At 42.8% G+C, this 144,179-nt stretch overlaps 2 protein-coding genes across 4 annotated transcripts; one reads left to right on the forward strand and one right to left on the reverse strand.

Annotated features, from left to right (window-relative positions):
- Positions 1-18,410: 18,410 nt before the first annotated feature.
- Positions 18,411-83,219, forward strand: LOC137374872 (guanylate cyclase soluble subunit beta-2-like). 3 transcript variants are annotated; one of them, XM_068041439.1, is made up of 16 exons: positions 18,411-18,645; positions 19,555-19,628; positions 20,515-20,609; positions 23,850-24,010; positions 25,329-25,428; positions 48,793-49,013; positions 50,249-50,360; positions 51,453-51,556; positions 58,098-58,314; positions 69,787-70,107; positions 73,611-73,759; positions 74,010-74,156; positions 74,314-74,468; positions 74,672-74,877; positions 82,688-82,798; positions 82,881-83,219. In XM_068041439.1, exons 1-16 carry the CDS (start codon positions 18,643-18,645, stop codon positions 83,039-83,041), a joined length of 2,337 nt encoding a protein of 778 aa, XP_067897540.1. In that variant the 5' UTR covers positions 18,411-18,642; the 3' UTR covers positions 83,042-83,219. The 3 variants fall into 3 exon arrangements, with proteins under 3 accessions (XP_067897540.1, XP_067897541.1, XP_067897542.1); XM_068041440.1 differs by lacking the exon at positions 18,411-18,645 and adding an exon at positions 19,230-19,302; XM_068041441.1 differs by lacking the exons at positions 18,411-18,645; positions 19,555-19,628; positions 20,515-20,609; positions 23,850-24,010; positions 25,329-25,428 and adding an exon at positions 42,846-42,900.
- A 2,155-nt stretch (positions 83,220-85,374) lies between these two features.
- On the reverse strand, positions 85,375-88,724 carry LOC137375024 (putative coiled-coil domain-containing protein 195). The gene is made up of 3 exons (XM_068041648.1): positions 88,487-88,724; positions 86,497-86,761; positions 85,375-85,507 (listed from the first exon to the last, which is right to left on the reverse strand). Exons 1-3 carry the CDS (start codon positions 88,722-88,724, stop codon positions 85,375-85,377), a joined length of 636 nt encoding a protein of 211 aa, XP_067897749.1.
- Between the last annotated feature and the right edge of the window lie 55,455 nt (positions 88,725-144,179).

Genomic DNA, 144,179 nt, shown 5'->3' on the forward strand with positions numbered 1-144,179 from the left:
CAATCCCACAGCCAAAATGTTGTAGTAAATGGATATAGTTTACCTTGAAAACATGTCATATTTGTGTCACTCGGGGATTGGTCCTGGCCCATTACTTTATAATGACAAGGACAGAGGTATTGGGAGTATTGTTATGACCGCGAGGGAGCAACACACTGTCAATTCAGTCACGTCACTCCACAAGTTGCAGCATATTATTAAAGCTTTCCCACCCAACTGGAACTCAGTCAAATTAAAAACCCTAGCAACCCCCAGAATAAAAGAGACCAAACAAGGTATCTTTAGACAACAACAAATTAACTATTTATTAAAACTAAATCTTAAACACTATTAAGATAAACCTATGTCTAAAGATCTTATAACTTCTTATTTTAACCTAACTTCCCCAAGCAGACATACACTCAAAAATAACAGTAGTTAAATAGTTTCAAAAGTGGTGCTTTTAAAGATTAGCTGTTCCTTAAGAATACATTAATAAGTAAGTCTTTGTGGCTATGTTCCTGATGGATGAGATATTCCAATGTGAAAATAATCAAAGGCCGCTCAAAGTCTTCACTTCCATTTGATGAAGCAGTCTGTGTTTGATAGGCATTCAAACTCTTGGGCTACAGCAAGCATCAACAGTTCCTTCAGCAATACCAAATTGTCTCTTAAAAAGGTTATTTCCTCTTCAGGCAGAATTTCTGCTGAGAGAGAATGGACAGTTCTTTTCTCTTCAGTACGTTTCGCGGGTGAGTCTGGTTCAGACCGGTTTTTGCCAGTTAAGTGGAAACATCATACCATGTGACTTCTCTCTCCTGCTGTTGACACACTGTGCCCCAGAAAATCCAAAACTTCTCTCCCTGTCTTAAAGGCATACTGTTTATATCTGAGGAGAAAAATAATTGCAGTTCCATGACAATATGATAAGTAAGTTTGCAGATAACACTAAAATCTGTGCAAACCCCTGAAAGAGGCTGGGCAACACAAAGGGCAGAAGGACCCAACGTCACAGGTTTTCGTTTACTTTTCCTTTGCTTTGCACTGAGGAAATAAGTACTCCCCAGGCACAAAGTAGAAGTAAATCAGCCCTTCTCCATCACACTGAGACTATGGTAACTAGTTTCGAATGAATACTTATGAACTCATAATATGATTAAGATGAATATATTCAAAGTCATATTGATGAGCGTTTCAGTTTATAAAAAAGTGAATAGCTAACAGTACTTGATAAATCTGTAGAGTTATTCTTGAATAAAATGCTCACAATTAATTCCAGGACATGAAGTATTGTATGAACAATTTAACATTGAAATTAATTTTTAAAAATCCATAAGATTCAGATAAATATCAAAGGGTACAACCCTTGTCAAACAGCTAAGGATAGAATTTTGCATTTGGCTAAAATGATTGCTATAGAGATTATTAGAAATACATTGATTATGGAGGAATTAACAGTTCTTTGCAACTTGGTTTTGAAAGGGCCAAATTTTACTTGATATAGATTTTTCTCAGTGGGTGGATAGGTGATGAAGAGCTTTTGGTGATAAATCTGTTGATTGCTGCACAATTTTTGCAAAGGATCATTTACATTTTTCAAAGTTTAGTATAACAATAAATCTGCTACTAGCCAATCCAAGTTGGAATTTTTTTTTAATGCCCTCAACGCCCTGGATGTATGCCAGATGATGCTCGTAGATTACTTAAGCACAATCTTTACTGGTATAAGGAACTCAAAAGTGACTTATTATAGCCAACCAGAACTCTGGTGAAAGTTCCAAAACCTCAACGTTAGGGACAGAAACTGCCTCAATCACTTTTTGTTACTGCAGCAAACTTACGATCCCACCTCTGATTCCTTCACCATAGTTCCACATAAAGCGATACAAGCATTAACACCATGAACAATGGCAGGCCACTGCAGGCAAAGTTATGTCAGAAATTGCAAAAATAATGTTTGAGTGACAGATATTAGCCAAGACATCAGGAGAAGTCCACTGCTCTTCTCTGAATGGTGCAGTGGAATCTTTTACATCTGCTTGAGAAAGCTGATGGAACTTCAATTTAACATCATACTCAAAAGAACGTACCTTTGTTAATGCAGCACTCCCTCAGTACTGCATTGATGTGTCATCCTAGATTATGTGATGACCTTTCTGGAGTGGGACTTTAACTCATGCTCTTCTGAATCAGAGGTGAGAATTCTAACATTGAGTCAAGGCTAACACAATAAAGTGTTCCAAAAAGCGTGCAGAGATCTCCATTTCATTTGGGTGACCTTTTAGCTACATACTTTATTTCTGAATGTAATTAAAAGATACTGTTCTGGGTTACCTGGTTTTAATGTTTTGGAAATTAAGTCACCAGCATAACAGTGGTTGATTGCTATCACTTTTAAGCATGACTGACATTACAGTATGGAAATGAGTGTAACTTTTTAATGGTTATAGTAAGCTCTGCATCTACTGGCAACACCTATGCAGTCATATTCAGCTGGCCTCAGACACTGGAAACATCAGAGGAACGTATGATGGCATGAAGAGAGCTCTTGGGCCAACCATCAAGAAGATCACCCCCCTCAAATCTAAATCGGGGGACATAATCACTGACCAACGCAAACAGATGGACCGCTGGGTTGAGCACTACCTAGAACTGTACTCCAGGGAGAATGCTGTCACTGAGACTGCCCTCAATGCAGCCCAGCCTCTACCAGTCATGGATGAGCTGGACATACAGCCAACCAAATCGGAACTCAGTGATGCCATTGATTCCCTAGCCAGCGGAAAAGCCCCTGGGAAGGACAGCATTACCCCTGAAATAATCAAGAGTGCCAAGCCTGCTATACTCTCAGCACTACATGAACTGCTATGCCTGTGCTGGGACGAGGGAGCAGTACCCCAGGACATGTGCGATGCCAACATCATCACCCTCTATAAAAACAAAGGTGACCGCGGTGACTGCAACAACTACCGTGGAATCTCCCTGCTCAGCATAGTGGGGAAAGTCTTTGCTCGAGTCGCTCTGAACAGGCTCCAGAAGCTGGCCGAGCGCGTCTACCCTGAGGCACAGTGTGGCTTTCGTGCAGAGAGATCGACTATTGACATGCTGTTCTCCCTTCGTCAGATACAGGAGAAATGCCGTGAACAACAGATGCCCCTCTACATTGCTTTCATTGATCTCACCAAAACCTTTGACCTCGTCAGCAGACGTGGTCTCTTCAGACTACTAGAAAAGATCGGATGTCCACCAAAGCTACTAAGTATCATCACCTCATTCCATGACAATATGAAAGGCACAATTCAACATGGTGGCTCCTCATCAGAGCCCTTTCCTATCCTGAGTGGTGTGAAACAGGGCTGTGTTCTCGCACCCACACTTTTTGGGATTTTCTTCTCCCTGCTGCTTTCACATGCGTTCAAATCCTCTGAAGAAGGAATTTTCCTCCACACAAGATCAGGGGGCAGGTTGTTCAACCTTGCCCGTCTAAGAGCGAAGTCCAAAGTACGGAAAGTCCTCATCAGAGAACTCCTCTTTGCTGACGATGCTGCTTTAACATCTCACACTGAAGAATGCCTGCAGAGTCTCATCGACAGGTTTGCGTCTGCCTGCAATGAATTTGGCCTAACCATCAGCCTCAAGAAAACGAACATCATGGGGCAGGATGTCAGAAATGCTCCATCCATCAATATTGGCGACCACGCTCTGGAAGTGGTTCAAGAGTTCACCTACCTAGGCTCAACTATCACCAGTAACCTGTCTCTAGATGCAGAAATCAACAAGCGCATGGGTAAGGCTTCCACTGCTATGTCCAGACTGGCCAAGAGAGTGTGGGAAAATGGCGCACTGACACGGAACACAAAAGTCCGAGTGTATCAGGCCTGTGTCCTCAGTACCTTGCTCTACGGCAGCGAGGCCTGGACAACGTATGCCAGCCAAGAGCGACGTCTCAATTCATTCCATCTTCGCTGCCTTCGGAGAATACTTGGCATCAGGTGGCAGGACTATATCTCCAACACAGAAGTCCTTGAAGCGGCCAACACCCCCAGCTTATACACACTACTGAGTCAGCGGCGCTTGAGATGGCTTGGCCATGTGAGCCGCATGGAAGATGGCAGGATCCCCAAAGACACATTGTACAGCGCGCTCGCCACTGGTATCAGACCCACCGGCCGTCCATGTCTCCGTTATAAAGACGTCTGCAAACGTGACATGAAATCGTGTGACATTGATCACAAGTCGTGGGAGTCAGTTGCCAGCATTCGCCAGAGCTGGCGGGCAGCCATAAAGACAGGGCTAAATTGTGGCGAGTCGAAGAGACTTAGTAGTTGGCAGGAAAAAAGACAGAGGCGCAAGGGGAGAGCCAACTGTGCAACAGCCCCAACAAACAAATTTCTCTGCAGCACCTGTGGAAGAGCCTGTCACTCCAGAATTGGCCTTTATAGCCACTCCAGGCGCTGCTTCACAAACCACTGACCACCTCCAGGCGCGTATCCATTGTCTCTCGAGATAAGGAGGCCCAAAAGAAAGAAGTAAGCTCTAGGCCTACATGTTTAGGAAGTAGCTATGAACAGATATATGCTACACTTAAAAACAATTAAAACATTTTATAAGAAAAGGTCTTTTCACCATTGGTTAATAAAGTATTACTGATGGGACCAGCATTGTTTGTGAAATTTATGCTCAAACTGTTTTTATTAGGTCTATGAATTCCCATTGCATTATACATATTTTTATCTTTAACTTCTCTAAAACATTCATTCACCTATTGAAAAAACAAATTTAATCATCATGGCTGGACTAACAATATTGTATTATCTATTTTTACTGTGTAATGCAGATGGTTACAGAATAGATCTTATAATAAACAAGCTTTCGCACATCAGTCTTGATATAAATGCTACATTTAGCAGTTATGACCAATTAAGCAGCTTATTCCTAGTGTAGATTATCATAATTTAAGATGTTCTGCAGTATTCAAGTGTAGTAATATACTATTGTAATAACTGAATTGTGAACATAAATTCTCACTCAGAATTATGTATTGCTACATTGATTCAAGACTAGCAAAGGAAATACAATGATTTTAAAGACAACTGGTGCACCAGAGTCCCACTATTCAGTAATTATCTGACTGTATCCATTTTTATATTTACAATCTACTGTGCCAAATATATGTTTCCATGTCTCCTGCATGGAACTCAGGGCTCATCCATATCATGCTGCATAGACATATAGTGGAGTTATGTAACCCAAGAGTTTCTTCTTATAATAAAGGCAAAATCCTGCAGATGCTGGAAATATGAAATAAAAATAGAAAGTGCTGGAAATACTCAGCAGGCCAGGCAGCATCTGTGGAAAGAGAAGCAGAGTTAACGTTTCAGGACTGTGACCTTTCATGAGAACATTCTTCTTACAATGTATTTACCACATAACAGTGCTATACTGAGGGAGTGCTGCATGGTTGGAAGTGCCACCTATGAGATATTGGTCCAGATTTTGGAGTAAGTAGTGAAGGGGTGACACTTGCCACTAACATTCAAGAAAAGTGTCCAGAAAGATTTAGTGATCTCTGTGGCATGGCTTTTGTCTTTCATGATGCGACTTTCATTCTGCATCAGATATAGGGGATCTCCAGCATCCAGCAACAGTGATATCATCATGCAGTCCAGGTAGCCAATCACATTGAGAAATTCTCACAGATAGTAGGAAGTTAAAAACACTGATTATCCTTCATCTTTTAATCATTGTCCAGAGAGAGAAATAAAGATTGTGGAATACAGCTGGGATTAAGGTGGAAGCTGTAATGCGACAAACAAGCTTTTAAAAATTATGTTTTTAAAAATCTATGGACTTTTTTTTAACATGATGGAGAAGTTTGAAATGCCACAAATATAAATTTAGGTTTTCTGTGCCAGAGAGGTTATTCATCTGTAATCATGACTCAGTATAGTGTTAAAAACCCAGTTACATTTCATTCATCAAAGCATTACTTGATCAAAGGTTTTGACAGTGAGATCAACATCTTAGAAAATGGAAATTCACATCAAATCAAGTGATTTTTAAGGTTTCCTTCTTGCGAGGACTTCAACAGTGCACCATGAGGAGGAGTGTGAATTACTGACAGCATGTTTTTAACTGCACATGAGCAGACATCAGGGGATGGATTTTTAAAGACCACTGAGGGCAGAAACTGGTGCATTTGTGATTTAAAGATCACATTCTCAGAGGTTGCACTGTGTCTCGCCGCCTCCGGAATGCAAAGCCACTTTTAGAGGGGTGTTGGGAGGGAGGGAGTGGCAAACCTGCATGCTTCCAATTAAGTGCCTCCTCATTGAGAAGTTCGTTAACAGGCTTGTCAGCAGCAATTTACAATTGTTAAAGGAAGGGAACTTGAAAAGTGCCATGTCTGGAACATGGCAGGGTGTACAAATTGTGAACAATGCAGAGGGCCATGAGGACTATGCGAAGGGCTAATTAAGATAACGCAGAGGCACAAAATAAAGCTCAACTGCTCCAAAAGTGCCACAGAATAGCCATTGCTGGAGCTGAAAGACTTGCTTTTCTCAGTGGTAAGTGGTAGGAATCCGGAGAAGGACATGGCATCACTTGGGCAGCTGGGGTTGGCAGGGGAAGAATGCACAAAGCCCAGCTGAGGGAGTTCACAAGGGATCAGGCTATCCTGACATTGGACATAATGGCCAGGATGAGCTTCAGCAGATGCAACCTCCTGAACAGGCGGAGCCCAGAGGAGCACAGCACGGGGCTGCAAGGGGAAGAGAGTACTACCCAAGACATGGGTCTACCATCCAAGAGTCAGCCACCTGTAAATGACAGAGCACAATGCCGTAGGAGGCTATGCCTGTCCAAGGAGATGGTGCTTTGATGCACAATGACCTGAGACCTTGCAGACCCCATGGCAATCCTTTACCTGCAGCTATCAAGGTCACTGTCACCCTAAACTTCTATACAATTTGCTCATTCCAGTGATCAGCTGCAAACCTAGGTGGCATTTCAAGGTTGGCAGTTCATCAGGCCATCAGGAAAGTCACAGATGCCATATTCAGGAGGGTGGGGGAGTACAACTACTTTGACACAGATCGGCTAGCAAAGGCAGAGAGGGCATTGGGTTTTGGTGCCATCGATGAATTCCCTCATGTCTGAGGGTCATCGATTGCACCTGTGTAGTCATGAAGGCACTGACAGACCAGCCAGTCAGATTCCTGAACAGAAAAGGCTACCACTCATTGAATGCCCAGCTGGTCTGTGACCACAGGAAGTGAATATTGCAGGTCTGCACACAGTTACTGGGCAGCTGTCATGTTTCTTTCTTTTTGCAAGAGTCCCAGTGCCTCACCACTTCATGGCCACATTCAGACTCCATGGGTGGCTGCTGGGGTAAGGGTTATCTTCTAACAAGATGGCTCCTGAAGCCTGTTCAACACCCCGACATGGATGGAAAGAGGTGCTACAACCAGAGTTATCTTCTAACAAGGATCTGCATTGAGCAGACCATTGGCCTCTTGAAGATGTGCTACCATTGCCTTGACTGGTCGGGTGGTGCCCTCCAGTACGAGCCGGCCAGTGTCTCCCATATCATGGTTATCTGCTGCACCCTGCACAACGTGACACTGGAAAGAGGCCTGAAGATGCATGAGGAGGAGGAGCTGGAATGCCACTCTTTCTCGGAGGAGTACTGGGAGGAGGAAGTGGAGGAAGTGATTGCTCCAAAGGTAGCTGGTGCCCAGACAGCAGAGGATGTCTGTCAACACCAACTCAGACCTCAGGGTGAACTGCAGGCTAGTATGGCAGCAAGTGCCATGCTGATTCAGCAGCACTTCACCTGATCTCCCCTAAGCTCTTGCGACTGATAATCGCACAGCACACCTTCTCTTGTTGGAGATGGTCATTGCCAGACACTTGTTTGAAGCAAATGTTGCTTGCCACTAGTCAGCCCAAACTTGAATGTTGCCCAGTTCTTGCTGCATGCAGGTATGGACTGCATCATGATCTGAGGAGTTGTGAATGGAACTGAACACTGTGCAATCATCAAGAAACATCACCATTTCTGACTTATGATGGTCGGAACGTCATTGATGAAGCAGTTGAAGATGGTCAGGCCTAGGATACTGCAGTGAGAAACTCCTGCAGCAATGGCCTGGGACTTAGATGATTGGCCTCCAACAATTACAACCATCTTCTTTTGTGCTAGGTATGACTCCAACCAGTGGAGAGTTTTCCCCCTGATTTCCATTAACTTTGATATTGTATTCTGGGTACATGTCATCTGGTCCTCAATGTTTGGCATTTTTAGTACCCTTAAGGACTGTTTCAATTGGTTGCTGTTCTTCATTCTCATCTAAAGTCTTGGGATACTTCCTTCATTCTTCTCTGTAAATACTGAAGGAAAATAATGATTAAGAAAATCTGTCATAGCTCTCTATGCTCATTTGTCAGAGTCTGCATTCCATACTTAAATGATTCTTTGTCCAAATGGTATTTTCAAAAGTCTTTCCCTTTTTGGAATTATGTTGACTGAGTTGTTTCTATATTCTTGTCATTCTCCTCACCCACTTTCTGTTTCTATTTGTAAATTGTTGTATTTCTCGTAATTTGATTTAGTGTCATCAACATTGTTAACTTTCTTTTCTAGCCTTTATTTGCAGCTTCCCCTTCACTCTTCCTCATGTGCTGTTCATATTTTCCAATCTCACATTGGAATGTTTGCCATCGTTGGTCTACTGTTTTTACCAGTTAACATTTCCCTTTATTTATCTAAACACTGTATTTTTCGTCCTCTGTAAGTTGCTCTTCTCCAATCAACTTTTGTTTGACTGTTGTTTGACTGTTTTTTCCCCCTGTTTTACTACTAAAACAAAACATATTGTGATGGCTCATCGTTAATTTAGCTCTTACCATTACACTACAGATTTATTCTGGTTTGTTACTCCCAGTATTGCATTCTGCTTGTAATGCTGGTTATGCACTAACTCAGAAATCAGTTTTTACTGCATCCTATAAATATCTCCATACTTACACCCTTCTCAGATGTGCTCTCCAATCTATCTCTCAATGAACAGATACATTTTCATTATTGCTATCAGTAATCTTTTCTCCTTTACTATTTTTCTTTCACCATTATATTTTTAGCGTTCCTCTTTCCTATGGTGTTCACCCCCACCACCTCCCCCCACCCCACCCCAACTCCACCCCCACCCCTACCCCATTGCCCTTTTGCTACACTTGGACCCAAAGTTCCTATTATTTTATAGTGGATCTTCTATGGCATAGTTTATGAATAGTCTAGTGTCTCGAAAACAGTTGAGATGTACAGTGGTGAACTTTTTAAAGGTCGTGCTCTTGAACAGGTTAATCCAGGCAATTCCAGCTGTTTACATACTACATTTATTATTGTTTTTGTTATTGTTTTTAAATTTCAGACTCCAGGCCAACAATCGGATTTCTTTCTCCATTCTTTAAAAGAATGTTTCATATATTTAACAAAGTGTGTCATCTGATGCACAATTACTGGAATACAACAGGTATGCACAATCTCTATATCGAATCCAGCAGAAAACAATTTTTCACGTGATGCCCATCTCAGTTTCGCGTGAGAACTATTTAATTCCATTTCCTTACCGATGGATGAAGGAGGTGATTAAAGGTTCAGGTCACACTGCATGAATGGTCTATTTCCTCTTCTCATTGAATCGCCATATTTAAGCATTGCCACATCCCTGCATGTTATAGAGTCATAGTGAGATACAGCACTGAAACAGGCCCTTCGGCCCACCGAGTCTGTGCCAACCAACAACCATCCATTTATGCTAATCCTACTTTAATCCCATGTTCCCTACCACATCCCCACCAATCTCCTACCTACACTAGGGGCAATTTACAATGGCCAACGGCAAACTCCACACAGGCAGTACCCAGGTACTGAACCCGGGTCTCGGTGCTGGTGCGGTGCTAACCACTGCGCCGCACTATTCAATCGTTCCAAATCAAATTTGTTTCACGCAAATGTTAACAACCCAATGAACCTAATGGACTATTTATGCTGTTATCTTTCTTTCAGTCAACCGTGCTGTATCCAGATATTTGAATTGATTTCCTGCTGCTACAGGCTAATGGATAGAGTTTGAAATTAATTCCCACATCATCCCCAGGGCATCCTACTCAGCGTGAGCGATTCATGCTTTGTTTAGGACGCAGCACGTGTTGGATAGAAACGCTTTGATGCTGTTGCACTCAATGCCACGTGTTTTCTTAATATGGGAACTAAATTAAAATCTGCGATTAATTACGAGGTATATACACTAGTAAGATTACGACACCAATGGTAATCAGTAGTATATTAATCTAATCTCCGAACAGTCAATTATTGGTTTGTGGGAAAGTTGTCATGCTTAGTTTTAGTATGTGCTTTTCAACCGTTTTCTTGGATTGACCACTTCACTTGCAAACATGTTTGTATTATGTAACAGAGATTTAGGTAAATATGAAATCTGCTCTGTATTTTGGGAGTGCCATTCACGTCCTTCGAAAGGGTTAGCATACGACAGTTTTTTTTCCATTTACCATGATCAACGTTTCATGTAACAATGTCCCCAATGAGTACAGGATGATGGGAACATTAATGAGAATCAAACCTGTAGTATTGGAATCCCACAGTAAGTGATCAGCAGTGTTGTCAAACTATTTCCTCTAACTATATTCTACTTCATTCTATTTTTTTCAAATGTACATTTTTGCCGATTATAGATAGTCTTTCTCACACCATCCCCAACCCCTCCACCTCTGCTCACACACACATACCGACAGCCTGGAAACAATGGTAGGACAACTCAATTTTAGTTATCTTGAGACTAAATTTTCATCTTGGTAGGTGTGATGTGAACGGGAGAAATCTGAAACTGCGAACATATGCAAAACGCCATAGACGTCGATGAATACACCGTACACAAGACCAAAACATCAGGAAGAAACCGCGCAAGATTCGGGATTTTAAGAACCTTCAATTTAAAAAAGTTCTCTAAATAATGTGCTAAAAGATCTCAAATAAAATTAATAATCACGCAGAAAACCAATAAGTTTTAAATCTCAACGACAAGAAAGGTGACGATTTGCCGTTTGACTGAGAAATAAAATGGAAGAAGGGGAAAGACAAAGAAAGTAAATTCAAGACAAATTGAAACAAGATCCTTCTATTCCCGTTCTTATAGCACCACTAGACAACAAGTGTTAACTTTAATGCTTTTGAAACAATACTTAACAACTCCAAAACATCATTGTCCATCTTAGAAGAGTTCATCAGTATAAAGAACTCAATTACAACGATTTTCACTTGAGTTAACAACAAAGCAGTGTTGTTGTACAAATTTCGTATGATGGTGATTCAATGGCCAGGCAAGTAAATGGTAATGCTGTAAATAAATTATGTAGCAGTGATAATTTTCTTACCTCTACGGAAATATTGACCTCTGCTAGGCCTCTTTTTACATATCATGCCCGTGCGGCTGTTTCTCATCCTTTGTTCCAGAACTTTACATTTTACCTTCTGACTTGTACGCTAATTCTCTATTTTATCTTTACTTCCCCTCATTTTATTCCATAGCTTTACTTATACTCATTTCCTAATCCTCCCGCACTGACTATAAAGAGAGGTTTAAGACTGATCTAAACGCTTATATATAGTTAAAATATGAGTAATGGGGCTCATTAAACGTATTAGAGTGTTTTCAGCTCCTTCACGGCTGTGAAATGTTTATTTCTGTTCCATTTAGATATTCTGACATCCTACGTTCACAGCAAGGCAAAAATTCCAGCAAAGCACAAAACGAAACTGGCATAAAAACAACGTTCCAGCGTATAAAATATGCGAGGAAGTAAATTCCCTGATCGCTTTGAGCTAAACAAAACGAGATGTTTGGGTGGATTTTCTTTTAAGCGGGGCAACGTTGTCTTTGTATCTGTTTTAATCGATGATCTATCGTAGCCTAGTATTGCCCTGTATTTTAATGTAACTAGCTCATAAATATTTGAAAGTTATTTCCCTGCATCAAACAAATAAAAGTTCTCATGGCTGTGATATCGTTCAGTCCTGTGGTACACTGCAATCATATTGGTCCACTTGACTAGAGATACATGGCTGGAGTCAACAATAATTTGCGTTTAATAGGGCCAGTAATATAGCAAAACATCTACCAAAGGATTCCGACCAAAAGGGAATGGAAAGTGGTGGCGACCAAAATGCCAAGTGGTCGGTTTTAAGCAGAGTTCTGAAGACGCCAACAGATCTCGCACGGCAAAACTGGAAGTTTTGGCAGACTAAAAGATTTGGGACTGTTTATCATTCGCTTCCATTATATGTAAACAAAGAATATCAATGATCTAACTGCATGCTTCAAGTCTCTAATGCATCTCTAGTTTCCAAATTGATAATAGACTGAGGAGAACCCTTTCCCAACCCCGCCCACACACACAATATCACACACATGTTTAGCACGAACTGTGAAGGTCATGCTGCAAGACGTTCAGCCTTGGACCTCAGAGTACAGTGTACAAAACGCAAACAGAATAATCATGCACGAAAGAATATAAATTGCTTAACACACATTTTATTGTTTTTTTTCCGGTTTATTACGCTCATTTTAATTCAGCACAATTGGATAGATCGATGCTTCAGAGCTGTTTTCGATTCCTACAGGTAACCAATTGCTAGGAGACTTAAATGTTTCAAAGTTAAATTTTCTCCCTATGGAAAACATTTTGTTTCACTGGGCATCTCCCTCTCTACCTCCATAGAGATCAATATATCACCGCATTACATATCAAACAGGCGATGCTTCATCCCATCGCTAAGATTGTAAAGAACTATAATATATTAAAAGGTTCTGTGCATACTGCATACATCTGTGAAAACAGAGACCAAGGAATCGTTTCAAGACCATAATTTGCATGATTTTCATAAACAATTGAAGATTCGCCCTGGATTATAATATCACTTGAATATTTCCACTGGGTTGCTTTCTATGGACTAATGTAGTTAGTGTGGAAATAGGACCAATCAACTTCAAGAAAACAGAGTAAAATGAAAATCTACAAGAAGCATAAGTTTGGAACAAAATATATTTATATACATTTTATAATGTTAATTCTCACGAAGTTACATTAACCAAAAATGTTTAGCAACGTCTTTTAGGACAACATTTTAGGCATTGACTTAGTAATGGTAGCAAACAACGGCACAGTGGTGCAGTGGTTAGCACCGCAGCCTCACAGCTCCAGGGACCCGGGTTCGATTCTGGGTACTGTCTGTGTGGAGTTTGCAAGTTCTCCCTGTGTCTGCGTGGGTTTTCTCCGGGTGCTCCGGTTTCCTCCCACAAGCCAAAAGACTTGCAGGTTGGTAGGTAAATTGGCCTTTATAAATTGTCACTAGTATAGGTAGGTGGTAGGGAAACAAAGGGTCAGGTGGGGATGTTTGGTAGGAATATGGGATTAGTGTAGGATTAGTATAACTGGGTGGTTGATGGTCGGCACAGACTCGGTGGGCCGAAGGGCCTGTTTCAGTGCTGTATCTCTAATCTAATCTAATCTAAATCACTGTTTCACTGCAGTTCTCAGACAGTCAAGTATCAATCTCGGTGGAAGCCAGTGCAACCATTTGAAACACTTAAAAACTCAATAAAATAAACGTTTTAAGTCATGAGTTTCATTGTATTGATAGAATGGTTGTCAGCTGAGATCCAAGTATTCATACATTGTGAGTCCACATTGCTTTTATTACTCAATCCATTCTTTCGCGGCTGAATAATTGCATCACACTGGTATTAGGCAGATCTCTACAGCTAGTGAATCATTCTGGCATGTACCGCAGTGGAAGTCACGTTTATTATATGAAAACCTGGCGCCTGTAATACTTATATAACCTTAAAAATTAATCAGAAAAATTGACCTTTTCACGTTTAATATTTATTTCTAACAGAAGATTTACTGTATAGTTAAGTAAATTATAAGATTCATTATGTGGATTTTCCCAGTTGAAGCGTTGGCGGTTATATTTTACTCCTTTATGTCTCTTTGCTATGCCCTATTTATAACTTATCCGTGCACTGTATCTTCCATCTGGATAGCAGGGAATATATTTTTCATAGCTAATTCTAGTAAATATAGGAACAACAGCTTTAACCTGAGCAGAAAGAGAAACAACAGCCTAAAGGGATTGAGCGTTAAGGCCGTTTCGATGTTTTGCCCATACCGTACTCAATTAGCTAACAAAAAGTGTATGGACAGACGCACGCACACCTGCGTTCACTCAGCAGTACATTTTTTTTTAGATTAGAGATACAGCACTGAAACAGGCCCTTCGGCCCACCGTGTCTGTGCCGACCATCAACCACCCATTTATACTAATCCTACACTAATCCCATATTCCTACCAAACATCCCCACCTGTCCCTATATTTCCCTGCCACCTACCTATACTAGTGACAATTTATAATGGCCAATTTACCTACCAACCTGCAAGTCTTTTGGCTTGTGGGAGGAAACCGGAGCACCCGGAGAAAACCCACGCAGACACAGGGAGAACTTGCAAACTCCACACAGGCAGTACCCAGAATCGAACCCAGGTCCCTGGAGCTGTGAGGCTGCAGTGCTAACCACTGTTCTCCAGAACAGCCCATTTGTCACATTTACTGCGTCTACAGTAAGATGGGTTTTGGTGGCCTACTGTAATATATTATCTAGCAGGTGGGTCCCAATCAAAATGTCCCTGTGAAATGAGACTTGGTCGGAGGTGACAAGATTGTGCATGATTGTGATATGGAGAGTTTCAACCAGTTCGAGCCATTCAAGAAATAAATTTATTTACCACGAAATGGAATGAATGCACATCCAATTAGAGCGCATTGATTGTGCTCGATTGAAACGCACGAGAAACTTGTCACATACAATAATCGTCGCCCTCCTCAAGTGATTTGCATTAGCTTTTCAGCACCTGGGTTTGTGGAAAGCGAGAGATCAAAAAAGTGAATGTGGTGTGAGAGCGCAGCCCACCATATCTTCGGCACAGAGACAAAGCTGGAGGTTATACACCAGCAGTATTTCGCAGTCTTGTGGATGTATATATATGTTTAAATATTGTTTTAAAAGATTGATGAAATCAATTATGGGGTGCGGGTTTTGCCCTCAGCGGCGAGCAAGGCACCAGCCGTTCATTACATTAACACTTGCCCACAGACTTTCTACGTGCGATTGTGCACTGGAACTTCACGGCCGGATTTTACCGAAGAAATAATGGTGAGGCCGACAGTGCTCACCGTTATTAAAGAGCAATGTAGAAGGTTACGCTGAATTGGTTTTCTAATTGTGCAAGTTCCAATGCAAAGTCTCTGTGCAAGTGTAATGAAAGCCTTGAATAAAACTAGAAAATGGTAGAAATGCTCAGCAGGCCTGGCAGCATCTGTCAGGAAGAAACTGAGTTAACGTTTCATGTCTGCAACCTTTCATCAGAACTGGGAAAAATGAGAAATAATATAGGTTTTGAGCAAGTGAAAGGGGAGGGTGGGAAGAAGAACAAAAGGGAAGGTCTGTGATAGGGTGGAGGGCAGGAGAGATGGAATGGCAAAAGGTTTCATGGGTGCAAGACCAAAGGGAGTGGTAATGAGACAAGTAAAGAAACAAAGGATGTGTCTAGAGCAGGTGTGAATGGCAAGATAGCTGCCATTTGAACTCAAAGTAAAAGAAATAAAGAAACACAAAACAAAATGGATGCAGAGGGTATGATCTAAAATTTTGGAACTCAATGTTGTGTTCAGAAGCCTGTCAAGTGCCCAGTGGAAAGATGAGGTGCTGTTCCTCTAGCTTGCATTGAGCTTTGTTGTAGCAGACCAAGGACAGAAAAATCAGAGTGGGAGCAAAGAGGAGAATTATAATGACAGGCAACAGAAAACTCACAGCCATGCTTGCAGACTGAATGGAGATGTTCCACAAGCAGTTACCCAGTCTACACTTAGTATCCCCAATGTAGAGGAGACCACATCATGAGCAGCAAATACAGTACCAAAAATTGAAAGAAGTACAAATAAATTGCTGTTTCATTTGGAAGCAGTGCTTGGGGCCTTTGGATGGTGAGAAGAGAGGAGGTTAAAGGGCAGGTGTTGCATCTCCTGTACTTGCATAGAAAGGTGCCGTAGGAAAGGGAAGGGTATTGGGGGTGACTGAGGAGTGGATCAGTGTGTCACAGAGGGAACAGTCCCTTTGGAATGTGAAAGGAGAGGGGTAGATGTGTTTGCTGATGGCATCCTGCTGAAGGTGGTGGAAATGGTAGAGGGTGATCCATTGAAGCCAAAACAGTGGGAAGCCCTCTACAGGGCACTTGTGAGAACAGAGCAAGCTACTGTGTATCTTCTTAAACAATCATATTGAAGAATTGTTAATGAGCAGTTACAGAGTCTGAATTAGGAAGCATCAGTTAGAATATTGGCCTGGTTTTTGTGGTGAGTGGTAAACGAACAGCTTTTGCCATTCCTTACACTTATAGTTGCCCATATATTTTTAGTGGTCTTTTGTGCTACAACTTATGGACATTTAAGAGGTATTTCAGCAGGGTGCCCTCCACAGTGATCTGGGACCTGTGTGAATAGGGCAAGCATGTCTCTTCAACCAATCAGATTGAAAAATCCTCACTGAGCCGCACAGAGTCTAAAGGGGGAAGTGTTAGGATATTTAATTCAATGTAAAATCATGTATAGAAAGCAAAATAAAAAGAGAGAAAGAAAGATGAGATTAAGAGGGAGACATAAAAGAGACAAAAATAAAGGATAAAAAATCACTTTTATTTTTTAAAAAAGATCTCCACCAATAATTAAAATCTGAAGAAATGCAGTTACACATTTTTAAAGCCCATTTTCAGTATCAGCGAGGTTGTTTGATAGTAATTAGGAATTATGCTGGTAAAAAAAATCGGCTGTTTATTGGGTAAATAGTGGATAAGTACCACAATTGCACATCCTTCATGTGTTTGAATGTTGAGTCTCTTGGCAAGGTACCAGCAGAGCACAACTTGTGGAGGAGCAGTGCAACTCAGACATCAACTTCCTGATTTTAGTGTTAAACTACATATGTGTGGACACTGGAAGTTACTGTTTTATTTACCCTGTAACAATGGTGATCACTGATAGCATCACCATTATTCTTACTGCAAAATCTGGGTAATTGAATTCAGTATTAAATCAGGTATAGATAGTGAAAAAAGAATGGGAAAGATTGAATTGAGAGATAGATAAAGAAAATAGAAAGAAAAAATATTTTTAAAAAAATTTAAGTTAAAATCTCCAATAATAATTAAAATGTGAAAGAATGAGACCCCACACTTGTAAAAGTTATTTTTCAGTGCCAGGGAGGTTGTTTGGCAGTGTTTAAAACTTACAATATCACTAAATGGGTACTTACACTGGAATGGATAAACCCTAACATTTTCTGGCAAGTTTGGTTTCTATCAGGTAAACACAGGAACATCACATTGTTCACATTGTTCAATGTGTTTAACAGTAAGTCAGCTGGTGAGATACAGTTATTGCAAAGCTTTTGGGGAGCAGGGCATCTTGGGCAGTAGCTTCCTGATTTCCACATTTTAGTGGCCATGTATGGTCATCGGAGGATGTTGCCCAATTTCCATAGTGAGCACTGTTAGCCTCCTTGTAATTTATATTGCAAAATCTGGCCCTAGAGATCTAGAAGGAGCACAAAATGTCAATGGGTAAACGTGACAGGAGCATGTGGTGGCCGGGTTTTGCAGTAGAAATAATGGTGAGGGTAACAACACTCGCCATAGTTAACATGTAAATCGGACAGCAACTTCCAGAAACCACACATGTACAGTTAAACACAGAAATCGGGAAGAAGTTGCTGCCTGAGTTGTTCATCTCCTCCACAAGGTGCGTTACACTGGTATCTCACCAAGAGAATCAGAATTAAAGTACAGCGAATGCATGAAGTTGCTGTACATACCTATTAGCTACCCAATAAAATCACCAGAAAAGTTAATGTTTTGCCATTCCAGAGAAAATACATATTTTAAATTGTATTTTCAGTCTTAATTACAGCCAAACAACTTCTCTGGCATTGAAAATTAACTTTGTACAAAAGTGGAATCTCAGTCATTCAGATTTTAATTATGGTTGGCGATTTTAAAAATCAAAAATACATTTATATTTTTCTTTCTATCGTTTTTATCTCTCCTAATCTCATCCTTCTTTCCCTCGCTTTATTTTGCTTTCTGTACCTGATTTGGCACGGACACTTCCTGTTGCAGACTCTGTGCCGAGCTTTAACAATTCTTCAATCCGATTGGGTTGCTTGCCCTGTTCACACAAGCCCTAGATGCTCTGTAGAGGGCGCCGCGAACTTTCAATGCAAAAATCCATGGAAAGTCTATGGGTAAGTACAAGTGTAACGAACGGGAACCGCAAAATCCGGCTCTTGTCGACTCGGGTGTGTCAGTCAATGTTTGTCGGCTTGGTTGTCTCCGAAGGACGTCTACTGGAAACTGTCATGCATTGTCCCAGAAACTAAATTTGCGATGTGACTTTTAAACGAAGAAGTTAGCGTGTCGATACAATTTACTAACTGGCTGGAACAAGTCCCAGTCCCTTGATTGAGGATGGTAAGTGTTTGTAAATGAGTGGTAAATTTGAGAGCTCATTCGTTTCATTAGGGCCGTCGTAGGCCGTGGCAATAATTCGCGCTTATATTATCGACTATTGACGGAGTGACTGTTAGTCATCGAGCTTCTTGTTCGCATTGTAAGAACTGCTGTATGCTATAACTATACTCCCGTGACCTTGACAGTAATGGAAAAGCGACTGTTATTCAAAGTACTTTAAAGCGACTTCAAGTATATAGGTCAAACCGCAGCATCTTGTGTGATGTGCGTTACATTAGTTTTTATGTCATATGCCCGACTGGCACCAGTGTAATGGTGCACTGTTTAGTGGAAAGATTTACACATCGCAGGCGGAATATCGCAGGCAGTCGACGAGGTGACATGAATGCAAATTATTTACTCTGATTGTACAGTCCCAGAACCTAATGCACGATAGGTGCTTGGAAGGCGCAACGTTAAAATGGCGAGCAGAGCATGTTTAAGGAAAAAATATATTGCACGTTAATTTCCTTGCGGACAAGAAGATTCTGATTGTATATTGCAAAATTGTTGCATCCAGTTGAATGTAATTGCAATTATAATACGCAATAGAAATATGCCTCAGAACTGAACGTTACAGTGTAGTCCAAACGCGTTTCAACATTTTCACAAAAGCAAGTAAGGGCACACCGCGAGTTTGAATATTTCAAATTTGAATAGGGGGAATGGAATGTTGACTACGTTAAAACATACATTTTAAAGGTGGTTTCGGGTATATGGCTTCGTATATGCTGAAAATGCTGAGTTTGGTAGGAACATTAAAACATATACATAAATATAATCTTAACCATTGAAAAATGTAAGCAGAACATTTAAGGCTAAGGCTTAGAATAAGCTCCAACTTGACTGATCTATGCTTTCTTTTTGTAGTATGGGTTTATTAACACATGTTTGAAGTCTTTGGTTATAGAAAAATTCGGAGAAGAAACATGGGAAAAATTGAGGTAATTTTTGCTATTTCTCCTAAACTAATCATATATCCATTTCATACCATAACCATAAGAATGATGCAAATACTAGTCTTATTGTCCGCACACATGTAAATGATAACGCAAATAAACAAGTATTCTTTCGGCATGTTATTAGGGCACTGGGTGCCGTCGACACGTACTCCTCATTAGAGTTATATTTACAACCAGTTATCTTTATAGATACCTTTACGTTTATAATAGTTGGAAATAAAATATCAATCCACGTAAATAGAATCAATGAAAACATTCTTTGTTCGCCAGATTTCTGGTTACGGCTTATGTACATGTACTTATAATTTGTAGGTACAGGGAATTTCTTAAGGTCAGAGCTGGACATTTACAAACATCTGATTAGCATCTAATATTTGTGCCCAATATTTTTGAATGTATAGATTAAGGTTCGAGGTTACTATTTTTGGTTCCACTTAGATCCTATGGATGTTTTCTTATCCTGACATAAATGGTATATTTCAATTTAATGTGCCGTGTCTAGTAACTTAACGTAAATCTGATCTTTTAAAATCGAGCTAACGCGTGTCCTTAAAGGCGCATGTAGCAGTGACTTACTCCAGTTGATTGACATCACTGCTGCAGCCTGTCTTTACACGCCCTGCCTATAGTAACTGTTGTGAGTGATCCATTAGGGAGGTTTGTGTTTAAAATTCCAGCTGGCGGCGCTCTTCAGTGACTTTGTAACCGTGCCGTTGAGTAACTGGCGTTGCACCTCACATGAAGTCAGTCACTTGTCAACTTTTAAAATACAATAGCAGTTATGGCATATTTATCTGCCTTAATAAGCATTTATAGTGAATTAAAGAATTATGGTTATATTTTAAAACTAATATACATTTTTCAATAGAATCGCTGCTGGAGTCCCAGACACTTTTATGACATTTAAAGTGTATGCGGATGATAATACAATGCGACTGGTAGAGGAAGCATGCAAATTGTTAGGTAGGTATCATACTACTATTACAAATTTTTATACACTGCATTTCTAACTTCAGTGTTGCATTTAAGTTAATACTCAAATTATCCCACCATTCATACAATTTCTGCTAAAAGCTAGAAATTTCAATGTTGAGTGTACAGGGAGAGGAGAATCCTTGCTGTCCACTATTTAAATTCAGGCCATATGGGTTTGAAAAGTACCTAGCAGTTCCTTCAAACCCCACGAGCACTTTGGTGATCTAATTTGACATTGCAATGGATTTATACTCAATCAAAAGCAGTGAGAATGTCACTTCTGGATATCTTTGCAGCATCCTTAAACACGGGTGAGGTCCCGGAGGACTGGAGAATTGCTAATGTTGTCCCCTTGTTTAAGAAGGGTAACAGGGATAATCCAGGTAATTATAGACCGGTGAGCCTGACGTCTGTGGTAGGGAAGCTGCTGGAGAAGATACTGAGGGATAGGATCTATTCCCATTTGGAAGAAAATTGGCTTATCAGTGATAGGCAACATGGTTTTGTGCAGGGAAGGTCATGTCTTACCAACTTAATAGAATTCTTTGAGGAAGTAACAAAGTTGATTGATGAGGTAAGGGCTGTAGATGTCATATACATGGACTTCAGTAAGGCGTTTGATAAGGTTCCCCATGGTAGGCTGTTGGAGAAAGTGAAGTCGCATGGGGTCCAGGGTGTACTAGCTAGGTGGATAAAGAACTGGCTGGGCAACAGGAGACAGAGAGTAGCAGTGGAAGGGAGTTTCTCAAAATGGAGACGTGTAACCAGTGGTGTTCCACAGGGATCCGTGCTGGGACCACTGTTGTTTGTGGTATACATGATTTGGAGGAAAGTATAGGTGGTCTGATTAGCAAGTTTGCAGACGACACTAAGATTGGTGGAGTAGCAGATAGTGAAGGGGACTGTCAGAGAATACAGCAGAATATAGATAGATTGGAGAGTTGGGCAGAGAAATGGCAGATGGAGTTCAATCAGGGCAAATGCGAGGTGATGCATTTTGAAGATCCAATTCAAGAGTGAACTATACAGTAAATGGAAAAGTCCTGGGGAAAATTGATGTCCAGAGAGATTTGGGTGTTCAGGTCCATTGTTCCCTGAAGGTGGCAACGCAGGTCATAGAGTGGTCAAGAAGGCATACGGCATGCTTTCTTTCATCGGACGGGGTATTGAGTACAAGGGTTGGCAGGTCATGTTACAGTTGTATAAGACTTTGGTTCGACCACATTTGGAATACTGTGTGCAGTTCTGGTCGCCACATTACCAAAAGGATGTAGATGCTTTGGAGAGGGTGCAGAGGAGGTTCACCAGGATGTTGCCTGGTATGGAGGGCGCTAGCTATGAAGAGAGGTTGAGTAGATTAGGATTATTTTCATTAGAAAGACGGAGGTTGAGGGGGGACCTGATTGAGGTGTACAAAATCATGAGAGGTATAGACAGGGTGGATAGCAAGAAGCTTTTTTCCAGAGTGGGGGATTCAATTACTAGGGGTCACGAGTTCAAAGTGAGAGGGGAAAAGTTTAGGGGGGATATGCGTGGAAAGTTCTTTACGCAGAGGGTGGTGGGTGCCTGGAACGCGTTGCCAGTGGAGGTGGTAGATGCGGGCACGATAGCGTCTTTTAAGATGTATCTAGACAGATACATGAATGGGCAGGAAGCAAAGAGATACAGACCCTTAGAAAATAGGCAACATGTTTAGATAGAGGATCTGGATCGGCGCAGGCTTGGAGGGCCGAAGGGCCTGTTCCTGTGCTGTAATTTTCTTTGTTCTTTACTCCAGACTGAGGTTGGGCTCTGCTTTGATTTACACTCTTAAACATACACTGCAAATGCATCCCAAGAAGAGTCTCATTGGCACCTAATTTGCTGTCAAAATAGTGGTGAGACTACAGCGTTCACCATTATTTATGTGCAAATGGTCTGTTAACTTTAAGTGAGGGAAGATGCACAGTTAAATACAGAAATCCAAGAGTTTCTGTCCAAGGTGCACTGTTCCCATGCCAGCTTTGTAAAAACAGCCTGAAGTTGCTGAACTAAACTCTCCACAGAAAGTTAAGTATTGCCCATTTCAGTCTTTTAATATTATAAGTATAATAACTGCCAGTCAACCTCTCTGGCACTGAGCATTGACGATTACAAGTGTGATTATCATTCCGTTAGGTTTTAATTGCTCTTGGAGATCTTTAAAATACAAAATCTAAAATTTTAACTTTTTAACATTTCCTTTGTCTCTTTCTTTTTTTCTCTTTCGATCCAATCTTTCCCTTAGTATATTTCCCTTTCTGTACCTGATTTGACACCTATTCCAATTTACCCTTTCTTCTCAGTCCTTGCACTGTTAAATTCACAATCCTTCAATAGAATTGGCTAAGGAGCTATTTAGTTACTTACCCTGTTCACTCAGAACCCAGATGCCTTGTTTCTCTTGCTTCAATATCATCAGCTCACAATTTCAGCAACTTGCCACACAAAAAGTTTAAAAACCTAAATATGCTAGGGCAAGTCTAATGAGAAATGCTGTTAATCTATGCCACAGCAAATTATGGTCCATTGAATTCAGTTAAAGACATTTGCAATGAGCAATAATTTAAAAAATATAGACATTGAATAAATATTAATGCTATATGAATATTTGACAAGCATAAACACTCAATTTTCATTTGTACATTGTCTTCTGATTCTCATTTTGTGCATCCTACCCTCTTTCCATACTACTATTGGTGGCAATGACCCCATCCGCTTATTCCTACTTTATTCGACTTTCTTTGTGAACTTCTCTGCCTTTTCACCTCTCTCCAGTATACAAAACCTTTTCACGGCTCATGTTTTCGGCTAAACTTCCAGTCTCCTCTCGAAACTTTCCCACCATGGTTTGGCATCTCAAACAAAAGTAAAATACTACAGCTGCTAGAAATTTGAAACAAAAACTGAAAATGCTGTAAATACTCAGCAGGTCAGGCAGCATCTATGGAAAGAACTCTAATGAAAGGCCACAGACCTGAAACGTTAACTCTCCACAGATGCTGCCTGACCTGCTGACTGCTGAGTACTTACAGCATTTTTTGTAATTGTATGATTTGGGATCTGTTCCTTTATTTATTCCCCCCACTTTCCACCTCCTTTAAGTGCCTTGGGAGATTTTCTGCATTAAAGTCATGATATAAAGGCAAGTTGCTGCTGAAAGTCTATTGTTGTTTTATTCAGGTAACATTTTTTTATTGTGACCTCCAGATGTGGAGCCAGCTGTGGTGCTGAAACAATTTGGAGAGTATTTTTTTGAGTTTTGCAAAAGATCTGGATATGATCACATGCTTCGTACTCTGGGAGGTAACCTGATGGAGTTCATTGAGAACCTTGATGCTTTACACAGTTACCTTTCATTATCCTATCAGGCAAGTTTAAAGATGTTATATGAGGTTCTTTAGGGGTAGTTGACCATATTAGAAGTTTGTATATTTATTAAATAGACAATTTACAAGAATTTTAACCAGTAAAATGCTGCTGATTTAACTTTTTGTTTTAGGATAATAAGCATTTGGAATGGATGACTACATAGATTTGCAAACATAAGTACTGAGCTATTAGTAACATGTTAAAATGTTAAATACAATTTTTATTCCTATAAGTAATTAATTTTCACTTTAGGATGCCACACAAAAGGCATAAGCATTGAATATTTACTTTACTCATAATAATTACACACAGCCCATGTGTCTTGAGCATGAGAGGGTTGCAAGATGAAATGCTAGAATCATAGAATGGTTACTGTACCTAAGGAGGCTATTTGGCCATCAAGTCCATTCTGGATCTCTGCAAGAGCAATTTATGCTGGCCAATAGAAGATTGGAACCAAGTAAACACTCTATTGTGGACTCAACTATTTTATACCTGAGCTGGGTAGTCTCTATGTATTCTGGCACATTGTTGATGATTAACCAGTGTGGATAACTAATGGGATTTGGAGGGAAAACCTGCAAATAAGGGGCTGGGATTCTTTACACTCGGCTCCAGATAATCCTGTAATCTGAAACTTTAATGATTAGAGTGCTACTGGTTGAACAAACAATGAGAAGATAACTAGTGCTCTGTATTAGTAAACTATATGGTTTTGGTTGGTAAAATTACAGCAGTGCCTCTGTGCACACTTGAGAGTTCCTAAACCTCAACTCTTTCCAATCAACATCTAAGCTGTCTAGACTTTGGTAAGTAGGCTGTGTCCCTATCGGAAAAGTGTATGCATTATATATCGGACAAAACAAAAATATGTGGGTCATTGCTCTGAAGCTTGGCTTGTAAACTTCTAAGCATGGCAATGGGTTTTTGCACATGACATACCTGGCTGATCAAAACAAACTTGTGATTGTTATATATCCAGGCAACTTTTAAATAGTATACGCATAATATTTCTTGTCATTTTCCGAGTTTAAAGAGAAAAATCCTTTCTGTGCACTGGGAGTGCATATGACACTCCAAGCCCACAATTTTCTATCTGTTAATAACAAGGAACAGTGCATCAGAATTTTACCCCAAACTGACAATACCACCTCATTTTTGAAAAAAAGGTCTTTGTTGGTAAACCATCCAAAGATATTTTAAAAGCCAAATTATTATAATTAGTGAGTAGGATGTTTTAATTCTGATTGTGGAATTACATTAAGCAATGCAATCCAATAACAGTTTCAACTTTAGTATTTCATTCACATCATGCAGGAGATGAATGCGCCATCCTTCAGGGTGGAAAAAAATGAAGACAGTTCAATGCTACTACATTATTACTCTGACAGGAGAGGACTGTGTCACATTGTCCCTGGTAAGAATGGTCAAATAAGATTACTTGTATGATTTTTATACTTTTATATACTTTTAATCTCTAAACATAGTGAGAGAGGAAGTGTTACAGGTTTAGCATCTTTGAAAGGCTCAGGTGAAATGTATCCCAGGCTGCTAAGAGGGCCAAGGGAGGACATAGTGGAGGCTTTGACCATCATCTTCCAATCTGATGAAAGGTCACTGTCCTGGAACATTAACCCTGCTCTCTCCACAGATGCTGCCAGACCTGCTGAGTATTTCCAGCATTTCTTGCTTTTATCTTCCAATCCTCTCCGTCTACAGTTGTGGTGCTGGAGGACTGCTAACTCTGTACCATTGGTTGAAAAGGGAGGAAGGGATAGGTCAATCAGTCTAACCTCAGTGGTGGGCAATTTATTGGAAAAATTTCTGAGGGACTGTATAAATTGTCATTTAGAAAGACATGGATCAATCAAGGGCATGGATTTATTGGGGGAAGGTTGTGTCGAGGTAACTTTATTGAATTTTTTGAGGAGGTAACAAGGAGGATCAATGAGGGTAATGTGCTTCATGTAGTCTATATGGATTTTTAGAAAGGCTTTTGATAAATCCCACATGGCAGTTTGGAAATAAAAGTAAGAGCCCATCGAATCCAAGAGCAAGTGGCAAGTGGCAGGAAGCAAAGGGTCCACAAGTATTTTGTGACAGGAAGACGGGTTCCGGAGGGCTCAGTACCAGGTCCCTTGCTTTTCATGGTATATACCAAATGATTTAAACTTAATTGTAGGGGAACATTACAACAGTGGCTATGCTTCAAAAGTACTTAATTGGCTGTAAAGTGCTTTGAGGTGTCCGATGGTCATGAAAAACGCTGTATAATTGCAGGTCTTGCAAGTCTTGCTTTTGGGAATGATTAAGAAGTTTGCAGATGATGCAAAAATTGACCATGTGGTTGATAGTGTGGAAGAAAGCTATAGACTGCAGGAAGATATCAATGAACTGGTCAGGTGGGTAGAAAAGTGGCAAATGGAATTCAGTTCGGAGAAGTGTGAGGTAATATATTTGGGGAGGGTAAACAAGGCAAGGGAATAAACAATAAATGGCAAGATACTGAGAAGTGTAGAGGAACTTGGAGTGCATGTCCACGGATCCCTGAAGATAGCAGGACAGGTATATAAGGTGGTTAAGAAAGCATGTGAGAGATTTTCCTTTATTAGCTGAAGCACAGACTAAAAGAGCTTTGCAAGAACTGCATAAGACACTTGGTCACAGATGGAGTACTGTGTACAGTTCTGGTCACCAAATTACAGAAAGGATGTGATCACACTAGAGAGGGTACAGAGATGATTTATGAGGCTGTTGCAAGGACTGGATAATTTCAGCTATGAGGAAAGATTGGATAGACTTGGGTTATTTTCTCTGGAATGGAGAATGCTGAGGGAAGATTTAATTAAGGTTTATAAAATCATGAGGTGCCTAAATAGATAGGAAGGACTTATTGTCTTAGCAGAGAGGTCGATAACTGGGGGGCATAGATTTAAAGTAATTGGCAGAAGGATTAGAGGGAAGTTGAGAAGAAATCTTTTCAGTCAGGGGGTGGTGGGGGTCTGAAACTCACTGCCTGAAAGGGTGGTGGAGGCAGAAATCCTCATCACAATTAGAAAAATGCTTGGATATACACTTGAAGTGCTGTAAACTAGAGGGCTATGGAGCAAGAGCTGGAAAGTGGGATTAGGCTGGATAGCTGTTTTTCAACTAGCACAGACATGATGGACTGAATGGCCTCCTCCTGTGCTGTAAATTTTCTATGTTTCTATGTTATAGTTGTGCATTATTTCCCCTTGGAAGTCAAGGTTGTATTTGTTAAATTAAGAATGAAGATGTGACCATGGTTGACCAGTCCAATTCACATTGGCATTATGTTGCATGTTATCTCCAGGTATATTAATATATGATGAATTCATGCATGGCATCACATTCAAGTTCAGATAACAGAGTGATGTAATACTAAAGAAACTTAGGCTGTGGTTATACTGCCACATTCTGCTGTTGTGAAATAGTTTTGTATTTATATCAATACAAAAGATAAGTACAATTAAGGGAAACCACTTGGTCCAACTATCCTTCCATTGAAAACAGTGATACCTTCAAATGTTTGCCTCCACAATCCTACCTGCAATATCATGCCAGGTATCATATTGATCACTCCTTGTGAGAAGTGTTTTGTGACATCTGTCCTGAATTGCCTTTTACCAATCTGTTCCTATATCCTCATGAATGACAATCATTAGTTAACTTGAAGTAGGGCACGAGGTTAGCCTTTTCTAGTACTTTTGATATTGTGCACATCTCCATAAGGTCACATCTCACTGACCTCCTTTTAAGGCTCAGGAGTGCAAGTTTTCTCTGTTAACTCAATCCTCTGACACCAAAGATTAGACTTATGGAACTTCTGTATACACTTCCAGGGTATAAATGGTTTCGTTGTGCTTTGGTGATTGGAACTGAATGTGAAGAGTGTAACCTAACCAAAGTACAATGCAGCTTCAGTATGATGACCTCAGATTTGCACAGTATAGCTTTGTCAATAGAGCTGAGCATTTGGTTTGCCATTATTGCATTGTTGATTGAATGGCCATTTTCATTATTGAGTTTCTGTATTTCTAGATCCCTATCTGCTTCTCCTTTAATGAATAGTATCAAACGAGCTAAACAAATATGTCACCCATTTTTTCTCCCAATGTGCAAGACCTTACATTTATCTGTATTGAATTTCATCTGTCATAGTTATTCATACTTATAAACATGGGTCCATATTTAGCAGTCAATGGCAAAGCTACAGTGCTCGCTACTGACCTAGAAGGAAGCTGTCTATAACGATCTAGTAATCTCTGTGGCATGGATTTCCCCTTCCCCCATGTTAGTTTGAATCTAGCACCAAGTCAAGGAGATCTCCAGTGTAGAGCAACAGTGATGTCATCAAGCAGGGTAAGCAGTCAATCAGATTGAAGTGTTCTCACAGACAGCAAACCAGGAAATAAAATGCACCGATTATCCTTCACTTTCAATTAATTTTACGGAGAGTGAAATTAATGATTGGGACATACTCTTGGAATTAAGATAGTAGCTGAAATTTATAAACAAACTCAAAAATAAAATTATTTAAAAATATTTGGGATTTTTTGATTGTAATGGAGAAATTTGACATTCTGCAAATATAAAATTAGATTTTCAGGGCCAGAGAGGTTTTGCAGCACTAATTATGAACTTAGTACATCATTAAAAACTCAGTTTCACTTCAGTCAATAAAATATAACCTTTTCAAGGGTCTTTATGGTGAGACTAATAGCATAAAAGGGCACATTCTTGTCAATTCAGTGATTTCTATTTGATTGCAGTCTGTGGGGACTTCAACAGTGCACCCTATAGAGAAGCGTAGAATCAAAGACAGCAACATTTGGATTTTTGCATTTAGCTGTGCATGTGTGGACACCAAAAGATGCTGTCAGTTTCAGAGGAGTAATGACAATGAATGCTGACAGTTTCGCCATCATGACCAGCACAAAACCTGGACCATTGGTTAAGCCCCGGTGGAACTCTATGGGTGTGAAATTCATTTGCATAGTGCAGCTTCCATTAGTACTGCAAAGGTGTGCCTGATGTTTTCTTGTATGCTAAGCACTGCTGGCTACTTCCCATGTAGCCTGTGTAATGTTAGTGAACTGGAGTGGCACACACAGGTGCATCCCCATGCACGCCTGAAGACATTGAAGATCAAGAGCATGGCATTATTGATGTGAACGAGATGATGCAATGCCAGGACAGCAAAATTGGCAATGGACATGGAGGCAATGTATTCTTTGTTCACTCCTGAAACAACTATTGTTATGAAGTAGGATGAGCCCTGTTCTGGGCCTATTTAAAAGGTAACACAGCGATTTTCAGCTGAGGTCCTTTTGACTTATTTGTGTTCAGGCAAAGTTGATGGACGCACACTGAGTTGCTGGAGGAGTTTGGAGATTTTTTATGACCACAGAAAGGCAGAAAATATCACAGTTACAGAATCACAGAATTGTTACAGCACAGAAAGACGCCATTCAGCCTGTTGTGTTTGCGTTGGCTCTCCAAAATAGCAATTTACCTAGTGCCACTCCCCCACCTTCTCCCCATAGCCCTGCACGTACTTCCTTCCCAGATAACAGTCCAATTCCCTTTTGGATGCCTTGATTGAACTTGCCTCCAACACGCTCTCAGGTAGTGCAATCCAGATCCTAACCATTCGCTGCATGAAAAAGATTTTCCTATGTCACCATTGCTTCTTTTGCAAATTACCTTAAATCTGTGCCCTCTTATTCATTGCACCAATGGGAACAGTTTTCTGCTATCTACTCTGTCCAGATCCAGCCCAGCAACTACAGGCCAGTCAGTTTAACCTCGGTGGTGGGGAAGCTTCGAGAAACGATAATTCAGGACAAAATTAATAGTCACTTGAGCAAATGTAGGTTAATTAGGGAAAGCCAGAATGGATTTGTGAAGGGTAAATCATGTTTAACTAACTTTCTGGAGTTTTTTGATGAGGTAATGGAGAAAGTTGAACAGGGTAATGCTGTTGATGTGGTGCACATGGACTTCCAAATAACATTGCCTTGTCTGGGTATGGGGGCAGTAGTTGCAGTGCCACTAGCTCTGCAGCATGAGGAGGATATGCAGAGGAGGAGGCAGAGAAGGGAACCTTTGCATTCCTTAGAAGACCTTACTCCAAGAGGATCTTCCAGAAGCACCACTCCAATGTAGCAATGAGCCAGGAGCAGTGCCTGAGGAGGCTACACTTCATAAAGGAGGTAGTGCTGGAGATACATCTTTCATGACAACCTGGAGCCTCAAACCAGGGTGAGGACGGCTCTCCCAGTGGCTGTGAAGATCACTGTTGCCCTTGCATTCTATGCCATTGGATCCTTCTGGGCGACATGAGCAATATGTTGCAGCCCGCTGTTCATAGCAGCATCAGGGAGGTCACAGAGGCACTGTACAGAAAAAGAGGGGACTTCATCCTCTTCTCCCTGACGAGGGAAGATCAGAATGAAAGGGCATGTGGATTTTCTCGGATACCAGGCTTTCCAATATTGCAGGGTTCCATTGACTGCAAACACCTGGCTCTGCGGACCCCCTACATCAACTGGGAGTACAACCGCAAGAATTAGCACTCTCAAAGTGCTGTTGGTGTATGACCATACCAAAAAGTTCATTTCAGTGAATGCCCATTCTCCTGGCAGCACTCATGATGGCTCATTGCTGTCCTGTGACAGTCTGCAATACCAACTGTCTTTGGGCCTCCAAGGTGCAACACAGGATGGCTGCTCGGTGACAAGGGATAACTCTGCCACACATAGCTCATGACCCCATTCCATCATCCCATCATGTGAGGTCAGAGGGCTTTCAATAAAAGTTATGGAGCCAAGCACAACACCGTGGAGCAAGCTGTCGGTCTCCTAAGGCAAAAGTTTCACTGTGTAAATTATTTGATGATATCCCTGCAGTGCACGTCCAAGAGGGTGTCCATGTTTGTGGTGGTGTGCTGTGCGCTCCACAAACTTGCAGTTAACAGGGCCCAGCCACTGCCTGCTGGGTTCCAGAAGTCACTTCAGGAGGATGATGAGGAGGAGGATGAAGAAAAGGATGAGGAGGAGGAAGGAAGGAGACCACATCCATCACGTGCAATGGGACAGAGCTAGAGGGACCTCATTATGAGGCTTCACTTCAGTTGTAATGAACTTTCCCACTCCAAAATGGACCCACCTTTTTGTAACTGTACATCCATTTCAGACACTCCATCACAAAGTACCCTTGGCCACCATCATTCAAAAAAGCCAAAAGCAAATCCTCATTCAACAACTTTATCCAGCAAGACATCAATAATACAAAAAAAAAGAACTAACTACCCCTGTGCATGCCTTTAGTGCCTGAATTGTGGGTTCCTTTGACTGTTCAAGTTCTCCGATGCAGTGTTACCTCAGTGGCTGCAGCATGGCTGGAGAAAGGCTGCTGACTTTCACTGGGGGAGAGTGCGATGGCCTTGCAGGACACCCTCGAGCAGCTCTGCACCTAGAAAGCCTGGCTTAAGTTTGCACCATCTCAACATGGGTGGCAGCAGGCTGGGCTGGCTGGCTGGCTAAGAGACAACAAGAGGGACACCAACAGAGTGGCAGTGGTGGGAGGTTGAATGCAGTCACCCTGACAGAGGACAACAAGTTCATGTTCCATGGTACCACTGCCAGTCCCACAAAGCAGCACCCTAAAATCTTCATAATCTGTTGGAGCACAGATTGCTGGACTGCTGTGAGAGCCTGCATATCTCACTGAGCATTGAGATCCGCATCCACGATGGTAGCTGTTTGTACCTGGATGTCAACAGCCAGACATCTCATGACCTCATTTCACTGCTTCCACCTCTGTTTTCCTGGCTTTGCTCTATGGATTAAAACATTTCCCAGGGGCAAAGGCCAAGAAAATCAAACCTTTTTCTTAGCTCTTAGTCTAATTAGCAAATATTTAAATAAATTATGCTCCACATTCTTTGGGGCGTGTGCCACTCTCAAACAGGTACGCAGCATTGGAGACTGCTGGGAACGATGATACCCTGAAGGAGTGCATTCCAGACCATGGCACCAATGGGTATGGGACTGTACAGGAGGAAGCAGCAAAGTGTAGAAATGCATTAAAAACAAGAAATGCTGGAACCACTCAGCAGGTCTGGCAGCATCTGTGGAAAGAGAAGCAGAGTTAACGTAGAAATGCAGTTGTTTTAGGAGATTCAATAGTCAGGCGGACAAATAGGCATTTCTGTTGGTGTTATCATGAGTCCTACGTAATGTGTTGCCTCCCTGGTGCCAGGATAAAGGGCAGAGAAGATGCAGGATATTCTGCAGGGAGAAGGGAGTGAGCCAGAATTTGTGGTACATGTTGGTACCAACGACATAGCTAGCATAGGTATTGAGGTCCTACGGTGAGATTTTCAGAAGCAAGGGAGGAAGTTAAGGAGTAGGACCTTGAAAGTATTAATATCTGGATTACTTCCAGTGCAACGTGCTAGCGAGAGTAGAAATAGGAAGATAGGGAGAATCAATGCATGGCATGAAGCATGGTACAGAAGGGAGGGCTTCAGATTCTTGGGGCATTGGGACCAGTTCTGGGGCAGAAGGCACCCTATTCAAAAGGGACGGGTTGCAGCTCAACGGGCCTGGAACCAATGTCCTCATGGGGAGGTTCACTAGTGTGGTTGGGGAGGGTTTAAACTAAATTGGCAGGGGGATGGGCACCAGCAAAGAGAAGTAGAAAAGATGAATAAGGTGCATTATGTGAGAGTGTTAGTCAGTACTAGAGAAGGGAATAGTTCCATATTGGATAGGAGCAGACTGAGAAGGGCTACAAGGAATGCAAAGACAGGATTACAAAACATGTATGTAAACGTGCAAAGTGCAGTGAATAAGGTTGGCAAGCTACAAGCACATATCGTATTATGGGAATATGATGCAGGAACAATAAGGAAAATGTGGCTTAAAAATGGTGAGGACTGGGTGCTTAATATAAAAGGATATAAAGTGTTCAGAAAAGATAGAGAAGGTAAAAAGGTAGGTGGGGTGGCAGTACTGATTAGGAAAGACATTGTAGTGTTGGAAAGAGGGGATGTTTTTGAGGCAGCAAAGACAGAATCATTTGAGAAGGAAAAGGGGTATGATCATCCTACTAGGGGTATTCTATAGGACTCCGAGTAGTGAGAGATAGAGGAGCAAATTTGCAGGGAAATCACAGAGATGTGCAAGAACAATGGAGTGGTGATATTGCGGGACTTTAATTACATACGGACATACGAATTCGGAGCAGAAGTAAACAATTTGGCCCCTTGAGCCTGCTCCGCCATTCAATAAGATCATGGCTGATCTGTTTGTGTCTCGAATTCCACACTCCCATCTAGCCCTGATAACCTTTGATTCCCTTGCCTAACAAGAATCTATCTACCTCTGCCTTAAAAATGTTCAATGACCCTGCCTCCACCACCTTCTGAGGCAGAATATCTATTGGGATAATTTTAGAGTAAAGGGAAAAGAGGGGGAGAGATGGATTGTGCAGGGAACTTCCTTGATTAGTATATTCTTGGCCCAACTAAAAAGAAGGCATTGCTGGATCTGGTGTGGACAAAGTGTCTGGTGGGGAAGCACTTGGGTAAGAGGAATCATCATATAAGGTTTAGACTAGTAATGCAGAAAAGCAAGGAATGATATAAGGTAGAATGGCTAGAATGGAAGAGGGCTAGTTTCAAATTTCATTGCAATAAGACGGCACCTAGCCAGGATAAAATGTAACTGAAGACTGACAGGAAAAACTGTAACAGAACAATTGGTTATCTTTAAGGAAGAGATGCTTCAGGTACAGGCTAGGTACATTCCAACAAGGGCGAAAGATAGGGGAACCAAAAACAGGGCTCCTTGGATGACGCGGGTGATAGAGATTATGATGAATAAAAAGAACATGCCTGGTGCATGTCAGGTGAATTCCTCAGCTGAGAACCAGGCCAATTAAAATAAGTTGAGATGGGAGCTGAAGAGGAAAATAAGATTGGCAAAGAGAAAATATGAGAATAGAATGGCAGTCAACATAAAAGGGAACCCAAATTTCTTCTACCAACATGTAAATAGTAAGTGGATAGTATGAGGTGGAGTGGAGCCTATTAGGGACAAAGAGGGTAATATATGCTTAGAAGCACAGGGGAAGGCTATGAGTGCTTTGTATCGGTTTCCTTTACTAAGGAACAGAAATCTGTCAAAATATCAGTAGAAGTGGAGAGAGTAGAGGAAATGGATAGGGTAATAATTGAGAGGGAGGAGGTACTGGAAAGGCTGGCTATGCTTAGGGTAGATAATGGTCAGGATGCCTAAAGGAAGTGGGGGTGGAGATAGCAGAAGGGCTTGCCATAATCTTCCAGTCTTCCCTAGATATGGGGGAGGTGCCAGAGAATTGGAGAGTGGCAAATATGACATCCTTATTCAAGAAAAGATGTAAGGACAGTCCTAGAAACTAGGACAGTTCATTTAACATCAGTGGTAGGTAAGGTTTTAGAAACAATAATCAGGGAAAAAAATCAACAGGCACTTGGAGAGATTTGAGTTAATTAAGGATAGCCAGCACAAATTTGTAAAAGGCGGATTATGCTTGGTTAATCTAATTGAGTTATTTGATGAAATAACAGAGAAGGGTGAAGAAGGGAACGCAGTGGATTTTATATGGATTTAAAGAAAACATTTGAAAAAGTACTACATAAAAGGCTGGTTAATAAATTGAGGCTCATGGAATAGGAGGGTCAGTGTCCAATTGGATGAAACATTGGCTTAAGGACAGAAAACAGTGAATTGTTTTTCAGACTGGGAGATGGTAGACCATGGTGTTTCCCAAGGTTCAATGGCAGGACCACTGCTTTTTTTGTTAAACATAAATGATGGTCTATTCCCTATGTTAACACCTCCAAGGTACTCACCAAGTGATGTTACACTTGGCTGTTAATAATCATGCCCTTGGTATGGCTTTCCTGGTTCAAGAGGATCTCTCTCTCGTTCTGAAGTGATTCACTTTGTGATTTTAGCCCTTACTTTTATGCCAACTTAATCTTTGCTTTTATTTACAACTGAGAACATTCCATTTGTTTTATAAGTAGGTGTGCTAAACAATCATGTCAAATCCTGTTCTGGTGGCATTTTTCCTTCCCTGTGTGATCATAGAATCATAGAAAGTTTAAGGCACAGAAAGAGGCCACTTGGCCCATCATGTCTGTGCTATCTGAAAAATGATTCACCTATTCTAATCCCACCTTTCAGCATTTGGTCTGTAGCCCTGCAGATTACGGCACTTGAGGTGCATGTCCAGACTCCTTTTGAATGAGTTGAGGGTCTCTGCCTCAACTACCCTTTCAGGCAGTAAGTTCCAGACCCCCACCACCCTCTGGGTGAAAAAGCTTTTCCTCATCTCCCCTCTAATATTTCTACCAATCACTTTAAATCTATGCCCCCTCGTCGCTGACCTGTCTGCTAAGGTGAATAGACCCTTCACCTCCACTCTATCCAGGTCCCTCACAATTTTGTACATCTCAATCAAATATTCCCTTAGCCTTCTCTGTTCCAAGGAGGTAACACACCATCCTGGATTCAGGACTGTGGACACAGAAATGCCTGTCTGTTCCTCTGACTATTGAGTCACCTATCACTATGGCTCTTCCAGTTTTCCTTGTACCTCTCTGTGCAGCTGAGCCACCCGTGGCGCCATGGACTTGGCTCTGGCTGCACTCACCAGGTGAAGCATCACTTTCCTCAGTATTCAGAACTGAATACCTGTTGGAGAGTGAGATGCACTTAGGGGTCTCCTGCACTACTTGCCTGATTCTTTTTGACTGTCTGGTGGTCACCCATTCCCTCTCTCCCTGCATACTCTTAAGCTGTGGGGTGACCACATCTATAAAGGTGCCATCCACGTAGCTCTCATCCTTATGAATGCACCGCAGTGTTGCCAGCTGCCGCTCAAGTTCCAAAACCCGGAGCTCAAGCTGCTACAATTGACAACACTTGCTGCACAAATGGTTCTCCAGGAGACGGGAAGTCTCCTGGAGCTCCCACGTAGCACAGGAGGTGCACTCTTGAGGTTGAAGCACCCCTGCCATTCCTTTATTTATTAGTTGACCCTTTGTTACTGCTAAAAAAAAATCTTACCAATACTACAACACCTTAGAATTATTAATAAAACCTTACTAATACTGATAAATCCGACTAAAAATCAATACAGTTCACTAGTTAAAATAAACCTTACTCAAAAAAAAAATACTCACCAGCTACTCACTTGTTCAAAATACTCACCAGTTACTTACTTATCATTTCAGTATTTTTAATCACAATTGTACATGATATCACATGTCTGAATATTAAATGACATTTATTAATTTGTACAGCTTTTGCACTTTTCTTTGAACATTTCTCTCTTTAGAGCATTCTTTGTATTTCTGCATCATATCATTTCACAGATGAAGGCACTCCTCTAACAGTACCCTCACCAAGGCCATTAATAAATGTGAACAACAGGGGTTATAGGATTGATTCCCAAAGGAGTCTGATAACAGTTTCCCAATGACAATTTGACTATTGATAATTACTACGAACACACTTGAAATGAACAATTTCCAAAAATAATCTTTCAAATTCCTCCTAAACATCATATTAAAATCCAATGCCTGGCTATCTCCTATCACAATGTGGTGCCTAATGACTTTTACATAGAAGTATGAGAAAGTTTCAACCTGGAAACAGTTCATGTTGGTGCTTAACTTCCATGCTTCTAATTACATTTACCCAACCTGTTCTTATATATATTCAATCTTCACCTCAACAATCTAATCTTAAATGTTGATATTGGCCCCGATATTGGCGGTTTCTGTGAGCTGGGTGGGGGCCGAGTTTTGTTTTCCCCTGCATATGGTGGACTCTTAGCACCATAGCATACATCTTTTTTACTAGCAGGTTCCCCACCCGGAAGCCAGCCTGGTTGCCAGGTTTGGCTCCCTGTCGGGCAGAGAGTGCTGTGGAGGAAGATACAGCCCCAAGTACAGCTGGAATCTGCAGCTGCATTACTGAAGGGGTGCATGGGGTGGGGGGTTCTGCATCAGGTGGGGTGGGTGGTTAGTGGTCCCCAATCCCAGAGGGCCATCTAATTCCTGATTTCGGGGAGGATTGCGGTGGGGGTGGGGCGGGGTGGGTGTGGGTGGTGGAAGCGGGATGTAGTCCAAACACTGATCCCAGGCTAAGTCTTTTGATGTTGGGTTGCTCTGTTGGCTGGGATCAGGGTTGTGTTGGGAGGGACCACATCGCAGGCAGGGAAGGGGGGCTGGAGGCAGCACTCCTACTTCTCCTGGCCCACAAATAGTGCTTTAAAGGCCCATACCTTTTCCATAAAGCTGTCCTTGCCTCCCTACGGTTGCCACGTGTCCAGAGGCCAGAAAAGTCCAGCTGGCCAGGGTTAAACCTGGAAGCCAGGTTAAATATGAGGCATGCAGCTTCATTATAATATTTAAGATGGTCAATCTGCCTCCTGTGAACATGTTGGCAGCCTGCACCCCATTCTGTCTCTGTTAAAACCAGAAGTGGATGGGTTGAAGGTGGGTTGCAATTGGGTTTGAAATTTTTAACATCTCACCTGACTCATTCTTTGTGGTTCTTTTTATTCTTTCAAGGAATGTGGGTATTGCTGACAAGGCCAGCATTTGTTGCCCATCCCTAATTGCCCTTGCCAACTGAATGGCTTGCTAGGCCATTTCAGTTAAGAGTCAACCATATTGCTGTGGGTCTGGAGTCAGCCAGACCAGGTAAGGACAGCAGATTTCCTTCCCTAAAGGTCATTGTTAGTGAGCCAGATGGGTTTTTGTGACAATCAATGATAGTTTCATGGCATTATTACTGAGACTAGCCTTCAATTCCAGATTTTTATTAATTAATTGAATTTAAATTCCACCAGCTGCCATGGTGGGATTTGAACCCATGTCCCCAGAGCATTAGCCTGTGTCTCTAGATTACTCATCCAGTGACCTTACCACTATGCTACCATCTCCTGTTAAAATGACACCCATAGTTTCTGCCTCAACCATTAACCCTGGATGTGAATTCTACAACCTCATAAATGTGTTGTTGTGTAAAGGAGTTTATCCTGCCCTCTGTTCTAAATCTGTTATATTTAACCTTTATCAATGCTTCTACCTTCACTCAATATTGAAAAGATGTGGAACTCTTTCATAATTTTAAATGCTTTATTTAATATGTGCTGTGATGGGGGGATACTTGTCACAACCATGACTATAACGTTAACTAATTTAATTTGTTCCCAAGTTTGCAGGTAGACTTCCATTTTGTTGGTGGGCAAGAAAAAAAAAACAAATGAAGTGCTTTGCTTAAATAAGAGGCTGCCATTGCAGGTTTTGTGTTGGTTTTTACGAGAAACTCCAGTTTGAATGAATACAGACAATTTGGAGAAATATTCATCTTGGGATGTAGAAGAAAACAATCAACAGTGGATCAGCAGCCTGCTCTGTATTCCTCCACCCCGATTTTCTTTTCATTGACTCATTTTGCCCAACTGTCCAAAATGAATTTGTACCCCACTAAGGTTTAGCTCTCCACTCTCTTTTGTACCGATGAAACTAGGAAATCAATTCATCCGTGAGTCTAACACTATGGCCAGAATTTAACATGGAGGTGGTGGCGCCACACACTGGCTGGGGACGAGCCCACCTCCACTGGCCCAGAAAGCGACGATGCAATTTTGCATGGCTCAGGCAATTAGTTGCCTGAGGCCGTGGCTTCCACCTCCATGAGCTGACGGCCAATCAGAGGGCCAGCGGCACCATCAGGAGCAGTGGCCACTGATGGGATTGCACCTGGTTTGGACCCAGCCAGCAATGGAATTCCAGAGTTCAGATAAGTAGGGCGGGCTCACCGGGGCCAGTCAGGCAGGCCTTGGCGAGGAGAGCTGCAGAGCATGGCGGCAATCGAGAGGCCGGGGTAGGGTCAAGCTCGGGCAGCCGTTTCCACAGGGGGTGGGCACAGGGTGCACAAGCTGGAAGGACCTCTCCCCACCCCCCAAGCCTGCAGTCAGGCTGCCAGGGTATACCTGGCGGGCTCGCCATGTGGTTTGGCAGCCCCCACTCAACCACTGGTAAAATACCAGCGGGGGCAGGAAGAGGCCCTTAAGTGGCCATTAATTAGCCAGTTAAGGGCCTCAACTGACCCAATGGCATGTGAACTGCCCAACACCTACCCTGCTGTTGGTAAAATACCAGCTCAGCAACCATCCCCACCCAGTAACACCCCTCCCCACCCAATTTTACACACCCCACCTCCCAGCCTGCTCGCAAGGGGGCGGGGGGTGTAAAATTCTGGCCTAGGTATTGTGGCTTTTGTGCCACATTTGATTAAAAACAGTAGATACGTTCAGAAATAAATATAAGGATTGTTTTTTCTCTTTAGATCGCTGTCATTTAATAGATGTGGGCTGAGGTTAAAGGAAATTTAACCTTTTAAAAATTTACATCTAATACACATTTAGATGTTTTTAACCTTGTTACAGGAAAACTGATTGATAACATCTTGCACACATGATATCTGCACATGACCTTTAGGGGATCGATTTTCAACTTGTCATTCAAGTGTAAACTTGTTTTTATTATTTGTTTCCTGGGAAATGAGCATCACTGGCAAGGCCAGCATTTGTTACCCATGTCTAATTGCCCTTGAGAAGGTGGTGTTGAGCTGCTTTCTTGAACTGCTGCAGTCCATCTGGTGCGGGTACACCCACAGTGCTGTTAGAAAGGGAGTTCCAGGATTTTGACCCAGCAACAGTTAAGGAATGGCGATATAGTTCCAAGTCAGGATGGTGTGTGGCTTGGAGGGGAACTTGCAGCTGGTGATGTTCCCATGCATCCGCTGTCCTTGTCCTTCTAGGTGGAAGAGGTCACAGATTTGGAAGGTTCTGTCGAAGGAGGAGTGGTGAGTTGCTGCAATGTATGTTGTACACACTGCTCCCACTGTGCATCAGTGGTGGAGGGAGTGAATGTGGTGGATGGGATGCCAGTCAAGTGGGCTGCTTTGTCCTGGGTGGTGTGGAGCTTTGAGTGTTGCTGGAGCTATACTCATCCAAGCAAGGGGAGAGTATCCCATTATACTCCTGACTTGTGCCTTGTAGATGGTGGACAGGCATTGGTGGACTCAGGAGGTGACATTGCTGATTGGCAGCCCATTATTCATCCCACCTGATTTTCATTTCCATTAACTTGAAGTTGAAAATCTAACCAGTACTGTTGATAGTTGAAGTGCTCACAACGCAAAGATAAATACGTTCAATTACCAGGTACTTAAACTTTATAGTTTGATTGTCATCCTAGGGAAAACTGCTATAAAGTTCCCTTATTAAAGCAAAACACACTTCAGGGAATGACTGCAGTCAACAACTGATGAAAATGTTAAAATGACAAATCAAACTGGGGAAGCTGCTGATACATATTCTGCAAATTTTTTTGTGAAACTGGAGTGATAGTACTGTAGAGGTTGTAGATCACTTATAAAACAAGGGAAACTCGCATGAGCCAGCAACAATACTTCAAGGCCTTGAAATTACACTGTGCAAACATAGCATACTATGCAATTCCTTTGTCTACCATTTTAATAGAGGTGTTTAAAATAAATGGGTTACCAGCTCTGTTAAAATATCAGATTAGTGAATTAGAGTCAGAGAGTTATACAGCACAGAAACAGGCCCTTTCGCCCATCATGTCCATGCTGGCCATTAAGCACCTATCTATTCTAATGCCATTTTCTAGCACTTGGCTCATAGCCTTGTATGCTATGGTATTTCAAGTGCTCATCTAAATACTTCTTAAATGTTGTGAGGGTTCCTGCCTCTACCACCCCTTCAGGCAGTGTGTTCCAGATTCCAACCACCCTCTGGGTGAAAAATGTTTTCCTCAAATCTCCTCTAAACCTCCTGCTCCTTACCTTAAATCTATGCCCCCTGGTTATTTATCCCTCCACTAAGGGAAAATGTTTCTTCCTATTTATCCTATCAATGCCCCTCATAATTTTGTATACCTCAATCAGGTCCCCCATCAGTCTTCTCTGCTCGAAGGAAAACAACCCTAGCCTATCCAGTCTCTCCTCTTAGCTGAAATGCTCCAGCCCAGGCAACATCCTGGTGAAATCCTCTGCACCCTCTCCAGTGCAATCACATCCTTCCTATAGTGTGGTGACCAGAACTGTACACAGTACTCCAGCTGTGGCCTAACTCGCGTTTTACACAGCTCCATCATAACTCCCTGTTCTTATATTCTATTCCTCGGCTAATAAAGGCAAGTATCCCATATGCCTTCCTAACCACCTTATCTACCTGTGCTGCTGCCTTCAGTGATCTCTGGACAAGTACATCAGGTCCCTCTGTACTTCCTCGGGTCCTACCATCCATTGAATATTCCCTTGCCTTGTTAGTCCTCCCAATATGCATCACCTCGCACTTCTCAGGATTAAATTCCGTTTGCCACTGCTCCGCCCATCCTACCAGTCCATCTATATCATTCTGTAATCTAAGGTATTTGAATGTGTTAATCACACTCTAATTTTAAGCAGCAAGTGCTCAAATGAGTGTTGATACTTTGGATTTTGAAGACAGCAGGAATGTGGTGGAGGAGGGTGGTGAAATGCTGAGTGAAAAAAAAGCGAAAGAAAGAGAAAAAATAATGGTAACCTTCATGACATTTTATGGTCTATCCAGTCCATTTTACTCCTAGAAAATAACATTCAAACTTATTGATAAAAGTATTCCATGCAGAGTGAATTAATGGGGACAGAGATTTTACCTTGAATTCATTTCCATTCAATTAACCTCATTATTACTGTTTGATGTTTTGGGCAAAGGGTTTCGAAGCATAAATTAGGAAGATCTTTTTGGTGTAACAAGATTACAGAAAATCAGTCTACGGAAGGTTTATACTATGTACAAAGCCTTCATTGAATTGCAGACATTTTCCAAAACTAACAGTTTTTCTATGTAAAACATGCAGCCATGGTACACAAGAGCATAAGCAAAGTCAGGAATTATAAAAGGTCAGTTAATCCACTAAAGTTCATCCCTCCAGAGTATTACTTCTCCCATCATGAATTCTAAATGATAACTAAATGGGGCATTTATTTTTTGCTGTGGTTTTATTTTTAGATTTGGTACATTTTACCATTCTTATAAATTGTATTCTGTGACAGACATTTATGTAAACAATATGGAAGTAACAATATCTGATCTCCTATCAAAACACCTTCAAAACATGCAACTTTCGACTGAATCCAATGTAAGTCTTACTCTTTCATGACACGCGAAGCAGATACAGTTGTCTAACATGGAGTTATCTGGCTCCTAAAATAAGAAAATAAAAGAATTACCATTGTACATTAACAACTTCAAAATGGTTCACCAGCACAACCAAGTTTTTAAACAAAATACAATAAAAATTAATATGCATCAGTAGGCTGGAAACAAAACAGAATTACTGAAACATGGAGAAAATAGTTCCACTTGCGGTTGAGACTAAAATTAGAGGCCATGAATATAAGACAGCCACTAATAAATCCAGAAGGGAATTTTGGAGAAACTTCTTTACCCAAAGAGTGGTGAGAATGTGGAACATGCTACCACAAGATGTGGTTGAGGCAAATAGCTTAAATATATTTAAGAAGAAGTTAGATAAACACATGAGGGAGAAAGAAATAAAGGGCATGTCGAGAGGGTTAGATGAAGGGGATGGCAAGAGGCTTGTGTGCATCATAAATGGCTGAATAGCCTGTTTCTGTGCTGCAGATTTGATGTAATGTGATTTGAACACAAAGATGAGAATTTTAAGATTGAGAAGATCCTGGACCAGGAGCCATTAAAGGTCAGCAAGTGTTGAGGTGATGAATGAATGAGACTTTGTGCAAGTCAGGTTATGGACAACAGAGTTTTGGCTGAGCTGTAGTTTACGGGGGATTAAAGCTGGGAGACCGGTCAGGAGAACATTTAAGTAGTTGAGTCTGGAGGTAACAAAAGCATGGATGAGGTTTTCAGCAACAGTGGGCTGAAGCAGAGGCGGAGATGGGTGATAATATGGAGGTCGAAGTAGGCAGTCTTGGTGGAAGAGTGGATACAGGGTTAGAAGCTCAGCTCAGGGTGAAATAGAATGCTGATGTTGCAAATAGTCTGTTTTAGAGTCAGACAGTGGCCTGAGAGGGGCTTGGAATTGGTGGCTAGAGAACAGAGTTTGTGGGACTAGCTGATTTGTTCTTGTTGAGTGTTGGCACAGACATGATGGGCTGAATGGCCTCCTTCTGTGCTCTAAACATTTTACAGTCTATGCAGTCAGTGTACTTATGAAATTTGACATGTTTTCGGATAATGGAACCAATAGGCAGCAGGTAGATGAGAAATAGGAGGGGGCCAAGGATAGATCCTTTGGAGACTCCATAGGAACAGTGCGGAAGAGGGAAGGGAAACCAATTTGGGGGATCCCCTGGCTAAAGCAGGATAAATAAGAATGGAACCAGAGGAGGTCTGCCCCACCCAGTTGCATGACAGAGAGGCACTGGAAGAGGATGGTGTGTTCAACTGTGTCAAAGGCAGTAGACAGATTGAGAAGGATGAAGAGGGAGAGTTTACCACGTCACATTCACATTGGATATAATTTGTGACTTTCTTAAGGGCTGATTCTGTGCTGTGGCATGGGTGAAAATCTGATTGGAAAGATTCAAGCATGGATTTGTGAGAAAGATAGGCATGGATTTGGGAGAGGAAAGGGATGTTTGAGATGGGGTGGTATTTTGCAAGGACAAATGTTTTTTTGAGGAGGGTGTGATGATGGAAGAGTTGAAAGGGAACGGGAAATAGCTGAGGAGAGGGAACCATGAACAATATCAGCTAGTACAAGGGCCAGTAAGTTGGATGGTCAGTAGTTTAGTGGGATTCGAGTCGAGAGAACAGGAGGTGGATCTCATGTACACAAGACAAGGAATGCGCAAAGCATGAGGGACGTTAGGAAACTACAAAAGGGTGTGAGTTCAGGATTAGGGCAGGGAAGGGATGTAACAAACACTAATAACATTTTGGAAACAAGCAGTTTGGCAGTATGTATTTCTTAAAATGTGGTTTTATTTGCAGTAATAACAAAAAAGACACAGTAAATCATTAACACATCTCAAGCAACTAATCAGCCACTTAAATACTTCAGCTCAGATTTTTTTGCAACTTTGAGATGGGTGATATACACCATAAATTTCACCATCTGGTGCATCAATCTCACTGTTGGAGTAGGCCATTCAAGCCTGTTCCACTATTCAATTAGATCATGCTGATCTGCATTTTAATTACATCTACCTGCCTTAGTTCTGTAACCCTTAACATCATTGCCTAACAAAAACTATCAATCTCCGTTTTAAAAGTTTCAGTTGATCTAGCTTCAAACAGCTTTTTGTGGAAGAGAATTCCAGATTCCATTGCCCTTTATATAAACAAATACTTCCTGACATTTTCGCTGAACTGCCTAGGTCTAATTTTAAGGTGATGCCCCTTTGTTCTGGATTCTCTCACCAGAGAAAATAGTTTCTCCCTATCATTCTTATCAAATTAATTAGATCACCCCTTAATCTTCAAAGCTCAAGGGAATACAGGCCTAGTCTATGCACCATGTCCTCATAATTTAGCCCTTTTAGTCCTGATATTATTCTGATGCATCTGTGCTGCACAGCATCTCACCTCCACCCCCGCCCCCCACCCAGCCCCCAACCACCCAGGCCAATATATCTTTCCTGAGGTGCAGCACCCAGTACTGAATGCAAGACTACATACGGGGTTTAACCAGAACTCGCTACAGATGTAATGTAACTTCCACCTCTTTGTATTCCCCTTTGAGATAAAGAGCAACATTCCATTATCCTTTTACATAATTTTTTGTACCTATCCACTAGCTTTTAGTGATTCCTGTATTTGGACCTCTAAATTTCTTTGCTTATCCTCAGTTCCTAGTTTATCACTATTCAGAAAATGCTCTAATCTATCACTTTTAGGTCCAAAGTGGATGGCTCCACAATTTCCCACATTGAATTCGATCTGCCAGTTTTGTCCCATATTTTCCTGCATTTCTACTTAGAATACACCACTGTGGGCAATTAGTGAATCAGAAACAGTGCTTTGGTCTTGTCGTTAATGGTGCAATTTCGTTGTTTTGGTGTTAATTGAAGCCTGAGCTCAACAGCAATGCTACACTACTGTCACATCGCCGTAACCTAGATTCTGATGTAGACTTCATTCCTGTACCTGAAATTGTAAATGAGCTCACCTATTTGTCAGCAGATTCTGCTCAGCTAGTGATTTAGGAAGTGCATCCTTCCCAGTTAGTGGCATGGTTGTTAGATACTTATATTAACTGATCTCTATACCCTATTAAATTGTTATGTTGAGCGAGTGTCCTCCAACCGTGGCAATTAGATTTAATAAAGAGTTTTTTTATACCAACTACTTGAGAACTAATTCTACTCAAAGAATTAGATCTAGATCAAAGTTGAATGCCGGTAATGGTTATTAGCATTTGGAAGCATACTCTGCTGTATGTTGCCATTTTGTGCAATCATTGCAATTTTTTGCTACTATTGGGGATTAGGAAAGAATTGGGATCCTTGAATTCCATTTCAAAATCAAATGTATGTAAACAGTAAAAGTTACATGTTCAACTAATCAACAATTAAGTTTTGTGTCTAGAATAATTTTCAGTAATAAATTAAGACTTCAAATTATTAATGAAAGCAAAGGTTAGGGGTTAGGTGTGCCTGCAGGGTGTAAAATACCTCCTGTAACTGGTTAGTAATATAAAGTCTTGATCAGCAAACATATTTAGCAAGTCATTTAATAGCAGCCAGTGAACGAGTTAATAAATTACTTGGCTGCCTGGCCACTAGCACCATTATTCTTCAGTACACTTGATAGCAGAGTGAAAATTGGGATATATTATGATCATTATTCATTCCAATAAGGGGTACAGAATCACAGAATCACTACAGTGCAGAAGGAGGCCATTTGGCCCATCGTGCCTGCACTGGCTCTCTGAACGAGCAATCCACTCAGTTCCATTCCCCTGCCTTCTTCCCATAACCCTGCTCATTCTTCCTTTTCATTTAACAGTCTAATTCCCTTTTGAATGCTTCAATTGAAACTGCTTTCACCACACTCTCAGGTAGTGCATTCCAGACCTTAACCACTCGCTGCATGAAAAAGTTTTTCCTCATGTCATTTTTGCTTCTCTTACCAAATACTTTAAATCTGTGCCCTCTCATTCATGATCCTTTCATGAGTGGGAACAGTTTCTCTCTATCTACTCTGTCCAGACTCCTTATGATTTTGAATACCTCTATCAAATCATCTCTTGGCCGCCTTTTCAAGGAAAACAGTCCTAACTTCTCCAATCTATCATCATAACGACGTTCCTCATCCCTGGAACCATTCTTGTGAATCTTTTCTGTACTCTCACGTCTTTCCTAAAGTGCGACGCCAAGAACGGGACATAATACTCCAGCTGAGGCCGAACTAGTATCTTATACAAGTTCAACATAACTTACTTGCTCTTGTACTCTATGTACCTATTAATAAAGCCCAGGATACTGCATGCTTTATTAACTGCTCTCTCAACCTGTCTTGCCACCTTCAATGACTTATGCACATACACACCCAGGTCTCTCTGCCTCTGCACCCCCTTTAGAATTGTACCCTTTATTTTATATTGTCTCTCCATGTTCTTCCTACCGAAATGAATCACTTCGCACTTCTCTGCATTGAACTTCATCTGCTACCTGTCTGCCCATTCCACCAACTTGTCCGTCCTTTTGGAGTTCTACACTATCCTCCTCACACTTCACAATGCTTCCAAGTTTCGTATCAAACTTTGAAATTGTGTCCTGTACACCAAGGTCTAGGTCATTAATAGATATCAGGAAAAGCAAGGGTCCCAACACTGACTCCCAGGGAACTCCACTACAAACCTTCCTCCAGCCCCAGAAACATCCATGAACCACTACTCTTTGTTTCCTGTCACTCAGCCAATTCCATATCCATGTTGCTACCATCCCTTTTATTCCATGAGCTATAACCTTGCTCACAAGTCTGTTGTGTGGCACTGTATCGAGCACCTTTTGAAAGTCCATCAATAGCACAATGATAACATTGCCCTCATCAACCCTCTCTGTTACCTCCTCAAAAAACTCCAGCAAGTTATTTCCAATAATTACCTTCTGTTTTTGACAAGGGTAAAGCTGGGCATTGCTTATCGAGTGAGATAATTAATGGCACATGTCACTTATTCCATAATTTCCACTATCTTTGCATCATTCAAAGATGCCTATGACATAGATGCAAGTCCCCAGGAAAATCTGGGCCTTGAAGTCAGCTGTACAGTTTTGTGGTAAGTCATTAAATGGCCCAGAACCTGTTGAAAAAAATAATGTTGTGTTGGCGATATACGCCACTATTAATATGCAAATCATCCAGAAACTTTTGATGAGAAAAACAACCCGTGAATTGCAAATCGCCACAAGTTGCTGGGCAATTTGCAACGCTGTGCCATTATCTTTGCGAAAACAGCATCTTGCCCTTAACATTCATGACTAACATGACTTTCATGACATTGCTGCAATTGTATATTAATTTCACATTAATTGCCTATTATACTCACCACAGAAATTTAAGCCCAGTAATTAAAAGAGTAAGTACCCTTTTAACAATGTGATAATTATTAATAACTACCAACACCCTCCCTTGCCCAGAAAGTAAAATTAAAAATATAGAGTCTCATTCCTTCAGGTTGTGAAATGTTGATGGAGATTTAAAATGTTTTTCAATTTGCTGGTTTCTGAGTTACCAGAATTTGTATTTTTTTCTTACTTTTCCTTGCTATATCCTTTTTCTCTTAATCAAATCTTTCTTTCTGTCTCTTTGTTGCTCTTCTTGCACCTAAGTTGACATTGAATTCACCCACTCGAATCCATTCTCTTTCTCAGCCCTTCCCCTATTTCTTTCTTAATCCTTTAATCTCATTGGCTGTACCTTTGTTCACCAGATGCCCTCTTGCCCTCACCACATTGTTACCAGCTTGCACATCCAGCAACTTTGTGAGCAAAACATTTCTGAGCTGAAGGGTCCAGGAGCATATCTAACTATTAGGGCATGCTGTGAAATGTTCTGCTCAAGCACATTCTGGGCCAATGAAAATTGAATAAAAACCAAAGGGGGGGGATTTGGGACTAGCTGGTAAATTTCAACTTCCTGTTCTAAAGTTTCCAGAAGCCATTGCTATATTATGGTGCTTGACTGCCAACCAAACCTGTGATGCAACATGAAGGATACAGTGCTGAAAATACTTCTTAAAATTCTTTGCCAGTTTATTGTTGTTGCCCTTCTACAAGATCTGACTGGTTCATCTCAGATCCATAATGACTCTCTGGTTGGAATTTCAGTTTATGCAGTCCTTCTTCTCAGATTACAACGTATATTTTTAATGGACTGTAAAGGAAATAAATGTGCATTTTTTAATACTGTAAGCATACTTAAATTCAGGTTATGTAATATATGATGAAAGTACCTGCACTACTTTCATTGGGACTTGCTTTCTAAATACATCATCTAAGTAATCTCATTAACAATTTTTAGGTTATTTTCCATATAGGATGGAATTTCTTTTTTTTTTTCAGTTTTAATAGTGAACACACGTAACCTCCACAACATTAAATATGAATCCATTTATCTTTAATAGGCATACTTGGAGCAGTAGCTATGGACTTTTTTAACAGTGAAATCACAATGGAAATTGTGAGCCAGATGGAAGAGGAGGAACGAACGGGTAAAAAGGAGCATGTTGTTTTTCTGGTAACTCAGAAACCAGCATATTCACATAAACGACGTAGCAGATTGCCTGCAAAGCCGCAGTATCTGTCTGATACACACAAACAAAGTGAAAAACAGTTAAATAAACTGGTATGTTGCAACGTTTAAATTTTCATACTACTATGGTATGGTAATAGCTATAAGAACTGGCAAGTCCCCCAAGTTTCCAGTTTGAGCCCCTCCTCTTCCACATGTACATGATGCCTATCGGCAACATCATCCACATGGGGCCAGTTTCTAAATGTACCCAGTTCTACTTCTCCATCACTTCTCTTGATCCCTTCACTGCCACTGTGCTGTTAGATTGCTTCTCCAACATCCAGTCTTGAATGAGCCACAATTTCCTCCAACTGGAAAGATCAAAGCCATTGTCTTCAGCAGCGCCACAAACCGTACATTTGCGATCAACTCCATCCGGCTCCTCATCCACTGTCTTAGGCTGAACCAGACTGTTTGCAAAATAGTCATTCTATTTGACTCTTGAGCGAATTTTAAACCCTATAATCCTCTCTAATGCAAGGTTTACTTGCACCTTAGTATCATTGCCTACTTTTGCCTCTACTTCTGTTGCTGACACCCTCATCCATATCTCTGTAACCCTGACTCAATTATTTCAATGATTTCTTCATCAGTCGCCCATCCTCCACCCTCTGTAAATTTCAGCTGATCCACAATTCTGCTGCCTGTATCCAATGCTCCCATACAAAGCCTGTCACTAATTCCCTGTTCTTGCCAACCTACTTTGACTCCCAATTCCTTAATGTCTCAAATTTTAAATTTTTATCCTTATGCTTAAATCTTTCTGTGACCTCTTCCCATCTCTATAATCTCCTCCAGCCCTACAATGCCATTCCTGGACTAATTGTTCCTATCACTCTGTTATCTTTTGCATCTACCTCACTCTACCACATCCCCACCCTCACCTTAACACTACCAATGGTAGCCGCACCTTCAGCTGCCTAGGCCCAAAGCTTCGAAATTCCCTCTTTAAACTCTTCTGCCGCTTCAGTTCCTTTTCCTACTTTAAAACCTTCCTTAATATCTACCTATTTGAATAAGGCTTTGGTTGCCCCTCCAAATACATCTCCCTCTGAATCAGCATCCATTTTTTCTTCTGGTTCCATGAAACACATGTAGATTTTATTTTTATTTTTACATTATTAGTACTATATAAATGCAAAACTGTTGTTGGCCTCAAAGAGATACAATTTAACTTTATAAATACAGATTGGTTAAATATTGAACTTTGTGTAGTACATACATAAGTAGACAAAGGCTAAATAAAAATGCTTTAAATACATATAAAATAATATCTTGTGTTTCAGGATTTGGAAAGAGCAATGAACAGGATTAGAAACAGAGCGTGTTGTGTCTCTGGATCCCCTGTCAGGAAAAATCACTGGGAAACAGTTCGTGGGATTGTCCGATTGGGAAAAGGTAACCTTTGGAGCATTTCCAAAATTGATCGAGATGATTTATGACAACAAAAGGACTCAAAGCCTACAATTTTGCAGCATTTTATTTTCCATGATTAGAATTTTACACCCCACTCAGGAGTGGGCTGGAGGCAGGGGGGTTTAAAATTGAGTGGGAGGTGGAGTGGGGGGGGTGGGGGGGGGTGCCGTTCCCGTCGCCCTCCTGCCCCTGCTGCAATTTTACAAGGGGCAGCGGTTGTAAGAACTGGCTCACCAGCCCCAGGCCAATCAAGGCCCTTAAGTGGACAATTAACTGCCATTTAAGGGCTTCCTCCTGCCACCGCTGGTATATTACCAGCAGCGGGCAGGCAGCTCAGGCCCCCCCAGGAGGTCGCTCAGTAAAACCTGGCGGCCTCCTTGCAAGCTGGGGGGTGGGGGGGTCCCTCCTGAACGGGCACCCTATGCCCATGGAGGAGCCCCCTCCATAGCCCAACCGTCCCCGTTGAACTACAATCCGGCCCCCACTCCCTCAACCGAACCCCCACTTGCCTTGCGGGGGCCCAGCCAATTGTCCCTGCGAGGCGTTACAAACTTACCTTTTTTCTGGAGCCGGCGTCCCTCTTGCTCCCAGCAGTGGCCACTGCTCCTGGTGGTGCTGCTGGGACTGAGAGCTGCCGGCCCGCTGATTGGCCGGCTGCTCTTGGAAGCTGGACTTCCTGCCTCAGAGGGGCGGTAGCCCCCCCTGAGGCCAATTGAGGGCCTGGGCCATGTAAAAGCATAGCGTGGCTTCCAGGTGCAGCGGAGGCGGGCTCGCCCATCGACTTTTTGGCTGGTGGGCGGGACATCCCACCCAACATAAAATTCCATTCCATTTGTCAAAAAGCATTGTTGCAAAGTATGAGCACATAAGGTGCAGTAACAACTTCCATTTAGTTGGGAAACGAACACCTGTCAGTTCCATGTGCACATTTTTCTGCGTAATAATTTTGTTAAATGCCTAAACAATTTTGTAAACCTGTAATTGTAAATCCAAACATCTACTGGTCATATTTCACATTAGTCGCATGAATATAAAAGTATGGAATCATACATTATATTTTGCTTTCCTTCATAGGAAAACTGTTAAGAGGGTTTGAACCAGCCTACCCTGACAGACTGTGGGTTGATATAAAAACATTTTGTAATTCTTTTCCTTTTCACATTGTCTTCAACGAAGAGGTGGGTCTTCAGTCTATTTTTTCTTTTAAAATTTGTTATAGACATACCAGGGCCTGTGTAAATGACAATTTAAATGTATTTTTCACTCCGTTCTTGCCTTTCTTTTCTGAAAACATTGGCTTCTTGCTGGGATAGGTCCCATGTGTGTTGAGTACTATAATGTAACTTAACTAAATGTCCATTTTCATGCTCAAGCCTTGATAGCAAATGTTGACAGCCTATTTGGCCATCAGAGCAATAATCAAACCTGTACTCATGCAGGAATCACTGGACTGCAATAAAGATTGGTAACCTGACTTTTCTTTTTAGCCTAGCCCAAGGTTTTTGAGGAAAACCTCAGGCATGAACCTGGGACCTTCCTTCTAGGAACATAGGACTTAGGACCAGTAGGCCATTCAGCTCCTTGAGCCTGCTCCACCATTTGACAAGATCATGGCTGATCTGGTTGTGGTCTCAACTCCACGTTCCTGTCTGTCCCCCATAACCCTTGACACCCTTGTTTATCAAAAATCTATCTAACTCAGCCTTGAATACCATGGTGGGAGGATATTGCCTTGATATGTCGAAAAGGTAAATAAGGCTTTTAAATTGCTAATTGTGAGTTATTTTAAGGGGGTTTCTCAATTTTCCAGAAACTGCACGGGAACCATGCGACTTCATAGCCTCTCCAGGTATATGGATGCAGCAAGCAAGTGGGAGCTCAGTGCTGGCTTCACTTGGCAGCCATCAAGTGAGCCAGAGTAGCTTGGCAAGGAGGATGGAGCCACACGGGCATCAGATATCACTGTCAGGAGTGTGGGCAAAGGTGCCAACATTGCAGGAGCATTCTGCTAGAGTGCCATCTGGGAACTGGCACTTGTGTGGATTAAACAAGGAAGAAGAGGGTTTGGGGTGAGGTGGGTAGAAGAGGCATCTGGGTCAGAGGCCCTTGAAACTGAGAGTGCCCACCTGCCATGGGCAAAGTTCACTCAGGAAGAGGGACCTCTAGTGAGGAGGGGCAGCAGAGAGGGAGAGAGCTGCAGTCACAGGCAGCGAAACAACAGCAACCTCAGGGCCAACAGGAACACCAGTTTCGGGTGGAGAAGCAGAAGAAGGGTGCAAAGTTGAATACGGGCAGCCTCCTGCGCACAGACGAGGATACCCTGCAGTGAGTGTCTACCATCAGAGACTGAGCTACCATTAAAAGGTCGAGTGACAGTGTCACCAAAGACTGTGCCTCACCAGGGAGGCCGTCACAGATCTGTGTGCCATGATGGTGGACAAATTGAATCTCAATGGTGGTGCTGGCCACCCAATGCCAGTGGTGTCGAACGTCACTATGGCACTGAGCTTTTATGCGTCTGGTTCTTTCCAGGGATCCACTGGAGATATGTGTGGGATCTCCCAGTCTGTGGCACATCGATATGTCAAGGTGGTAACTGATGCCCTGTTTAGGAGGGCTAGCTAATACATTTTCGCACCAATCTGGACAGTCAGTCTGAGTCAGCCATCGGTTTCAGGGCCATCACTGGATTTCCCCAGATGCAGGTTGTCATCGACTGCACGCATGTGGCCATCAAGGTTCCCACATGCCAGCCAGCAGTCTTCAACAACAAGAAGAACTTCCGCTCACTCAATGTACAGCTGGTCTGCGACTACCGCAGATGGATCTTGTAGGTGTGTGCACAATTCCCTGGAAGCAGCCATGACAACTACATAGTTCAGTTCCAGGTGCCTGAGCTTTTCACTCCCACCGCATGCCTTCAAGGATGGTTTCTGGGAGACAAGTGTTGACCACTAAAGAGATGGCTGCTTATTCCTGAGAGGAACCCAAGTATGGATGCAGAGGAAAAAAAAACACCTGCCACGGGGCAACCCGAGAGACTATCCAGCAGGCCGTAGGTCTCCTGAAGATGTGATTCAGGTGTCTAGATCGATCCGGTGATGCCCTTCAATATGTGCAGCAAGGCTCTTATGTATCATGGTGGTCCCACTGTGCTCTACACTACCTGGTGCTGCAGAGGGGGGAGGCGTTGAACAGTGAGGATCTAGTGGAATGCGATGCCTTCTACAATGATGAGGGTGTGCAGGAAGCTGCTGACCAGGTGATGCATCATGAAGAACCCCAGGGACCACAGGAAATACGCAGTGACATACACACAAGGGAGGCTCAGGATGTACTAACATACAGACATGTTTCAGATGACCCTTGCTACCTGATCCTTCCATTCCAATAAAGCTTCACCTTTCTGCTGCACTGTTGCTGTTTCCTTCATTTAACATCCCATGGCTCTGCGCCCAGTGACACCTCAATCTCCGGCATGGGAAAAGCACATGGTTTGGCCCCTCCAAGCCGGGCCTAGGGGTGAGCCAGAGTGCTCCTGAAGTCCCAGAGGGCCGCACGTAATGGAATGAGATGTTGCCACAACACACTACACCTTTACAGCACATAAAAAAAACAGAAGGAAGCTGTAAGTCTTTAACAATGTTTCCACCCGTGAACCCCGAGTGCAGCTACATGCTCTTCTTCAATCTCTTTCATGTGCTCCTACATGGTGCTGTCCTGCGCTGTCAGCTGAGGTGGAGGCAGGCTGCTGATCTATCTTCTCCCTGGTTTGGGATTACTGTGGCGGCTGTCCTCTGGCTGTCTGAGGCCTGGAGGACCCCGGCATGCACACGTGCAGGAGTCTGCTGTGTCTTTGTGGCTACATGAGCCCGCAGAGGGCTTGAGAAGCTGCTGCCCACACCAGGAGGAGCCCTCAGATGCAGAAGGCAGCCTCTCCTCCTCCCTTACAAGGCACACTTGTACCTCCCTGCTGACCTGCGTAGTCTGAAGACCTGGCAGCAAAGCCACATGCCAAGTCTCCCTCGCACCCAGCTATTGATGCAAAGGCTCATGGGCTCGATGATGGTGTGCAGGTCTGCTCGCATCTCCAGCATCCACTGAGTGGTCTGCTGCATCTGGGTCTCCATGAGGGTCGCCAATCTCTCGATGGAGGAAGCCACATATGCAGAGGAGAGAGAAATGGCAGCACTTACATCCTGGAGGTACTCCTCCACTGTCTGAACCAGGGTGTGCATACTCTCTGGAATCTCCACCAGATCTTCATGCATCTCACACTGTATTTCCAACATCTGCCACCTTACTGCCGACTCCAGAAGCACATTATCAGCCTCAGGCTCAGCTTCAACTTGGCATGCCACATTCACAGAATCACAGAATAATACAGCGCAGAAGAGGCCCTTTGGCTCATCAAGTCTGCATCGATGCATTAAAGACACCTGACCTGTCTACCTAATCCCATCTGCCAGCACTTGGCCCATAGCCTTGAATGTTATGACGTGCCAAGTGCTCATCCAGGTACTTTTTAAAGGATGTGAGGCAACCCATCTCTATCACCCTCCCAGGCAGTACATTCCTCCGACTGTCAGTGGCCTCAGCTGTCACAGCCTCCGTCAGCTGCCCAAGTGTGTCTGTGGTGTGCACACCAGGTTGTGACCCCGCGAACGGATACCTATCGACATGACAAAATATCTGTGCTAGTGGACGATGCGGGGGAATGATGTGACGGTGCACCCTCTGAGGTCCCCTCCTCCTCCTTAGAGGTGATGGCTGTCCACCACTCACAGCAGCTGTCTGCTCTTGTTGCTGACCTGTGTAAGAAAAAAGCTAGATTAAAGGGTTTTGCACTTCCCATCACATCCTTCCAACTGCTCCTACTATGGAGATACATGTGTCCAGTGTGTTACGACCAATGGCTCAAGTCAAAGCCCCCAGGAAGAAACGCACCATTGATTCAGTCCTGTCCCTCCACAGATCATCTAACATATAATTTTAAACTTTCCAAATTAAAGAAAGACCCAGCCAAATTGTACCATCTATTAACCCCCAAATGAGGCTAACCAAACCAAGTGGCTTTAAATCAACAAATGAACTGTTTAATTAGAAAAACTACATTCTTAAAGACTACTAAGATATAAACAACATTTAAAATAGAAAGAAATTAGAGTCCTTGCATATTTACGCTGCTTCCAAAGTGAAATCTTCCAATGTGGAATAATCCAAGGTTGCTTGAAGTCTTCACAGACGTCCGATGGGGTGAAAAAAGGTTCTTCATCAGTAGAACAGTCCATAGTCTATTTCAGTAATTGAATTGATGCTCTTCTTTTCCAGTGATGAATTTCAACAACTACAGTTCAGTAGTTAAAGGAATTTGGTTACTTCCTTTTAAGAAATTATTCTGGCTTGACATCCGAATTCTGACAGTATAATAAATAGGATTTAAATAAACCAAGAGAGAGCTCTCATTTCCTTCAGTATATGCTGGTCCAGCTGTCTGTCTGTATATCAAAGCCAATTTTTCAACTAGTTTCAAATGTCAATCAGCAATAGTATATCTCATATATCTTTGGTCCTGAGTGGCTGTATCCTATGGCAACGAGAATGTACTCTTTGAATCACAGTCTCTAAGTGGCTGTATCCCGGGGCAACAAGAATGCATTCTTTGACTCAGTCTATGAAGCTTGTTGCCTTAAAGCAGTAATGCTCTTTTTCCAGCCTTAAAGGCACACCGCATTCTTCCCAAAAAAAACTACAGGATCATAACAAGTGGAGGTCACAGGAGCACTTTGCCTCATGCTCACCAAAGGCTCCCTTGTGCCCGTCCATGAGGCTACTCACTCTTGTGACTGCACTCCTGTCTCACCATCTGCAATGGAGCAGCCACCGTGCTGCCTTGCCAATTCCAATGCTGCCTTATCGGTGTCAGGGTAGCTAAGAAGGGGACCCCACCACCAGTCTGTGCCCTTTTCCCTGAGTTATGCACTCTTATTTCCTGCAGGCACAAAGATGAATAATATCAGTCACCCAACAAGACAAGTACAACGCCTAAGCTGGTGGCAGCCTAGCTGTCCATGATGGGGGCACACGAATACCTCCTGCATGCAACCACTCTGGAGGACCTTGCTACATGACATTGACACATGAGTGCCCATTGCTGGGATACAGCCATGTCTCTGACATGCTGCCTGACCCCATTGCCACCGACTGGGTGGGCATTCCCTCTCCACCAAATCACTCTTACGTGTTGCCACATTTAAGCCCCTAAGGGAAGTGAGTGTGGAGCACTCAGCTTGGCTGAACAAACACTGCTAATGGCAGTGCAACCAGATCTATGGATGAACCCATGACTGCTGATCTCCTCAGCGAACTTCATCCAGGCTTGCTTGGTCAGGCAGGCTGGTCTTCTACCGATCCTGGGGAAGAGGACCTCCTGCCTTTCCCAGCCTGCCTCCAGGGAGGCATCACTGAACTATGGAACCAGCTGCGATCTTCCTTCTGCCATGTCTTCAGATGCCTTCTTCCTCAGGTCTTCAGTGTGGTTGATATTGAAGGCAGCAGTATTGTTCAATGCAGCTCAGTTGTTCAATGAAGCATTGATATTCAATTCAGCAGAGTTCAACAAAAAAGCAGTGATATTCAACGGATACAGGCAGCCCTTTAATTACGGTGCCAGCACCTCCAGTGGCATCTCCTCACTGCCCACGCCTGCCGGTTGTTAATTGGCCTGTATCCTCAAGATTTCTTCCTCCCGGTAGCTCACTTCACAAATGGCAGCAGCAACGTAGGGACCTCAGGATTATCCCCAAAATCCAGCCCATAGAAGCACTTGTTCACACAAAGGGCGATAGAAGTTTGGAACTCTATTCTGCAAATGGCAATTAATGCTAAATCAATTGTAAATTTTAAGTTTGAAATTGAGAGCTTTTTCTTATCCATAGGTATTAAGGTTCATGGGGCAAAGGGCTGGGTATATGGAGTTGGGTTGTAGATCAGTCACGATGTCATTGAATGGTAGACCAGGTTTGGGGGTTAAATAGCCTACTCTTGTTCCTAAATTCCTATAATCCAGCCTTCTCAGGAGAAAACTGAATCAATATTAGGAACGTACTTATCCTATTAACTGAAATGTATTTAATTCACCTACTTCATCAGTGTTCTATTATCATGTACAACTAGTTTTGCATGCTTTCCAAATTGGATACTTTTAACCATTTTGAATTACAAAGTTGTATTTGCATATATAAAAATAGCAGATACGGTATCACAAGAACACACTTGTCTTGTAATTGGATTAATTAGTTACTGCCAATGCATTTCCTTAAAATATCATATACAATTAAGTCCTTAAATTGGAATTAGATATTTTAATTGAGGATGTATTTATACCTCAATTGTAATTCTGGGCAAAATGTGTATAAACACATTTAAATCTGGAGCCAGGACTTAGTTTGATAATGGAGTGAATCAGGAACCACCACATACTAATACTAAACATGTAGTGTAAGTATAGTCTTGCTCAAAAATTAATGCTGCGTCTGGTTTGAAAGCAGATGAAAAGCTTTCCAAAAGGTAACAATTATCAACCCCATATAATTCAACAACAGAAAATGTCTTGGCTCCCAATATTGTGCATTGCAAGCAGATGATTCACTTTATTTATTGGGAAAATGTTGATTACTGAAATGTTTTGTGCTCAACACTTGGTCTTGGTCTTTTAAGCTTAGGGTAAAACAAGCAGGGATAAATATACAGAAGATAGTCCCAGGTCTTCAGACAATGGACATCCGACTTGACGAATATTTCACCATTGTTCACCCGGAAGTAACATTCAAAATATCAAGTGTGCGGAAATTCATTAATAGCCAATTTGTGTTAAGAACAAAACGGGAAATGATGCCAGAATCATGGAAGCATCGTCCAATGCTGGAACTAAGAGGTGTGTTAGAAATGAGGCAACTTCTGAAATGGGGTGTATATATATATCAAAAGTGAAATATAGGTTGCAGTACAAAAATAATAGGAAAAAGTCTGGAATTGCAAACATTCACTGTAACAATATTATTTCTTCCATTGTCCAGCTTGCACAATTCTGTTCTTACCTATCCAAATACAGCCAATGCTCCAACAGCAATTACTCCACCCAATGGAATTTCAAACCAATTGCCAAAAAGAAGCTTCTTTTATAGATAGTTATGAATAATTAAAACTAAGGTTATTGTTTGATTCTTTTATTTTGTTGAATTAGTGTTAATGATCTCATCAGGGAAGTGGTTTCAAGGAGCTATGGAGACCCAGAAAAGAGAACAAAATTGAATTCGCATTCAAAGAGTTAGTTATAAATCCATGACATTGAGCATCAGCTGTGTACATGCATAAATTCAGCAGTCCTGCACAGTGAATTCCACATCCCTTCTGAACCAGTATCCTAATATAACTTAAAAATATTTTTAAAAAACAACCAAATAGGAAGAACAAAAGAAAAAGGGCATTTACCATAATTCTGTGCAATGCATTTTTTAAAGGCTCACTAACTTTAAATCAAAAAATATGAAACAAAAAACTCCCTGAAAAGTCAAATACATTAGATATTATACACCTAACATGGAAAAACAACATCAGTTCTTTATTTAAGCTAATAATACACAACTCCATTTATCCTCTCAATGTTTGCCTCCATGCCATCAGACTGCTTATTTGGCATCAAAAATTGGATGAGTCATCTTCCTCAAGCACAACATCAAGAAGACCAAAGCCATAGTTTTCGATCTCTGTCACAAACCCCTCCCCCAGCCATGATCTCAGGCTGATCCAGACTGCCCATAATCTTTGCACCCTGTTCAATTTCGAGCCAAGCTTTAAACCTCACATCCTATCCATCATCAAGACCACTTATGGCCACCCATAAAACGTTGCCTGCCTCCACCCTTACCTCAGCCATTCCACCACTGAAACCTGAAACACTTATGCTTTTGTGACATCAGACTCAATTATTGTAGCACTTTCCTAGTTGGCTCCCCATCCAATGCCTTCCAACTAGTCCCAAATAATGCTGCACATAACCTGTCCTGCACCCTGTCCCACCTGTCCATCTCCCTTGCTCTTTGCTGGTTATATGGCCTCCTGATCTAATGTGTTAAATTCAAAATCCTTGCTCATAAATTCCTCCATTGCCTTCCACCACCATATCACTACAATCTCCTCTAGCCTTGTATCCTCTTCTAAACACAATAAGGGGAAAACTAGATAAGGCTCGAAAATGGGCGCGTAGTTTGCAACGTGCAATTAACCCATGCCCGTTCATTGCGATCCAGGCAGCGTCCACACTTCATGCTGCCTGCTAATTTGAATGGCAGCATTTAGCACAGCACTAAGCGGGCTGCTGAGTGGCTGCACACATCAGCAGGGGGCCCAAGCTCGTGCAAGGCTAGCACCACTTAAAAATAGCATGCACTACTTAAAGCCAGCCTGCACCTCTTAAAGGAGAAGTACATTCTGGCTGCAATAGGTGCTGTAACTATCTGGGAAAGGGCGACTGAGCAGAAAGAAGAGTGAAAATGGCACAATAGGGCAGAGGGTGTGCTCCAGTATTCTCAAATGCACTAATGGAGGTCTTGGTGCAGGAGGTGGGCAAGAAGAGAGAGGTCCTCTACCCAGAGGCCAGGAGACCTCCAGACAAACACCGAGAAGGCTGTCAGTGTCAAACAGTCTAGCCCCAAGGACCCGGATGCAGCGCAGAAAGAAGGTTAATGACCTCACACGTGTGGTCAAGGTCACCGAATGGAATGCGCCTTCCAATACCATATTCTTACAAATGATCCACTCACCTCACACACTGCTTCATTCACCACCCTTCCTTCACTCACCTACCAACATTCTCTATCAGGCATGACTCATAACTAACATTCACAGCTTTATCTCACCCTCACACACTTAGCACTGCTGCAAACCTCAGACCGTCATCTCTCAGCTTGAACACACTGCCAGCTGCAGGGATCTGTATGTGGTGAGTCAATGGGCAGAAGTGGCTGCAGCTAGGACAGGGCAAAAAGTTAGCACAGGTGCCAGCTCCCCAGAGGGCAAGATCGCACAAGAGTTCTGCTGCAAAGGACTCAGATGAGGACTTCTATGGAGCAGCATACAGAAAATCCTTCGTGCATTTCATTGTCAAGGAGCATGGAGGAGTCCTGCACCAACTTGGCAAAGGGCTTTGTACTGAGCTTGGAGCCCATTCTTGCCAGCGTGGAAGTTGTGTCAAACTCCACAGGAACATTTGTGGACCTAACCATGATGCAGCATCTGTTGGCTGATGTCTCAGTTTCCATTACATCAAAAAATAAATGGCCACCCAACGTCTGAGTGCTGCTCTGGCAGTTTAGACTGAGGTTACGAAATCTCAGTTTGTTCCCAGGCAAGTGCAGTTTGTTGTCATGCAGGCTCAGACTGCTGCCATCATGGTTATAGATACCAATGCTCAAAGGGGCTTGCAGGTTCTCACAGCAATCCAGCAATCTATCCTCCAACATATTACTAGAATTGCTGAGGTGCCACTCTGGGTGACTGTCGGTGGAGCATGAATCTGCTGTCCTTTCGCAAGATGACAGCATTCGTCCCCCCATTACTACCACTGCCCTTGCTGTTGCCTGTTAGCCAGCCAGCCCAGACTGCTGCCACCCATGCTGGGATGGTACAGTCCAAAGTGGGCCTTCTAGGTCCAGAGCTGCTCATGGCCATCTGTAGTATACCCCAATGAATGTCTGCAGCCTTCCACCAGCCATACTGCTGCCACTGAGCTAGTACTGCTTAGGTGGAATTTTACTCACTTTAAAAATAATCGCTAGGTGGGACCATTTTGGGTCCCAAACCCGCACGCTGGCAGCATACCCGCCAGAGGGATCTTATGGGAGGAGGCCTCATAATTGACCACCTCCACCTCTACCATCCAATTAAGGACAGCAGGCAGGTTCCTGAGCAAGGACAGCTGCCCCACTGGCAGAGGATGGCACTGCAGCTGTAGGTGGGGGATCACAAGGGCGCCTAGAGAGTGAGGCACCCTCTGAAGAGGTTTGGACTTTTATAAAATTGATGGGAAACCCCTTCTCAAGATGGCCTGTGGCTGCAACTGTAGCCCACTGATTCCTACGGCTCTGTTGGGGGGGTAAGTAAAGGAGGGTTCTCAGGCCCCTTGGCCAGCCGCCAGAAAGCCGCTGCCAAGCACCTGCCGGGCTTTGGCCTCAGCAGGAGGTCTATCTGTCACCAGTAAGATCCCGGTGGTGTTCCCAATCTGCCCACAAGTGGGCACTTACATATTCAAATTGGCTGCCCATTGCAGCTGGGCAGGCAGCCCTTGCCACTTCAACCCCACCTCTGGCAAGATCGGCCAGGAGGCGGAACTCCTCGGCCAGCCGACCCGACGCCCTCCTGTCCTACCTTCCTCTCCGTCCCACTGTCAAAGCCGCCTCGGGCTCAATAAGATTCCACCCCATAGGAACACTAGACCAGGCAAAGGCACTTGCAAGACAAGCATGAAGGGAACCCACAAGCGTGATTAGTTGTTTTTTGTAGGGAATATTGGATTGTTTGATAAAGCTGGTTTGGAGTGGTTGTTTTATTTTATTTAAGTTTTTATTTCAGCATTGTGACCAAGAGGATGGTATGATGGTCAGTGGCTGAGGAAGGGTAAGGTGTGTGGTTATTGTACAGTGCAGATGTGGGGTTGTGTAATGATGAAGTAATCATGGACAGCCAAGCCAGAAAGGGGATTTGTTGGTTGCCTCCTTCCTTCGTTCCACCTCCTCCTCATCCTCCTCCTGTTCCTGAGCTTCTTGCCCTGGTGGTAAAGGCTGTTTCCTCATAATGACATAGTTGTTCAGGATACAGCAGACCACCACGAATTGGGACATGCTCCCATGAGTACTGCAGGGCTCCTCCAGAGCAATCCAAGCATCGGAACTGTTCTTGAGTACCTCAATCGTCAGCTCTATGATGTTTCATATGACAGCATGGCTGTCATTGTATGCATATGGCCACTTGTGGTTGGGTTTGCACACTGGTGTCATGAGCCATCTATTTAGCAGATAGCCCTTGTTGTCCAGCAGCCACCCTCTGGTCTGATATGATGGTTCAAATACTGAGGGAATAATGGACTGGTGCAGAATAAAGGCAATATGTCTGTTGCCAGGATAATGAACCTTCAGCTACATGATGTACTGAGCATGGGCACACACCAGCAGCACATTCAAGAAGTGGAACACTTTGCGGTTGCGGTACATCTCTGCATTTAAATGTGGTACTCGCAAAGCAATGTGTGCACAGTCAATGGCACCCTGCACAATGAGGAAACCTGCTATCCTGGCAAAGCCATATGCACACTTCGCCTGCTTCTCCTTAGTCAGAGAGTACACCATGTACTCCCCTCTCCTGGCATAAAGAGGGTCGATAACCTGTCTGATGCAGCATTGAACAGCCAACTGGGAATTGTTAGAGATGTCGCCTGCTGCAGCCTCGAAGAATCCTGATGCAAAATAATTCATGGCCACGGTCACCTTCACAGCCACTGGCAGTGCTGTCCTTGCCCTGCTCTGAGGCTGCAGGTCTGCCTGCAAGTAGTGGCAGATTTTCATGAGCACCTCCTTTGTTAAACTGAGACAACACGCCCACTGTTCTTGGCTTAGGTTGAGGTAAATTAAATGCTCCTGGAAGACCGTGGGTGGATAAAGGCTCCTGCTAAGAACCCTTCTCCCCCCCCTCCCCCTCCCTCTTCTATGCTGCCTCTCATCAATCTCCCTCTCATGCTGCAGGCCATGACTGGAAACAAGTGGTCTGACCAGAAGCCTTGAAGTCAGAACCCATCCAGATACAGCACCACTCTCTGTCAAACACCAACTTTCAACAACTCTGGAAATCACCAAGCACTTTGAAAATCTCACACAGAGGCAATAGAAATTAATCAGTAGTTGTTGATCCCTTAAAATAGCACTGATGGTGGGGTGAGGGAGTCTTCCTGCTGCTTAAAGCATGTCCATCTGTGCATGTTTAACAGAGGGCATTAGCTGGAGTGACATTGTTGAAAATGGCAGAGCTGCTGTCGAATGAGCATTGCTCGCTGACTGATGCACAATCTGCCTGCCCGTCATAGAGCATAAAAACAGGCCCTTCGGCCCATCGTGTCTGTGCCGGCCATCAAACACCTAAATATTCTAATCCCACTTTCCAGCACTTGGTCCGTAGCCTTGTGTGCTATAGCGTTTCAAGTGCTCATCTAAATACTTCTTAAATGTTGTGAGGGTTCCTGCCTCTACCACATCTTCAGGCAGAGTATTCCAGATTCCAACCACCCTCTGGGTGAAAATTCTTTTCCTCAAATCCCCTCTAAACCTCCAGCCCCTTATCTTAAATCTATGCCCCCTGGTTATTGACCCCTCTGCTAAGGGAAAAAGTCTCTTCCTATCCTATCAATGCCCCTCATAATTTTGTATACCTCAATCATGTCCCCCCTCATCCATCTCTGTTCTAAGGAAAACAACCCTAGCCTATTCAGTCTCTCTTCATAGCTGAAATTCTCCAGCCCAGGCAACATCCTGGTGAATCTCCTCTGCAACCTCTCCAGTGCAATCACATCCTTCCTATCGTGTGGTGCCCAGAACTGTACACAGTACTCCAGCTGTGGCCTAACTAGCATTTTATACAGCTCCATCATAACCTCCCTGCTCTTATATTTTATGCCTCAGCTAATAAAGGTAAGTAACCCATATGCCTTCCTAACCACCTTATCTACCTATGCTGCTGCCTTCAGTGATCTATGGACAAGTGCACCAAGCTCCCTCTGACACTCTGTACTTCCTAGGGTCCTACCATCCATTGAATATTCCCGTGCCTTGTTAGTCCTCCCAAAATGCATCACCTCGGACTTCTCAGGATTAAATTCCATTTGTCACTGCTCCGTCCATCTTACCAGCCCATCTATATCATCCTGTAATCTAAGGCTTTCCTCCTCACTATTTACGACACCACCATTTTTTGTGTCATCTGCGAACTTACTTATCATACCTCCTATATTCATGTCTAAATTATTAATGTACACTACAAACAGCAAGGGTCCCAGCACCGATCCCTGTGGTACACCACTGGTCACAGGCTTCCAATCGTAAAAACAACCCTCGACAACCCGCGGCGCAGTGGTTAGCACCGCAGCCTTACAGCTCCAGCGACCCGGGTTCAATTCCGGGTACTGCCTGTGTGGAGTTTGCAAGTTCTCCCTGTGTCTGCGTGGGTTTCCTCCGGGTGCTCTGGTTTCCTCCCACATGCCAAAGACTTGCAGGTTGATAGGTAAATTGGCCATTAGAAATTGCCCCTAGTGTAGGTAGGTGTTAAGGAAAATATAGGGACAGGTGGGGATGTGGTAGGAATATGGAATGAGTGTAGGATTAGTATAAATGGGTGGTTGATGGTCAGCACAGACTCGGTGGGCCGAAGGGCCTGTTTCAGTGCTGTATCTCTAAACTAAACATCACCCTCTGTTTCCTGCCACCAAGCCAATTTTGGATCCAATTTGCCAAATTACCCTGGATCCCATGGGCTCTTACCTTCTTAACCAATCTCCCATGTGGGGCCTTATCAGAAGCCTTTCTGAAGTCCATGTTGACTACATGAACTGCTTTACTCTCATTACACATCTAGTCACCTCCTCGAAAAATTCAATCAAGTTAGTTAGACACGATCTCCCCTTGACAAAGCCGTGCTGACTATCCCTGATTATTCCCTGCCTCTCCAAGTAGAGATTAATCCTGTCCCTCAGAATTTTTTCTAATGGTTTCCCAACCACTGATGTTAGACTCACTGGCCTGTAATTACCTGATCTATCCTTGCTACCCTTCTTGAACAATGGTACCACATTTGCTGTCCTCCAGTCCTCTGGTACCTCTGCTGTGGCCAGAGAGGATCTGAAAATTTGTGTCAGTGCCCCTGCTATCGCCTCCCTTGCCTCACACAACAACCTAGGATACATCTCATCTGGGCCTGGGGATTTATCCACTTTTAAGCCCGCTAAAGCATCTAATACCTCCTCCCTTTCAATGTTAATATGTTCAAGTATATCGCAATCCCCCTCCCTGATCTCTACACCTATATTGTTGTTCTCCACAGTGAAAACAGATGAAACCTCACCTATGTCCTCTGGCTCCACACACAGATTGCCACTTTGGTCCCTAATGGGCTCTACTCTTTCCCTGGTTATCCTCTTGCCCCTAATATATTTATAAAATGCCTTAGGATTTTCCTTTATATTGACTGCCAATGTTTTTTCATGTCCCCTCTTCGCTCTCCTAATTACTTTTTTAAGTGCCCCCCCCCCTACACTTTCTATACTCCTCTAATGCCTCCGCTGTTTTCAGTGCTCCAAATCTGCCATAAGCCTCTTTTTTTATGATCCAGTCCTCTATATCCCTTGACATCCATGGTTCCCTGGACTTGTTGGTCCTACCCTTCACCTTAAAGGGTACATGTTGGCTCTGAACTCTCACTGTTTCCTCTTTGAATGCCTCCCACTGGCCTGATGTAGACTTTCCTACAAGTAGCTGCTCCCAGTCCACTTTGGCCAGATCCTGATTTATCAAATTGAAATCGGCCTTCCCCCAATTCAGTACCTTTATTTCTGGCCTGTCTTTGTCCTTTTCCATAACTACCTTAAATCTTACAGAGTTATGGTCACTATCCTTGAAATGCTCTCCCACTGATACTTCTACCACTTGTCCAGCTTCATTCCCTAGGATTAGGTCCAGTACTGCCCCTTCTCTTGTAGGACGTTCTACGTACTGGCTAAAAAAGCTCTCCTGTATGCATTTTAAGAATTCCTCCCCCTTTCAGCCTTTTGCACTAAGACTATCCCAGTTGATATTCGGTAAGTTGAAATCCCCTACTGTTATTACCCTATTATTTTTACACCTCTCTGAGGTTTGCCTACATATCTGTTCCTCTATCTCTCCCTGACTGTTCGGAGGCCAGTACATCACTGCCCAGCCAAGTGATTGTCCCCCTTTTGTTCTTAAGTTCTACCCATATGGCCTCATTTGAGGAACCTTCTAAGATAGACCTAGACAAATTGGCATCTGGCGAAGGGCGCACCATAGGTGTACATGCGCAGCGGGACACTATTTTGGAATCTACGCTGCATTTTGCAGCCTGTATTCCTCTAACTCCCCCTTCTCATTTGATCCCCTCCCTTTGTCCCACCATTGTGGCAGATCCTTCAATTGCCTGGGTCCTTGTCTTTAGAATTTTCTGCCTCAGCAATCTCAATCTCTCTTTTCACCTTTCAAAAATTCTTCAAGATCCATCTCTTCTATTTCTCCGTTCCTGTCTTGACATCTGTTTTCCTTCCATCTGTTTGTGAAGGGTCTCGGGACATCTCTTTATATTAAAGGTGTCATATAAATGCAAGTTGTTAATATGTATGAACAAATCAGAAGATTCTGAAACAGTGTTATGGGATACACTTTATGGCACAACGAAAGCAGTAAAGTTCACTAATTGAAGCTCCAATATGCTTAAGTTTAGAGTGCTTTGCTTCAAACTCAATATTTTGAGAAGTGTTATTATTTTATAAAGAATTTTTACATTATTAAGCAATCAGGAGAGAAAAACTAATGACCAGTTAAAGTACATTGCAAATCTGAAACAACAGCAGAGTAAAGTTTTCACAATGACCATCATAATCATTTAAATGTGAATTAATCACTGAGACTGCCCTCAATGCAGCCCAGCCTCTACCAGTCATGGATGAGCTGGACATACAGCCAACCAAATCGGAACTCAGTGATGCCATTGATTCCCTAGCCAGCGGAAAAGCCCCTGGGAAGGACAGCATTACCCCTGAAATAATCAAGAGTGCCAAGCCTGCTATACTCTCAGCACTACATGAACTGCTATGCCTGTGCTGGGACGAGGGAGCAGTACCCCAGGACATGCGCGATGCCAACATCATCACCCTCTATAAAAACAAAGGTGACCGCGGTGACTGCAACAACTACCGTGGAATCTCCCTGCTCAGCATAGTGGGGAAAGTCTTTGCTCGAGTCGCTCTGAACAGGCTCCAGAAGCTGGCCGAGCGCGTCTACCCTGAGGCACAGTGTGGCTTTCGTGCAGAGAGATCGACTATTGACATGCTGTTCTCCCTTCATCAGATACAGGAGAAATGCCGTGAACAACAGATGCCCCTCTACATTGCTTTCATTGATCTCACCAAAGCCTTTGACCTCGTCAGCAGACGTGGTCTCTTCAGACTACTAGAAAAGATCGGATGTCCACCAAAGCTACTAAGTATCATCACCTCATTCCATGACAATATGAAAGGCACAATTCAACATGGTGGCTCCTCATCAGAGCCCTTTCCTATCCTGAGTGGTGTGAAACAGGGCTGTGTTCTCGCACCCACACTTTTTGGGATTTTCTTCTCCCTGCTGCTTTCACATGCGTTCAAATCCTCTGAAGAAGGAATTTTCCTCCACACAAGATCAGGGGGCAGGTTGTTCAACCTTGCCCGTCTAAGAGCGAAGTCCAAAGTACGGAAAGTCCTCATCAGAGAACTCCTCTTTGCTGACGATGCTGCTTTAACATCTCACACTGAAGAATGCCTGCAGAGTCTCATCGACAGGTTTGCGTCTGCCTGCAATGAATTTGGCCTAACCGTCAGCCTCAAGAAAACGAACATCATGGGGCAGGATGTCAGAAATGCTCCATCCATCAATATTGGCGACCACGCTCTGGAAGTGGTTCAAGAGTTCACCTACCTAGGCTCAACTATCACCAGTAACCTGTCTCTAGATGCAGAAATCAACAAGCGCATGGGTAAGGCTTCCACTGCTATGTCCAGACTGGCCAAGAGAGTGTGGGAAAATGGCGCACTGACACGGAACACAAAAGTCCGAGTGTATCAGGCCTGTGTCCTCAGTACCTTGCTCTACGGCAGCGAGGCCTGGACAACGTATGCCAGCCAAGAGCGACGTCTCAATTCATTCCATCTTCGCTGCCTTCGGAGAATACTTGGCATCAGGTGGCAGGACTATATCTCCAACACAGAAGTCCTTGAAGCGGCCAACACCCCCAGCTTATACACACTACTGAGTCAGCGGCGCTTGAGATGGCTTGGCCATGTGAGCCGCATGGAAGATGGCAGGATCCCCAAAGACACATTGTACAGCGAGCTCGCCACTGGTATCAGACCCACCGGCCGTCCATGTCTCTGTTATAAAGACGTCTGCAAACGCGACATGAAATCGTGTGACATTGATCACAAGTCGTGGGAGTCAGTTGCCAGCATTCGCCAGAGCTGGCGGGCAGCCATAAAGACAGGGCTAAATTGTGGCGAGTCGAAGAGACTTAGTAGTTGGCAGGAAAAAAGACAGAGGCGCAAGGGGAGAGCCAACTGTGCAACAGCCCCAACAAACAAATTTCTCTGCAGCACCTGTGGAAGAGCCTGTCACTCCAGAATTGGCCTTTATAGCCACTCCAGGCGCTGCTTCACAAACCACTGACCACCTCCAGGCGCGTATCCATTGTCTCTCGAGATAAGGAGGCCCAAAAGAAAAGAAAAAAGAAATAAAAAGAATATTTATGATCATTCCCTTTCTAGACTTACGCACACCATATGTATTTACATCTATATTCAAACATTTTATACAGAATTTAAATAAGATTTAAACCTGAAGCGCAGTTCCATTGCATTCTCGTTTGAGATTTGGAAAATTTTATTCTTGAGCTACACTAGAAAAGTAGGTCAGGCAGAGACAGGAAATTGGATAGGGATGTATCCCACTGAGTCTCTGGCCAAATAGTGATCTTCCATTCTCACTTTCACTGGACCTTCTGCCTAGTAAGGGGTGCCATAACCAAATAAAGCATTAATGATAGAGTCACATCAAAAGTCACATTTTCTGTCGTTACCATCATAGATATGCTGGTGCTAGTAAAATTCAATAGTCCACTCTAAGAAGTTGAGTCAATTACCAGGTGAATGATTCACACTCTCTGATTGGAATGTTACACTGGCTCTAACAGCTCTTTAAGGTTTTTCCGTTCTCAACCCAGGTCATTGTCTTTGTGTAGATGAAATCTCCATTGGGAGCTTGCAAAAATTTGTAAATTAGACTGACTCTGAAAAATTCCTAGGATCAGCAGAATGATCATCAAATGGACAGATTTGTTGCACTTACTACACAATAGCTAACGAAGAGGAAAATCTCAGCAATTTCTAAGGGGGGGGGGTGAGATTTAGTAGAAGTTAATATACTAATGTATTTGGTAGAGATGTACTAAAGTCAGATTAAGACAAGGAATGTTGTGATGGTTTCCAAAGTATTATTGTTGCAGGGGCATTTAATAAGTGCTTCTCACAATGATTTTCATCTTCCTTCAGGTCAAATGGTGTGGATGGAATATTTACAATGCATGTTGTACCTATGCTCTCCTCTTCTACGTAGCTTGCATGAGCTTGAAGAAAGGCACATGCACATTTCAGATATCGCCTCTCATGATGTTACCAGGGATCTTATTCTTCTGAATCAGCAGAGACTTGCTGAGATGGAATTATCCAATCAGCTTGAAAGAAAGAAAGAAGAACTGAGAATTCTGTCCAAACATTTAGAGGAAGAAAAGAAGAAGACAGAAGCATTGCTGTATGCAATGCTACCAAAGCATGTGGCTAACCAGCTCAAAGAAGGCAAAAAAGTTGAGGCAGGTGAATGGGTTTAAAATCATTTATATTAATATTGTATAAACACATTGACTATTGAGGATTGATTCATTGTCAAAGTTAAAGCTCAAAAATGAAAATAGAAGGATACTTGAGATAATGAAGAGTGGATAAATATTGCAGCATGCTCCCATACAACATTCTTCAGAAGGAATAACATTTTTTTTTTTTTAGATTAGAGATACAGCACTGAAACAGGCCCTTTGGCCCACCAAGTCTGTGCCGAACATCAACCACCCATTTATACTAATCCCATATTCCTACCAAACATCCCCACCTGTCCCTATATTTCCCTACCACCTACCTATACTAGTGACAATTTATAATGGCCAATTTATTTGAGCATTTACTGTCCAGTACAACCAATATTCAGCTACTGAGGTTCAGCTACATGCAATATTAGTGCTGTTTTTCTTTAATGGCCCTTTCACACTTAAAGAAACTGGGAGAAATCACCAATGAAATTTGAAAAGTTAATAGTTATTGACTCCTCCAAATCCCATCTTACTGCTGTTTCAAATGAATACTGTTGATGTTATTGCATCATGACATGCGTGTGATGATGTGACAACATAATTGCACATTTAATAAATTTTGAGAAATTAAAATTGATCTTTTGTATTATCCTTAGGAGCAGTGGGCAATTCTAAAATATTTTCTTGCTTTGCTGGCAAAGTTCTAGATATGATCTTCCTTTACAGTGAACACCCTCATTTACAATGTAATCTGAGATCGTTTGTGGGTTCCACAAGTTCAACTGCTGGGGCTTCCATTTCTCAGTCTGCAGTCTAAAGCAATCTGAAATCACGACTGTATTTACACACCATCTTTAGAAGGATGGAGCAGAAACTATTTCACAGCAATTCCAAAGGTGGTGTGTAAATGGTAGATGCATCAGAAATGGTGCTTTATATGTTCACTACTAAAGGGCAATTTTTGTTAATTGTATCAGTACCTCAATTCAAGTAATATTGACCTTTTACGAAATTATTTGATTTTCTTATCTGGTGTTTACATCTCTTCCATCCATAAGGTGGTATTGTTCTACCAATTTAAGGTTTGTGTTAATGTAAAATTGACTTCCCCACTCTTCTTAGCTGGGAGAAAGTGTCTGTCCACACAGAACTTTTTATCCTTTATTGTATGGTCAGGTTTGAGAAGTCACCCTATGAGCAACTGTGGAGGCAACTGCCCTGTCACATCAGGAGCATGATCTTACCTCATACATGAAAGGTTTTTTCTCTTTACAGGTGCTCACTGGTCTATGTGTACTTCCAGTAATTTCTGTTTCTTTTCTAGATGTCCAGCATTTATATTTTCTATTTTTATTTTGCCAAAACTAATACCATAGCTTTGAACTCTCCTCATAGCTGTGCATCCTCTTCTTCTTCAAACGTTTATCCATTAATCCCTTAAAAGACACTTGAGGAAAGTTTCATCTCCTTACTACCTGCAGTATAAGGGCCTGAAAGGGTTAATGTTTGAGACAGTGAGAGTAACCCCTCCCACTGTAGTAATGATGTCATAATAGTCACATGAGCAGTAAGCTTGGAAGAAGCTAGAAGTACCATGAGAAGTGCTAGCTACAAATCCTAATGGAGAGTGTAAATAGAATGCAAATATAAATAAAGAGTCCAATGACTGAAGTCGGGGTGGTCTTAGCTTTTGATTGGAGTTGCCTGAGATTAAATAGTTTACCATTCATTCAATAAATAAGCTGCACTCCAGCAGGGAGCTTGTCTCAGTCAGATGGAGCATGGCTGCTAGGAAGATTGATAAAAGAGTTGGGGGCAATGACACAACCTTGTTTAACTCTTGTCTTAATCTCAAAGGGGTCTGTAATGGATCCGTTGCTAAGGATTACTGCTCCCGTATCATCATGAAGCAAGCGAAGGATGGTGACGGATTTTGGAGGACATCCATACTACAACAGAATCTTCCAAAGTGCCTCACGATTTACAGAATCAATCAAAGGCCTTTGTCAAGTCAAACAATGCTATGTAGAGAGTTTGATGTTGTTCGTGATATTTTTCTTGTAGTTGGCGAGCTGTTTGAAGATTGCGACATCAAAACTGAAAACAAGCTCATAGTCTATATGCGGTCATGATCCCTACTTTGCAGTATGGGGCTGAAACATGGACAACAAATAGGAGGCACCTCAAAGCACTGGAGTCATTTCATCAATGCTGCCTGTAGAAGATCCTACATATCAAGTAGCAGGACAGGCGCATCAACATCAGTGTCCTCTCACTAGCAGGCACCACAAGCATCAAGGCTATGATTATCCATCATCAGCTTCATTGGGTTGGTTATATAGTTTGGATGTCAGATACCAAGCTCTCAAAGTAGGTCTTCTTCTCCCCGCTCAGTCAGGGCAGATGCACCAGAGGAGGACAGAAGAAGTACTTCAAGGATGTGCTGGAAGGCAACATGAAGAAATACAACATTGACATCAACTCCTGGGAGACCATCACCATGGACCAAACCAGATGGAGACACAGTCTGTGGGAAGCATCCCAGCATTTTGAGACCCAACGACAACAAAATGAAGAGGAAAAGCAAAAGCAGTGAAAAGAACAAGCCATGACCCAAATTAATAATACACGACCAGACATCGCACATGACAACAAATGCCCTACGTGCCATAACGTCTGTAGATCCCAAATCGGCCTCATCAGCCATCTTTGGACTCACAGAAGACAATCATCCTCTCCCGCGAGAGATAAACAATAATAATATCATAATAATAAATTAAGAGTTAATGTTCAGCCATCCAGAGACCTCGAGACCTTTATTCAGAGCACTATAACTACATTACCAACAACATACAATATCATGACAGCGATGTCCAACACTGCCATGTCCATGTTGAAAAGGGAGTTTTTAAAAAAAATCTACAGCTCACTACCCGCCTAAGGCCTATTGATTTTCCAACAGACCTGGAAATGGATAGCCAGCACTCCTGTCTGAAACAGACACGAGCCTCATTAAACTATTTAAATTGAAGACCCCATTGTAATTTTGATGTTTCATGGGGTGAAGTGTGAGAAATCTGGCAAAGTGTAAAATGAACAGCTAGTTTGCTATCACCAATTAAAAGTTAAAATTACCCACATTGGGTGCTGACAGTTCTCCAATCAAATTAAAATAAGGCCTATGAAGATGGTTCGAGCCTTTCACAGGTGGCATTGACGGGCAGTGTGACCACTCTGTTCACTGCCCTCAAGATCTGCCCTATATGTGAAAATCACTCTCATAATGTTCTTTGCTTTAATTATGCCCTGTAGCAATCATTCCTTGAATCAATAACCCTATGCTTAAAGAAACTGTTTCAAACATATTCCTGTTCTCTTCATAACAATTTAAAAATTTACATATTTTTCTTAATTCCAATAAATAGTACTGACAAGTTTCAATAGATCAATAGTATTAACAATGATTTTCACAAGTTAGTTAAATAGTTATTGATATTAATTTTTCTGCTTTAGGTGAATTTAAGGAGTGCACCATACTGTTCAGTGATGTTGTGACATTTACCAGTATCTGCGCCCAGTGTGAACCAATTCAAATAGTGGTTATGCTCAATACCATGTACCTGAAGTTTGACAGACTAACCACAGTCCATGATGTTTATAAGGTATCAATTTGCTTCATTCAATGAGTGTGCAGGACGGCATAATAGGTTGTATTTTATTAACTCATATAACTACAAGAGTAATGCTGTATAGTAAAAAGTTAACATTACCTTGACATGCATGTTGTCACAGAGAAACAGTTGCCACTAATTAATATTGACAAAACAGTTATAATTTAGCGTCAGTAATATAATCCCAAGTCCCCTGAAAATGTGATATTTTAATGATGTATCTTTATTACAAATTGTAAAGGTGGAAACAATAGGAGATGCCTACATGGTGGTCGGAGGAGTTCCTGTACCAGTGTCTTCACATGCTGAGCGAGTAGCAAATTTTAGCTTGGGAATGATAATAGCAGCTAAAGGTGTAACAAATCCTGTAACTGGAAAACCTATCCAGGTACATTATTATTTTGAATGGTATTACAAGATAAGGTTTATTTATTGATAGATGCAAATTGGATGGTGCAAAGTAATAAATTGCAGAACCGTGCTTGTGTTTTTAATGATCATACCAGTTATGAGATTGCAGTAGCCTCTATCCCTTCTTTATAAAGATAAGAGTTGGGGTAACCACTGGCCCAGTCCTGGCTGGAGTAGTTGGTGAAAAGATGCCTCGTTATTGCCTTTTTGGAGATACGGTCAACACAGCTTCAAGAATGGAAAGCCATGGCGTACCAAACAAGATCCACCTCAGTCCCAGTGCTTTCCGGTAAAACATTCACTTCAATGTTTTTGTAGTATAACCTTAATGTTATACATGCACTTTATTAAAAGAAATGTAGCAGAATATTAAAATTCAAGAGTAGCTAACTGAAAAGTAAATTTCTATTGAAGCCATAAATAAAGGATGTGTTTATTTTTTCCTTGCTCATTGATAAATTGGGATATAAATTCATTTATTTTCTGTTTCAGAGCGCTTAAAGATAAAAACTTTGAAATACATGAAAGAGGTGAGATTGAAGTTAAGGGGAAAGGGAAGATGCGCACTTACTTCCTCGTTAGAAATCTGGTTGCATCAGAAAATGAAATCCTGGGCAGGCCATTAAGGGAATCAGATTCTGGCCGAGAATCTCTGCAGTCCCTACCTGAATCAAAGACAGAATATGTCAATCAAAAAGGTACAGTTTAACTCAAAATCCACAAATGATAAAATGCAAGTTATGTATTCTGATGCATATGGAGGATTGAGGCAGCAAAGCTTGAGTTCTGCAGGAAAGAACTAGCATTTGCAAAAGATTTGGTGATAATTAACAGAGTCAGTTCTGGATCTGGTTTTGGATTCAGTTTCATAATCGCATGTTTATGAACATAAGTGTAAGTTGAAGTCAAAAAGATCTCCTGTGGTGTTGCAAACAGGGAGTCAAAACCAGTTGTAGTCTTCAGGTGAAATAGGGTTAGAGGATGAAAGACAATTGGACCAGGATTGTAATTCAGTCCCCATTTTAATGTCATGCATTCTATCCTTGTTTTGATATCATGCTCTGCTTTTATAGTATTCCTTACAGCTAAGAAGCAGAAGTTACAGCAAGTTGGGGTACAAAGAAGTCATATTTGTGTGCAGCAATTTATTGGCAGCACAGTGAGAAGCTAAGACAGCGGTTCTCAAACTTGTTTGTTTGATGGACCCCTTTTCTAAATTATAATGCCACATAGTACTCAGAATATGAAAGTGCTGCATATAGAGAATATTTTAATAATGCTTTTGATAAAACAAGTATTTCGTTACAGACATCAGTGAGATTGATGTGCCTGCTTCTCACTGCAAAGTCTGTCTATCCTTGGTATAATGTTTGGCAATGCCACTCGTAAATCATTCTATGTAAAAACCAGCATTTCTTGTTTTTCAGGGAGAAATGGATGGAATTGCAGAATGGCCCCTAAAACACCTGTAAAAAGTCCCCTGTTATTAAAAATAGGATTTGATTTACTCAGTCTGGTAAAGCAGTGGCCCTGCAGAGCACTGGGAGACTGGCTGAAGGATGGTCTGAGACTAGTTTGACAGCTTTGTGCATCTTTTTGAGTGACAGTGCACCAATACAAGAGGATGCAGACTCTGTTAACATTTGCCACATCATTCCACGCGGGGCTTTTAACCAAAAAGCTCAGCATCTTAAGCAGTGGCAGGCGATCTTGAGTGGTTACATGGTGGCAGTATGAGATCCAAGCCCTGACCACAGCATTCTGGTCACCCACATCAACTACATGTCAGGCCTGCCCTGCTTGGTAAGCACTTTCACATTATTTCATGGAACCCTGGAAAGTCTTTATGAATGCCCAGGTGTCCACAGACCCCAGTTTGAGAACCACTGAGCTAAAAGACACAAAATTGAACCTGCTTGGTGCCAGCACTGACAGGACGGTATAATTAGAATGTGACAAATTAACATAGGCAGTTTCCAATATGAATTTGACATAGGAATTTATAATGGGAATAATTGACACACAAGTGTGGCAACACAAAGTAAGGTTTTGTTAACAGGAAGTGCATGCGGATACAACATTTTTAAAATTACTTGTCAATTACCTGTTATACCCCTCTCTCTTTTGTACGTATTTTCAGGTGGTATTGGGAGCGACAGGAAATTGGGTGGGGACCAGAAACATAGGACCATTTCTTATTTCTATGGCCATTCAGAACTTCTGGTAATTTTCTGCCAGATACCAGGTGTTCCTACCCAAATATGGGCAGGTATATTTAAATGAGATGGTAATGATGAAGTGGCATCACATCATTCAGCGTTATCCATCATCTGACACAACTCAGTCATGAATGCTATCCGTTGCGAAGATCTGTAAAAGTCAAATGACAGATTCAGTAGTCGTTGTATACAACTTTTACACTTCAATTCATCTTGAAAAATAGTCAATCACTATCATTTAGGATTTCCCATGAAACATAAATAGATCCATCCCTAGACATTCCCATGGTCTGGTTGGAAATGGTGTCAATATAAGGGGATCCCTCTGGTCTGGTCTGCACTGTGCATACCTGGCAATAAGAAATCATTTGTTCTGTATCTCTGGAAATATAAAAATGAACAGTAAGAGCTTCTACGGGTATAAAAAAGGAAGAGAGTAGCTAAAGTAAGTGTGGGACTCTTAGAGGATGAGACTGGGGAATTAATAACAGGGAACAGGGAAATGGCAATTAAACCAATATTTTGCATCGGTCTTCACGGTGGAGCACACTATAAACATCCCAACAATAATAGATGAACAATGTGTAAATGGGAGGGAGGAACTTGTAACAATCTCTATCACAAGAGAGAAGGTGCTTGACAAACTGATGGGACTAAAGGTAGACAAGTTGCCAGGACCTGATGGCCTGCATCCAAGGGTTTTAAAAGAAGTGGCTGCAGAGATAGTGGAGGTATTGGTCGTAATATACCAAAACTCACTGGATTCCGGTAGGGTACCAGCGGATTGGAAAACCACTAATGTGATGCCCCTATTCAAGAAAGGAGGGAGGCAGAAAGCAGGAAACTATAGACCAGTTAGCTTAACATCTGTCATTGGGAAAATGCTAGAGTCCATTATAAGGAAGAAGTAGCAGGACCTTTAGAAAAACAGAGTCAACATGGTTTTATGTAAGGGAAATCATGTTTGACAAATTTGTTAGAGTTCTTTGAGGATATAACAAGCAGAGTGAATAAAGGGGAACCGGTAGATTTAGTGTATTTGGATTTTCAGAAGGCTTTCGATAAGATGCCACATAAAAGGTTATTGCACAAAATAAGATCTCCGGGTATTGGGGGTAATATGTTGGCATGGATTGAGGATTGGCTAACACACAGAAGGCAACGAGTCAGGATTAATGGGTCTTTTTCAGATTGGAAAGCTATAATTAGTGGGGTGCCACAAGGATCAGTCCTGGGGCCTCAACTATTTACTATCTATATTAATGACTTGGAGGAAGGGACAGAGTGTAATGTATCCAAATTTGCTAACGATACAAAAATAGGTGGGAAGGCATGTTGTGATGATGACACAAAAACTCTACAAAGGGATATAGATAGGTTGAGTGAGTGGGCAAAAACTTGGCAGATGGAGTTCAGTGTGGGAAAGTGTGAGGTCATCCAATTTGGTAGGAAGAATAAAAAGGCAGATTATTATTTAGATGGAGAAAGACTACAAAATACTGCAGTACAGAGGGATCTAGGTGTTCTTGTACATGAAACACAAAAAGTTAGCATGCAGGTGCAGCAAGTAAGTAGGAAGACAAATGGAATTGTGGCCTTTATTGCTAGGAGGTTAGAGTTTAAAAATAGGGAAGTCTTGTTACAACTGTACAGGGTATTGGTGAGGCCATACCTGGACTACTGCGTACAGTTTTGGTCCCCGTATTAAAGGAAGGATATACTAGCATTGGAGGCAGTTCAGAAAAGGTTCACTAGACTGATTCCTGGGATGAAGGGGCTGTCTTATCAAGAATGGCTAAATAGGTTAGGCCTTTACTCATTGGAGTTTGGAAGAATGAGAGGTGATCTTATTGAAACATATAAGATTTTAAGGGGGCTTGACAGGGTAGATGTTGAGAATATGTTTCCACTGGTGGGGGAATCTCGAACTAGGGGACATAGTTACAGAATAAGGGGTCACATATTCAAAACTGAGATGCAAAGGAATTTCTTCTCTCAGAGGGTGGTGAATCTCTGGAATTCTCTACCTCAGAGAGTTGTGGAGGCTAGGTCACTAAATGTATTTAAGGAGGAGATAGATAGATTTATGAAATCTCGGGGAGTTGAGGGTTATGTGGAGCTGGCACGAAAGAGGAGTTGAGGCCTGGGACAGATCAACCAAGATCTTATTGAATGGCGGGGCAGGCTTGAGAGGCGGAATGGCCTACTCCTGTTCCTATTTCTTATGTTCTTATGGCCACCAGATGGACGACTGAGCCCGTGCTCTGCATTTTGTGATACCCATGTGGCCCTGGTGTAATCTTTCCAAGATATCAGTCCAGAGTGAGATCAGAATCACGAGCCTGTCATTATACACCAGCAAATCATCCGCAATAGTGAAGTGCTTCCTGAACTTGAAGAACATTTTAATTACTTTACCACTGGGACGTTGCTGTGGCCAACATTGTGTGCAATATCAGCGTATTCGGATGCATTCCATATCTCGCTTCTGAGCCTGATTTTCTTGGAGCTTTTGTGTATTTGCCGGCCATTGTGTCACAGTGTACTTTGAGTACAACTCAGTCTCGTCCACGAAGTTAACATCCTGTTGTGCAGGATGGTCAAAGGCAGCCCTAGATAAAGCATCTGTGGAAGTTTGCATCTTGCCTTGTACATACACTGTTTCGTATGTGAATCTCATTAGCCTTAACCAGAATCTCTGAATTCTCAGAGGCATTCTAGCGAGTTCCTTTTCATCCAGTAAGGAAATTAAGGGTTTGTGGTCTGTCTCAATGACAACTTTTAAGCCAATAATACAACCTGAGAACTTTTCACAAGCCCACATGACTGGGAGAGCTTCTTTCTCTATGACAGCGTACCTTGTCTCAGTCTCAGACAGTGCTCGAAATGTATAATAGATCGTCTTTTATATCCATCTGACTGTTCGTGAAAAAGGACTGCCCCTGGCCCTGTAGATGAGGCATCTGCTGCAATTGTGGTTGGAAGTAAAGAGTTAAATTGTGCTAAGATCTCTGGCAAAACCAGCATTTCTTTGACTCTTCGAAATGCCTGCTCTTGATGTGCATTCCAACACCAAGATTGATCTTTCTTTGAGAGTTGTCTTAAGGGATCAGTAACTTGTGCTAGAGTGGGCAAATATTTTGCCAACTGATTAACCATTCCAAGGAATCATTGAAGATCTTGGACAGAAATAGGAATTGGGAATTCACTGATGGCTCTGCCATTATGCCCTTGCTACTAACAATGCGCCCTAAGAAATGATTAGACATTCTTGAGAATTCATACTTTACGTTAAGCGTCTGGCCGCCTTCCTGAAATGATTCAAAACTTCTCTAACCCTCAGGTCATGTTCTTCAACGGATTAACCATGGACTAAGATGTTGTCCATATGGCATACTCCTTTAAGGCCCTGTAAAAATGTTTGACATTGTCCTTTGAAATATTTCAGGTGTAGATGTTATACCGAATGGTAAACAATTGAAACAAAATCTTCCAAACGGAGTGATGAAGACTATCAGTAATCTTGACTTCTCGTCCAATGGAACTTGCCAAAAGCTGCTATTCGCATCAAGTTTCATGAACATAACAATTTTGGATAACTTTGCCAAGCTTTCGTCTACTGAGGACATTGGATGAATTTCCCTTGGGGCAGCTTTATTAAGCTGAGTTAGGTCGACACAAATACGAAGAGTACCATTTGGTTTAGGAACTGGAACCATTTCTGAAAAACACACTGTTGGTTTTGTGACAGGAGAAATGACTCCCATCCTGGTCATCTCTTCTAACTGAATTTGGACTTGCTTCAGCAGTGGGTGTGATATCTTCATAGGCATAAAGATACATATTGGTTTAGCATCTTCTTTCAACGTAATGCTGTATTCGGTCTTCAGTCTTCCTAGACTGGAGAATAGTTTTGGAAAGTCTGCTTGAAAGTGGCTCTTGGATTCTTGTTGCTTGATTTCACCCTCTTTTTTGATAAACTGAAGGTCTATACAAGCTCTTCTGCTCAAAAGAGAAAATTCTTGATTCTGTAAAACATACAGTGTTTCCAATATCTGATTTCCCTTGTACTGGAGTGTTGCCTGTAGCTTTCCCTTTACTTTCAGCTAAATCCCTACTGGACCAAGGAACTGTGTGTCTGTTGGTTGCAAGCAATGTGTTGATAGCCACAGTTTGTTCTCTGACAAAACTGTGACACTTGTTCCAGTGTCTAATTTTAAATTGGTAATATATCCATTGACATAAATATCTGCTGTCCAGAATGCATGGTTAGGGTCAATGATCTGCCCCAGGAAAATTCCTGATTGATCCTTCAATGGAGCTTGTTCCACTTCATTGACCGCTCTTTGCACGAAGAGTTTTTGTTTGGAATCTTTAAAAGTAGAGGTCTTGCATTTTTTCAAAATGACCCACCTTTTTACAGTTAAAACATTATTTGCTGGACACTGTTCACGCCTGTGGGTCCTTTTGGCAGGGTTTCAAGGGGTCTTGCACCTACCCCCGAGTGCACCTTCTTGTCCGAAGACTGTTCTTCAGCCCTGCGCTTCAGGAACTATATGGTCATCAGAGTTTTTCTAACCCAAGGTTTCTCTTCCCCTCTCAAGATCGCTCTGTTCTGCCTTTGGACCTCTGCTTATCTGACAATCTGTATCGCCTTCTCCAGGTGAGGGCTTCTTTTGACTGTAATAAAGCCGATAGCAGTTCATCCACAATGCCCACAACCATGCGGTCTCTTATCAGTTCTGTCTTCAGTTCTCCATACTCACATCCATCAGCTAGTCTGTACAAACCGTTAATGAAAGTATTCACCGATTCACCCATTTTCTGGACCCTTCTATTAAACTTAGCCCTTTCTAAGATCTTATTACTTCTTAAATTAAAATATTTATCAAAGGCTTGTAAAACATCATCAAACTTATCAGAAGCCTCATTGCGATTACATCATCAGTAATTGTACCCATTGAGCACAGCAAAGTGTTTACTTGTTCAGCTTCAGATTTGCTGTGTAGCTGGGAAGCCATTCTGTATCTTAAAAATCTTCTCCACAGAGACTAATTCTGAATCTGGTTATGTCCTTCCAAATTCTCAAACCTTTCAGGCATTGTATATTTTGGAACAATATCCTTCCTAAACTCTGTAGGTCATTTTCTTTCTTTGATAAATTTTCGTGATGGAAGTGTTTCCGTGCTTTTTGGAGATTTCCCACATTTTTCCCTCGCGGTCTGCTCGAGTAACGACCACTGACTTCAGATCCATCCTTTGTGAGTATTCAGCTTTTCCCCATTTTGCCAGCCCAGTGCACCATTAGACAATGTTTCCAACCTTTTCTAAACCTTTGGAATAACCTCCAACCTCCAACCATTGCTCACTGATTCCTGACTGTTGCTTGGTTCTGTGACTCGATGCCTGTGATTGCTGGAATTGGAATTTACTCACAGACCACCACACTTCTGTGGTGCAGCCTGAATGCCTGTGCACTCACTCATCGACTCTCCATGTCTTTATGTCATCTACGGAGCAGCCCTGGAGCTCTTTGCAGTCTCTCCACAAGATCTGCAGTCTTTTGGCGCTACTACACCAGGTTATGCTTCTTAAAATCTGCTGGGTACATTCACCACTGCCATTATGTTGTATATTGTTGCTAGCATTTTAGATGCTAGGTTGAGCTTGGTGTACAGAGATTTCAGAGTCATTGTAAATCTAAACAGTAACTCATTTACTATATTTACATGGACTATATACACTTTCCATAAGCCTGTCTAGCTCTTACTCTGCATGATGCTTCTTGCTTCTCCCCAAGCCCATTACACATGTGCTCTCTTACATCATCATCACAGTGGGAGTTGTTACTCTCACTGTCCCACATATTAACCCTTTCAACCACATTGTTGTGCACCTGAAGTCACATATAGGCTAGGTAAGGACAACAGATTTCCACCTGGAAAGAACATTAGTGAACCAGATGGGTTTTATGACAATCTGGTAGTTTCATGGTCACTATTACTGATATTAGCTTATTATTCCAGATTTGTTTTATTAAATGAACTTAAATTACCCAGCTGCTTGAGTGGGATTTGAACTCATGTCTCCCAAAGCATCAGTCCAGGCCTTGGGCATGCTAGTTCAGCAGCCTAACCACGATGCTAGCATAGCCCCATATCCAGAAACTATTCCAGTAGTTCTATTTCTAGATTTCTTTTACAGACAACTAACAAAATATTACTGCAATTTCCAAATGTAAAAACAAATTATATTTTCCTGTTTAAAATGTTTCCTTTTTTTTGCATAGATGCCAGGTTCAATGCAAAACAGGATCGGCGACCCACAGTTGCAATGAAGTACACCGATAGGCCCAAGATTGTCCCAGAAAACATTTATCCAAAAATAAAGGACATGGCAGGTTCGCTTCATTTCTCAAACAAATAAAGTAAGTGGTGGGAAGTTGCAAATGGAAATAATGTGGGATTTTTCCCCCCTCATAGGAAAAACACGTGACTCAGAAAGTTATGGGAGTCTGCACAGTGTCCATAGCACTCAGCAATCAGAATGTGATGCCCAACAGCTTCCAAAGGATCATGATGAACAAGCAACGGGGAAACCCAGTCAGAAAAACATCAAATCAAACTTATGTGTCTTACTTTAAATGTTCTACTAAATAAAAACAAAAAAAAACAGTTTTATGCCGCTTTCACAATGCTCTCTGCTGTGTTAAATAAACACACCAATTGCTCTGAAAGTAATTGCTTCAACAATGCATTAAATTTATGTTGAAAGCAGGAAAGAAATGGGGAAGTATATATAAATTCTTGAGCACAGCTTTATTAACAGATTGTCTGATAAAATGTGTGTTACCTCAGAAAATTCAACAATTCACAGTGAACACCACATTCTGACAATGTACATAAATCTGTTTAATGTACAGTACAATATTTATGCTTCTGGATCCCACAGACTATCTGCCACATATGACACTGTCAGAAGGCAAAACAATTTTAATAATTTACTTTTATGAATTGTGATTAATTTTCATTGAAGGAATTATATAAAATAAACATTCAGGTTCATATATTATTAAGAATGTGCCAAATTTTAACTGAGCTCTGTTATCCTAATTCATACGTACCTTATGATATCCTGCTTTCATCTTACAGCAAAGTTGGACGCCATTTGGCCCATTGTGTCTTTGTCAGCTCTTTCAAAGAGCTTTCCAATTAGTTCCACTATCTGCTCTTTCCCCATATCCTTACAAACGTTTTCTTCTTAAATACTTATCCAATTCCCTTTTAAAAGTTACCATTGAATTTGCTTCCACCACCCTCTCAGGCAGTGCATTCCAGATCCTAATGCCCTGAGTTTAAAAAAAAAATCTTTCTCTCCCTCATCCAACCCATCTTCACCTACCAGGTATCTAAAACTCTAGTGTTCAATAAATACATTCATGCATTAGAAGAAAAAACAAACTAGGCTAAATGAATGCAACATTTAATGATTCAGTTTTATAAATTTGATGCGAAAGAAAATATTTTCATAATGCACGTGTTAAACAACCAATCCATTTACCCAAATAGACATTTTTCTCTAATGTGTCTGGATGATAAAAAAAAAAGAGGGAAAATATAATTACCACAATTCTTCCTGGTTACATTGAACAATGATATTTTGGACCCACATATCTCATTTTGCTATATATTCCATTTTGTTGGTGTAGATATAGGCACACACCAAGAAATACACATGCTTGCATGCACAGACCAGTTTCTCAATGAACTTAAAATTCAGGTCAGCAAATAACCACGTATTGAATATCCTCAGCCATTGTTATACAGACACATTTGAACCACAACAGTTACTTACATACATGGAATTACAGATATTATAGAACTCGAAACTATACCTCTCTGAGGTATGGCCCGGATTATGCTGTTAGCAATGAAGCGACGGTGCTCACCACTCACCATGAAGAAAGCTGCCCACAAAGATTTAGCAATCTATGTGGCATGGATTTCACCTTTCCCAACGTTAATTTCATTCACATGGGAACATCACCACCCCCAAGTTCCCCTCCAAGTCACACACCATACTGACTTGGAAATATGTCGCCGCTTCTTTACTGTTGCTGGGTCAAAATCCTGGAACTCCCTCCCCAACAGCATGGGTAAACCTACACCATAAGTACTGCAGCAGTTCAAGAAGGCAGCTCACCACCACCTTCTCAAGGGAAGTTAGGGATGGGCAATAAATGCTAGCCTTGCCAACGATGCCCATGAATGAATAAAAAGAATTCTGGCACCAACTATAGGGGATCTCTGGTGCCCAACAATGATGTCATCAAGCAGGCTGAGCAACCAATTACATTGAAGAATTCTCCCAGCCACCAAAAAAGGAAGTAAAATACGCCGATTATCTTTCACTGTTTAATCATTTTACAGAAAGCAAATATTGGGACTTATGTGAGGGATTAAGGTAGAATCTGAAACATCATAAACTATAGATCATTTTTTAAAAAAGTTATGGATTTATCACATTGGAAAAATTTGACATTTCACAAATATAAAATTAGTAGCCTGACAACTTGTTCAGCAGTAATTATGACTTAGTATGCCACCAAAAAGCCAGTTATACCTAATTCAACAAGGTGTAACTTTAAGGGTTTTTACAGTGGGACTAACAGCATAAAAAGTGAAAGTTCACATCAAATCAATGGCAGTTAGATGATTTTCATCTGCAAAGATTTCAACAGAGCACCTTGTGGAGGAGCAGGGTGTTACTGACATCAACTTCTGAATTACTACATTTAACTGTACATGTGCAGATGCCAGAAATTGCTCTCAGTTTCACAGAGTAACAATGGTGAATGCTGAAAGTTTCCCTGTCATTACGAGTCCAAAATCTGGGCCATAGAAACCCTTTCACGAAAGAACATAGAAATTTGATACAAATGTGTGTGTACATATATTTAAGTATAAAGCAAATCACTTAGGAATCGTTTTCCAGAATAGGAGACAGCTGATCACAATTCTGATTCCCTGGATGCTGGGAAGAGCCTTGATTTTCAGAATGAGATGCAAGATCCACAGGCAAAAGAAATGTTACAGACTTCACTTTTAATCTGTTGAGAGAATTGGAAGAAACATATTCACTGCACAACATAACGTGAAGTGTTGCACAGCATACTTTGCCACCTATCATTTCTTTATGTTGCAATGATATTATTTGAAGTTGTTACTGATCAATTGCGACCATATACTTAATCAGTTAAAACTAGAATTAGAGCAATTCAAACTGAAATACAACTTAAGATTGGTTGAATCCTGAACGGACTTGTAATCATGTAAAAAATGTATATTCAAGGATGCAAGGGCACAGTGTGTTTGAATATAATTGCTCCAATGATACAAGTTATTCAATTTCAGTTCTAACTTCCTAACATTTGACACTGCACCAGTTTAATAATTTTAATATCACACACCATTTTTCCTCTTTTGTATGAATTAAATGATAATTTCCACAAGACATTGATTTCTTGAGAACAGAAATTGCTGCAAACACAGCAGGTCAGTCTGCATCTGTAGAAAGAGAAGACAGGATGACATTTTAGGCAGAACCAGCTGTGTGTTTCCAGCATTTTCTGTTTTTGTTCAGATTTCCATCATTCGCAATATATATGGTAGTATTTGGGAACGTTATAGATTTAATGCTGAATGCAATTATCCTTTGTTCTACATCATTATTTGATTTAAATGTCCAGCTTTACTTTACTTTAGATATGTACAAGTGTAACTTTGTATCACATTTAATCCTTTATAAAAATATTTATGTTTAATTAGTGTATTTGAACCTAAGGTAACTGAAACACAAATTCACTAAATAAGACCTGATCATCAAAGCTTAGAAATGTATCACCTCAACTATTTTTCTAGGGCCGATGGCTAATCAGTCACTGGTTTATTCACGGAATCATTTTATATTTAATCATAAGCATATTCTCAATCCGAACTTTAAATTTTTCAGTGACAATGGGTCTGGTTTGAAGTGCCATTTCTGGAAAATAAGCTGCAACTTTCAGTTTGATCTCAAGAGGATTATTTTATTGCTTACTTGCACTTATGGGCATATTCTTGCAAGGTTGTTCCTTGAGGATAGTTCCTTTCAGAAGTGTTAGTATCTGGCAATCGAGCAAGAATTCCTCGGCTTTTAGTGAGTTTCATTATTGTGCAAGGCTGAGTCACTGCTGCTGATCCTGGCTCCTCTTGCTCATTCATTTGACATGTTAGATTTTGAACTGGAGATTTCTGATGTTTATTACCCACAGTGAAGGCATGTAGAGATGATATGGAGTAACGTCTCACAGTCATCGCGTTATCTGCAAATTAATTTGTGTGTTATATGTTGCATGTCCAATGCATTTATTAGACACAGGCAAAAACACATCTGATTGAAATCAAAATATATACAATATTGCTGCCACTCTGCTTTTGTTTAAAACACAAATTATATTCAATGTGATTGTATATAATGGGAAACAGCCCTTTAACAGATTAGTTAATTATCCACACGTTACGAATTTCAGTGGTACAGCTCTTAAAATTGAAACCACATCATTTAGAATGAATAGGACAATATTGCCTTCTTGAGCTAAATTTTGCAGTCAACCACAAAGCAATTGCATTTGCTGCTGACCTTGAAGAAAGCTACCACAAAGATCTAGCAACCTCTGCAGCATGGATTTTCCCTTTCCCGATGGCAGTTTAAATCTGACACCAAGTCAGGGGGATCATTAGGCATCCAGCAGCAGTAATGTCAGTGAGCAGGTTAAACAGCCAATCACATTGAAGTATTCACACAGACAGCAAACCAGAAAGTTAAAAACACTGATTATAGAGTCATACAGCACTGAAACAGGCCCTTTGGCCCACCAAGTCTGTGCTGACTATCAACCACCCATTTATACTAATCCTATATTAATCCCATATTCCCTACCACATCCCAACTTTTCCCTCAATTCTCCTACCACCTACCTACACTAGGGATATTATGCAAATATACAAATAGCTTTTCAGGGCCAGTGAGGGTGTTTATGAACTTAGTAGAGCATTAAAACCCCAGATACACCTCATTCAACACGGTCTAAATTTCTCAAGGGTTTTTAACAGTGAAACTAATAGTGTAAAAGTGGAAATTTTCATCAATTCACTGATTGTTCAGGGATTGCAGAGGGGACTTCAACAGCGCTTCCTCTGGAGCAGCCTAGAATCACTGACAACAACATCTGGATTTCAGCATTATACTGCACATGAGCAGACTCTGGAAGTTATCAGTTTCAGTGGCGTAATGATGGGGAATGCTGACAGTTTGGTTATCACAGAACCTTTGCCTCCTAGTTGAGATATCATTGTCACAGAATCCTTAGTTAGTGGATTCCAGGGTCAAAATCAAAGTACAAAGCAAAATACTATGGATGCTGGAAATCTGAAATAAAAACAGTAAGTGCTGGAAATACTCAGCAGGTCAGGCAGCATCTGTGGAGAAAAAAACTGAGTTAACGTTTCAAGTCTGTGACCTTTCACCAAAATAGGTCAGATAATCCAAAATTACTCATTGGAAAAAAGCTTTTGCAGAATCCTGGGAGGGAATTACAATTAATATTGTCCTACATAATAATTAGGGTCACTATAAGTTAGCTTACACGATAACAGTCACGGCACATTAGAAGTAACTGATTGTGGTGTGTTTGCAATGTCTCGAGACCGTGTTATGGCGCTACACCAATTTCCTAACAATTTGTTCTTTTGAGATTTTTCTTGTTTCTGCAAACCAAGAGGATTATTTTGGAAATGAAGCAATGTTGCTCAAGATGAAAAAACGTGAATTGGTCAATTTAACAGTTGAAATGTGCTGACGTTGTCGAGCTGTCGAAAGCAGGAATGTTAACTGGAAGGTTAATTTGAAACCAGCACAAACATATCAGTACCACCAAGTCAGCAATAAGTCGTGCCTGGAAAAATGGGCAGAAGCTGGATATTGAAAATGACTACGATCAGTGGTAAATGCGGATACTCTTTATATGCAGTTCACTTGCGGTATTTACCTCTGGTATCTCCTTCCAGCACAGGGGCGGAGATATTCCTGCGCAAGTTAGTGTGCGTTAATGCCTCCTCGGTTTTTACCTGTTGTTGGAGAGCGGAAATAGTTGTTTTTTCCAATATTTCTGCTCTTTTCCCAGACTGAGTTAACTTCACTCTTAGGGCCTTGTTTTCTGACTCCAGTTTCTTCATGTCAGAACGCATTTCTTTGATGATCTGCATGAGGCGCTTGTTACTTTCCATGGTGCTGAAACCTCCCAGAACAGCAATTGGCTGCACAGCCACAGTCGGATTTTCGGAGCTGTTCCAGAGCTTTGTTCACAAGAGACAAATTTTTAATGTGCGATCCTCGGCCCGTCCTTTTAATGGACCAAACCCCACAGGCGGGTAGGTCGCATTTATCACTTAATGATCAATAGGTTCAGGTGACTAGACACAAGACCTTTTAAATAATGTATTTGTGAGTTCAGATGGTTTCAATTTTCGATCTAACATTGGTTTGTAAGTTTAACCAAACGACATGTGTAAAACGATACTGACAACAGTTGGATTTATTTGTTTATTTAAAACTGTAACATTTTACGTATTTCTCCTTCAATTTGACGGTACTGTATTAGTTAATCACGCGTGGCATTAAAACATATACACATTATACGCCGTCTAAATTTTCATTTTGTTCCACAATTTTTTCGATTTTAATACTTTCTTTAACACACACACGCACACATAAATCCTGTGGGGCAATGGGCCATACCCTCACATCAAAGTGTTTCTTTTTTCCACCTCCACGTTCTCAATTATTCATGCTTCCTCTGTGCGCCAGGGATCTAGTGAATTCCTCTCGGATTTGCTGTTGTACAACAGCAATACACTTGGTATAAAATATTTTGGCACTTTTACAGTCGATAATCTTTATATCATTTAGAGTACTATTTTGCTGCCTATTTTACCTTCTACTCTTTTACTAAAACATAATAGAAAAGTGGTCGGTAAATTTGAGATGTCAGGCTCGGGTATTTAATATTGCATGGTACTGTTTGTTTGCAGTACAGACGTCAGTAACTATGATTCGTGTTTCATGCCATGTACAGACATGGTGCTTAACGTTTCGTTCAGAATGTATTGCACATCCAAAGTTCACTTTCTATTTTGCCGGTAGACTGCAGTAGTTAGAAAAGGACCAGAATTTGAATATTAAAAAAAATTGACAAGTACAACCGAATTTTATAAAAATGAAACCTAGCCAGTAAGATTTCAACGTCGACAGTACATTCTGCTGGAACAAAAAGGCTTGCAGCTTTTTACACTAAGAAGGAAGACGAGTGGCTATGACATTATTGCATGTCCCCTGAAATCAAGTAGAATAACCGAGTTAAAGTGGGACACTCAATATTTATTACTTGCTGGAATAAATTAAGGAATTGACTATCCTGGGAGTGTTCGACTTATGTTTGTGCCACCTATGCAGATGCAATATTGATGGTTTAATTGTGGAGGAGTATTTTTGAAGCTCGAGCTTTTATTCCCGAAATAATCTAATATATTAAGAGACATGTAAAAATGCATACTCAATGTGACACCCGCGAAAGCTACTATCTCGTCACATCAAAATGTTGCATTAGTGTGAATTTAGTCTTAACAAACAATATTACAACTTATTTTTTAACATACAATCTTGACTTGATATTTCAAGATATAAACATAATCCTTCCCACCTTTCTACTGAACACAGCAGACAGGAATTAAATCTGCATGAAGTGGGTCATCACGGTGAGTTACCACAGAATAAAACACGTTTTGTTATGTTCCTATTAGACTGCAGATTCAGTGATTAATCCTATAATATATAACTACAGCATTGTCATCATGATTCAGGATTAACGCAAGCAATATAGATAACCTAAAGAAGATGGTGTCAGATCGGTTCAGCTTTCCATTAGCCGCAGAGCTAAAATTTTTTTTAAACTTTTGGGAAAATGGTAGTTGGATGCAAGTTACCAGAGCTTTCTTAATGCATTTAAGTATACAGTGCACCACTTACCCTAAGAGATTGCCTATTGCAAGAGCTGTAGCTCAGTATTGTTGGCTTGCAATGTTCTGACAGATGCCAGCATCAAATTAATACCTGCTATACAACTGAGGGAAAATATTTCCAAAATGGGTTGTAAAATCTGTCAGCACATGGTACTATAACAAGAAAATGCACAACAAATTCACATAAACCATGAGTCAGTCAGTCTCTTGTAAATTACTGCCAATTAGTGGTTTTTCAGTAAATCTTGTATTCTGGTCAGCTGTTATAACTCTGATTTAGCATCACAATGACTCATATTTTCCCATGTTTTATGATTTATAACCGCTTGCCTAGAGCATAAGAGTCATCGAGTATGTCTATTGCTCTGGCAGGAATAGAAATATGCTGTAGAATGCGTTCTCTGTTGGATGAGAGGGACTGGAAAATTTGGGAATACTGAACTTGTTGGCTCCTTGCTTACTTTGCACACTGCTGAGTGCAAAAGTAGGTACCTGGTTTCCTGTCTATGTTGTTTACTCCACATTGAAAAAAACATGCAAGTGTGGACATTCAGCTTTCCAATGTTTCCTGGGAAGTTTCTGCCCATTCAAAATGTTTGTTAATGGCTATTAAGCTTATTGTCTTTTGGGAAGGCAGTTCTTAAATATACACTCTACATTTTTTAACAATCGATTTTATGTGTCAAGATGGAGATTTTCTTTAAGTTGCACTGACACCATCAAGTGGCTGGAAAACATTTAAAAAATGCTTGTTAGGGTGATCAGATGGCTTCAGAGCCAAACTGGCATTACACCACAAACAGTATGTGCAAGCCCAGGCACATTTACATGGCAATGACCAAAAGCAACTACCTCTGCAGGTTCCAGGTAAGCAGGAAAGCAATTGTAGGTCTGCTGCAAGGAGACCCATAGCCAACCTTAACCATGGAGAAGGTATAATTAGGGACAGTCAAGGTCATTTCCTCTTTCATAGGTTTTCTGCCTCTGCCTTCTTGCAGGTGAGCAAAGAAACATCACTACAGTATCAGGCCTCCCTCCCCCCCCACCCCCCAACTGCAGATATCTCAAAGAAGTCACTGAGACAAGGTTGGTTTCACATCAATGTGTTAAATTCAGAATGTATATAAGAAGTAAAGAAGGGTTTTTTTTTTGCAGTGATATTGGTCTTCATAGTCTTAATTATGTAAGAGGAGCACCCATGAGGTAATAGAGTTGGAGGGAAATTAAGAAAGTGTAAGAATTTTGATATGTTACATTATTCTAATACAGAAGACGCAAAACTATAATGCAGATAGAAATAGTTCAAGCTGTGTTCTTGCAAACCTTGTCTTTGTCCCTCAATGATGCTGATAACATTGGAGAAGGATTAACTTCTGGTTTTCCTTGAAGATACTATGGGCTGTAATGGCCCCGCCTCAGACTGCACCATCTCAGTGTAGGCTACAGCAGTCTGGGACTCCTGGCAGAAAGACAACTGCAAGGGCAGTGGTGACTGGCAGGGAGGGAGCAGGAATGCTGCCATTTGGAGGGAGGCCAGCAGATTCCTGCTCCAGGATTTCCATGCCACTACCTTAGGGCATCTGTTCTGCCAACCCAATGATCTGCCATCCTTGCCCACTTTTTCACCTTCTTCCTCCACTTCTTCCTGTAGCAGCTGCAAGGCTTGGCCCTTCTGAATTGCATAGTTGTGTAGCATGCAGCAATCCATTACAAATCTGCAGACTTGCTTGGGGTTATACTGCAGTCCAGTCCAGGCACCAGAGCCTTTGTTTGAGGGCACCTATGATTTACTCAAATAGAGCTCTAGTTGCTGTATGGCTCTCATTTATTGGCACTCAGCATTTGTGCTTGGGTTCTTGGCAGCAGTCATGAGCCAGGTGTAGAAGTGATACCCTCTGTCTCCAAAGAGCCAGCCAAACAGCCACTGGTCTTGGAGGAAAACAGGAGGAATTGAGAACTGGCACAGTATGAGGCATCATCACTACTGCTAGGAAACTCAGAACAGATCTGCATTATTTGTTGCCTGTGGTCACAGACCAGCTAAACACAGAGATTAGAGTTCCTTCCTATCATAAAATATGTCTGGTTCTTGACAGAGACACCACAGGACAGCAGATGAGGCCTTGCACCTGGGGAAATGCAGTGATGAGGGTAAATCCAAGAGCTTTCTCCTCCTGTCCAGCAGCTTGCATTGGGAAGGTGAAATTTTGCTTTCTCCATACAAAGAGGGCATCTGTCATCTGCCAGATAACTGTATGACTGATGTTCCTTATGTCTCTTGTTGCAACCTGAAATGAACCTGTGGTATAGAGGTTAAGGGCCACAATAGCCTGCACAACAGCAGGTAGTGCTGTGTGTGCTTTGATTTTTGGCTTTAATTCCTGTTGCAACAGGTGACATAGGTCAGTAATTGCTTGCCTGCTGAAGCAGAACCTTCTCATACACTGCTCCTCTGTCATGTTGAGGTAGGACATCCTGTTGTTAAAGATCCATTACTGCAGCAGTTCCTTTGCCCTCTTTTTTTTCTGTCTCTGCAGGTCCGTGATGCTGTGCTTACTGTTGCTACTCACCCTGGTTTAGCAGCCTCAGTGGCAATCTCAGCAACATTCCCATCTTTCCAGTACACCAGCAGCCAGTCAAATGACAAAGTACAGATGCAGCCGAAGGTCAGAGCTCCAAAAACTAGTATTGAAGACTTCCACACCTCAGCCAAAGCAGCCAAAAAAAAAGCTTCAAAAATCTCCAGCAGCCAGGACAACTATCCAGAGACTTACCTTAATGGAAGTGGGGATTCCTTTAAATATCATTGCTTTAGCCTGAGTGTTTGGGCCATGTTTTTCTGGACAAGCTTAAGAATGATCAAACCAATTTCTCCCAAGCAATAATTTTCCAAAAGGATCCCTATTCAAATATTTTAATGAGCCCAATGCTAATTTCAGGCCACAGCCAGGGGTGCCTAAGAAGCCTCTTAACCAATATAGTGATCACCGCCTTTCACACGTGCTTCCAGTATGGGATGTCTCATCACGTAATTGGTATGTTGATGCCAATTTAACATCTGAAAATTGGGCGAAACGCAATTGAATTTCTAATCCAATAACTCTTAACTACCCTCCTGAATTCTACTTATAAGCCTGTAAACAGCTTCCTACTTGAAAATCTGACAGTCAGTGAGTGGTTCCACCCCCAGCTGGAAAATTGGTCTTCCATCATTTTACTTATATTTTATAAATCTCTGTGTTTGCCATTTTTGAAGTCAGTAATATTTCCAGGTCAAATATAGCCTGGACAAGATGAAATTATTAATCGCTCTTCTTTTGCTCAATGTAAAATGCAGCCTCAGTTTATCTATTTTTTTGTTGTTATAATGTCTTTAATATGATGCCAATTCAGTATCATTAAAGTTATGGGTAGTTTTATGCTGTGGGTTCATGCCTAGAAGGAACTGTTTTGAAATTGCACCAACTTCTTTTTGCTTAAGACCCCTAGAGCTGGAAAAGAAATTACATTTTCATCCCATCAGTTTGGATTAGTTTCAATAACCCTGATCTGATAAGACAATGTTCTAATCGATATCACTATCTTTTTCCCGGGAGCTATAGACTTCATATTACTATTCCCTTATTTCTTGATGCTATGGTATATTTTGGATCAATGACACCTCTGGCTATGTTCTAAAGGTTGTATTAATTTCAGTAGAAGATCCCTTTCAGCCCAACAGCAACAAATTAGTGTCTCCTCACCAGTAATTGTTCTTTGTTAAGGAAAGTTGGGATGCGCTTCAGAGGTACAATAAGAAATTTGAACTTCAACATCCCTCCTTTGGGAAAGTAAGGCAGCATGGCAAGAATGGTATTTTAGGGGAATATTATAGATTTTGAACAAGAAAATACATTTCCAAGACCTGGGGCTTTGGTGAAAAAAGTAAGAAATTATTTACACCACAGAGAGGAGCTCCAGACTCAACTGTGTGGAGGGCCAACTGAATTTCTGACCAGAAATTTTCCAAGCATGGAACCAAGTTGTCCCATCAGTCACTTTATAACTTAGGAAATCGTATCGTGATTGGAATATTGCATCTTGTCAATGATGGTGTGATGACAGAAAAATTAGGGACAAAATGTGAAGAGCTATAAAAACTGACTGTCTTTTAAAAAAATGGACCTTTCTTTTAAAAAGTGAACCATGCTCCAAAATGACCACTGAAGGACAAAGGACGTGGCCTTTGTATATTCAAACTGACGGAAACAAAGGAAAATCTTGAAAGCTAAGAGGTGTCAATTGCACCCATCCTACTTCCAACCTAAAATATTCCAGAATTGAATGTGTTTTTCTGAAACAAGAGGGTGTAAAATAGCAACATCCTGGGTCACTGTGCGAACATCATTGGGGAGAGACCAAACCATCTCCTACCAGGAGGTGAGATGTAACACAGCTTTACCTTAAAAAGTAGCCTAGAGAGAGGGAAAGAGAGACACCCAGAAAGTAATATCCCAGAAGCTTGTTTCCAGCACCCAGAAGACATGTGCCCTGCTGTAGAATTCTACATCTAAACCCATACAGCAATGAACTACAAGTGATCCACTGTCTTCAACTGAGCTTTCAACCAAGAGAGAAATCTACGAACACCTCAGGCCTGCAGCCAATGAGAATTTGACTTCCAAGAGAATTCAACAGGTTTATCGTGACTCCCCTCAAAATCTACCCCCCCCCCCCCCCCCACTTACAATTGCTTACCCCATTTTTCCTCTCTGTCTGTCTCTTGTGTGTGTATTTAAGTGTGCGTGCGCGAGCAAGTGAATGGGTGAGGGGATTCAGTTGCGACAATTTTGGGATAAGGCATATTGATCAATAAACCATTGATTTTCTGTTTTAAACCTACAAGAAAACCTGTCTTCATCTGTTTATTTAACAAATAAAACACAAAGGGGTTAAACCCTATTAACAAAACACACTTGTGGGTCAGGTAGAAGTTGAACAGAGGCAACCACCCAAACCCCTCACTATGTGGCCATAACAATCTGCTAAGGCATCAAATGGGACAATTTTTGAAGTCACAATTTTTGACAGTAACTGAACTTTTACTCAGCTTTATAAGTACACATGTACAGTTTAAATCTCCCCAGTCATAAATGTACATGGTAACTAAAATAATTTCAGTGAGGTAAACAAGTGTTCGTGGATACTAAAATCTTAAACGAAAGAAGTGGATTATGAAAGGAAAGGACAGAGAGTACAAATCTAAGAGTAAATCAGCAGACAGGGCTTGAGGTTACAAAAATAATAAAAGGACAAAACTAAAGGCACTTTCTGTTAATTAACAATGGCATTAGCGCAATAGAGAGGGATGACCTAAGTTCAGGAAACCAGGATGTAGAAGCAGTTTGAGTAGAGATGAGAAATGATAAAGTCAAGAAGTCACTTGTGGGAGTGAGACACAGGCCCTCTAACAGTAATCACATGGTAGGACGGGGGATAAAGGAAAAAATGAAGGTTCTTGTCAGAAAGGTACGGCAATAATCATGGGGTATTTTAACCTACATATAGACTGGAAAAATCAGATGGGCAAAGGTAGCCTAGATGAGGAGCTCATAGAATGTTTTCGGGATAGTTTCTTAGAACAGCACATTCTGGAGTCAACCAGAGAGCAGGCCATACCAGACCTGGTATTGTGCAACAAGATAGAATTAATTAATGACCTCATAGTGAAGGCACCCCGAGGCAGCAGCAATCATAATATGCTGAATTTTACATTCAGTTTGAGGGAGAGAAGAGTGGGTCTAAGATTAGTATTTTAAACTTAAATAAGGGCAATTATGAAGGCATGAAAGCAGAGCTAGCTAAAGTGAACTGGCAAATTAGGTTAAGGGATAGATCAATAGAGATGCAGTGACAGACATTTAAGGGGATATTTCAGAATACACATAATAGATACAATCCAATGAGAAAGAAAAATTCCAAGGGGAGGACCCATCATCTGTGGTTAACTAAAAAAGTTAAAGATAGCATCAAATTTAAAGAAAAAGCATATAATTGCGCAAAGATAGGTGGTTGGTGAGAAGATTGGACAGAATATAAAAACACAGCAAAGAATGACTAAAAAATTAATAAGGAGGGAGAAGTTAGAGTACAAGAGAAAGCTAGCTAGAAACAAAAAACAGTAAGAGTTTCTACAGATATTTAAAAAAGAAAAGAGTTAACAAAGTGAGTGTTGGACCTATAGAAAGTGAGTTTGGGGAATTAATAATGGATAATAAGGAGATGGCAGATGAACTGAACACGTATTTTGCATCAGTCTTCACTATAGAGGATACAAGTAAAATCCCAGAAATAGCTGTAAAACATGAAATTGAAGGGAGAGAGGAACTCAAGAAAATTACAATCACCAGGGAAGTGGTACTGAGCAAATTGTTGGAGCTGCAGGCCAACAAGTCCCTAGGTCCTGATGGACTTCATCCTAGGGTCTTAAAGGAAGTGGCTGGTGAGATAGTTGATGCGTTGGTTTTAATTTTCCAAAATTCTCTAGATTCGGGGAAGGTTCCATTAGATTGAAAAATAGTGAATGTCACTCCTTTATTCAAAAAGGGAGAGAGACAGAAAGCAGGAAACTACAGGCCAGTTAGCTTAACATCTGTCATAGAGAAAATGTTAGAAGCTATTATTAAAGATGTTATAGCAGGGCACTTAGAAAAAATGAAGGTAATCAGGCAGAGTCAACATGGTTTTGTGAAAGGGAAATCATGTTTAAACAATTTATTGGAGTTCTTTGAAGAAGTAACATGTGCTGTGGATAAAGGGGAACCAATAAATGTACTGTACTTAGATTTCCAGAAAGCATTTGATAAGGTGCCACATCAAAGGTTGTTGTGGAAAATAAACACTCAGTGTATGGGGTAACATATTAGCATGGATAGAAGATAGACTAACTAGCAGGAAACAGAGATTAGACATAAATGGGTCATTATCTGGTTGGAAAGATTTAATGAGTGGTGTGCCACAGGGGTCAGTGCTGGGGCCTCAACTTTTTGCAATTTATATAAATGACTTGGATGAAGGGACCGAAGGTATGATTGCTAAATTTGCTGATGGCACAAAGATAGGTAGGAAAATAAGTTGTGAAGAGGACATAAGGGGGCTACAAATGGATATAGATAGGTTAAATGAGTGGGCAAAGATCTGGCAAATGGAATATAATGTGGAAAATTGTGAAATTGTCCATTTTGGCGAGAAGAATAAAAGCTAACACACCATATGCCTTCTTAACAGCCCTATTAACCTGGGTAGCAACTTTCAGGGATTTATGTACCTGGACACCAAGATCTCTCTGCTCATCTACACTACCAAGAATCTTCCCATTAGCCCAGTACTCTGCATTGCTGTTATTCCTTCCAAAGTGAATCACCTCACACTTCTCCGCATTAAACTCCATTTGCCATCTCTCAGCCCAGCTCTGCAGCCTATCTATGTCCCTCTGTACCCTACAACACCCTTCGACACTATCCACAACTCCACCGACCTTCGTGTCATCCGCAAATTTACTAACCCACCCTTCTACACCCTCTTCCAGGTCATTTATAAAAATGACAAACAGCAGTGGCCCCAAAACAGAACCTTGCGGTACACCACTAGTAACTAAACTCCAGGATGAACATTTGCCATCAACCACCACCCTCTGTCTTCTTTCAGCTAGCCAATTTCTGATCCAAAGCTCTAAATCACCTTCAACCCCATACTTCCGTATTTTCTGCAATAGCCTACCGTGGGGAACCTTATCAAACGCCTTACTGAAATCCATATACACCACATCCACGGCTTTACCCTCATCCACCTGTTTGGTCACCTTCTCGAAAAACTCAATCAGGTTTGTGAGGCACGACCTACCTTTCTCAAAACCGTGCTGACTATCGCAAATGAACTTATTCTTTTCAAGATGATTATAAATCCTATCTCTTATAACCTTTTCCAACATTTTACCCACAACCGAAGTAAGGCTCACAGGTCTATAATTACCAGGGCTGTCTCTACTCCCCTTCTTGAACAAGGGGACAACATTTGCTATCCTCCAGTCTTCCGGCACTACTCCTGTCGACAATGACGACATAAAGATCAACAACAACGGCTCTGCAATCTCCTCCCTGGCTTCCCAGAGAATCCTAGGATAAATCCCATCTGGCCCAGGGAACTTATCTATTTTCACTCTTTCCAAAATTGCTAACACCTCCTCCTTGTGAATCTCAATCCCATCTAGCCTAGTAGGCTGTATCTCAGTAATCTCCTCGACAACATTTTCTTTCTCTACTGTAAATACTGACGAAAAATATTCATTTAACGCTTCCCCTATCTCCTCTGATTCCACACACAACTTCCCACTACTATCCTTGATTGGCCCTGTTCTAACTCTTATCATTCTTTTATTCCTGATATACCTATAGAAAGCCTTAGGGTTTTCTTTGATCCTATCCGCCAATGACTTCTCGTGTCCTCTCCTTGCTCTTCTTAGCCCTCCATTTAGATCCTTCCTGGCTAGCTTGTAACTCTCAAGCGCCCTAACTGAGCCTTCACGTCTCATCCTAACATAAGCCGCCCTCTTCCTCTTGACAAGCGCTTCAACTTCTTGAGTAAACCACGGCTCCCTCGCTCGACAACTTCCTCCCTGCCTGACAGGTACATACTTATCAAGGACACGCATTAGCTGCTCCTTGAATAAGCTTCACATTTCGTTTGTGCCCATCCCCTGCAGTTTCCTTCCCCATCCTACACATCCTAAATCTTGCCTAATCGCGTCATAATTTCCTTTCCCCCAGCTATAATTCTTGCCCTGCGGTATATACCTGTCCCTGCCCATCGCTAAGGTAAACCTAACCGAATTGTGATCACTATCGCCAAAGTGCTCACCTACATCTAAATCGAACACCTGGCCGGGTTCATTACCCAGTACCAAATCCAATGTGGCATCGCCCCTGGTTGGCCTGTCCACATACTGTGTCAGAAAACCCTCCTGCACACACTGGACAAAAACAGACCCATCTAAAGTACTCGAACTATAGTATTTCCAGTCAATATTTGGAAAGTTAAAGTCCCCCATAACCACTACCCTGTTAGTCTCGCTCCTGTCGAGAATCATCTTCGCTATCCTTTCCTCTACATCTCTGGAACTATTCGGAGGTCTATAGAAAACTCCCAACAGGGTGACCTCTCCTCTCCTGTTTCTAACCTCGGCCCATACTACCTCAGTAGACGAGTCCTCAAACATCCTTTCTGCCGCTGTAATACTTTCCTTGATTAACAATGCCACACCCCCCCCCCCCCTCTTTTACCCTCTTCTCTGTTCTTACTGAAACATCTAAATCCCGGAACCTGCAACATCCATTCCTGCCCCTGCTCTACCCATGTCTCTGAAATGGCCACAACATCAGGATGCAGAGGAATCTGGGTGTCCTAGTGTATGAATTGCAAAAGGTTAGTATGCAGGTTCAGCAAGTAATTAGGAAAGCTAATAGAATGTTATTGTTTATTGCGAGGGGAATTGAATATAAAAGTAGGGAGGTTATGCTTCAGTTATAAAGAGCATTGGTGAGATCACATCTGGAGTACTGTGTACAGTATTGGTCACCTTATTTATAAAGGATGTAAATGCATAAGAAGCAGTTCAGAGAAGGTTTACTAGACTAACACATGGAATGGGTGGGTTGTCTTATGAGGAAAGGTTGGACAGGCTAGGCTTGTATTAATTTAGAAGAGTAAGAGGTGACGTGGTTGAAACATATAAGATCCTGAGGGGTCTTGACAGGGTGGATGTGGAAAGGATGTTTCTTCTTGTGGGAGACTCTAGAACTAAGGGTCACTGTTTAAAAATAGGGGGTTGCCCATTTAAGACAGAGAGGAGGAGAAATTGTTTCAAAGGGGCGTGAGTCTTTGGAACTCTCTTCCTCAAAAGGTGGTGGAAGCAGAGTCTATGAATATTTTTAAGGCAGAGGCAGATAGATTCTTGATAAGCAAGGAGGTGAAAGGTTATTGGGGGTAGGCAAGAATGTGGAGTTGAGGCTACAATCAGATCATCCATGACTGTGTTGAATGGCGGTGCAGGCTCGAGGGGCCGAATGGCCTACTCCTGTGTTCGTATGATTCCTGCCAAATACTTGACATTGAACACGTTTTCCATTAAATCCTAATGAAAATGGATACTGCACATAAATTCAGTATTAGCCTAATTTGAGGATCAATATCTTAAATTAGACCATTTAACACACACAAAACTGTCATCAATCTTTGCACTTAGAACCAGAAGGTATAATATGCAACTTTGGCAGGAGCAGGTGATAGCAGATTATCTACTTGCTCTACATCCTGTTCAATTTTCCTTTCCATTGAAGTCACAAGATCATCTGCTCCCCTTGGACCCATAGAAATTAATTGATTCCTCTTCAGCTGGACCATCAGCTGAAACTGGTGTATGCTCTGTCCAGTACTGTTCTAAAATGGCAATTGAGATCCTCTGTACATTACAGAATCTTTATTTGCATATTAAAAGCACTTTCCGGTTAGTCACAGGTTTTGGGTTGGAATAGTCAAGTCTGCAGCGAACAAAAGCATAAATTAAGTTTCAGCAGCAGATAAGCTGAGATAGAGGCAGATACAGGTGATGTTACAGAGATACTAGGCAGTCATTGTGATGGAGAGAAATGGGGTCATAAGCTCAACTCAGTCAAATAGAATGGTAAGGATGTGAACAATCTGTTTCAGCCTGAGACAGTGGCCAGGGAGGGCAATGGAATCAGTGGCGAGGAAACAGATTTTGTGACAGCAACCGAAGATAATGTCTTTGGTCTTTCCAATATTTAAGGTTGATAATGGTCTGCTTCAAGACACAACTGTCATTAGGCAGGGGCTGGAATTAGTGGAAGGAGTGCCTAGTCTGTGGTAGGTGCCAAAGTTAATACGTATATATGGTGTTACTGCCACATTTCCTGCAAGGTTGTGGAGCAGAAGCAGCAATGAGGAAATTCATGGCCAATGACTTTGCTCATTTCAATGTTGAACTGGAGGTGTTAAGAGTTCATCAACGACTTGGGGATTGATTATAACTTATGCAGCCCAATGACTGTTAAAATTCAGTCTATTTGGCTTACTGTCCTGTTCCCACTTTAATTGTGTTGGTCACCTTGACTGCTAACTTAATAATTTAGGCACCTGTCAGAAGCAGGTGCATGAATGCATGCAAATTGGGTTCCTTTGATATAATATGCATGTTGCACAATTTGAATTGGTCAGGACATAAATTTCGCTCAGTGGCCAATCCGCTGAGCAGAACATCACTGGATTGTCTTTAGGCACTGAATGACTGGAAGCACCATTTGAAAGGGCACTCCACTATCAGCAGTCAGATCAGAAGAACTTGTATGCTCTAGTGCTTAGTTAATTTCCAAGAGATCTGAGTTTGGAGTTTGCATGTTTCTGTCTTTTTTTGGCTTACTCACCCTGATTCAGCTCTCACAGTTCATTATCGGTACCATTTTTGCACTATTGCTTTGAATGGAGGAAGAGGTGGAGTAATTGCAGCAGCCTCAGAGGTTAGACACGTGTGAGGGAGGTGTTTTTAGAAGGTCTTATCCAACCCATAGGGTCTGTAGACCAAGAGATATTTTCCGGGATATGACACTACATCAGGAAGCTGTGCTTCACCAGGTGGACTATCGCTGATCTATGCAGCAATCTGCAACAGAACCTGCTGGCCCAGATGGTCATGCTTTGCCAGTGGCCGTCACACTTAGGACGACCTTTACATTTTTGGCCTGAGGCCCCTTTCAAGATATTAGATGGGGACATCACCCAGATCTTACAGAATGCAATGCAAAGCTGCATCAAGAAGGTTACCAATGTCTTTTTTGACAAAACCAAACCAATCAATGTATCACCTTTCCCACTGATGCCAACAAACAAAATGAGAGAGTTCTGGAACTGTAGCAATGCCTGGCTTCCTTTGTGTTCTGGGGTTATGAATTGCACTCGTAGCCATCAAGGCACCAGAAGACCAGTCAGGAACATTCGTTAACAGGAAGAGATGTTAATCAATTGATATACAGCGGGTGTGCAATCTGAAAATGGGGAGGCTAGTTCTGGTGCTCAGATCTTCAGCACTACAGTCAGGATTTTCCTCAAGTTCCATAGCTAATGCATTCAACCATTTCTTAATATCATGTGGCATGAACTAAACTAGCTGGACACTGGCATCTATGATAGTGGGGAACCTCACGGGGAGGCTGATTAAGATTATCCACTCAGCACTGTTGACTGAAGATGCCTGCCCTTTTTGCATTGTGTTGCTTCTTGGCCTGCCAGAAGTAAAATGATGGCCAGATCAATTACTTAAAGATTACATTTTGCATTTATTAACATGTCTGCCATTTTGCCTAAGTATCCTACAACTGCTCACGTGGTTCCATTTTGTGAATTAGAATCCGACAAGAGCCAGCAAGAAATAAAAATATATTTATTTTTACATTGATATCTCTCATAAGCCTAAAATTCTCAGCTGTTTCATACTGTTGGTTTCCAGAATTCCTGTGTTCATTCAATAAGCATTGCTGAGCTTGCTTCTTTAGTAAGCTTGTTACTACAACAACAGAAGTCCTCTAATGCTATTGGTTAAACAAAGCCACGATGCTTCATACTAAAGAGGAAAGTTTCAATTGGAAGCCAATTTCTTGATGCTACTGATTTTTTTTCCTGCAATCTCCCATTTCAGAAAAAGAACTTTGCATGCTTCAGACAATTTGTTCAGACATTTTTTTCTAACTCTTTTTCCCAAGGAGCACTCAGCTCTTTGGGTGTAAAGGTTGGGGAAAAAGAGGCAGTGACACAGACTGCTGGATCTCTATCCTTTTCACGGTACTCCAGGGTTTTTGTGACTTTCCACGCATGGGGAAGGAAGGGAGTGAGGCCTGTGCCTACAGTAGATGAAGTTTGGATGGAACAATGTAAATGAAATGGCTGTGGGAATTTAAGGTCTCCCACCTCATTCTTCTGGTTGTATATTAGCTAAGCACATGAGGGCATGGATATCCCACAGCACTGCAGGTTGAGGAATGACAAGTGAGGACCTAATGTTAATTACTTACCGCTACCCAGAATTTTAAGTGCAGCCAGCAACCTTTGGCTGCCGATCCCATTGCCAGTCAGAAGGTCCAGTTCTCTGCTTAAAGATGCAGTTCGCAGTCTTAGAGACACTGTGGGTATGCTGCTCCCATCTGACACCAGGGGTAAGTTGACTCTGCTACCGTACACAAAGCAGGCTTTAGTTGTAGTGCTGACCTGATAATCTGCTACTGGCAAACCAACACTTCATCAACAAGAACACAGTTAATTGCAGTCAGCAAATTATGTTTCTCTTTTAAAGAATCTGCCAATTTTTCTCCATTACTCTATTCTCCACTGATTTTAATTAATAACTTTTATCTCAATTATTCAACCCGTCATGGCACTTAATAGACACCAAGGATCTCCTGTACTGATTGGTGTGTTTGTTGCCACTAAAATAAGTGACACAGGATATTAAAGTAATGCCCATTTCCCATGGAGGGCTCAGGTCATACAAGGTTTGCACTGGCAGCTGTTTGTTAATTGCCTCATTGGAATCCTTGTTAGCAACATCTCCAAAGGAAGAGGAATTATAATTCCCTGATGAGTGTGCGTTGCAGCTTTCTCACAAATCCACAAGCTGCATAAAAATCCTGAGACTGTTGACTACCAAAACTATAAATTCTTCTGTTAGTGCATGGATTATGTTGTTCATTTTAAATAACTACATTATTTTAACACAGTTGTTATCCCTTTAGAAAAGTAAACAAGGGAATTCTACCTGAATTTTTTAACCAGCACTCTATTGGAAGAAATTAACAAAGAACAAAGAACAAAGAACAGTACAGCACAGGAACAGGCCATTCGGCCCTCCAAGCCTGCGCCGATCTTGATGCCTGCCTAAACTAAAACCTTCTGCACTTCCGGGGACCGTATCCCTCTATTCCCATCCTATTCATGTATTTGTCAAGATGCCTCTTAAATGTCGCTATTGTACCTGCTTCCACCACCTCCCCCAGCAGCAAGTTCCAGGCACTCGCCACCCTCTGTGTAAAGAACTTGCCTCGCTCATCCCCTCTAAACTTTGCCCCTCTCACCTTAAACCTATGTCCCCTAGTAACTGGCTCTTCCACCCTGGGAAAAAGCTTCTGACTATCCACTCTGTCCATTCCGCTCATAACTTTGTAAACCTCTATCATGTCGCCCCTCCACCTCCGTCGTTCCAGTGAAAACAATCCGAGTTTATCCAACCTCTCCTCATAGCTAATGCCCTCCAGACCAGGCAACATCCTGGTAAACCTCCTCTGTACCCTCTCCAAAGCCTCCACGTCCTTCTGGTAGTGTGGCGACCAGAATTGCACTCAATATTCTAAGTGTGGCCTAACTAAAGTTCTGTACAGCTGCAGCATGACTTGCCAATTTTTATACTCTATGCCCCGACCGATGAAGGCAAGCATGCCGTATGCCTTCTTGACTACCTTATCCACCTGCGTTGCCACTTTCAGTGACCTGTGGATCTGTACGCCCAGATCTCTCTGCCTTTCAATACTCCTAAGGGTTCTGCCATTTACTGTATACTTTCCACCTGCATTAGACCTTCCAAAATGCATTACCTCACATTTGTCCGGATTAAACTCCATCTGCCATTTCTCCGCCCAAGTCTCCAACCAATCTATATCCTGCTGTATCCTCTGACAACCCTCAACACTATCCGCAACTCCACCAACCTTTGAGTCGTCCGCAAACTTACTAATCAGACCAGCTACATTTTCCTCCAAATCATTTATATATACTACAAACAGCAAAGGTCCCAACACTGATCCCTGCGGAACACCACTAGTCACATCCCTCCATTCAGAAAAGCACCCTTCCACTGCTACCCTCTGTCTTCCATGACTGAGCCAGTTCTGTATCCATCTTGCCAGCTCACCTCTGATCCCATGTGACTTCACCTTTTGTACCAGTCTGCCATGAGGGACCTTGTCAAAGGCTTTACTGAAGTCCATATAGATAACATCCACTGCCCTTCCTTCATCAATCATCTTTGTCACTTCCTCAAAAAACTCAATCAAATTAGTGAGACACGACCTCCCCTTCACAAAACCATGCTGCCTCTCGCTAATAAGTCCATTTGGTTCCAAATGAGAGTAAATCCTGTCCCAAAGAATCCTCTCTAATAATTTCCCTACCACTGACGTAAGGCTCACCGGCCTATAATTTCCTGGATTAAGCCTCATAGTATCCAATATCTGACTATAATTGATAACTCAAGGTATTAGACAAGAATTAAGCTCTTGATATGAAAGTTTCCATTTCTAATTTGGTCCATTTATTCATTATAATTTTTCCACATTAAAATACATCCACTGCACCATATCCCTCTTAGTCAATTGAATGTAAACTTTCTCCTTTAGGTGGAAGATAGCATCAACCTTCCTGGTCATCTCACAATAAAAACACAAGAGCCAGATTTTCTGAACAGGAGCTGCTGAGGTTACTGTGTCAGAGGAACATTTATCCCAAGATTGCTTTCCCAAGGAAATTTACTTATCAGTAGCAAAAGGCAAACACTCAATCCAGAGTCAGGAATAGCTGTTAGCTTCTTAGCAACGGCGTCCATACGCACCTGGAAGAATGCCCAGTCAGAGGAAGAGAGCAGTGAAAGAGCATTAAAAAAAATCTCAAAGAAACAAAGAAGACACTTCCCCATGGACCAATTTCAGAAAACCAAGCTCTAAATTGTCAAAAGGATGAGAGAAGATTAATATTCTAAACCAAGTGAAAATCTGTTAAGGCAAATCTGAGACACTGGATACTTTCTACAGGGCTCACCATCATCAACTTAACCTGGACGAATAACAATAACTGCAAAGGTTTGATCTCGAACAATGGATGGAAGTATTTCCATACTGCAATTTATTCTCTAAACTATCAAATTTCAAGATTTATCCAGGTGTTAATCATTACCTTTTTGAAATAAGCTTGTGCTTTTACTGTTCACTTTCTTTTACAAAAAAAAATTCATAACATATTCCACAAGATTATTTTAACGCAACTAAATATCCTTTAACTGCTCAATAGTTTTGTGGACATGTGGGAATATCACTTTGATAAGAACATAGCATAGCTATCAAGATATTCCTTAAGATGTAAATATATAGATTATAAAATCCACAAAGAACATAAAATAAATGGTTGGCCAAACATCCTGCTTTCAAAATTTTAAATCAGTAGTAAGCATCTTCTTAAACCTCAAGCTGAGCTTCCAACCTCTTTTCCTCTCTATCACAAAGACTATCCTCACCATTACTTCGGTCCAGCTGCCGCATAAACCCTCATTTGCACAGCTTGTCCAAAACTCTGATGTTCATATCAAGCCCTGTTCGCCCATTGGCCCTGTCCTCACTGACTTACATTGGTTCCTGGCTTCCCAAAGCCTCAAATTAAAAGTCCTCATCCTCGTGTTTAAATCCCTTCATGACCTCACCCCTCCCTATTTCTGTGACCTCCTCTGGATTTCAACCACCTCTCCCCCCACCAGTCCCCCAAATTCTCTGTTGCTTTGTCTATGGCATCTTGTGCATCCCTACTCTCCCCTTGTCCCATCATTGACATGACTTCATTTGCCTAGACACCATGTTCTGAAATTTTCTCCCGAAACATCCATCTATCCACCTCCCTCCCATCCTTAAAACCTACCTCTTTGGCCAAACTTTTAATCACCCTTACTAACAATCTTCTTCTTAGTCTCAGCATCCAATGCTTGTGTGAAATGTTTTAGGATGCTTTTCTATATTAAAGATGTCACATAAAGTTATTAACTTTCAGCAGCCATACTGTACCTTTCATAGTGGAGGAATCAGAAAAGTCTGACAATAAATGTCATTTCTTATGGTGGTTTGGAGGTTAGTAAAGTTTCCTCTTTTAATAATATATTGATATGTGGAGAACTAGCATGATGAAAACAGGAATTGTTTTTGAAAAGAAAACTTTTGGCAATTAAACTTTTAAAATGTTGGCATTCATCATATATTAATCAATTGCAAATGACTCTCATTGGTCATTTTTTATCCTTTGTTCCACTGCTGAGGATGCTAACCTTCCTTAAATGTTGCTTTATCAATAAGAATTTGGGCAGCTTGGTGTCTTGCAATTTTAAGACTACCCTATTCAGAAAACTGTTGGCAGACAATTCAAACATTTGATATATGGCAGTATTTTCAAACCCGCTGAGAGTAGGAATGGCACCAAGTGCGATCTGAAGATTGCATTCTTGGAGGTTGGCACTGAGACCTGCCGTCTCTGGAACGTGATGCAATTTTCAAAGTGCCGCCAAGAGGGACGGAACAGGTTGGGTGCTCGCCTCACTAAAGAGCTCATTAACAGGCTTGTCAGGAGCAGGAAGCTATTTTTAAAGGCTGGGAACTTGGAAAATGCCATGGGGGGAGCATGAAAGGGTTGTGAAGATGAGCATTGTGGAGGGAGATGAGGGCTATGACTGTTTAATTTAAAGCAGAGGCAGCAAATAAAGCTTAGCTGCCTCAGATGTGTTTAACTGTGGATATTGTTGAAGCTGGAAGATTTAACTGTTACACTGGAGGGTGCCATAAAATCGGACAGGGAAGTGAGCCTTGAGGGTTGGAATGGGAAGGCCTGGTGAGAGTTCAAATTCTAGCTGACGGAGGTCAGATAGGAACAGGCTACTCTGATATTGGACAGAACAGCCAGGATGAGCTGCAGCAGATGCAACCTCCTGGACAGCTGGAGGCCAGAGGAGTACAGCAGGGGCTGCAAGGGGAGGAAGGCGCTACCCAAGACATCGGGTCCACAGACCAAGAATCAGCTGCCTTCAAATGACAGAGCGCCAGTGCTGTAGGAGGCTATGCCTATCCAGGCAGATGGTCTCAGACCTGTGTGCTCTGATCCACAATGACATGAGGCCTCACAGCCCCCATGGCAGTCCCCTACCTGCAGCCGTCAAGGTGTCAGGTGCACTGAACTTCTACGCAACCAGGTTGTTCCAGGGATCAGCTGTGGACCTAGGTGGCATCTCGCAGTCATCATCTAATTAGGCCATGAGGTAGGTCACAAATGTTCTTTTCAGGAGGGGAGGGACTACACTCACTTTGACACAGATGGGCCTGCACTGGCACAGAGGGCATTGGGTTTGACGCCATTATGGATTCCTTCAGGTGCAGGGCATCATTGATTGTAGTCATGTGGCCATCCAGGCACCCAGTGACCAGCCCTGTGAGATCCATCAACATGAACACCTTCCACTCCCTCAATTTCCAACTGGTCACTTCCCTGGCAGCTCATAACTCCTTCATCCTCCACCAGTCCAGGCTGCTTCGGTCCTTCACTCTATCCCCCAAAGTACATGGGTGACTTCAAGGGGACAAGGGAAATCCCTTGAAGAGATGGCTACTGACCCCAGACAGAGGCACCAAGGTGAAACAATCAATGCCGCCTGCTCAGGAGGACTCCCATTGAGCAGGCCATCAGGTTTCTGAGGATGCCAATTTGGTGCATGGATCAGTCAGATGGCACCCTCCAATGCCCTCCTGCAAGGGTGTCTGTCATTATGGTGATCTGCTGCGCTCTCCATAACACGGCCCTCCAAAGAGGTATGGACCATGAGGACAGTGAGGCCCTGGAAGGAGACAGCTCATTGGGGGAGGAGCAGGAGGTAAGAGAGCAGGAGGAAGAGGGGGTGCTGGGGGATAAGACTGAACAGAGAGGTACCCCTGCTGCATGACAAGTTGGCCTCCTTCTGCCACCCTTTGGGAAAAGGACCTCCCTCCTCTCCCTCACAGCCTGCAGCATTAGATCCAGGCGGGCGTCAATGAAGTGAGGGTTTGCCCTGCCCTAGTGCCAAGCCTCCAGCTCCCCTGTGACATCTCACCTCCCTGTGGTACTGTGGAAGGCAAACTTCTCCCTCAGGACAACCAGCAGCCTCAATGATGTCCATCATGAACCCCACACTTGATCTGACCCACTATCATTTGCAATTCCACTGTTTTTAAGAGGATGGGAGACCAATCTCCAGACCAATTAAGGCTTTCCCACTTGAAAATTGCAATCTGAATCAGCTTCCCAGAGGTGGCAGGTTTCAGATCAAAATCCAGGCTCCTGTTTCCCAGGACTTTGCTTTTGCATGTTTATTGAGAACTATTACAAATAGAATTGAATAAAAGGTATGTTGTACAGATTTTCAGCTATACAATGACTTATTACATGTTTCTCTATTAACTGATCTGATAAAGACATGCCCATTTAAATTCTCCCTCCATTGAGCTGAGGTACTATCTTCCTAGCAATTAAGCTGAACAAAGGAAAGAAAGAATTCCAAAATTAATCCCAGATCCATCTTTTCCTTTGCAAATTCTATCTATGACCATGACGATTTTGGATCTGAATGAGGGAAATTTGGCAGAAATAATGTTTTATATCTTATTCAAATGGCCATTGGCAAACTTCTCCAATATTATGAGTCTCCTGCGTATGATTACATTTGGTCACAGCAAGGGACTTAATCCTTCGTATACTTTTCCATCAGTTAATTTAAATCACAGCATGATGTTTTCATAATCACACTTCAATTATCAGTCAAAAAGGCAATTAATAGATCTAGTGTCTGTGTAGAAACAAAATCTACATTCAAATGCTATAGTTGCTTAGTGTTTCATTCCTTAGTATTTGTCTGTGCCATGCATTTACAGACTTACAGAATTACAGACATTACAAATGGATTCAGTGCAATTGAAAAAGACACTTTCACTGAGCTGATAGATTACTTGACTGAAGGTATGATTTAACAACTTGTGAATTTTTTTCCTTAATGGGAAATATTTGTATCATTTAAGAATAAAAGCCTGGTTTTCTATTTATTTAGTTCATGGTATAAAACATATATTCTTCATGATGTGCCATAAAGTGACACAATTGAAATACTGTCTTTAAAATTGCTTAATGCCAGAATTAACTGGCTTTTGGCACATACAAATGTAGTGATGTTAAGGAGGAATGACAAAACATAAATTATATCTTTCTTGTTGCTATTCTTTCTCCTCTTAATATAATATTTCTTTTCTGTCACTTTACTTTCTCTCTCAATATAATGAAACTGATGTGGGAGAAGTTGGAAAGACAAAGGAGAGAATGAGGATTTATAAGGTTCACTGATCTGAAAATAAGCTGGACCAAAAATAGAGTCCTAGATAGATTTTTACTTTCTGTCCAGTGAAACACATATTGAATTTCTGATAAAATGCATTACAAGTAAGTTTAATTTATTGTGATTCATATTTATTTGCACATGTAAATCTATCAAGAATACATTCTTGACAGTCTTCTACTTTTCTATTGGCTTATCATGGAGGAGTCAGCAGGCATGCTCATTAGCTGTCTAAAGTCACTCAACATTCTTTTGTCTATGTCTGATGCTCGGTGCTCAAACAATTAGGCAAACCCAATTTATTTTCTACCTTAATGAAAGCAGATCATGAAGTTTTCATTGTAGTATCATTAACTCATCTGTCAAAAATTCCAGTAATTAGCAAATGATAGTGTTATTTTAAAAGCTAAATTATGCAGTATTTACTTATTGCTTAAAGGAATGCCGAAAAAACATTATATGTTCAGCTGCTTCACTGAGAGTAGCATAAGCCAAATTGCAACACTGTGGGCCCCACCATCAGATGATAGCAGCTGAAGTATTTCTAGAATTCACTGACATTTTTATAAGATTTAAATAAGAGAATGATAAAGTGGAGCTACATGAAAAGTACAATAAATTAACAGTAATGAGTTACATATGATAACTCAGCAAAGAAAGATGAAAAACAAAATGAAATGTTACTCAAGAACTACTTAAGACAATAGCTTGAAAACTTGATATGGCTGAGCACATCTGTTATTAATCAGCTATAGTGTATTGGAGCTGCATTACCCTCTGCTCATTGATTGACATATTTGTTAGTTGTGCCAGAAATTTGCATATTTTCCTACACGTTAACAAATAGAGAAAGAATATGATTGTGTGTGTGTGTGTGTGTATGCTTTTAGCTTACATGTATCTCAAAGCAATCATAACTAACTTTATACAATAAATTTATTGAAAATAAACCCTTAGAGAGTAGAAGGTGAAATTCAGCTTTGGGCAATGGTGTAAATGACGGTAATGTATCAGCTTTCGAATAGACATCATGGCAATTTTACTTTCCATTGACTTCAGTGGAATGAAATATTGTGCTGGGCATATACTAAGCAGCCGATTCACTACTACTCATTTTGCACCTCCTCCAGAGTTAACTTTCACCCCCTAGCTCTTTTTAAGTACTTTTCAAACATAAGATGTAAAGAGAAGAAAACTGTTGTCCCTTGATTCCATCTCAATGGATCATTAGAGGAGCATCTGTCACTTGGTTCAGAATAGGCTTGCTGTTTGGTGTGAAAGACCAATTTTTCTTATTTTCTATTTCTCTAGTTTCTTGGTAAGTCCCAAGCCTCCACATATTGTTCACTTTTCTGTGTACATTGGCCTGATATGTATTAACTCATAGATAGTATTGTGCAATGCATTCATGTTCTCTGGGAATTAGGTAATGAGTGCCCCAAATCCCTCAGGCTCCTTACACCTCTTGGCAAAAGAAACTTTCATCCTATATCCTACTGGCCAAATTTGAACCCAAGTTTGAAATGAAAGAATATTTTCAAAAGCAACCGAGGAAAAGAGTTACTTGATATAATTAACATTATTAACATGTTACATTTTTTTAAAGGTGTCAAACAACTATGTTGCAGATTCCCTCTTTCAGTTTTTCACCTAATAAGACAGGAATGCATTTTTGTGTCCACTGACCTACAAATTAGGGTGATGAATCAACGATTGGAATTTTATGCCACACCCCCGCAGGAGAGGGCTGGTGGTGGAAGGGATGATAAAATTGAGTGGGAGGCAGGGGGTGCCATTCCCGATGCCTTCCCATCCCCACTGCAAATTTACAAGGGCTTGAAGCAGCGAGAAATTGCCTGCCCGCCCCCAGGTCCCAGGTCAATCAAGGCCCTTAGTAGCCAATTAACTGTCACTTAAGGGCCTCTTCCCTCTGCTGCTGGTAAAACCTGGCTGCCTCCTTACGGGCTTGGGGGGTGGTGGTGGGTGCCCTCCTGATTGGGCACTCTATGTACCACGAAGGGCCCCTCCATGGCCGAACCACCCTCACTACACAATACTACCACCCCCCTCAACCGACACCCCTTGCCTCGCCGGGACCTGGCCAATTGTCCCCAGTGAGGCCCCAGAGACTTAGCTTGTTTCCGGGCCGGCATCCCTCTTGCTGCTGAAGCTGGGTGCAGTCCAGCAGTGGCCACTGCTCCAGGTGGCGCTGCTGGGACTGAGAGCTGCTGGCCTGCTGATTGGCTGGCAGCTTTTGGAGGGGTGACTTCCTGCCTCAGAGGGGAAGAAGTCCCATCCAAGGCCAATTAAGGTCCCAGAGAACATAAAGTCCTGGCATGGCTCCCCAGGCCTGGCAGAGGCGGGCTCGCCCCCGAAATTTTTGGCCGGTGGGTGGGGCCTCCTGCCCAACATAAAATTTCGGCCAACTATTCTCAAATTGCTGCAAATAGCATTTAAAAAAAAAAATTCATTCTTGGCACACGGGTTTCGCTGGCAAGGCCAGAATTTATTGCCCATCCCTAATTGCTCTTGAGAAGTTGATAGTGAACCACCTTCCTGTACCTGTAAACCTGCAGTCTCTGTGCTGAAAGTACTTACACAGTGTTGTTAGGTAGTGAGTTCCAGGAGTATGACCCAGTAATGATGAAGGACCGACAATATATTTCCAAGTCAGGATGGTGCGCGACTTGGAGGGGAACTTGCAGATGGAGGGTTCCCATGCACCTGATGCCCTTGTCCTTCTAAGAGATTGTGGTCATGGAATTTAAATTCAGTTAAATAAATAAATGTGGAATAAAAATTTAGTATGGGTAATGGTGACCATGAAACTACCAGATTGTTGTAAAAAACTATCTGACTCACTAATGACCTTTAGGGAAGGTGATTTGCTGTCATTACCTGGTCTGGCCGATATGTGATTCTTGACACACAGCAGACTCTTAACTGCCCTCTGAAACGACCGAGCAAGGCATTCAGTTACAACTAACTGTTAAAACAAAGTAAATGCTTCTAGTGTGAAGTGATAGTTGGCTAAGAAGGAATGAGAATTTCTGAGATTCTTGTGATTAAAACAAACGATAAAAGCGTTGGGGTGAAGTGTGACCTGCATTACAGACGCACCACTTCGCAAAGCCTCAAAACTTTTGTGTAGAGAGGGTTCCAGGCTCAAATGATAAAGAAGAAGGTTATACAACTTACTCCAGAGATGCCAATGCTGAGGAAATGTTAGAAATCAAATGAATATTCAAAATGAATGTGTTTCTGATGACAGGTTATCGACTTGAAACATTGGGTTAAATTTTTCTGCGCCACCCGTGGTCCTGCCTCCAGGACCAGAAACGGGAAGTGCAGCCATTTGGGTGGGCGTAGGCTGGGAAGTGGAATTCTGCGGCAGCTGACCAATTACCTACTGGCAGGTGAAAGAGGCGTCCAACAGGGCTATGGTGGCAGCATGAAGTCATGCCACTGGGATTGCTGGTGCCATCTTTAATGGGCTGCCAGTATTTTTTTGAATCAATCCAGCAACAAAGAAGCCTGAGAGGAAGAACAGTGATAGCAGGCCTGCCCAGTAATGGCAGGGACAAAATCCCAGGTAGCTCCACGGTTTAGCAATGCATCCCTGCAGGTTCTCCCCCAGGCTGCTCGGCAAGGCGGTGTCCTCTACCCCCGGGACAGGAGGAGACCTGTCTGCCAGACCAAGCAAGACTGGACTGAGATCGCAGAGGAGGTCAGCAGCCATGGAATTGTCCCTAGAGCATGACTGCCATCCTGCAAGCAGGTACATAACCTCATGTGATCTGCCAAGGTAGGTGCGTCACACTTTGGTCTCCTTAGCGGCTAACAAGGTATAAAGGGTTTTTTTTAAATTCATTCCCGGGATGTGGGCATCACTGGCTAGAACAGCATTTATTGCCCATCCCTAATTGCCCTTGAGAAGGTGGTGGTGAGCCACCTTCTTGAACTTCTGCAGTCCATATGGGGTAGGTACACTCACAGTACTGTTAGGAAGGGAGTTTCAGGATTTTGACCCAACGACAGTGAAAGAACGGCGATATAGATCCAAGTCAGGATGGTATACTTGGATGGGTACTTAAAGGGGGTGGTGTTCCCATGCAACTGCTGCCCTTGTCCTTCTAGGTGGTAGAGGTCATGAGTTTGGAAGGTGCTATCTAAGGAGCCTTGGTGCGTTGCTGCAGTGCATTTTGTAAATGGTACATACTGCTGCCACTGTGCCTCGGTGATGGAGGGAGTGAATGTTTGTGGATGGGATGCCAATCAAGCGAGCTGCTTTGTCCTGGATGGTGTCGAGCTTCTTGAGTGTTATTGGAGCTGCACCCAACCAATCAAGTGGAGAGTATTCCATCACACTCCTGACTTGTGCCTTGTAGATGGTAGACAGGCTTTGGGGAGTCAGGAGGTGAGTTACTCGCCACAGGATTCCTAGCCTCTGACCTGCTCTTGTAGCCACGGTATTTATATGGCTACTCCAGTTCAGTTTCTGATCAATGGTAACCCCTAGGATGTTGATAGTGGGGGATTCAGTGATCGTTGTGCCATTGAGTGTCAAGGGGAGATGATTAAATTCTCTCTTGTTTGAGATGGCCATTGCCTGGCACTGGTGTGACCCAAATGTTACTGGCCACTTATCAGCCCAAGCCTGGATATTGTCCAGGTCTTGCTGCATTTCTACACGGACTCCTTCAGTATCTGAGGAGTCGCAAATGGTGCTGAACATTGTGCAATCATCTGTGAACATCCTCATTTCTGACCTTATGATTGAAGAAAGATCATTGATGAAGCAACTAAAGATAGTTGGCCTAGGACACTACCCTGAGGAACTCCTGCAGTGATGTGTGGAGCTCAGATGATTGACTGCCAACAACCACAAACATCTTCCTTTGCACTTGGTATGTCTCCAACCAGCAGAGAGTTTTCCCCCTGGTTCCCATTGACTTCAGTTTTGCTGGGGCTCCTTGATGCCATACTCAGTCAAATGCTGCCTTGATGTCAAGGGCAGTCACTCTCACGTCACCTCTTGAGTTCAGCTCTTTTGTCCATGTTTGAACCAAGGCTGTAATGAGGTCAGTAGCTGAGTGGCCCTGGCAGAACCCAAACTGAGCATCACTGAGCAGGTTATTGCTCAGCAAGTGCCACTTGATAGCACTGTCGACGACACCTTCAATCACTTTACTGATGATCGAGAGTAGACTGATGGGGCGGTAAATGTCCAGATTGGATTTGTTCTGCTTTTTGTGTACAGGACATACCTGGGCAATTTTCCACATTTCTGGGTAGATACCAGTGTTGTAGCTGTACTGGAACAGCTTGGCTAGGGGTGCGGCATGTTTGGGAGCATAGGTCTTCAGTACTATTGCCGGAATGTTATCAGGGCCCATTGTCTTTGCAGTATCCAGTGCCTTCAGTCGTTTCTTGATATCACGTGGAGTGAATCAAATTGGCTGAAGAGTGGCATCTGTGATACTGAGGACCTCAGGAGGAGGCCAAGATGGATCATCCACTTGGCACTTGTGGTTGAAGATTGCTTCAAATGCTTCAGCCTTATCTTTTGCACTGATGTGTTGGGCTCCCCCATCATTAAGGATGGGGATATTTATGGAGCCACCTCCTCCAATTAGTTGTTTAATTGTCCACCACCATTCACGACTGGATGTGGCAGGACTGCAGAGCTTAGATCTGATCCGTTGTTGATAGGATTGCTTAGCTCTGTCTATCGCATGCTGCTTACACTGTTTGGCATGCAAATTGTCCTGGGTTGTAGCTACATCAGGTTGACACACTTATTTTGAGGTATGCCTGGTGCTACTCCTAGCATGCCCTCCTGCACTCTTCATTGAACCAGGGATGTTAATGGTAGAGTGGGCGATAGGCTGAGCTGTGAGGTTACAGATTTTGGTTGAGTTCAATTCTGCTGCTGCTGATGACCCACAGTGCCTCATGGATGCCTAGTTTTGAGTTGCTAGATCTGTTTGATGTCTATCCCATTTAGCACAGTGGTAATGCCACACAACACGACGCAGGGTATCCTCAATGTGAAGACGGGACTTCTTCTCCACAAGGAATGTGTGGTGTTCACTCCTACCAATACTGTCATGGCAGGCAGATTGGTGAGGATGAGGTCAAGTATGTTTTTTCCTCTTCTTGGTTCCCTCACCACCTGCTGCAGACCCAGTCTAGCAGCTATGTCCTTTAGGACTTGGCCAGCTTGGTCAGTAATGGTGCTGCATAGCCACTTTTGGTGATGGGCATTGAAGACTCCCACCAGAGTACATTCTGTGCTCTTGCCACCCTCAGTGCTTCCTCCAAGTGGTGTTCAACGTGGATGAGTACTGATTCATGACAGGTGGTAATCAACAGGAGGTTTCCTTGCCCATGTTTGACCTGATGCCATGAGATTTCATGGGGTCCGGAGTCAATGTTGAGGATTCCCAGGACTACTCCCTCCCAACTGTATACCACTGTGCCGCTACCTCTGTTGGGTCTATCCTGTCAGTGGGACAGGACATACCCGGGATGGTGATGGAGGAGTCTGGGACATTGTTTGTAAGGTATGATTCCGTGAGTATGACTATGGCAGGCTATTGGTGACTAGTCTGTGGGACAGCTCTCCCAATTTTGGCACAAGCCCCCAGATGTTAGTAAGGAGGTCTTTGCAGGGTCGACAGGGCTGGGTTTGCATTGTCTTTTCCGGTGCCAAGGTCGATGCCGGGTGGTCCATCCGGTTTCATTCCTTATTGACTTTGTAGTGGTTTGATACAACTGAGTGGCTTGCTAGGGAGTTAAGAGTCAACCACATTGCTGTGGGTCTGGAGTCACATGTAGGCCAGACCAGGTAAGGACAGCGGATTTCCTTCCCTAAAGGACAGTAGTGAACCAGATGGGATTTTACAATAATTGATAATGGTTTCATGTCCATCATTAGACTAGCTTCTAATTCCAGATTCGTTAATTGAATTCAAATTCCACCTTTTTCTGTGGTGGGGCTCAAATCCATGTTCCCAGATCAATACCCTGGGTCTCTGGGTTACTAGTCCAGTGACAATACCACTATGTGACAATACCACTAGGCCACTGCCTTCTCTGGAATAGTTAGGAAAAGAATGCCAAAACAGTCACTGGCAATGCGGCCAGGCAGAAGCATTGACTGTGCTAGGCAGAGCAGCATATTGGTGAATGCCCCCCGTCCATCACAGTTGACTCCTGCACTGCTGCTTCTGAGTGGCCACATGCAGGAGGCATGCATTTAGCACTATCATGAACAGTCAGGTGGCTAACAGCATAGGCGTTGTGCGTGTCTTTGTCAGGCCACTAACAATGGTCATCTATGTGCTTGCAGGAGAAGACTACCCACGATGCATTGGAAAGGGCAGAAACTGGCAGTGATGTCCCGTACCTTAAAGACTGGCTACCCGACCTGAACCCGACTATATCCGACTACATGTGTCGGGTTCGGGTCGGGTCGGGTCTATATTCCGAGTCCAGCATTTGGGCTTGGGTCGGGTTGGGCTGGACAGTGCTGCTTCTGGAAAGTCACGGGATCAGGCTTACCGATGATTCCCCACAACTCCATCTGCAGGAATAGCCTGCTGCCAGAATGGATGAACGATATTCGTGTCGGGTCGGGTCGGGCCGGGCTCAAAAAAAAATTAAAGAGGCTGGGTCATTGAATATATTCAAGGATGACTTAGACAGATTTTTGATCAATAAGAGAATTGAGGGTTATGGGGGGCAGGCAGGAAAATGAAGTTAAGGCCACAATTAGATTAGCCATGATCTTATTGAATGGCAGAGCAGGCTTGAAGGGCCAAATGGCCTACTGCTGCTCCTGTTTCCTATGATCTTATGACGGAGGAGATGCCTGCACTCGGGCAGGAGGCCCTCAATTTCCGGGGCCCTCCAGGCCTCAGGCAGCCAGAGGACAATGGCCAAGGTTAACCCAAGCCACAGGGCAGCAAGATCAGCAGGCTGCCTCCACCACAGCTGAATGCGATGGGGGAGCACAACAAAGGCACACATAGAAGAGATTTAAGAAGTGCACCTAGCTGTACTCAGAGTTCACAGGTTACTTTTTTTTGGAACCATGGAGCCTTGCAAATCTTTGCTCCACCATTAAATATCTGACGTGGCAAGACTTGAGGTCTCTTTGCATTTCTTAGGGGCTCCTGGGACTTCAGGAGCACCCTGGCCTGATCAAAGTGTCTGACTAGTGGGATCACTCCATGTGAAGTTGAGGCATTCCCCAGGCTGCAATGTTCTGTCTTACTGGGACCAGGTAAATGGTAAGGTAAATGAAGGAGGTGCAACCAGGGCTGCAGAATGCTGAAGATTTATTGTATTGCATGCATCTGTTAGTAAGGATCATGTGAACCGTATTAGTGTGTCCCAGCATCCCTTGCACGTATTTTATGGTGTCTTGCCTGTGGTTCCTGGGACTCCTGAGCATCCTGCGCCTAGTCATCATCTTCCTCCATCTCCTCATTGTTGAAGGAGGCATTGTGCTCAATGATATCATCATTGTTCAAATGGTCTCCCCTCTGCAGTGCCAGGTTGTACAGGACACAGCACATCACAACGATGCACAAAACCCTTGCTGGGGCATACTGGACGGCTTCACCAAATCTGTCTAGGAATCTGAATCTCATCTTCAGAAGCCCTATGGCCAGTGCGATTGTTGATCGAGTTGTGCTGTGGCATGTATATCTGTCCTCTGCAGCAGTGCTAGGGTTCCTCACAGGTGTCAGTAGCCACGGCTTCAATGTGTAGCCCATGTCACGCAGTATCCATTCTTGAAGGTATGCAGCGGGTCTGAAAGGGTCTGGCACCTGGGACTGCCTTAGTATGTAGGCGTTGTGGCTACTTCCCGGGAACCGGACACACATTGCAGGAAGCAGCTGTGGTGGTCGCAGACCAGTTGTACATTTAATGAGTGGAAGAGCTTCCTGTTAATGAAGGCTGCTGCCTGGTCTGTGGGAGCCTTGATTGTCAAATGAGTGCAGTCAATGACACCCTGCACATGGGGGAACCCAGCGATGGTCCTGAATCCAATAGCCCTTTCAGCCTGGCTGTGTTCATCGGTACGGCAGCACATATTGGCCGACCCTTTTGAACATGTTATTGGTGACCATCTTGATGCAGCGATGAGCTGCTGACTAGGAGATTTCACAAATATCTCCAGTGGATCCCTGGAATGATCTTGAGCGGTAGACATTCAGCACCACAGTTACCTTCAGTGCCACTAGCATTGGGTGGCCACCACTTCCCATGGGGATCAGCTCGTCTTCCAGCACAGAACACAGCTCTGTGACTGCCTCCCTGGAGAGCCGGAGTCTTCGGTGACACTACTGCTCTGACATCTAAAGGTAGCTGAGGCTGGTTGCGTGCCCCTCTGCCCCCTTCTCCTCCGTTCCCCCCACCACCCTCCTCCTGCTTCCCTCTGGTTGCTGCCCATGGCTGAATCTCTCTCTCTCTCTTTCTGATGCTGCTCTTCATTGGAAGAACTGAAATCTAAGTGAATGAGGCCCATAGCATGTACATTCATGCAGTCTGCAGGACCTCCTTCCACCGCTTCTTTTACCCGCACAAGTGCCAGCGCTGATATGCCACTCTGGCAGGATGCCACCGCAGCTCTGGCACCATTTCCCTTTTCCCCGCTGTTCCACCCTCCTGCCAAGGCATGCTAGGACTCATGATGGCTGTTGTTTGGAGCCAGAACTGACCTCCCAATGGCTCACCACCTCCTTATAGCTGGCAAGGCTCTGAAGCCCAGGGGTTTACATGCACTTCTGGAGGAATCCAAAAACCCTTGTAAAATTTAAGTTAACTGCCTTTTAAACAAGCTTTATTACCTATCTTCTGCATGCAGGCATGACGAACGCCATGCTGGCTGCCCCTCACAATATTCGGTTCTGACGTGAAGATGTCAAGCTTCTGTCCCGACATCTTCCGACCCGATATTCCGACCGCCTCCAACCTCCCGGCCTGCCTCCAATGGGCCAGGAAGATTCAACTCCTTAACTCTGTTTTTCTCTCCACAGATGCTGCCAGACCTGCTGAGTATTTCCAGCATTTTCTGTTTTCATTTCAGATTTTCAGCATCCGCAGTATTTTGCTTTTATTACCCAGAATTAGTTGTCGTGGTCTATAATAGCTTCCTAATCTTAAATGGAGAAATTATCTCTACCTTAAGTTGCATTTCAACTAAAATTAAGTAGTAAATTGTCACTTTAATTGTTTAGTTACTTACATATTTATTGTTCAAGTTAATAGGTTTAATGGTAGCGCAACTATTTGAGAAATGGAAAAGTAGTTAGAGCATAAGAATTTTTCACAAATCAGAGTTCAAACTGTTCAAACAAAGTTTGTTGACCTAGGAGTCTCTGAGCCAGATAAACAGGCTATCAAAATCTATATTGTGATTGGAAACGAAAGCCTACATCGATTAAATACATCTGGGCTCACAGGAGAGGACCAAAGGGATCCGAAGAAAATCTGGACAACTCTGGAAGACCAGTTAAGGGTCCAAATTAATTTTCACATCCATAGACTAGAATTTAGTTTAGTTTAGTTTAGTTTAGAGATACAGCACTGAAACAGGCCCTTCGGCCCACCGAGTCTGTGCCGACCATCAACCACCCATTTATACTAATCCTACACTAATCCCATATTCCTACCACATCCCCACCTGTCCCTATATTTCCCTACCACCTACCTATACTAGGGGCAATTTATAATGGCCAATTTACCTATCAACCTGCAAGTCTTTGGCATGTGGGAGGAAACCGGAGCACCCGGGGGAAACCCACGCAGACACAGGGAGAACTTGCAAACTCCACACAGGCAGTACCCAGAATTGAACCCGGGTCGCTGGAGCTGTGAGGCTGCAGTGCTAACCACTGCGCCACTGTGCCGCAACCCTGTAACCCCGTAAGTCTATCGACAACTTTATTAGTAGGTGCGGGGAAAAGGGTGCATACTGTGATTTTTCAGATGCTGAGCAAGCAATAAGAATTGCCGAGCTGGTGATTGCATCCACACCAATCGATGCATTTCAGAAAGACCTGCAGCATTGATGAACTGCTTAAGGACGTATGCAAATATGATGCCATCACTGCGGACCAACAGAGTCTACAAGGTCTATGTACAACCTCATAGGTGAACACGCTGACGAGAGTATCCAAGCCTGGGAAGCTGTGTAAGAGATGTGGACTTCTACATGTGCCAAAGAGTTTCCCAGCATTCTTCGATTTCTGCAAAGCATGTGGCATGAGGGTCACTGCCAGAAGAAATGAAGAAGAGGAAAGGCTGAAGGAGCTGTGGGGAGTTGCGTAGGGGTTCCAGCAGGCCAGAAGCAGAGATTATCTTCAGGCAGCAGGAAAGACTGGAGCAGATTCTACATGAAACGCATACACGAGTTAGTGGACAAAGTGGACAGTGGCAATGAAGAGAAAGCCAGCAAGCCAATGTGAGGCAAAATGAGCACATGTTCCGTACCATCCATATCACAGAACACATAGATGTCATTGCACCATCTGAAGTTTTTGCCATGATCCAGATCATTTGTCCACACAAAGTTGGCAAACATTCATTATTGGCCAAAATAGATACAGGGGCAAGCACAAACATACTGTCTCTGAGGATTCTACAAGAAATGTACCCAAACAAATGGCAGGCTAGTACGTACAAATCTGCCTCACTTTCATCACACAACCCTTCCAGAAGTGAGAGTCGCATTTTTGGAAAAACAGAGGAGGATGAAAGATGAGCCTACTACTCCCACAGGTCACTGTGATAAGATCCAACAACTGCAAGCCAACATTACAGTTACTAAGTCGGGTCATGTGAGCTGACTGCCACAAAAATCTAGGGACCTATAATCCTATGAGTTTTCTAGCTCATCATTCTGTAATGCATAGCAGCACATTTTTCTGGCATTGTAAACAATTACATTGAATTGGAGGGGGGAGCCTTTTAGTTGGAGAAAAGGGGGATGTTGTAGTACACATTTAAGTGGGTGTAGTTACATTTTCAGTGCACCTTGCTAGAAAGGAAATGATGTAACATACCAAGGGCTGGATTTTGTTCTCTCCCAGGCGTCGGGGTCCATGGCAAGGGGGCCTGAAAGTGCCTCCAGGAGAGGGCCGCCATGCACCCCAATGCCGGGTTAGCCCGGCCCAATATTATTGATGGCAGAGAGGCCTCGTGCCAAAAGTAATGAATTAATGATACTTATGCCGCTGCCTGATGTCCCGCTGCGTTCTTCGACTCGGTGGCTGGAACTCCTGCATCTTCGGATCCCTGTCTAGGGAAATGAGGTGGCATACTCGTGGGGAACGGGAAGGAGGTAAGGTTATCCGTGCAGTAGGGGAGGGAACATGGTCAAAGTAACATCATTGGTGTAGGGGATGGTGGGTAGGGCTTGAGGTTAAAGTTTATGTAGTTTGGGGGGAAGGTCAGATGGACAAGGTAAGTGTTTTGGGGATGGGGGCGCGAGGACAAATAATTAATTACATTGTTATTGTGGGGGTGAGAGAGGGGCAGAATAAACGTCTTTATTTATTTTTATTTACTTGATCTTTAAATATTTAAATTTACCGGTGGGGCTGGAAGCCCTTTAAAAATGCCGCCAGCGCCTGCACACAGGCAACTGACGCCATTGACGGGGATGGACAGCCACCCCTCTCCATCTGATGGTGGGGTGGGGCAACATCGGCGGTGGGCACAGAAGATTCAGCCCCATCTGTCTGAGTCTCATTCTCAGTTTGCTGCTGATCACCAGACAGACCAGACATGTACAGATGTTCTCTTGCATTGTAATGTCATGTTACTACTCTCAATAAAGGAACTCACTATTTAAATGTTAACTGACCCCGATGCGTGGTTAGTGCCTTGATATCTGAAATCTTGGTAAGCACAAGGAAAAGAAAACACAACAAAGTCTTCAGCAGTACAGTGGGATGTTTTCTGGGCCCATAGCCTTTACGGTGCACTCAGCTATTTCTTGATATAATGTGGAGTGAATTGAATTGGCTTCTGTTCACAATCTATATAAATGATCTGGATGATGCAACCGAATGTAATATTTACAAATTTGCTGATGACTCAAAACTATGTGGGAATGTAAGTTGTGAGGAGGATGCAAAGGAACTTCAAGGGGACTTGGACAGGCTAAGCGAATGGGCAAGGACATGGCAGATGGAATATAATGTGAATAAGTGTGAAGTTATCCACTTTGGCAGAAAAAAACAGAAAGACAGAATATTTCTTAAACAATGTCAGGTTGGGAAGTATTGATGTCCAAAGGGATCTGGGCGTCCTTGTTCATGAGTCACTAAAAGTTAGCATGCAGGTGCAGCAAGCAATTAGGAAGGCAAGTGGTATGTTGGCCTTCATTACAAGGGGTTTTGAGTACAGGAGTAAAGAAGTTTTGCTGCATTTGTATAGAGCCTCGGTGAGAACGCTGTTATGAACAGGTGAGAAAGAAATCTAGGGGTTCCATTTCAGCTTTCACCTGGGTCTGAATTCTCTAGAGTTTTGAAGAATGAGAGGTGATCTCATTGAAACTTACAAAATTCTTACAGGACGTGACAGGATTGATGTCGATAGGATGTTTCCCCAAGTTGGTCAGTCTAGAACCAGGGGACATAGAATAAAGGGTAGGCCATTTAAGACTGAGATGAGGAGGAATTTCTTCACTTAGAGGGTGGTGAATCTTTGGAATTCTCTACCCCAAAGGGCTGTGGAAGCTCAATCATTGAGCATGTTCAAGACAGAAATCGATATATATCTGGATAATAATGACATCAAGGGATATGGGGATAGCGCGGGAAAGTGGCATTGAGGTAAATGATCAGCCATGATCTAATTAATTGGCAGAGCAGGTTTGACAGATTGAATGGCCTACTGCTAATCCTGTGTTCCTATGGGGGGGACTTCAGGAGGAGACTGAGATGGATCATCCACTCGGCACTTGTGGTTGAAGATGATTGCCAATGCTTCAGCCTTGACTTTTGTGTTCACTTGCTCGTCTTGACCATGGTTCTTGATGAGGATGTTCATGGAGTCTCCTGCTCCTTCCATTAGTTTAACTCTCCACCACGATTCATGAATGGACATGGCAGAACTGCAAAGCTTTGATCTGATCCGTTGGTTATGGCATTGCGTAGCTCTGAGTTGAGCATGCTGCTTCTACTATTTAGCAGGCATGCAGTTTTATGTTGTAGCTTGCTCAGCTTGGCACCTCTTTTTCAAGTGCACCTGGTGTTGCTCTTGGCATACTCTTCTACAATCTTTATTGAAGCAATGTTGGTCACCTGGATTGATGGTAATGCCAGGCCATGAGGTCACAGATTGTGATGGAATGCAGCCCTGTTTCTGCTGATGGCTTACACGTTTTATGTCAGCCCAGTTTTGCGCTGCTAAATCTTTTCTGAATTTATCCTATTTAGCACAATGCTGATGCCATGCAAAATGATGGAGGGTGTCCTCATTGTGAAGAAGGACTTCATCTCCACAAGGACTGTGCGGTGGTCACTCCTACCAGTCCTCACACGGCAGGTAGATTCCCGAGGATGAGGTCAAGTAGGTGTTTCCTTTGCGTTGGTTCTCTCACCACCTGCCACAAGCCCAGTCTTGCAGCTATGTACTTCAGGCCTCACTTGGTAAGAGACATTGAAGTCCAAACCCAGGGTACATTCTGTGCCCTTGCTACCCTCAGTGCTTCTTCCAAGTGGTGTTTAATATGGAGGAGCACTGATTCACCAGCTGAGGGAGGGCAGTAGGTGGTTAGCAGCAGGATATTTCCTTGCCCATGTTTGACCTGATGCTATGAGACTTAATGAGATCCAGAGGTTACACATGGCCATTTCCTCCTGACTGTATATCACCATGCCATCACCCCTAGTAGGTCTGTACTACCAGTGGAACAGGACATACTCAGGGATAGTGATGGCAATGTATGGGACATTGGCTGAAAGGTATGATTCCGTCAGTATGACTATGCTTGACTAGTTTGTGGGACAGTTCTCCCAATTTTGGCAGAAGTCCCCAGACGTTAGGGAGGAGGACTTTACAGGGTCAACTGGGCTGATGTGTCATTTTTGCATCAAATCCAATGCCTAGGTCCAAGCAAGTGGTCCACTCGTTGTTATTCTTATTGTATTTTTTTGTAGCAGTTTGACACAACTGAACAGCTTGCTAGGCCACTTCAGAGCTATGGGTGCCGTTTTGTGTCCAAAATGGTGTCCATGCTGTGCCTGTACAATTCTGGTGCAGGCTGTGAATACCAAACAAGAAAGACATCGTTTACCCATGTCAGAAGCAGACGATAGGCCATTAACATATGCAAGTATGGGGACTAATGCCAATCCCTGCCAATCCCTGCTCCCTCGTGGAATTTTGCTTTACTCCTGAGGCAGCCCGAGCCATTACTGCTTGCCTCCAGGAAAACCAATGTGAAGCAACATGGAATGAGAAGAAGGTTAGTATTCACCTTAATCACTGCCACTCCAACTCACTCCTGACCCTAACTTCCTGACTCCTGCACCTTCGATCTTCCCCAGCCCCAGTCCTGACCTCCTTGCCCACTCACCCCTCCCAAAGCACTCTGATGTCTCCTCAACAATTCTGCAGACCCCCAAAATCTTCTTCCACAACCTCCTCATCCCTACTCCACCAGACCACTCTGACACCTCAGAACAATACTGTAGACCCCTGTGATCCTCGACCTCCTAGCTCCACTCCACTGACAGCACAACTGACCCTCCAGCTATACTCCAGACACCTACGATCTTCTTCCCCAACCTCTAAGTCCCCCCCTTAAATCACACTCTGGGGTGCAGCCAACAATACTCCAAACCCTACAATCATACCTGAACATTAGTGCACGACCCCATGTGGGCTCCTACCGCTGCACCTTCTGCATGATAATGAGGTCCGAGACCCAAAATTCCATGCTCCTCGAACGTATTCATTTGAACGTGGGCTAGTAACACTCTGTCCAAAACTGATGCTGCTGAATTTCTCAGCCAAAATGATCAAATAAGATGAGCCCATGTTGTTCTGTTAAGAACTTTAAGCCATTCCATCAATGTTTCGCTGAAGTACTAAGGTAATATAGTGCATCAATACAGATGCGATCATAACACTCCAATTTAAAAATGCACTATTCTTTTCTCAAGAACGATCATGCCAATGTTATTGCAATGAACACCTTCTGGGACATGTGTATGAGCCTAAGAGATCACCGTTTATTGTTGGATAGCATTGGCTCCATGAATAGCCTTGTCTCCAGTCAGGGAGTTGATAGCTATCACCATCCATAAAATCTACAGATAACATTTTACACAATGCACTCAGGCCTTATAAATTGCAGAAAGTCCACGACTCCCGCTGTGAAATGCAATATTAAATGCCATCAAGTAAATGGGCAAACCGTATGCACTGATTAGCAGTGATTCTGCAATTGCACACACTCAGCAGGGAACTGTGCTCAAAAGGAGCACAGGACAGAGATATGGTTACAGCACTAGTTTAGAGATACAGCACTGAAACAGGCCCTTCGGTCCACCGAGTCTGTGCCGACCATCAACCACCCATTTATACTAATCCTACACTAATCCCATATTCCTACCACATCCCCACCTGTCCCTATATTTCCCTACCACCTACTTATACTAGGGGCAATTTATAATGGCCAATTTACCTATCAACCTGCAAGTCTTTGGCATGTGGGAGGAAACCGGAGCACCCGGAGGAAACCCACGCAGACACAGGGAGAACTTGCAAACTCCACACAGGCAGTACCCAGAATTGAACCCGGGTCGCTGGAGCTGTGAGGCTGCAGTGCTAACCACTGCGCCACTATGCCGCACTAATGCTTTGATTCTTTATCCCATACTCTGGGTAAATCTCTTTCCTCTCTGGGAGCATGGAAACGCAGAGGTACCCTATAATAATTGATCTGCTTTGTTTACCTTTAAAAAGCGAATGCAATGGCTCAGATTTTGTGGTCAGTGATGAAATGATGGTGCTCAGCACTGACCTCAGAGAAAGCTGCCCATAAAGATCAAGTGATTTCTGTGGCGTGGATTTTAATTTTTCCAATGTTAATTTCATTCTGGCTCCATCTATAGGAGATCTCCAGTGTCCAGCAACAGTGATGACATCAATCAAGCCGTGTAGCTAATCACATTGAAGAATTCTCACAGACAGCAAACCAGAAAATAAAAAGCAGGTTTTAGCATTCATTTTTCATGATTTTACAGAAAGCGAAATGAAAATTGGGACATGCAGGTGGGATTATGTAGAAGCTGAACTATCATAAACTTCAAATAGATAATTTTTATTATTTTAAAAATCAATGGAATTTTTATCATGGAATGAACAAATATGACATTCCATAAACAGAAAATTAAATTTTCAGGGCTAGAGAGGCAGTTCATCAGTAATTATGTCTTAGTAGGCTGTTAAAAACCCAGCACAACTTTTTGAAGGATCTTTACAGTGAGAATAATAAGATGAAAAGTGGAAGTTCATAGCAATTTAGTGATTTCTAATTAATTTCCATCTACGAGTCTTCAAAAGCACACCTTGTGGAAGAGCACAGAATCACTGACAGTAACTTTTGGATTTCAGTGTTTAACTGTGAACACCAGGGGCTGAATTTTTGTTCTGGGGGGGAAACACGATGTCTGGAACATTTCTGGGTCCTGACCCCACGTTGTGTTAGCTGACGCAATGCTATTTTCAAATGAAAAGAGACTAATTGGCCTGGGGGCGAGTAAGCAAACGGCAGCTGTGGCTGGGCTTGCCATTGCCTGAAGGTATGGAGCAGCAGGGAGCTCAGAGGGCAAGCACAGGCATGGGCATATGTCCCCGGGCAGCATCATAATTTTCTGATGCCTCCCTTGAGGCGTTAACGGAAGCAGTGGCAGACAGGAGAGATGTCCTTTTCTGGGCATCCGGAAGGAGAAATCCACTGAGAGAGACCAAGAGGGCATGGTTGGAGGTGGCCATGGAGGTCACCAGAAAAACCTGGTTCTAGTGCAGGAAGAGATTTAGTGCCCTGATAAGGTCTGGTAAGGTGAATGGCCAGCAGCACCCGGGTGATAGGTCACCAATTCTGTAAACACCAACATACATACGAGTTGACCTCACAAAATGCCTATAGTTCTCCGTAACATTGTCAGATCAAGTGTCCAGTCGCATCACTGAGACAGCAGACACCCTCAGAAATGGGGCTCTATTCAGATGGGGGCATCACTGAGAGGAGCATCAGTTCATGTGTATGTCATGCTGGAAGAGATGAGGGAGGGCAGCCTACTCATGAATCATCCTCCCCTCATCCTGCAGGAGAGCCCACAACATCCAGGAAATGGCCAGAATGGGTGGTGGTATGGCCCAGCACAAAGGTGGCGGAAAACAGGGAGCACTGGGTGAACCTCACGTCACGTGTGAGCAGGAGGAGGGTGAGGCAGAGTCAGCTGTAGTCAGTCCCCTTTGGAGGCTGGAGAACAGACACCGATGCTCTGCTGGGCCTCGGCTGTCACAAACAAGGACGGTCTTCCTCGAAAACCAGGGGAAGGTAAGTTCCCATTTGTCAGAGTTCCCTAAGGCCTTGAGGAGCCATGAGCAGGCAGTGGAGGAGTCCATGCAGTGCATGTGCTCTGTCATGACTCAAAGATTCGATTGCATCGATCGCAGGGATTCGAGATTGAGAGATTGGGCAACCTCGGAGAGTCAAATGCAGCACCAGACTAAGTAGGTGCAGGAGCAATGCGCTTAAATGCACAGAAAATGTGAGACTCTCTGTAGCACAGACCGCTCAGTGTCGCTGATAGCACAGAGATGCTCGGAGTGGATGCCAGCTGCATCCCAGTCAGTGGCCTCAACCACTATCCAAGGGTTACAGGAAAGGGCTGAGATGCTTGAAGCAACAGATGAAGAGACCACCCCTTGGGGGCACCAGCATCACCCTTCAGCCCCTCGCCCCCTCCAACTCAGGAACTATCTGTGTGCCAAGGGCCTGTGACAGAGGCAGCCTCTGCAATGACGAAGGTGCATCAGCCTATGGAGGAGCCCCGAGAGGAACCTCCAAGATGAGGAAGAAGCCACAGGCATCTCAGCTGGAGGCAGAAACGAGGGAGCAGCAGCCTCCACCTCATGCTCTGCCACAGGGGGAGCACCCCATATGAGTGTTAACGAAAGAAAAGTGCTATGCTGCTGATTTCACTCAATGAGTCACCTGAGTGCTGTTTTTCACATTTGTATGCTCTTTTGTTTTCATTACAATATCACTTGCTTATATTATCAAACGATACGTGTGTTATTTCATGCCAAAAAGGGGATAGAGCCTTGTGGGATGTGTGATGGAGGGAGGGCCGTAGGGCCTTGGGATTGCTCTATTTCCATGCTTTGTGATGGTGAAGAATGGTGGTGGCGGAAATGGTCATGGCTGGCTATGGAATTTCACAGATGTGGGTCTTCAAGGAAGCTGGGGCGGGAAGCTGTTGGGAACGACACCCCCTGCCTCCCACTCAATTTTATGCCCCCCACCCGCCACCACCAGCCCGCTCCTGTGGGGGGGGGGGGTAAAATTCTGGCCTATCAAACAGAAACAAACATACTGTTCAGAGACTGAGTTAAACAGGAATAAAAATACAGATCTTGTTAAAAGTTTGTTTTCCCTTCAATTCCATTTAAAACCAGTTGTACATAAACAGATGGCACAGACAAAAGGCACCAATAATGTGCAAAAAGTGAATAAAGTGCAAAAATCTACATTAAAAGTAATTAAGTGTTCAACAAAGTAGGGAATTTTAACTTTTTTTTATAAATTCCCTAAAAGATAGCTGCTCTTAAGGGGCAGTCCTCATGAAGAAAGTAAATAAATGCCAGAATATTAGTCAAAGAGCTTATCCAATAGTGTAAAATGCATTGATGTCAATTACACCCCCAAAAAATTGCTGAGTACTTTTTCAGTCTGCAATGGAAAGCATGCAATTTACCATTCTGGAGTGAGCATGGTTTTATAAAGGCAAGCTCTAAAAGCTACACGAAAGTGTGCTTACCTCACAAAAAAATAACAAAATATCCCAGCTCTGATGAAGGGTCACAGAGCTGAAACATTAACTCTGCTTCTCTCTCCACAGATGCTGCCAGACCTGCTGAGTATTTCCAGCACTTTCTGTTTTTATTACAAAATATGTGTTTGTCAATTAAGCACATACACCTCAAAATAAAATTTATTTGATGCTTGGGGTTAAATATCCTCCTTTTATCTCTAGAAACTGCATTTGAATTCCACTTGAAATGGTTAAGTTAAAATCTGTCCTTCTCTCTTTAACAACTTATATTTATATAGTGCCTTTAACACAATAAAATGTCCCAAAGGGCTTCATTGGACCATAATAAAACAAAATATGACAACAAGCCACATAAGGAGATATTAGGTCAGATGACCAAAAGCTTGGCCCAACGAGTGGTTTAAGGAGTGTCTTTAAACAAGAAACCAAGGTAGAGAAGTGAAGAGGTGTAGGAGGGAATTCCAGAGCTAGGGTTTAGGCAGCTGAAGGCCACCAATGTTGGAGCGATTCAAATTGGAGATGCTTAATAGGCCAGAATTAGATGAGCGTAGATTTCTTGGAGAGTTGTGGGCTGGAGGAGATTACAGAGATAGGGAGGGGCAAGACTATGGAGGGATTTGAAAACACAAATGAGAATTTTAAAATAAAGACATTGCTTGACTGGGAGCCAATGTAGGTCAGCGAGCACTGGGTTTATAGGGGAATGGGACTTGCTGCACCGTCCACCACCCCCCCCACCGCCAACATTTTACTGTCCCCTCCCCCACCGCCCACATCCCAGCCCATCCCTAGATAGCTGTTAAAATTCAGCCCTCTATTTCTGAAGTAGGTGTAAATCAGAGTCACAGCTTGACAGTTCTTGCTTCAGTAAACACCACTGTCTTCCTCAAATGGCTTGATGACAATTTCTGTAAACAGATCACTTCCCTTATGAGTTGAAAAGTGAGAGGTCTAAAATTCACTGCCATTCCGATATACCCCAGCCCCAACTGCCTGAAGAATGCTGGTACAGTCAGAAATTAGGTCCAGTGTTACACGAGGTACGTCCCAAAGCTGAGGTTTCAAGGATGGGGACAACGACTCTTCCCGCCCTTTCCAAAGTGATTGATGTATGTAGGGGGCAGGGGGCAACTGAGACTCTCCATATCAATACTATTTTTACACATTACAAAAGCACAACTCCTTGTAATATTTTTTAATTACAAACATCCTGAAAAAAGCCCTGTGGAATGCTAATGAAAAAGCAATCTTTAGAACCTTAGGTAATTTAACTCTTTCATTCACAAAAACGTTTAGCCAGAGATGCCAACAACTTCATGTCAGAAGAATCTTAAGAAATACTGTGAAACAGAAAAAATGGGAAAAATTGGACCTGATTGCACCCATTGTTCAGGTGCACAATGGGGGCAAAAAGGTCCAATTTTACAGGGCAATGTCCCACTGCACAAGATGAAAGATGTCTGATGGTATTTTAGGTCAGATGACATTAGGGATCCTTGGTGGCCATTTTGTTTGAACATGCTATAGGCCTCTTGCATATGATAATCGGGGTTTAATACCTGTTTGAAGACCCCTACAGTAATATGTCAGCATGTGCTGGGAGTGCTTGACACAGGTTTTCCTGGTTGATACAGTCTAACCAGCTGCTCTTAAGGGGCTGCTGGAGACTGCTGCCAAAGGTGAAGTAATCTTTTTAAACTTTCCTTAATGTGGAGGCAGGATTAGCGGGACTGCTCCTCTTGAATCCTCCACACTACTTTGGACTGCTGCTGGCCTGTGTTCACTCATCCGCCATCCTTCTCCCCTCCCCCAAACCCATCCAGGACCTACCTGAGGGCTGCTTCCACTGATGCAGGTGACTCAGATTGATCTGGACAAAACCACTGAGCTGCCTATGGAGGCCCAATAGGTGTCACCAGCTTCCTGGTATTGTTAAGATGAGGCCGAAGCCCAAAATGTGATAAAGCTCAGACCTTCTGGTTAATTCCCACATGATGACCACATCATTGAATTTGTATCTGATTAATTAGATCCAGCCCCTCCACCCTCGCATTCCCTTCCCTTCCACCCCCACCCCCTCGCACCTCCTTCCCCCCCACCCCCTCCCCCTCACACCCCCTTCCCCCCACCCCCTCCCTCGCATCACTTTCCCCCAACCCTCCCCCCGCACCCCTTCCCCCCACCGCCTACCCTCCCTCGCAATCCCTTCCCCCCTAACCCCACCCCCCCGCACCCTCTTCCCCCCACCCCCTCGCACTCCCTTCCCCCACCCCCTCACACCCCCTCCCCCTCCACCCCCTCGCACCCCCAACACCTCCTCCCCCCTTGCACCCCCTTCCCCCTTCCCTCTTTCTCCATGAAATTGCACAGTTTACTTGCGAGGGCCCCTGCTCAGGGATATGAGCTAACAACCCCACTGCCTTGTGGGCATCGCAGGAGAGACTAAGGCTAAGGGAGTAAACCCCAACAGATAATCCGGAGCAGAACCCCTCAGGTAATCATGTGTCACCTTTGGCATGTTTCCGGCAGTTCCTGCAGCCATACTACTGGTGTCAAATGTTGTGCTCTGCATTCCTTTGGACCCCACTAGGAAGATCGAGAGGGGGCTTTTGACGCTTGGGCAACTCACAACCTTCATACATTGGGCCCAGGCATGCACCATGGAGAGGTCACTCCATTGTCGCCTCACAGCGACCATAACGACATGGACGGCAGCAGTTACAGGTTTTACGTCCAGCTCAATTGGCGTAGAAAATGGACGCCATGGGTTGCCTTTGTCGTTGGGAGAGGTCATCCCATCTCACTGGATAGCTACCACCCGCCTCAAACCGGGCAGCCCCTGGTCAGAAAGGTTCTGTCCCGCCACAGTCTACCTGCTTCAATGGGTGCTTGGAGCTCAGGGTCATTGCCTGACAAGTGGACTGGAACACCGCAACAAACAGCACGACAAAAAAAGGAAAGAAGGTACCAGCCCTTCGTTTTGCAAGCTGGAACATCAGAACTATGTGTCCTGACCTGTCGGAAGATCTTACACAAATCGATGACTCTCGGAAGACCGCCATCATTAACAACGAGCTCAGTAGACTCAATGTGGACATTGCAGCACTTCAGGAGACACGCCTCCCTGCAAGCGGATCACTAAGGGAACAAGACTACACCTTCTACTGGCAGGGTAGGGATCCAGAAGAACCAAGACAGCATGGAGTGGGCTTTGCCATCAGAAACTCTTTGCTCAGCATGATAGAGCCACCTACAAATGGCTCGGAACGCATACTGTCCATCCGACTGCTCACTGCCTCTGGTCCAGTACACCTACTCAGCATCTATGCTCCAACACTCTGCTCCTCACCTGAAGTTAAAGACCAGTTCTTTGAGGAACTCCATAATATCATTAGTAGCATTCCTAATACTGAACATTTGTTCCTGCTGGGGGATTTTAGCGCCAGGGTTGGGGCCCACCATGACTCATGGCCCTCCTGCCTCAGGCGCTTTGGCATTGGAAGGCTGAATGAGAATGGACGGAGACTGCTGGAGTTGTGTACCTATCATAACCTCTGCATCACCAACTCGTTCTTTCATACTAAACCCTGTCACCAGCATCATGAAGGCACCCAAGATCACTTCGTTGGCACCAGCTGGACCTCATTGTCCAAGGTGAGCCTCTATAAACAGTGTTCAAATCACATGCAGTTTCCACAGTGCGGACTGCGACACCGACCACTCCCTGGTGTGCAGCAAAGTTAGACTCAAACCAAAGAAGCTACATCACTCCAAGCAGAAGGGCCGCCCGCGCATCAACACTAGCAGAACAGCATCACAGCTGTCACAAAAGTTTCTTAATACACTTGAAAAAGTCCTTCAAAACACTCCTGCAGGGGATGCAGAGATGAAGTGGGCTCACATCAGAGACGCCATCTATGACTCAGCAATGACCACCTTTGGCAAACATGAGAAGCAGAATGCAGACTGGTTTCAATCTCACTCTGAAGAGATGGAACCTGTCATAGCCGCTAAGCACACTGCACTGCTGAGCTACAAGAAAGCCCCCAGCGAGTTAACATCCCTAGCACTTAAAGCCGCCAGAAGCACTGCGCAAAGAACAGCCAGGCGCTGTGCAAATGACTACTGGCAATACCTATGCAGTCGTATTCAGCTGGCCTCCAACACCGGAAACATCAGAGGAATGTATGATGGCATTAAGAGAGCTTTTGGGCCAACCATCAAGAAGATCTCCCCCCTCAAGTCTAAATAGGGGAAACGATTACTAACCAACACAAGCAAATGGACCTCTGGGTGGAGCACTACCTAGAACTGTACTCCAGGAAAAATGTTGTCACTGAGACCGCCCTCAATGCAGCCCAGTCTCTGCCAATCATGGATGAGCTGGACGAACAGCCAACAAAATCGGAACTCAGTAATGCCATTGATTCCCTAGCCAGTGGAAAAGCCCCTGGAAAGGACGGCATTACCCCTTAAATAATCAAGAGTGCCAAGCCTGCTATACTCTCAGCACTTAACGAATTGCTTTGCCTATGCTGGGATGAGGGAGTAGTATCACAGGACATGCATGAAGCCAATATCATTACCCTCCATAAGAACAAGGGTGACCGTGGTGACTGCAACAACTACCATAGAATCTCCCTGCTCAGCATAGTGGGGAAAGTCTTCGCTCGAGTTGTTTTAAACAGACTCCAGAAGCTGGCTGAGTGTGTCTATCCTGAGGCACTGTGTGGCCTTCGAGCAGAGAGATCCACCATTGACATGCTGTTCTCCCTTCGCCAGCTAAAGGAGAAATGCCGCGAAAAACGGATGCCCCTCTACATTGCCTTCGTAGATCTCACCAAAGCCTTTGACCTCGTCAGCATACGTGGTCTCTTCAGACTACTAGCAAAGATTGGATGTCCGCCAAAGCTACGAAGTATCATCACCTCATTCCATGACAATATGAAAAGCGCAATTCAGCCTTTTTTATGTTTTTGTATTTATTTTGTTTCTACTCTGCCTACCCACTTTGTTTTCCATTTTGTTCATGTTTGTGCTTATGGCTGTTCAATTTTCAGTCCATTAACACCCTATCTGTACTAATGCTTTGTCTTTCAGCACACCATTAACATATTGTTTGCCTATGCTCCATGACCTTCTGGTCAGCTATTCTGTGACCTTGTCCTATCAACAACTTCTCTTTTGTTATCTCTTGCCCCACACCCACTTTACTTGCTTAAAATCTTTTACATCTGCCAGTTCTGAAGAAGGGTCACTGACCTGAAACGTTAACTCTGTTTCTCTCTCCACAGATGCTGCCAGACCTGCTGAGTTTTTCCAGCACTTTCTGTTTTTTTATTTCAGCATAGTGGTGCCTCATCAGACCCCTTTCCTATCCTAAGTGGCGTGAAACAGGGCTGTGTTCTCACACCTACAGTGTTTGGGATCTTCTTCTCACTGCTGCTCTCACATGCGTTTAAGTCTTCAGAAGAAGGAATTTTCCTCTGCACAAGATCAGATGGCAGGTTGTTCAACCTTGCCCGTCTTAGAGCGAAGACCAAAGTACGGAAAGTCCTCATCAGGGAACTCCTCTTTGCTGACGATGCTGCATTAACATCCCACGCAGAAGAGAGTCTGCAGAGACTCATCGACAGGATTGCGACTGCCTGCAACGAATTTAGCCTAACCATCAGCCTCAAGAAAACGAACATCATGGGACAGGATGTCAGAAATGCTCCATCCATCAATATCGCCGCCGAGCACGCTCTGGAAGGGTTCAAGAGTTCACCTACCTAGGCTCAACTATCACCAGTAACCTGTCTCTCGATGCAGAAATCAACAAGCGCATGGGAAAGGCGTCTGCTGCTATGTCGAGACTGGCCAAGAGGGTGTGGGAAAATGGCGCACTGACACGGAACACAAAAGTCCGAGTGTTTCAAGCCTGTGTCCTCAGTACCTTGCTCTACGGTAGTGAGGCCTGGACAACGTATGTCAGCCAAGAGTGACATCTCAATGCATTCCATCTCCGCTGTCTCCAGAGAATCCTTGGCATCAGGTGGCAGGACCGTATCTCCAACACAGAAGTCCTCGAGGTGGCCAACATCCCCAGCAAATACGCCCTACTGAGCCAGCGGTGCTTGAGATCGCTCGGCCATGTGAGCTGCATGGAAGATGGCAGGATCCCCAAGGACGCATTGTACAGCGAGCTCGTCACTGGTATCAGACCCAATGGCCATCCATGTCTCCACTTTATAGACATCTGAAAACACAACATGAAGTCCTGCAACATTGACCACAAGTCGTGGAAGTCGGTTGCCAGCGATCGCCAGAGTTGGCAGACAGCCATAAAGGCGGGGCTAAAGAGAGGCAAGCCGAAGAGACTTAGCAGTTGGCAGGAAAAGAGACAGAAGCGCAAGGAGAGAGCCAACTGTGTAACAGCCCTGACAACCAATTTTATCTGCAGTGCCTGTGGAAGAGTCTGTCACTCTAGAATCGGCCTTTATCGCCACTCCAGGTGCTGCTTCACAAACCACTGACCACCTCTAGGCACTTACCCATTGTCTCTCAAGACAAGGAGGCCAAAGAATTTGATCCAACTTCTCTTACAAGTCTCTCAGCAGCCATTTCAGATTTTAATAAAGGGCTGAATTTTAATAGCTTGCCGCCATTCTCGGTGGCGAGCTTCAAAAAATGTGTGGTGCATGCGTGAGACGTGCGCCGTGGAGCCGCCACGATATTTCGCACAGCGGCTCATTAACATGATGGGGGTGGACCGCCCAGCCCCAATGACATAGAGGGGGCGGACGCTTCCTCACCGGTAATGGCGTCCAGCGCTACTGTGCCGGTGCCGGCGCCATTTTTAAAGGGCTTCAGGCCCTTCAGTTTCATTTCCATATTAAAAGGCACAGGTTTGTTTAAAACTTGAAATAAATGTTTGTTCAGACCTGCAATCCCCTCTCCCACCATCCCCCCATTAATAAACAGTTAATTATTTTTCCTCTCCCCGCAAAAGAAGTAAATTCCTGATCCCGACTTTTGCCCCCCCGAACTTTGACATTCAACCCCTTCCCACCATCCCCTCAACCAATAGCGTTCTTTTTTGCTGTTCACCCCCACCGCCCTGAAAACGTCACTCCTCCCCCCTTCCCACCAGTCTTCCACCTCAGATCTCTGAATGGAGATCTGAAGTCACGGAACCTCCGGCCACCGGCTGGAATATCGGCATGGGACGACCATCATGGAAAGTTAAGTCATTATACCTTTAATAACATTTATTTAAATATGTTAATGTTTTTTTCTCACCGAGTGGCGGGAAGGCTGCCCTGAGCCCTCACTGCCAGCAGTAAAATGGGGCATGGCTTTTCCGGCATCGAGGCCCACGGCGGGCCTCTCCCAGAATTATTTTCCGTGGCTCCCATCATGACCCCCGATGTCGGGATGCTTGTAAAGTTGAGCCTAAAGAGTGGAATCCATTTTAGATCCAATATAACATATCTTTTAAACATAAATACTAAATAAACTCCAAGCTCCAAGCTCCAAGCACAGATTCTTAAAAATTAATTACAGGATGGAAGATGTTTGATGGCATTTTACATCGGATGACATTAGAGATCCTTGGTGGCCATCTTTGAAGAGACTATAGGTCCCTTGCATTGCTGAGCGCAATTTGCTGCCTTCAAAGAATGTTAACTAATTACAATTAGCTAGGAAGAGGGATTTGGTTATTATTTAGGTGCTATTTTGATACTTATTCTTGTGCCCCACACAAAACATCAGTCCCAAAGGCAAGCTTTCACCTTCCGACAACCTCTGCACAAAGTATCTGGAACTGGAGCATGCCTGGGAGAACACTGAGCCCCTTATGCTGCTGATAAGTACATTGGAAATAGTATGATAAGCTTCATATGCCTTGATTTCTCCAACAGTCAGAAAATAGCATACTGATCGACCCTACATCTGACGCTATAAACTACGTTTGTGAAAAAATTTTTATAGAAAAAAATATTTGATTTTACACCATTATAAACAAATTTCATAAATAACATGGCTCAAAAATGCTAATATTCATGTAACTTGAAATACTGGTCTGAAGGAAAATCTTATATATGAATTGGATATTCAGAGATTTTCTTAATTTGTCCAACTGATTTGGAAAGCAAGGATTCAGTGAAGGGACACAGGAAAATGATGATACCCTTTCATTGCCTTGAAATCCAAACTATGACAAATGAAGATCAAAAGGGATACCTTCAATCTCGGCAAAGTTGTCAATCAAAATATGGTTCAAAGGTACAGAAATTACCTCATAGATTTCCTGCTGTAATATTCATACTTGCAGGACAATATCTCAAGATGTGATGAATGGCTTATACCATCCCTTTGTGCATTTTTAAACTTTGCTGTGTTATATTGTTACTTTCAGGATTCATATCCAAGATGGACAAAATTAAACAGATCCAATCTCCAAGCAGTACCTTTATTTGTGACAAAAGCTCTGGTGGTAGTATTTTTTGAAGAACCACAATTGAGACAATATTGTCATGAACACGATAGTCAATTCGACTGCATGTGACTTCATTAGAATAAAGTACCAGTGGAGCAACTCCAAGAGACTATGCCTCAGAATTTTTCAGGGTTTTTGTCCCCCTTCTGGTAAAGTTATGCCAGTGGAGTGGGAATAGCTCTGAGGAAATTCTGGACATTTGTATTTGTATCCAGAAGTCATAGACAATAAATCATTCAGTGTGTATGTAGGAAGAAGTATTAAGAAGTAATAGGTTTCAAGAGTCTGCTATTAAGTATGCTTTGCTGTGATGTGCAAGAAAATTAGCATTGACTGAACAGAATTGTACTGGTTTTCATAATATTTTATGCGAAAATGTAATCTGTGCATCCACAGTTTGATTCAATAATAAACTCCGCCTTCAGCATGATTAACATGCTGCATATTCTTTTCAAAAAAGCAACATTTGAGAATCAAGCCCTAGGACAAAATTATTCAACCTAATCTTTATTTTAATGTTGTTTGAGAAAATTCTGGGAAATTGTGTTCATAATTACTTCTGGATCAGTGTACTATAACACATTTGTGTGTCTTGGAGAAAGCTTGATTACATGCATCAATCTTACTTCTTGCCCTGTAGGGACAGTAGTTCCAGGAACAACTGCCTTTCCATCACCAAAATATATTTGAACAGTCTTTGATTATGGTGTGTAGGAAATTAAAACAGTTAATCATCATTCTAAATTGTTTCAAAAATTAAATATGTGCTATGCTGTGACTTGTAGCAAAATACATTTAAACACTGCCCCTTGTTAATGCCAGCATTAAAATCTTAGAAAATCTACATGACTCTTATGCAATGACATGCTTTTATAAATATCTAATATATTACGGTGTATTATATTACACTGTGGCATGGTCTTCTAAATATCTAATGAATATCATAGTGAAACTGTTTTCGGGCAGGAATTGAAAATTGAAAAAGGGCCTGATGTCAGATTCAGGTGTGCTTGGAAGTAAATGAATGAGCAGCCCACTAGCCTGAAATGGGAGTAAGGCTGCTTTACCATACAAATTAGTGTCTGACACCCGTTGTTGGACCTCAATGCAAAATTCAGGTACAAATAAGGCAGGTCTTGTGCCATGCTAGCTTTGTCTAGATGTACTTTGTCTTCAGCCCCTTAACCAGCAGTCTTAAAAGAGGATGCTCAAAATGGCCCCAAAACCTTTTCCAAGTTATATTTTTATGGAGTTAGAAGGTGCAGGAGTCCTCCTCATGGCTCCACATAAATAGTGAGGACCTTTGTTGGCCCAAACTTGTCTTCCACCCCTTGCATTCCCCTCCCTTTCCTCATAGGACCTACATGTGGGCTGGCTTGGCATCGGAGCTGGTCATATTTGAGAGATGCTCTTGGACACTCATTTGGTGCCCATAGCTTGCTGCTTCCATTCAAACGAGGCCCAAATTTGAATTTGGCTTGGGCCTTAGACCAGCATGTTGAGCGTCTACTTGCCATCCCTTTTTGGTGCAAGTCAAATTTCTTTCCCAATGATTCATAGTCTATATATCTATCATTTTATGAACTTAATCTGACAGAAGTGGACAGAAAAGTCACAATCACATTTTGTTAAATTTTCACACAAAAGTCTTGACGTGACTCTTAAGTAAATTAAAACCAGGAGGCAAGACCATCTTGAGAAGAATAATTTACACCAGATTAGGTTTGCTTCAGCTGCAATTTAATCCCAAAGCAAATTGATAAATTTGTTTTAATCTTTGTTATGGTAGAAAGCAGGCATTCTCTCTCTCACTCTCCTATTAGCTAACAGAGCTGTATCACTGACCTGAATGCAACCCACAGAAATGTGATCAGCAAAAGAACGGTAATCTGCTGACTGTATTGCATCCCACAGATAATGTTCTAGGTCTGATAACTGCAGTATAACCAAAGTCAAGTTAAAAGCCTTGACAATTTGCACCAGTATTGGCTAATACAGTAGATTAATACAGAAATGTACCAAGCCACAAAAAGATGTAAATCTTCATTTATATAGAAATCAGGCATCTGTGCAATCTTTACATAATACAGCTGATGCCCTCCTTCAAGGCATCTGAGGTAGACAGTGATAAGAGTTTCATGTTGCCTGAGTATGGGAGCCTGTCATAATACAAAACATTTGTGTCACTCACTTACATGGCAGTTTCACAAACATACATGCACAAGAAATAATCATTTGGTACCATAATAATGCACAAAACTAGAAAAGACCGTTGACCAAGATACCTGGCTGTAGAGTTCAGTATTACATGCTCAGGAAAGGGACACAGTTACACAAGGTGTACATGATTGCACGAAATAGCAAATATAAAATTGTGAATAATCTTAGGCAAAGAGCCACATGTAAACAATGCATTATTTTACTTTGAATGCTGGAAACCTTCAGTAAGATAAATGTTTTACAATTTGCTGCAATACCAATTTAAGTATGTTGGACAATTTATGAATGATTGAGATGGTTTGCGATACAACCAAAAAAATAAAGTGACACAGGCCTCGATTTTATCTCAAAGAGTGAATTGGGTAGGTGACATGCCCCCAGTCAATTGCCTGACCATAACCAACAGGATTTAAGTGGCAGCAAGAATGGTATGTTAAGCAGTGGGAAGCTGGCTAGGACCAGAGAAACCAGCTAAGTCAGGGGAAGGAGGTTTGGGAGGGTTGCAAGATCAGGAAAGGGTCAGTCTTGGGCAGGGAGGCCTAAACCTATGTTATGGGGCACAGGGGAGCCCTCCTCTTTGGGCCTCTCTGGCCTGGACTTCTTTTCCATTAGCTTTACTGGGCTGGATTTAGTTCCTCAGGTGTTGGGGTCTGTGGTGGGAGGGGGCCTGAAGGTGCCTCTAGGAGAGGACTGCCACGCACCTCGACGCCTGGAGGACCCAACCCAATGTTACCAGCGGTGGCAAGGCTTCGTCCTGTCACCTCCCCGCCCCCTCCCCCCCTCCCACCGCCACTCGGCGACGGGTCTCCCATTTGAATATTTTATTAAATTAAAATTAATGAATTAATGATACGTACACCACCGCCTGATGTCCCGCTGCGATCTTCGGCCGGCGGCCAGCCCTCCCGCACCTTTGAATCCCCGTCCAAGGAAACGAGGTGCCACACTGGTAGGGTGGTGGGAGGAGGTAAGTTTCTCAGTACGAGGGGTGAGGGGAATGGGGTCAAAGTAACATTATTGGTGGGGGATGGTGGGAAGGGTTGGAGTTTAAAGTTTATTCAGTTTGGGGGGGAATGTCAGATGAACAAGGTAAGTGTTTTGAGGGGAGTAGAGGGCAAATACTTAATTATATTGTTATAGGTGGTTGGGAGAGGAGCAGAAGAAATGTCTTTTTTTATTTACTTGCGCTTTAAATATTTAAATTTACCAGTAGGGCTTAAAACCCTTTAAAAATGATGTCATGCCTGTGCACAGGAAGATTGCAGCAGCTCCACAAGCCGTTTTTTTCTCCTTCTGTCGACATCGGTGGTGAGCACAGAAGATTCAGCCCAGCTACTGGGAAAGCCACAATGACTTTCCTGCTTCGGCCACTGGTTAAAATAACAGTTGGGCCATTATGATGTCATGCATTTTAAAGAAGGACTCCAACAGTTTCGAATGGCGGCTGTACCTTCAGTTGTCTAGGCCCTAAGCTCTGAATGCCCTCTATAAACCTCTCTGCCTCGCTACCTCGCTTTCCTCCTTCAAGACACCCCTTAAAGACAACCTCTTTGACCAAGCTATTGGTTATCTGACCTAATGGCCAGGATTTTGTGAGACCCCCTGAGGAGGGATTGGAGCGGGGAAGCACGGAGTATCTCAATGGGTGGCAGAGGGGTGGAGGGCCCATCGCCTCACCATCGCCCAGAAATCTTCCCGGGGGTGGGATAGGCTGACAACGGTCGCCCCGATCAGAGGCCTATTGAGGCCCTTAAGTAGCCTATTAACAGCCATTTAAGGGCCTCTTCCCACCGCCACTGGGATCTTACTAGCGATGGGAGGGGCCTCTGCTGCGCAGGGAAGAGGCCTTGTAAAACAAGGCGCCATCCCTGTGGGCGTGTGGGGAAGGAGTTGTCCCTCCTTCGTGGGCAATTTGTTGCCCATGGAAGATCCTCACCAGGAACAATTTTACCCCTGGGACCCCCGTCTACCTGGACTGCACAACCAATTCCCCACACCCTCTCACCAGGGACTTCTAGACTGGCCCCAGCGACCCCGCCTCACCTAGAACCATAGAAAGGTTACAGCACAGAAAGAGGCCATTCAGCCCATCATGTCTGCACCAGCTGAAACAACTAGCCGTCCAATCTAATGCCACCTTCTAGCCTCTGGTCCGTAGCCTTGTAGGTTATAGCACTTCAGGTGCGAGTCCAGGTACCTTTTAAATGATTTGAGGGTTCTTGTCTCCACCACCGATCCGGACAGTGAATTCCAGACACCCACCATTTTCTGTTTTTATTTCAGTTGTTGTGTATGTCTGAAATGAAGCAGAATTGGATAACACATCATTCTACCCTAGCTTTACATTGGTCTGCAGCCTCACATCCCCTCCTTTGTCCTCTGGTCCTCTGAGTCTGACCCCCTGTGCATTATGCTTCTCTATGTTACACAACTGGTGGAAGAGCTTTCAGCGATCTCAGTGATGCTCTTTGGAGCTCCCATCCTAAATCCAACCAACTCTACCACTCTCTCAACCTTTAAAAATCTCCTCAATACTCAAGTTCTCAATCTAGCTTATAGCTACTGCTCCCAATTTTCCCACAAAGACCTACTTTCTGCTCCTTTTT

Source organism: Heterodontus francisci, chromosome 11, assembly GCF_036365525.1.
Source record: "Heterodontus francisci isolate sHetFra1 chromosome 11, sHetFra1.hap1, whole genome shotgun sequence".
NCBI classification, from domain to species: Eukaryota; Metazoa; Chordata; class Chondrichthyes; order Heterodontiformes; family Heterodontidae; genus Heterodontus; species Heterodontus francisci.

Bases quoted from the DNA above. Each gene is read 5' to 3' on its own strand.
- LOC137374872 (XM_068041439.1), top strand. The intron at 49,014-50,248 runs GTATGTTGCAAC...CTTGTGTTTCAG, and splicing joins AAAAACAGTTAAATAAACTG to GATTTGGAAAGAGCAATGAA. The intron at 73,760-74,009 runs GTATCAATTTGC...CAAATTGTAAAG, and splicing joins CAGTCCATGATGTTTATAAG to GTGGAAACAATAGGAGATGC.
- LOC137375024 (XM_068041648.1), bottom strand. From the start codon at position 88,724: ATGGAAAGTAACAAGCGCCTCATGCAGATCATCAAAGAAATGCGTTCT. The intron at 86,762-88,486 runs GTAAATACCGCA...ATTAATTTGCAG, and splicing joins GCTGGAAGGAGATACCAGAG to ATAACGCGATGACTGTGAGA. The intron at 85,508-86,496 runs GTAAGCAATAAA...TTCTCTCAACAG, and splicing joins GAATATGCCCATAAGTGCAA to ATTAAAAGTGAAGTCTGTAA.